Source organism: Carassius auratus, chromosome 21, assembly GCF_003368295.1.
Source record: "Carassius auratus strain Wakin chromosome 21, ASM336829v1, whole genome shotgun sequence".
Classification (NCBI taxonomy): domain Eukaryota; kingdom Metazoa; phylum Chordata; class Actinopteri; order Cypriniformes; family Cyprinidae; genus Carassius; species Carassius auratus.
This window is the reverse complement of record NC_039263.1, coordinates 22638492-22782670: the sequence shown is the minus strand read 5'-3', so window position 1 is coordinate 22782670 and position 144179 is coordinate 22638492. Positions and strand designations below refer to the sequence as shown.

The window sequence follows — 144179 nt, the reverse complement described above, 5'->3', positions numbered from 1 at the left end:
TGTTATTATTTCATTTTATATTTATTCATGCATATGTCTGTGTTTACATCAGGTTATGTTTGGACTCTCTCTCTCTCTCTCTCTCTCTCTCTCTCACACACACACACACACACACACACACATTTAGGGTACCAGTCCCTGGGTCCTCGTCCCCCATCCGTACACAACGTCCTTCGGCTCTCGCAGGTGCATCATGTGCCGCCGGAGCGGACAGATGAAGAAGAGGATATTAAGTGACTCTATCTAACATCCAGGACACAATGGCGGTGATTGATGGAGGACAAAGTGGGAACAGCAGGACGGAGGATGGGAGGGGGGAGTCCGCTGGGGGTCTCTGTCGAGAGCTGGTGCGCCATCCCCGTCCGCCGTGTTTACTCACTGATGCTCTCAACAAGACAGCCATTGACAGACGGATGGATGAGTCCCGATCCGCCGCGTGGAGCCAGAGGTTAGCGGTGCTGGAATATAGAGCTCCTCCACGACACGCTCTCTTCACCTAATCTTCCGGCAAAATATTTATCATTATCAATTGGGGCCTGCTCTCTGACATTAGAATAGCACGTATGGATAAACCCCGAGAGGATTATCGATCCGCCCGGCAGCAGCTTACACAGCCGGCCGTGAAAGACTCGGGGTCATGCGGGACAATAAGAATAAAAGCATGGTATATCCAGCCCTCCGTATGAGTTTATTAAGTAAAACAATGAACCAAATCACACCGGCATGACACAGACAACCCACGAAATCCCACATATGCTTCTGAAGGACCCCAGAACGCTGCACATTTAGCTTATTTATACAGTGATTTACTGGTTAAAAGTTTGTATGTTTTTTAAACAAAAGGAGACTGTTAGACTTCCCAAGGCTGTATAACAGAGTAAAAACAGTTATATTGTGTAATTCAAAATAACAGCTTTCTATGTGAATACATTTCAAAATGTAATTTATTCCTGTGACGCAAAGCTGAATTTTCAGCGTCATTCTCTTCAGTGATCACATGATCCTTCTGAAATCTATGCTAATTTGATTTGATGATCAAAGAAACCCTTCCTATTATTATCAACAATTGCGCTCAGTAACATTAAAATAATAATACTTTTATTCAATAAGTATGCATTAAATTGATCAAAATTTACTGTAACTGTATTTATAATGTTATACAAGATTATTTCTAGTAGCTGCTGTTCTTTTAAACTTTTATTCATCAAAGAATCCTGAAATAAGCATGTGTTATAGTAAGGACCATTATTACTATAGAATAAATAATTTATTAATATTGAGTAGCAAATCAGCATATTATTTCTGAAGAATCATGTGACACTGAAGACTGGAGTAATGATGCTGAAAAATCAGCTTCACATTACAGGAATTAATTATATTTTAAAATGTTTTTCAGTAAAAATAAAAATAAAAAGTTTTTAAATTGTAATAATATTGAGCAATATTACTGTTTTTACCCTATTTTAGATCAAACAAATCCAGCCTTTGTAAGCATAAGAGTATAATCTTTCAGAAACATGGGCATGTAAAGGCTTCAAGACCTGAGGTGAGAGTGTTAGATGAGGGAGCCCCCAAAATGTGCAGCTCTGGGGTTTTCCAGGAGCAGGACTGAGATCAAATAAAACAAGGTTAGTGGATGGTGTGTAAAACATCCGAAGAGGATATTATATGTTTTCTCTTCCTGACTGAAACAGATGTAAAACCTAAATTCACACTGTGCACTGTGTATTTTTTCCCCTGTAGACCCGGTCTGGGTGGACTTGAGAAGATGGCAGGTCGATATTAGAAATGTCTGTTATGTATCTGTCATATTTCCAACTTTATTTCTTCTGAAGTGTAGAGAGAGAGAGAGAGAGAGAGCGCTCTGGATGAATGGCAGCAGGTGCCAGCGGCTTCTCGCTTCCCGAACACTAATTGACTGACAGCGTTCATACACACATTCTCACTAATTTTACATTTACTATTCCGGAGGGGTAACCAGGCACATCTCAAGGAATACATAGTATTTGCACTTAGTGTGCAGACCATCAATGATCTTTTAAAAAAGAAGGAAATTAGCAGCTTTGTTTGATAAGAAGGCCTTGAAAATTCTGACGTTTTTGGAGCCACACACACACACACACACATATCAGAAAGAAAAATCCCTCGTCTGCGTTTTTCATTTAGAATTTGTAAATTGAAAAATTGCAACAAAGAAAATTATGTGTTGATATTTTCCTGATTCAGAACTCAGATTCAGAGGATTATATATTTTTTTTCTTCTTGCTATTGTGGTTTAATATTTGATTGTTTCAAATTAAAACAGTTTAGAAATCTACAACTGTGCAAATTAATGCCAGGTACAAAGAGCATTGAGGTGGGCTGTAACACTAATTTAAGCATTCATGCATTTAAATATTTTATTCTAATATGCTGTTTAGCATTTCTTATTATAAGTGATGGAAACTGGTTCATTCAGAATGTTTTTTTTTTTGCACTTTTATTCAACCAAAGAGCCATTACATTTATTAGAAATGATAGTCAATAATGTTACAAAATAATAATATTTCAAATAAATGTGGTCCTTTTGAATTTTCTATACATAAAGAATTATAAAATAAACATTTAAAACAGTTTCCACAAAAAATTATAAAGAAAGTAGAAAAATCTATTTTCAACATTGATAATCATAAAAGCGATCATAAGTCTCAATTTCAATTCGCATTAAAATAATTAACTTTATAGAATTAACATTACTTGTCCTGAATAATTCAGACTCTTCCCCCTTTCACTTTTAATTTTAAATATTTGAATTCAAATACAGTTGGAAACAAATAATACATAAATCTTCACTGTGGCTTACACAGTTTTCATGGATCCAAAAGAACGCAGGTAGGAAAAAAAGGCTGTGAGAACCATCCCTTGTAGATGATATATAGTGATATTATATATCATATTAACCAAGAACCTGCTGATTCAGAAAATACCACTTCTTTAATTTAACATGCATTAGCATTAAATCAAAGTATAAACTAGAGCTTACATTGCTGTTTTTAGTGTTGTAAATCCTTTATATTTTCCACACAGAAAGTTCTACTATCATGTAAGATTTACAGCACTACCTGACGTCTTTAGTTCACGTTTGATCAATACGAAGGGTATAAAAGGATAAACACAGCAGTGTTTTGACATAAATTCCCATGATGAGTGCTTTTGAGTTAAACAAACATAAAACTCAGTGTTCGGAAACAGATGCACATCGCTGCTTTGTTTTGTGTGGACCACTTCAGATCCGAATGCAGGGAAGAGCAAGTGTGTCAGTAAATGAGTTGGCCACTATTGGGTTTATGTGATCAAATATACTGTCTGGTATGACAGACATTCTTCATGCTCTCGAACACTGATTTACATTATTAAATGTTTAATTGAATATTAGAAAGGGGGGCCTTTGTTGAAAGCAACTGCAGTTCACACACACACACACACTGCTTTTGAAAACTCCAAAGTCATCCAGTTTGCTTTAATCACCACAATTAGTCCTGAATTATCACCGGACTCTGACAGACGTTCCTTGTAACTCTCTTTTATTTCCAGGCAGCGCTAATCAGCCGCTCTCATTACTGACGCTGATTAAACTGCAAATTAGCCAGCAGTGGCCCCGTTCAGCCTACCCGCGACTCGCTCAATATCAATTAGGCCCAGCAGCTTGTCTGCGGCTCTCTGGGCGCTTCCAAATGCTTGATAGTGCCACTTATTAGTTTGGAAAACTAGGAAAATACCAATAATCAACGAGTCTGAGAAAGAAGAGGAGGGAAAGCAAGAAAAACAGCTCTTTTTCGTCATGCTAACTTTCAGCTCGGGGGCCAGTTTTAGAAGCGTGTGCACGAGGGCCAGATAATAATAATGGCTGTCATCTCAGACCGGAGCACGGGTGGCCCCTCATCAGGGTGTCAGCGGGGAAGAAAAATGTATTAGACAAGGTAATATCTAGGCTTTTTGAAGTCACTTTTAGATATAATGAATCGCATTAAGGCGTGACAAATCTGAAATCCTACATCATTAGGTCGTTCCGGTAGCAGTGCGAATGAATAAGTATTTTTTCTCTCCTTCTAACCTCCTTGAACCGGAGTTAAATGACGGTTTATTTTATTTATTTATTTCATTAAAGAGAAATCATCTAATAAGCCTGCAATTATTTCCCTCTGGTCCCTTGTAAAGAAGTGTCCAAGCGATAAAAGCGGACATAAAATGGTGGGAATTCAGAAACCTGATGGTTTGGTTTCTCATTAAGCACGGTGATTTTTGAATGAACGGCACAGAAGCTGGAATCACAGTGAATGATTATTGTGGTAAACAATATCAATGGCGAGCATACGGCTCAATTGCAGCAGCTTTGTGGAAATTTTCAGTGTATTGGATTGCATTTATTTCACCATTCCACTCCGATCAAAGAGTCTGAACACCATTTTAGCTCTTTGCCAGTCAATAATGACTAAATCTGTACTAAAAAGGAGCTCCGATTTCTTGACCTTTGACCTTGGATTTTTTTCATATTAAATAGTATTTTTGACTTTGAATAAAATCTGTTCATTTAGATGTCACTGCATAAATCACGTTAAAATTATATCTCCATATATTTTCCATACAGCATCAGATAGAATGCATAAATATGTCTTATTAGCATAACATCAACATTAAATGACACTGTTGTTTTCTGTAGAAATGCTTTACAGGTGAAATTTAAGTTGTTTCATAATTAATTAATTTTGCAGCAAATAGCACTTTACTTTGCTGTTTATTACCGTAAACCTGCTTTAAAATAAAAGTTAAATGTAACTTGATTACATTGCTTTGGATGTTTTTAAACAAGATAAAAATTGATTCCCTGGGCTATAACAGTCACTGATGTAGTCGAAAAATAATAATAAGGGTTTAAATTGGCTGATTCTTTAATCTACATTAAAATAGAATAGAATAGAATAGAATAGAATAGAATAGAATAGAATAGAATAGAATAGAATAGAATAGAACCTTGTAGGCCAACCTTATTGTGCAGGTGTGGCCATTTCTAACTAGGATGTGCAGACACTTCTTGTGTCTACGGCTTCGTCATTGTTATTTGTACAAAAACAGTCTGTTATGCAGGTTAATACTGCAAAATTGTATTTGTTTTGATATTATTTTAATTTATTATCATAATCATTAACATTCTGGTCTCTAGCGCTTTTGCCATTTACTGCAGTTTGTTATTCTTCTAGTTATTTTTCTAGTCCATCCACCTTATTCTTGCCTTAAAAATGGGGGCAGTCATTTGTAAATTCTATGGGTCTAGCTTCCAGTCTCATCTATATCCAGCTATTTTTAGCTGTACAAAACAGTTAGTTTTGCTACTTGATCCTGAAAATTGGCGTGTCTTACCATATTATTGTTATTTTTTATTAACATAAGTTTGTAGTGCAAACAGTTAAATTTATCGTTTAATGCACGTTGTTATTCTTCTCGTTATTTTCCTACAGCGGCTAATCAACCAGAAGTCTCGCCCACAGGGGTGAGCGTGATTTCACCAAGTACAACATGTTCATGGATCAACATCCTTGTTGATCCTAGAACAACATTCCAAGCAACCAATCAGAATTGAGATTTAACTTTTCAAGAAATATTGGTTTTAGGCTTAAAATCAGGGTAAATTATGGGTCGGGTTAGGTTTAGGGGCAGGGGTTGGGTTAAATTTATATTTTTGGACAATAATGTTGATCCAGGATCATCAAAGATGTTGATCCAGGAACATGTCTTACTTGGCAAAATCATGGCGACCCGCCCAAAGGCTTACATTTGAGTTGAAGAAAAAGGTGGATATAAACACAGTAACTGATCGGAAGTTTCGCACATTCACAGGAAACAGCTTAATTCAGCCTTGCAATTAGTGGATGAAGTCTAAAAGGTGTATATTTCATACAGCCAGAATAGATCATAAATGTACATATAGCATAGGCTACACATTACCTATGTAGCTACTTTTATTTATATAATGTTTTTTCTATATGTTTCTGTCTATTTTTATGCTACAAAATGCTGTTCTTCTGGTTTGTAATGGACTGCAGGCCAGTGCAAGGGCATTCTGTCCTGATGGCATCCTCTCCTTTTGCTACACCTGACCCTTTTTTATGATCAATAACCGTAAATGAGTCGATTTAGTGATATGATCATGAATCACGCGCGTCTCAATCTTCACTGGACAGTACTGCTGGGCGCGCAGTCTTTCTCAGTTACCCGGGTGTCTCTGCGCGTGGGCTCCGGCGGTGATGACATTCATCATTCCCCGCGCGATGTCTACAGTTTGACAACTCCTGACACGTGTGACATATCTCACTTCACCTGCTCCAGTCTAAAACATTACCTCCGGCAATCGAGGTGTCTATGATGTCCACTCTGCTTCCAGGAGCTGTGAGGAGTAGATCACACAGAGCCCAACACAAGAGCAGTGACCCGAATAACACTAAAGCGATTTCAACAACAATAATGTGATTATACAGTATAATATTTATAGAACTTCTCTGTCCCCTCAATTATAATATAATAATAAAATATTTGTAATGTCTAAACTAATAATAATAAGGTAAAACAAATTAAACATTACAAAATATTTAAAATATGATTTTTTTATATAAATTATAATTAATTACATCAATAGTTATTATTTATCAGTAATTATTATTACTTAACTAACTAATGGCAAACTTATCTGTCCAATTACTAACAATAATAAAACATAATCATGTAAAATATGTATAATAATATCTAAAATAACAATAGTAATAACATTCTAAGTAATTATTACAATTACAATTATAAAGTAACTATTACTAAATAAGTGTTTTAATAATATTAATTAGTAGTAGTAATAGTAGTAGAATTACTATTATTGAAATAGTTTTCAGTATTTTATCACTTCAAGCCTAACCTAATAAGTCCCCATAAATAGTAAAATACATAAATAAGAAAGGCCAGTGATATAAGTTATGCTGTATTTTTTTTTTTTTTTTTTTTTTACTAATAGATCTGTTTAATGTTCAATTGTATTATTAGTAATAGCTGCATATGATTTATATGGGTTAGCGTGTAGAAATATCAAACTCATTGATAATAATCAGCAGTAAAAGAAGATAGGTTAAGAAAGACATAATACCATGGTACTTTTATATACTATTTATGTTATTGAATGATTACTGTATGTACATGTACATGTACACTATGACATTTACATGACGTTCATAGATAAGCCTACTTAAAATAACTACCACTGCTAATTACAATGAACATTTATGTTGCTGGTGGTATTTTTTATTTTTGTTTTATTATTATAATTTTTTATTATTTTTATCGATTATTTATTGGCAAACAGCCTACTTAAATAACATTATGAAATGTAGTAAAAATAAATAAACAAATACATTTGCTTTATGAGTTGATCTTGGGACTGTCACGCGCTCGCTCTGCTTCATCTGCGCCTGCGTACATTTTCTGTTGTGTTGGTGCGTCTATGCTAACAGGCTAATTTCGGCTGCGCGTCTTTTATTATAAACATATTTATCCGCTTTATCTTCCGTTTGCACTGTTTCAAACAACACGATCAATGGCGGATCCAAGAATACGGCAAATTAAAATCAAGACTGGGGTGGTTAAACGGTAAGAAAGCTAAGAAATCTTATTTCTGAAGTGTGCTAATGTCACCAGCGCAAGGCCGCGGATTCACCGCGCCCCTCTACGGGCATACGCCGCAGATGAGTGTCCTCGTTAGGCAGAAGCTGTAAATACAGCCCGCTGCTCTGGCAGCTGCTTCAGCATTATCCAGAAGCTGAATATTCCGGTCACTTACAGTGCAGTGAATGCACATGTTATGCAACTCATAGGTGTTATTTGTTGATTTAAATTAGTTTTATGTGTTTAGTTCATGAGTCCAACATAATAGAAATGACAAATGCATCTTAATAAGGGATTGAATGAAGAATTTGAGGCTGTGTTAATGCAACATGCATTAAATATTTGTATACCCTGTCAGACAGTGTGTGTGTGTTTGTCTGGCCTATAATTAAACATAATCAAGAATGGTGTAATATGATTTCTGAGTCGTGTAGAAGATGTAATTGCTGATTATTGAATAAGTTAATTATGTTTTATATGTATTATGTATGTATGTGTTTTACAGAAGATATGTATTTAATGCATTTTATGTTTGAGTGTGTGTGTGTGTGTAAATGGATCAAAGGATAGACGTCCCATTTTAGTGCACACATCAAATTAAATGTACAAAGGTAATTTTATATACATAGAAAGCATATTGTATGAGTTAACAATAATATATTTTGTTAAAATGTTTATACAAAGGTAAAATAATGTTCCATTGTCATTCAGCGTAACAGATATTATTAATCTAAAAATAAAATAAGCTATTTTTATCTGTGCTTATTAAAATATATAAAAGTTACTAAATACTGAATTGTATTATTTTTAAGTTTTATATATATATATATATCTGTGTGTGTGTATACACACACACAACACACGTTTTTTGTTTGTTTTATTTTATAGTTTTAGTTTATTTATTTTTTTAATCTAGGATGAAAGCACAAACTTTGTAGCTTCAGATATGACCTGTGACCTACATATGATCCCAATGACTTTGATTATTTTTGGTCTGTACAACCTACAGTCCCCAGTATAACCAGGACTGTAGAAGCTTTTAACAGATGCTAGACTGGTATTAAAGTTGGTCATTTGTGTTCTGTGAGTGTCTCTGATCTTGGCTCATCCTATCCTCTCCTCACCCCTCCTTTATCTCTTCTCAATCCCCACCTGACTGCTGTTTGCATTGATTGACCAGATGAGGGCCTGATTGAGATGGGCCTGTTTGATAGGGCTGGTAATGGAAGTGTGGGAATGATTCTCTGTGTGATTGAGAAAGAGAGAGGGTTAGGAAACAACTCTCACACCATGCCAACACAGGAGACAACATCGTAATGAGCCGTGCAGCAATAAGAACCGTACACTCAGCCTGTCAAACTCAGCTGATGTTCACATAAGGGACCAATCACGTCTTGGTGTCTGAATTCATTTATGCTGAATTTGCTTATTGCGTCGTGGGCACTGTTGGTGTCGATTGATGATTTTATGATGGAACATTCCCGCTGTCAGGCCCAGCAATGGTAGACACATGGTTCGTGTCTCAGACATGTTTCTTCTGGATTTCCCATCTGTTTTTTGCTCTCTATGTGGATGGCCCAGCCTTGGTATTGATTCGAGCGGTGCGAGCTGCTTTGTTTTCTTTCAGCTGGGTCTTTAGGTTCTATAGATTTGTCTCAGATTCTCTCCCCATGCGAGCACAGGCCTCTGCGATTCACTCAGACTGGGCCTTCTCGGCTCCAGGTCAGATAATTGATTTTGTCCACCTCTGAACGCTGTATTGCTGAATTGCATTTCTTCATTTGTCAGGCCCGTGAGGTGTGGGCTGCTTGATGGTCACATGTAGTACTCATTTTAAGTCGGTTTGTATGTTTGCACTAGCTTCACTTTATATCTTCACCTGCTTTTGGCTCATGGATGATCTTTTTTTTTTTGTTCTGTATGGTCAAATATTGTCTTTGTTTTTACAATGAAAGCCAGTGCTGATATGAGGAAAACATGATGCCTGATACTGTCAATATAGGATAAAATATAATTTTCTATGTTGAAATACTATCCTGTCTGTGTAAACACAGAGGTTCCTTGGAATATTGTGAACGTGGGGAATATAATGTCCAACGTTTGACAAAAAAATAGCAGAATTGGAACTGTAGAGCATTACACTAGCAATGGCCAAGTTCAGGTTCAATTCCAAAGGAAAACATGAAGTGATATACCTTGAATGCAATGCAAGTCACCTTGAATAAAAGTGTCTGCCAAATGTTTAAAATTAAAACCGTTAATATGCTTTATCAATTATAAATGTCGTCAGAATATTTCAGGATCTGATTTGTCTTTTTCTTTTTTACAGAAAAAAGAGATCAAAAGAGAACTTTAATAAAATATAAAAGTTCAGCATGGTTGCCTCATTGTTTGTATATAATGCATTTTAAGTCATTTAAAAGGCTGTTGTTGTATTAGGTTTGTTTTTATAACCACAACATTTTTTTTATCTTAATACTTTGTAAATTATTATTAGAAGTAACAAAACCATTGATAATTTATGGTTTCCATGGCAAGACCGTTGTGTTAAAACCATGGCTAATATCCGTAAGGAACATGGAAACTCAGAGAGAATATTGGAGGAGTTGGTGGTGGTGAAAAAAACACCAAAAAAGTTTCACAGGATTATGAATGCACCTGAAAGTGATGCATGGGCTTCATTTTCTTCTTTTTTGTTTTTCTTGGCAGCGGATTGGTGATCTCTTTAAACTGGCATAGTTGTCCATCAGTTATGATCATTTGCATTGATGAGCAAACATGAGGTGCGTGCAGTCGCATGTGCTGATATGGGAATGGCGTGTCAAGGTGGTTTTTTTGAGCAACTGGGATGGTTTCCTCACTGAGAGTTGGTGCCCTAACCAAACTGCGTACTCTGTGACTAGGGAGCGGCGGTACAGACTCTAAAATACATTAGTGTATACAATGAGATATCACATTATAACTGCATATTCATGGTTTTTGCCAATAAAAACCACAAATGACACAATCTTTTGATGTAAAAATAAATAAATAAACAGAAATTCCGCCTTCGGCAATACACATGATTATATTTTATATAGACAATTTTGATTCTTATTTTTGCTATCAATAATGTACATTAGGTTATTTTTGTTAATTTCCTGTTATTTAGTTATAACAGGATAGTTATAATTAGATATTGCATTATCTTATGAGTTCATCATGAATTTTATCACGTGGCTTTTGTAGTACAAGAACTAGTATTATTATGGCAGTTATCAGTTCATTTTAAGGTACAATGCAGATTTTGGTGCTTCAAGTAGATTACTGTATCTAAACATTACAAAACTAAATGAAATACACAAATAGTAGTTGTAAAATATACAGTCATTTTGTAATACCTGAAATATTGTCAATGTATTTTAAGGTGAATTTCTGGCATACATCTAATGTTTTTCTACTGTAAGTTTACAGAGACATTTTTACGGTATGGTACTGTAAGTGGCATTTTTAACGTGGTTATGCCAGAGATTCTGGCACTGCTATTTGTAATTTTTTTTTTTGTGTGACCACACTGTTTCTGTGAAACTGCTGCTGGACAGTTTTATTAAATGACATATTGTAAAGTGGTCATCTTTCCACCAGTGACTCCTGTTCTCTCACTGTTTGGTGATGCAGGGCCATGAAGAGTTATCCTGAGGTGACGTGTCTACATGTTGTAAGACCTGCTGCTGCAGTACATGTGGGTGCATGTAATGTCAGTTAATTACCCTTTCAGGTCAAGCTCCTCTCATACTGCTGCATCCCTGAACTCCACGTCTTCAAATGCCTCCAGGGGCTTCCTGAAATGCCCTATGAAGCGGTCAAGATCTCATGCCAACTCAATAGTGTTCTCTGCTCAGTCTGAAGCATTTAGTCCAAACGTCTCACCAAATATCAATACATTCATCCTATAAAGAAATTCAATATTTTACAGAATTTTCTCTCCGTTTTGGCTTTGACAGCCGGATGGTGTTGGTCTAAAAGAACCACCTGCCAATTCCACATCTCGTCGTCGTCTTCTCGATCCACCGTTTCCGTACTACCCAATTTTTTTTTTCTTTTTGGTGATGTATTCCAGTCGTTGTTTTCTGGCCTAGCTCAGCGGATGCACTTAATAAAATGACAGACGTAATTTGCTTTTGTCACCGGGTCTCGTCGCCAGCCCGCCACCTCAAAAATACAGTATTAGAGGGGAGAGAATGTGTGTGTCGAGTCTAATTCTTTTCTCTATTTTCCAGAGAGATGCTTTTTCCATTAAGCTGAAGGAAGCAGCCCTGGCAGCCCCATTTACAGCTGCCCAGCTCCGCCCCTGCTATAAGCAGCTCCCCCATCACCCCGCAGAAACAAGAAATTAACATCAGCATGACACTTTTTCATTAGCCTGTCCCTCACTTTTATTAAAATGATGCTACACCCCGGTCTTTCCACCCCTCTGGCTTCCTCAATGCTTGCACCCCCTCTCTTTTTCCTGCGGTCTCATTTTTGTGCACATAACAGAGAAAGCCTTACCTTGAGCATATGTTGTGAATTGCACCAGGGCGTTGTGATTGAAGCCTGTTAAAACCAGCGTAATTGACGTAAAATATGACATATTGTCACAGGCGGAGATGAGTCTTACGGCATGCAGCCCGGGCTGGCAGTATGTTTGATTAATGGAGAAGTGTCTCCTACTTTCTCTCTCTCTCTTTCTCTGTCTAACACACACGCACATACACGGCTGATTTTATGAAAAATGAATTCCGCAACGCCATGTCGTCCCGACAAGCGAGCAGGCCGCAGACGGAAAGCGGCTATTAGCTAGAATCATTATCAATAGTGATATTTTCAAACTCCATTACGGCAATCAGGCCGCAAATTTATTCAGTGCATTTAGTTCATTTGGCCATAATTGATAAATAATCAAAATTTATCAATGTACTCGCTCTGCGTTTTCACTAACAATCAAGCAAAAGTGGCCCATTTGCCACCTGACTTGGTCCAAATTAGGGACTAAATTGATGATCAATTAATCCTAGTAGGGGCAGTACAGTGTCTTTGTGAGTGTGTGTGAGGGAGACGGAGACAGATTAGCATAGCGATCAGGAAGTAGCTGATGCAGTTTAGTGCCATGGCTAACAAGCATGCAGCTTTTCTGAGATTGACAGTACATGTCTTTAAGAAGGAGGAAGAAGACAAGAGACTTGGAAAGGGTGTTTACAGTAGAATATATAGCTAGGTGTTCCATTAATGGGTTTTAGTCTTGTGAGGAATCTTAAAGAAGTCTGTTAGCATCTTGCATTTGTTTTGTCTGAGTGTGTTTCACCAGTTCATGTTGTTACAAGTTTGTAGAGTTTGGGATAATTAAGATAAGAATATTTTATGCTTACCAAAGCAGCATTTCTTTGATCAAAAATGGTGTGAAAACAGTACTTTTGTATAATATAAGTACAGTTTAAAAGAACTGTTTTCTGTTTGAATATATAATGTAATTTAGTACTTAAAATTTTTGTATTACTACACTCTTCATTGTCGCTTGATCCTGTAGAAATCATTCAGTGTTGAAAACAGCTGTGCTGCTTCATATTTGTGTTCCCAGGATGAAAATAGAAAATTCAAAAGAACAGCACTTATTTAAAATAGAAACATTTTAGTGACTTTACTATCACTTTTGAACAATTCGATGCAGTCATGATTAATAAAAAGTATTAATTCCCCCCCAAAAAAAAAATATCTTACTGACCCCAAACTGTTAAATGGTAGTGTATTTAATTTCCAGAATATTGTCTGCATTTTAGTTGTCATCTTTGTTGTATTATGTTTATCAACCTAACTGAACTATACTTGCATTGTTTTTATTAGTGTAAAATGCAATAAAAAAAAAAAGTTAGTAATGTGAAACTTAAATTTAAAATTGGTTCTCTGATTTTAGGCCCTTAAAAGTAGTTTATTTGTATTTTGAGAGATCTCCAAGTTGGCTAGTTGTTTGACTTCATGGGGTAAATTCTTGACAGCATCGGATCGACAAACAAGTATTGAATTTTTTTTTTTGAGCAAAACTCACCTCTCACTATCTATTTTCATTCTTGTTTTTCTTTCTCTCTCAGTTTGGCCAAAGAGGAGGTGTTGTACATAAAGGAGGCAAAGCAGCAGGAAGAGAAGATTGAGCGTCTCAAGGCAGAGGCAGGAGATGAGTATTTAATCAAGAAACAGGTAAGAAGAATAAACTACCTGAAACAACAGCTCTGTTGAGAAACTTGAGACTCACTCATAAAATAATAGAACCATAAAAGTGCTACGTTTGGGGTCCAAAAGTGATGGAAAATGCAGCAGTAGGCAACTCCATTCAGGGATCCATTTCTTTATTTTTAATTAAAATATATGTGACCGTTCATTGTGCATCATATAGTATGTACTAGACTAATTCTATTGTTTTGGCATTGTCGACAACAACGAAAAATTAGGCACCTCATATGAACTCATGATGGTAAATATTTCACTGAAAAGATCATAATATTTATTTAGAGCTTATTTTGGTATGGTTATAAAAAAGATACCAGCCAACTGACCAGCAACGCTGAAGTCAATGTTAGTCACATTTAGCATTTGGCTGGATCGTAGAGAATTCTTAGACTGTAAAGAGAGTAAGTCATCAGTATTAATATCTGAACGCTATACTGCCAGGACCACTTGGTTGTTCTGCTGTGTTGAAGGAATTGCTCTGCTAACGGTGGAAGAGACCGAGCTGATTCAGTGTGGCAGCGCTGTGGGTGAAATCAGGCCGATTTTTAATGAGTTTTAATGTGCTGATGCAAAATTAATGACGTTATGTAACTTTAGAGGATTTTTGTAATTAACAACACATGCTGCTAATTTAGAGGTTCTCAAGGAGTAGTGGCCCATGTTCTCTCTCTCTCTTTTGCTTCTTTGTCTTCTTCACCTTCTGTCTGGAGTGAATGCATATATAGCTCTGTGTTAAAATGTACAATTCTGTCATGACTTACACATTTTCATATATAATGATAGTCATACAAATTAGATATTGATGGAGGTGGTACCAAGAACTTACATACTCACTCAACAAGGCGTTTTCCAGTGAGCTCCTTCAAATGCTTGATGAAGTAATAGAGACATATAAAATGCTCTCTCAGAATAAGAGAGATGTTCCGGGGTTTTATGTGAAATAAGGTGTCTTTTAGTTTAGTCGTAGTACAGAGCCAGTAAAGTCTCTTAAATGTGTCTTCAACAGATGGAGGTGTTGCAAGAGTCAAGAATGATGATCCCTGACTGCCATCGTCGTTTAGCCATAGCCCACGCTGAACTGCAACAACTGTTGGTGAGAATATGAAACGCACACACTGTTTCAGATGTTGACCCACCTGAAAGCTTTGAACTCACTGGCACTGTTAAAGAAATAGTTACCCTAAAATGAATATGATCTCACCCTCAGGCCATCCAAGATGTAGATGAATTTGTTTCTTCATCAGAACAGATTTGGAGTAACTTAGCCTCACAACACTTGTTCACCAGTGGATCCTCTGGAGTAAATGGGTGCCGTCAGAATGAGAGTCCAAACAGCTGATAAAAACATCACAATAATCCACAAGTTATCCACACCACTCCAGTCCATCAGTTAACGTCCCATGAGTCCATAATGCATGGTAACGCTTCTTTTAGTGGAAAAGTCTATCCCATGTCGTCCTCTCACACAAAACCCTCCCAACATAATTGTATAGAACTCTTTTAAACTGTTTCCACATGTAAATGTTGCTTGATCTGTGCATATTTCTCCCCTGATTCAGACAGTAGTTTAAGTTAATATCCATGTAATGGTAGTTGTTTCTTAAAAACATACAGCTTTTTGCTTCACAAGATGTTAACACTTGAATGACTGGAGTGGTGTGGATTATTGTGATGTTTGGACTCTCATTCTGACGGCACCCATTCACTGCAGAGGATCCATTGGTGGCCAAGTGATATTATACTAAATTTCTCCAAATCTGTTCCTGTGATGAAATAAACTCATCTGCGTCTTGGGGAACCAGAAGGTGAGTTTGTATAGTGTGAATATTGTATAGAAGGACATTTTTGTGTCCAGGCAGCTTCCAGGTTTTTGGGTCAGTGTTAAGCACTGGACACCTTGACATGGCAGAACTATCTGTTCAGGGGAAAACTGTGTGCTGTTCACTTCCGGTTGTTGCCGAATAGAGGAAGTAGATGATGACAGGGGCCACATTAATTAACATCAAACAAATCTGTGACTCCCCCCCCCCCCCCCCTCGCTGTGGCATCTCCTGTTTGTGTGAGTTTCGATAAATGTGTTTTTTAAAGCCTCTACCATTTTGTGTCAGAGTAAATCTTCCCGCCAGCCGCAGCTCAGTGAGGTTTCACACACACTCATTTCAGTTCATTAGTAATGTTGTCACGGCAATGGCCTCCATAGAAACCGTCGTCGATCGATTAGCATTGATATGACCTACTCTTCTCACTGCCTCCATTACATTTTCACACTGTGTTACGTGTGTGAGTGTGTTTGTTTGTCTGAAGTGCTGTGTGTGTGATTATCTGACAGGTTCGCTGAGTGAATTAGCTGTTTTTGGTCATGTAGTTAGTCCCTTTCATTGTGTTACTGTGATCTGATTTACTAAATCCAACTGGATGGAAATCTCCCACTCTGTAGACAATTGCTTTAAATTTATTTGGGCAGTTAAACACCTAGATGGTTGTGTATATAAGTGTAAATATTTTGTTAAATGTTGCATTTTTATTTTGACTAAAATTTGGTTTAATCTAATTATATTTATATAATTCATGATATTTGTAAATGACTAGGGTTGTAAGATGCATCATTTTCTACTGTGTATTTATTCATATTTAATTAACAAAATATTACTCATATTCATTAACACTCCAGATGCAGGCAATGACTTCAAACTGTTTTTATTTTCAGGAAACGGAAGAGGAACTGGCTGAGATGGAAGAATACAAGGAGGCTAGAACTGTTTTAGATTCAGTCAAGCTGGAAGGATGATGACACGATCGAATAAACACTCACAGACGCTGACGAACACACTGACATCCCAAGTGTCCATTCCATTTGTTCTGACCTGTTAAGCGTTTCAGAAGCAATGCGATGTGTTTACAAATTGCTTATGTTTCCGTTTTAATTTCAAGTTTTATATTGATTCATAATTTAATGACACTGTTTTCTTCCTAGCCTTCTGTGATCACATTTACACAATCATGAAATAAAGTTTCTTTTTATTATTTCAAACCCTTCTGTTTCCTTCATGCATATAGTTATTATTGAATACTGTTTTTTTTTTTTTTCAGCTCTATCTTCAGTCCATTTATAGTGTTACTTTTTTTAGATAAGAGCTTCGCCTACTGGAAAGGAAAAAAATTGACACATCTTTGATTTCTTGTAAGCATTTCAAATGTATTCCTGCTGCAGGTATGTGTGACTACACAAAGCTGAATTAATATGTAAAACAGTAGCCTTTGTTTTGATATAAGATGCCATATGTTTCCCTCCTCGTAGGACTGCAGTAATTAATACAGAAAAAGAACCTGGATGTCAATCACGGGGACAGGATTTTCTCTCCTACATGCAGAGGGAGACAGGTATAGCATGAAAAACTAATATATGATGAGAATATATTTCCAGCTCTCCTAAAAGGACACTGACCTCCGCTGGCCAGATCCTCTCATGCAAGCAAGTGCACAAGGCTGCTTTGACCTATTTGCTGGAATAACAAATGCATATTCTGCAATTTCAACATAATTACATCATTTGAATTCAGGGTGTATTTTGTAGGCTATGAATGTCTGTCATTTTATATTAGCTATGAATATTTGATAATGGAAGGCCTATTTCTGATCCTCTGGTAGAGATTGCATCAAGCTTTTGCCAGTCTCTCAGCTATTACAATCAGCATTGCCAAAGTAAATGGTGAAATATCATATAGGTGAGTTTTTTTTTTTTAACCGTACTCTTCAGTTGTCTGTATGCTTATGTATTGTTTTCTATTTAAAGTGGCCCTAAAACTATTTGGACAATCAAACTTAAATGCGAATGTATATTGTTGCATTCAATAACAAAAGCAAACACCATACATAAGGTAATAAAACCAAGTGGCATTTATTTTTAAGAGATGACATAAACCGTTTTCAAGCAAGACATTTCATAATTTTTTGTTTTAATTAAATAATAGAAATACTGTTTTTAAAAAAAGACTGAACTGTTTAGACACTTTGTTGAATATTTGTGATGGGCCACCTGTGATTGATAAATGATAATCACAAATTAATCCACTAAAAATCATCTTTGGCCCAGGTATAATGTAAGTTACTTCTGATGAAAATATTTACATGTATTTATTTATGTATTCATATAATTATATATTGAATATAAATATATTTAATATATTTGTCATATATGTAAGTGCATGTGTGTGTATTTATATATACATAAATCTATATAAATGTGTATATATATATATATATATATATATATATATATATATATATATACATAACAAAACAATAGACATTACACATGTAAACAAAACTTATTTTGAATGTGATTAATGGTTCGACAGCATATATATATATATATATATATATATATATATATATATATATATATAAATTATGCGGTGTATAACGCAAATATAATTTTTTTGTCTAGGGCTTTCCACATAGCGTTGCACTGTTGTGATTAGGTGTTGTTTTAATGTTGTCCTTTTCAATGGGTGTTTCCTCAGTGAAAAATAATTGAAGGGATTTCTGTCCGGTTCATCACACAGTCGCGTCTTAGGTCCGCCTAATACAGTGCGTTTTGAAATGTGTTTCGGGGTTGTTGTTGTTGCCGAAGGAGCAGATGAATTCGGGTTCCATTTGGCTCGGTCTTCATTCTACAGATTTCGATAATTATCGGGTTCACCCCGAAGCCTCATTATAGCGCTAATGAGGCGCCGCCACTCCGTGACACCCAACCGCTCCATCTCGTTAAGGAAATCGCTCTTCAATGCTGATTATTTTATTTGGAGCCATAATTATATTTCTTTCGGATAAATCACGGTCTAATCGAGTCCGTTCGGAGGGCAGCGCCTCTAATTGGAGCATGAGATGCAGCGACGGGCGCGCGCTACCTGAGTCTGCTCGCGCGACCGGAGGAACCGAGCACCTGATGGATGGGGGGGGGGGACTCTTCATCACTCCTCCTCCTCCTCCTCCTCCAGCTAAAACACAACAACTTATTACCTTTTATCCCCCCGACTGTCACCGCATCACCTGCACGAAACAAGAATCTAATTTGTTAAACTGGCATTTCTGCAGACGGACGATCGATTTTCTCTTTAGAATTCTCTAAATGAGTGAATATAGACGCCCCGTGAAACACATTCCGCCGTGAGGAGAAAGAGCTGCACGGATATGTGTGCGGAGCAGGTTTGTTTATGTTGTGTGGACCCCCTTAAGGACAGTGAGACTTCAAATCACTAATAACTGTTTGAATGAAGCCAGCAAACGTGTGTATTAGGAGAAAAATTACTCAAAATGTACAAAGTGGCTAACTTGAAAGAAGTGGTCAAATATTTTCCATAAAATGAATAATAATAATATAGTTTATATAATTTATATTTAATATTATTTATTGTTATAGAGTCAGTAGGAATGTAAATATGCTACATATTTTTTAAGGACTATTTCATTTTAAACCTAGCCTAATTATAGACCTATTTCAACTATTTCAATCATGTATATTTATATGTATATAATAAAAACATATAATTTATTATTATTATTTTGAGGACAGGAGAAGTTTACAAATACGTGCCAATGCCATATAATTTATTTTTTATTATTTTATAGTTATTGCAGATATGTTGCTTTAACAATTATGCAATTAACTAAGAATGTGATTATGCAACATTTTGGAGTCAAAATATGTTTACAGACTTTGGATAAATCTGACAAAACCTCCTATATCCGTCCCTGAAGGGAAGAGTAGTGCACTTAAAAACTTTTTTTCGTCCACCACTTTAATGTGAATGACTTCGAGGTTGGTTTTATTGTTTAGTTTTACATGGTTGTTTTATTTGATAGTAATCAGTAGTCATTTATAAAAGTCTTTTTTTTTTCTTTTTTTTAGTCTTTATAGGTCACCATTTATGTGATATAATAAGATTTAATCATATAAAATAAAATATATATTGTTAATATAAAATGCTTCCTTTTGCGCGATTGGTTAGGGTTAGTGATTATTAGTCTGTATGTAGCTATAATTTGGCTTGAATTGAAACGTGTTTGTGTGCTGGTGGAGAAGCAAAATCATGCATGTTTGGAAATGTGTCCTTCTTGTCAGTGCGCGTGCGGGACAGATGTGATGCTGGAAATGAAGGCCATGAGACTCGATGAAAATCCCTCCACAATGAGCGAGGGAGCAGAAATCTCTCAGCTCCAGACCGCGTTCAGAATTACATTTGTTTTTCTTGTGATTTTATTAAAAGTCACTCCTCATCTCCAGAGCGCGTGAAAATGTCTACTTTCCACTCAGATGCGCCGCATTAACTTGCAGGGCGCGAGTTTGTTTGTTTGTCTATTTTTATTTATATGCAGCGTAAGATTGATGCGAGCTTGTTATCGCTATCTGCTGGGAGAGAGATGCAACTCAGCTTTGCTTCTGAATCACCTCCCAAATTACCCTCCTTCTCTCTCTCGCCCCCCCCCCCCCCCTCTCTCTCTCTCTCTCTCTCTCGTGACACACTCAGTAGGCTATCACTGATGCATAACTTCTGTAATCACTGCGTCTTAGAAAATTAGTGAACATTATAGATGTGTTACTACTACTTCCTTTATTTTTTATAGACAATACATATTATGTATATTAAAGTGATAAAAATAGGGTTATTACTGTTTATAACTTAAATATTACGGGGATAGTGCAGTATGTTTGCTTTAACGTCACACAAATTTAACCATAGGATATAAGCTTTTGCTATTATTACAACATTACAAATATATAGGTTTATTAAAGTTAGTATTATTACTGTTTTAACTTAAATATAACGAGGTCAGTGCATTTGTGTTAACGTCACTTCAATTAGCCAGATGTTTTATATATATATATATATATATATATATATATATATATATATATTTTTTTTTTTTTTTTTTTTTTTGATTTGATCGTTTTAGTGCATTAAATCCGTTTTTTGAAGGAAAATATTTTCAAAAATATTTTGGGAAAATTCTCTGATTCTGTTTTTGGGCTGATTGTTTGGTGATACAATAACAAATATTATTAGTGGTTATATATTTACATTGTTAGCTGTTTTTCGTGTGCATGTTGTATATACCATAGTGTAAATATATAATACATAGCCTATTATTATTTAAATTAGCCTATTACTCGTTTTGTTAATGGTAAAGTTACTAAAGTAGTGTGCTGGTCGTATTATGCGTTTTGATTTGTAGCTTTTTATTGTGTTGATTCCTGAACTTTAGTTGTGATCACCACCTTTTGCTGCAGCTCAGAGAACCTAGAGATTTTTTTTCATTACTGGTGAGGTCAGGAAACAGTTGTGTATCCCCCTCAAATGCATTTAATAAAATGTTTTGCTTCGCTTCGCGTTTCACAAATAAAGCTTGAAATCCCCTTGCTGGCGGCAGGCCGGGTATTGGTGTACAGAAATTCAATCTGTACATTTTGTACGAGGTAAACAGACGAAATGAATTGCATTAGAGCAAGCCAATGTATTTCCAGCCAGCCAGTTTTCAGCCCTTGCTCCGTTTGTGTGCAACAATCTAAAACTTATTTATTAGGGGAAAACCACTTGATCCGATGCACAAAATAAAAAAAAGCTCTTTCAGCCGAATAGAGACAAAAGCAAGCAGTAAGACGATATAAGAATTTTAATTGAAGGTCACAGCTTGCACGCTATATTTGTTCATGTTTTATGAAGTGCAGGGCAGCCCTTCATTCGTATGTCCCCTTGAAAGCATCGTTAGGCGTCTGTCGCACTTTTAGTCCGTTAAATATGACCGTGTGCCTCCAGAAGAGTGATTCACTTCTGTTTGTGCAGCTATAAAAGGATCGAGCTATTGAAAAGTCGTAAAATGAAGCGCGCTATCAATCACGCAGCAACTGTTCAGAACAAACAATGTAATGATTTCACATGATCGTTATTGTTGAGGCAATGCAGTTGATTTTCTAGCTGCGATACGCGGGCAAAAACAAATGTGAGCAGCGATAAAGGCGTTAGTCCATGCATGTGAATAATATCAAATCGTACAAATTTAAAAACAAAATAATGGTTCCATTTAGAACCAGAACTTATCGTTGGAGAAGGTGCTTTTCAAGAACTTTTATTTTGTAGTCTGTAAACGAAAAAGGGGATCAAATTATTACAACTCCGGCAAGGTAAAACAACACAACCGCGTTCGATTTATATTTACGTCTCTGTTATAAAGCCACATCCACATCCCAATTCAGAAAGCCTCAGTCTATTTCCTGGCCAAAAGCGAAGTGTGAGATGAACACAAACCCGAGATCTTCCATTACGCGCCCGGTGCCTCGTTCGCCTTCTCTGACATTTCGGATATCAAAACGCAGAGCAAGAACAATTGTTTCCAAATTGAATCCGCACTCTCTTCCTTTCCTCATTTTCAGAGAGGCATATACATTTCCCCGGCGAGTCAAGAGTCGCATCTGACCCGGCGTCTGGAAGCGAGCGCTCTTGTTCTTACCAGCAGATTGGTGGCTTGTCAAAAAAAGAGTGGAAAGTTTCTCGCTCGGACGCGTCCTTTGTGCGCGCTGAAAAGACACCATTCACTCTTGCAAATAAAGGAGTTCTTTAAACCATCCCACTGACATCTGCTTAGAGTCTGTTTGCGCTGGTTGTCTGATATTTTTCATCGGCTCCGCGTGTGACAAAAGCTATTGTGTTAATTGGTGTAAATGCAGGTTCGTTTATTGGTGGGCTGCACTGGCACTCGAGTGGTCTTTGCATGAAATAAATCAAGTTAATTTGGGGCAATTGGATGAAAAATCAATGCAACGAATACAATTTGTCAGTGTAGAGTGTTTAAAGTCTAAATGTATCTATTTTGGTGCGAAAGTCCTCGCACTCCCCCTTGCTTCGGCGGGGTTTCCCTGTGTCTGCGCGCATCAGCCCTGGAAGCCTATTTCTGACTCTGACTTTCCACCGAATTATGCACATAATTTGCTCACATATCATTTACTCTTAAGTTCCTCCCGCCGTGACAGTCGGGCCTAAACACTACTAAATCAGCCCTAATTTATACTGATCTCGCTAATAATCGCAATAAAAAAGCTTATAGATTTGGCACTAATTACATAAAAGCCTAATGATGTTGAAAATTACCCTGGTTTGAGATGTATGGCTAATCTAAACTTTGTTGTTGGCTGCCCCGGGCTACTAGAAACATTAGAAGAGGTTCACTTCGTCTCCAAATGGCGAGAGTTGGACATGGCACGACAGGAAGGCCGCGTTTTTTTCCACGAGGAAACGCGAAATTATCACTAACGATTAAGTGACAATAGTGGAAAATCTCGGGGAACTTTTTAATTAAACCGCAAAACCCGCTGGAGATTGTTTTTTGGATGTAATGCACACGCGTAAAACCCAGGCAAATCAAATGAGTTCGTATCATTCGCGGTTTAATCGTTCAGTCCAGTAATAAACTTCGGGAAGCCATTACTAAACCATAAGGCTTTGATAAGGATGACACGTTTATATAACAATAGTTTAATTCGTTGTTTCTCCTCAAATAATAAGGGCCCCCATCAACGGTTCTGGCATCACGCTCAATTAAACAAATTCTGAGGGAGTTTCTCGAATAGCTTTCTGAAAGAGGTCATTGTATAGGTTATAATTTGGGAGTCGGGATCAAAAACGAGGAGAAATGAACTTGGGAGGGCAGCAAGAGAGGCATCGCGCGCATCTGACACCTCCAGCCTTCAACGCTGATTGGCTCTCATTTGAAGGGGCTCATGGGTTCATTCAACTATTAAGCGCCTCCCAGTTTCTCTAAAGGACATTATAATGCAAGGAACCTCCTTTTTAACCACAAACCGAATTTGCTTTCATTTAGGCCATATATATTTTTTAAATAGTTTAAAGTCATAGAGATTTTTTTGGAAAAGCATTTCGCCCTGGAGCGGTGCGCGATGCTTTCGCACGCCGACCTGCTGGATGCTCGCCTCGGTGAGTTGTCAACGCCAAACTCCGGTCTGCAACTCTACTGTAAGCTGGAGGACTCTTCTCATCTAAATCAAGCAGAGAAAATTGACAATTTGTCTCTTATTTTATCTTAATTCGATTTAAGCGAACTAATTCATTGGAAAAGTAATCATTATTATTATATTACGCAGTAATTTGATTTAGACGTTTTCCAAGAAATTGAGGGAGTATCAAATGGAATTAGGTATTTTAAAAGATGACATCGTTGTGGGCTAATTTTTCCTCATTATTTGCTCTTTGTGGCTGTAATGACAAATAGCAAATGGTAGTTTTTGCATGAAACAAGTGCTTGCTTTGACTGTCTAGAAATGTGATTTTTTTTCTTGCACTAACACTTCTCTCTTTTTTCAGCAATGCTCGGTGCAGATTATGAGCTCACTCAGTTTCGACCTGTTTTATCTGCTTCAGGGATGAAGGATGCCGCGGCCGAGCTTCTGGGTCACAGGGAGGCATTGAAATGCAGGCTGGGCGGCGGCGGAACTGACCCGGGCCACCCCGGAGAACTCGCCCCGGTCTCCGACGCAGTGGAAGGGGCCACCCTTCTCCCCGGAGACGATATCAACAGTGCTGGATCCAATCCGCCGGGTGTGGCGGTGAACAGTAAGGAACAGGAGAAGCAACAGCAGCAGCAACAGAACCCCACTCAGTCCAGCGGCCAGCAGAGTCAGAAACAGAAACGGCACCGGACTCGCTTTACTCCGGCTCAGCTTAACGAGCTGGAACGCAGCTTCGCCAAAACCCACTATCCGGACATCTTCATGCGCGAGGAGCTCGCGCTGCGGATCGGCCTGACGGAATCACGCGTGCAGGTGAGTCCGGTGGAGACCGTTCAGCAACACAGGTCTCGAATTATTTTATTCACACTATTATTGTTAAATCGACGTTAACATTGTATTAATCCTGTGCAATATATATGGGATATTTTCATAAAATATTAAGCGTTATTATAGTCTGCATCATGATGTTTGAAATAAAAAAAGTGAATCGATACATTTAAAGCAACACATTATTATTATTATTATTCGGATTATATTTTCTATAAAGGGCATTCCAATTTAATAGTTAGGTAGATAAATAGGCTAGATATTTGTTAAACTTAATGTTTATTATTAGAAATACGAAGTCTAAGAGATAACGAAATGAAAACGCGTTGTCATTTAATTTTAAGAAGACCATTTTTTTTGCATTTGCATTTCTGTTTACTTACACGATGAGCCGAAAGGTAATGTTTTTGTCGATAGTAGCCTACATGAGCACAAAAATAATTGCAATAATAATAAAACTGATTATTAAAATGCTTTTAAATATTGAAAACATATCCGAGCGAACTCTATCGTAGATAAAAAAACAACAACAAAAAAACAATTATAAATAAAAATTACAAAACTCTTAAATTCATATTAATATTAGGTGTAAACATCCAATGGTGTTTAAAACGAAAAGGCATGTCCTGTGTATTATTTTTTATTATTTCTAGCATTTTTTATTTTTGTTTTTGTGTTAAAAATAAGACAAACATTATATTAATCCCAATCTAACGAATATTCCCCTTGATTCTAAAATCGTGTTTATACAACGCCTCCGTAAACCTTTACGCATCATATAGGTTTTATTTCTTTTATTTATGTATTATAATGATATACGTATTGCTGTTTCTATAGGCCTATTTGTATCTGATTCAGGTTATGTTTATTTAGGCTAGCAAACATTTTCATGGCTCTTGAAAATGCGCCCATTTAAAACGCGGCGCGCTTCTCATGATTATTTTATTGTTCAGGTCATCTTCCTTTTACAATACCATTATTGTTATCTCAGCCATTGGAGCAGACCGATATCTTAATCACTTTTATAAGATTATGACTCGTGCTGCTGCTGTGATTGGTGGTCAGCTGCGAATGCAGCGGTAAATGAACCCGCGAGACAAGTGTGCATTCCAGCGCTCTGTCCGTGATCTATAGTGCCTCATTATATATGTATAGCTTTCCGAGTTGATAGTGCAATAAAACCAAGACCATTATTATTAACCAATTTCAGAATTATTTATAACCTAACAGGCTTATTAAACTCAATGCGTAAGAAGACTATTCTGCGTAAAAGTATAACCATCATAATTAGCAGGACTGAGACTCTGCCCCAACTATTGTATTTACATAAAAAATAAAAGAGTGGCATGCTGACCGCGCGGTGATCTCCTAAAATGTTGCACGAATTTTTCGCGCTCTCGTGAAATAGGTCTGTCAGCGTGCACGTCTTGATGACGGGCGCGCGGATGGTGCTCTGTCTTTTTTTAATGGTATGAGAAATTGCATTTTCTTTTATCCTCTGAAGTGTAATGCATTTGAGGCCGGATTTCACGGCTGGCTGCGTGGAGTGGGATTCGGGGATATAATATGAACCCCTCCATATTTTCTCCCCTTTTCGTTGGGTCAAAATCTGCTCGTTAATCATTGTGAGCGTGCCTGAGATCTCTATAAACCTGAAGGACCTCGGGAAATAAACACCCTGTTCGTCTTTTGCGGCCCAGGGTGGGCCTTTTTACGCCCTGGTGTTGTTAAATCGAACACATGGAGTGTCTAAATATTATGATGCCTTATCATTTAAAGCAGCATTAACAGCACAATTTTCTGATGTCGAGACGTTTATCAAGGAAAGAAGCAAAATGAAAACAAACTAAAATAAAAAATGTTGGCTATACAGTCTGAAGTGAACACTTGCGATAGCTATTTCGAGCTAATGTATCTCATAAAATACTTTTTGTACTTCAGTAAATTTCACAATTAATTACAAAGAAACGCTAATTAGCATATTGAATTAAACAAGACAGTTTTAAAATAGAAAAACTAAAATAGCATTTTCACTTGCTCCAATAATAATTTCTAACCCTACAGTGTTAATTGATATATTAAGGTTGATTCAGAACTATTTAATTGAGATGATATTCAATGTGTTGTTTATATTATTTTAATGTCACTGATAGCATACAAACAAACGAATAAGCAATGCTTCAATAATGTTTCTATTGTGTTCACTTTCACTTCACTTTCACTTTCACTTTCACTTAAATGTATGCTATTTCTGCTCATATGTCCATCTGTAATTTTCTTTTGTGCAACGTACATGTTTGTGCATCTAGCCTATTTCTTTAGCATCCTTAGAACTATTCGTTGTAGAACCAAGATACCAAAACATTTATTGATTTTTAACTATAATGTGACATCAAGAACTTTATGTTCATGGTTTAAGAAACACACACACAATATAGTGTTTGTTTTAGAATGAGCATTTATTATTTTATTTTCTGTTTGATTTATTTTAGTGAACGTAAAATATACCAAAAACACCAATACATTGTATTAGTCACACAAGATGTCCCAATGAGCAATATTCTATGTAACATTGCTGTTTATTAAACTAACTATTATTAAATGCCCACTTTTACATCCATTCTAGCGCAATCTAAGCATTTCTGACAGCTTTTTTTGTTCCCTCTGCTCGCAGGTTTGGTTTCAGAACCGACGCGCCAAATGGAAGAAGCGCAAGAAGACCACCAACGTGTTTCGCGCTCCCGGCACTTTGCTGCCCACTCACCACGGCCTAGCGCAGTTTGGCTCCGCTGCGGCGGCCGCGGCAGCCATGGGCGACAGCTTGTGCTCTTTCCACGCTAATGACACCCGATGGGCGGCGGCCGGGATGCCGGGAGTCTCCCAGCTGCAGTTACCGCCCGCCCTAGGCCGACAACAAGCCATGGCACAGTCTCTATCCCAGTGCAGCCTGGGCGCCGGACCACCGCCCAGCTCCATGAGCCTGTCCAACATGTCCTCCAACGGCTCCGGCCTCCAGTCCCACCTCTACCAACCCACCTTCCCCGGCATGGTGCCCGCGTCGCTCTCTGGCCCCACCAACGTGACCGGCTCGCCTCAGCTGTGTAGCTCCCCGGACACTGACGTCTGGAGAGGGACGAGCATCGCGTCCCTGCGCCGCAAAGCACTGGAGCACACAGTGTCCATGAGTTTCACCTAATACTTTGAACGTGTTTCTCGTCCATCCGTCATTTCTGGCCCAGTGACGCACAAGGAAGTCTAAGGATAGGCCAACGACTGTCCTGTAGTAAACATGAACTGTGCGCACCAGATGGAAATAAAACCTAAAGCATCATAGGCTGAAAATAAAAACGAAATGTATTTATTTATGATGTCCTATTTATTTATTTATTTATTTATTTATTAGCACTTTCGTTTTGCAAATTCAAAAATGTCAACAACCTGGACAGAAAAATCCTGCACATTTGCATTTGAGAAAAAAGGTGAGAGACGGTGCACTAGTTATTATCATTATTATTATTATTATTATTATTATTATTATTATTATGAAAGAAATCGTTCAGATTTTAGGACTGTTTTATGATTCGGTGGAAGAAAGAAAGGAAAGTGTCTCAAAAAGAATGAAGAAACTGCATGTGCCGACCAAGGTAAAGAACAACACAACAACGGGGAACTGTCATTTAAAAGAAAAGTATGACTTTGTTATATGCTGTTATATAAGATGTTTTGTGTAGATAACGCATTCTTAACTTGTTCTCATTCGGTCAGTTTGTGATATGTTCTCAGTTCATGTATGTGCTTATACCAATATAACTTTCTTAAATGTTTGATCTTATTCTTAAAGGCTGTTTTGTTTCCTGGACATGTTTATAACGATTGAATGTAAATTAACAAATAAAATCATTTTCAATATGTCATTATTGACACCTCTCGTCTTCTTGTTGTTCTTGGGAATTCTGTGGGGAAAACAGAACTTTATTTATTTGATGATTAATTAATAGGTAACACTTTATTTTAACTTATAGTCTAATGTTTAACGGGCCTATTTTACATTCAAATTAGTTGGAAACTAAGTAAAACCTCAATTTTCATATATTTATAATTATTTTGGAATGCATACGAACTACTGATCTGCATTATAATGTCTGCTTATGGCTTGTTATTGAACTTTATTAAGGGTTATCCAACCTAGTATTATCTCTTCCAACACCACGTTTTTCTTCTCGTTTGGAGATGTTGCAGGGGGCGACACAAACTCGATCTCTGATTGGCTCTCGGGCTTTTGAATTATGACATCATAGATGAAAAATCAGGGTTTAGCCAAATACAATATCAAGAGCGCGCCATCACTGTCTGTCTTTAAGACCACTGCGATAATAGCCTATTACAATCATGCATATATATGAAATAATTTATAATTCATACAGCCATAATAGAATTATGCTAACTTAAATGTATTTTAGCTTATAACATAAGAATATAATATAATAGAATAGAATAGGTAATAAAAGGGATCGATTTAATTCTCAGACGCATATTTATGATTGGAATGATCTGCATGAATTTAATTAAATTTGCTTATTAAATCACAATTCAAGAGCGTTGTTATATACGTTTATGTAAAATCTAATCTTCTGTTATACATTGAAAAAATTAGGTTGAGGTTAAAAGCTAAGACTTGAGGCACTGTATACAATGGACCATTATCCACACTGCCTGAGCTATGCAATAATCATGTCATTGTTTAAAAATCAAGAATCCTATTTAGGAAATAGAAGTGGTTCTACTGCTTGTTTGAACGTGTAATAAGTGAGGAAGCATGTTGTATTGGTGAGCGCGCACGTCTAAAAGAGAGATCGGGTGATATACGGATGTGCTTCTCGCAAACAGATGCGAGATGATATTACATAAATATTATAATTTGTCTCAGTACCTGCCGGGTTAATTAGTTTGTGGAAATGCGAAGGCCGTTCCTCGTTAGCTAATTTGTCACACGCTGACGAGAGAGGGGCACGCTGACCCTCCACAATGCATTGCGCGACAGAGCCGAGCGGAGAATGGGGCGCGGAGGCCGCCTGCTGACCTCCAGTCCATCCAGTGGCGTACAGCACATCTTAAAGACCCCAGCAAAGAACGAGATGGGCCCCCTCCCACCAGCAGTGATGTCATGTACGAAAAGTTATTGTGCACCTGCTGCAAGTATATTACTGAGTCCGTCTCTCCCATTTACATAACTGATTTATCAGTCATAAATGTGGTGAATTATCATTGCATTGATGCATTTCATGTAGGCTAATGGCCAACACGTTTCAGTTCAAACATAGACTTTCTATACATTTCTATTACCCTTTCTATACATTTACTAACTTTTGCAACTAAATTAAAGCTGCGACAGTTGAATGAATTAAGTGTTCAACATTCCACACTTTTATTATTATTATTATTTTTTTGGTTATTCAAGTGTAGCATCCAGGTATTTAAAGTATGATTTTCAAACACACTACTCCCACTATTTATACTACAAAACATAGTGCAATTAGCACATGATTAGTGATGCACCTTATGAATATAGGCCCTATGACTATAATTCGAACATACTTCTGCAAAGTTGCATGACTCTGTAAAGTGTCCATCGAATATGCACTCCAGAATTTCGGCCAAAGTAAGTCATACAGGTACTTTTTTGCCTAGTGTTTTTTTTTTTTTTTTTTTTTTTTTTTATGATTGCTAAATGCAAAATTGAATGCTTCCCTACTATATAGTTTGTCAAAAAGAGTATGTCCAGATTCATAGTATTAAAAAAAACAGCAGGCAAAACAATGACATAGTACTTCCACCCAAATTCTGAAGTTTATGCATTCAATTGACACTTTATTATCCAAAGAGGACTACGTTAAAATTTAATTCATACAACCCATATTCATGCCGTATAGAGCATACATTTTTAATGGTTGCAAAATACATTTGCCCAAACCAAAGTGATCGTTGTAGGTGGTTGCTATACAGTTGCTATTGTGTTCAAGGTTGCTAGAGAACTGCCTTTTGGTTTAAGATGAGCTCATGCAACTTTCAAAAAATGCACGTGCAACATTGATTTAAAGTCTAGATTTGCACCTGCATTTGCTTGGTAGGCGAAAAACACACACTACACACAAATCCCCTGAAGTGTTGCTTTAGTTTGTGTGTGTGTAAAGCAGAATTTAGTGTGTGAGTAATACAGGAGGACAGGGTTGTGTGTTGCTCATAAACGAGTTTGTCTTCTCTACTCCGTCTCTGTATGGGAAAGCCTTACTGAACATCACACGCATTCCCCTAACAGTTTATAGCTGAAATCAGCACCTTTTAGAATAACCATCTATTCTGCTCTCGCCAGATGGACAGAAGCAGAGAGGAGAGAGAGAGAGAGAGAGTAGGATGATCTGTCCTGTTCTCTCTCTGAACTGAAGACAGTGAATATCTTGAGTCAGAAAACAGAGGGTATTTCACTGTTTATGTCTAACATAATGCCACTATAATGACCAGATGCTGTGTGTTTTATATATTTGTGAACATAAAAAGTAATTGTGATTTTTGCATATTGAATAAAGACCTGTTCAATCCAAGAAGCATAACTATAAGGGTAACTATAACTATAGACCTTATGAGCCAGAGAAACAAGTGTGCAACCGTCTTTAGAATGCTGTCTTTGATCTTAGCTCTGTAAAGCTATTTCCATGGCATTGCTCTCAAGGAGTAATTAGCCGGGGAAGTGGATTTATTTATGTAGAGTTAATGATAGTTATCATGAGCATTGTGTTTGAAGCAGGTATCATAACAAATGTCAGTAAACCTGGAAGATTGTAAAAGGAGCCATTCATAAATCGCTAAGATCTAAATACAAACCAGAAGGCAGAAGACAATTTTCCCACTGCTGAAAGGGGGCATGGCTACACTAGGTCACACCAACCAACCATGACTTATTATTTATTCAAAAATGTTTGTGCTTTGTCCTTTAAATTATGTCTCTTTAAATTCAGGTGGATTCTGATTGGCTGTCAGCGTTTTAATCTTTCATCAAATGGAACAACAGAAAAAATTCCTGAAAGTGACTACAGCTATATGGTTCCTCTGTGTTATAATAATGGTGACTGAGGGCATCTTGAAGGCCCATTCACACCAGAAACAATAACTATAAGGATAAATATATTAATGTCTACACCAAGGCATTAGATAGTTCACGCAAAAATGAAAATTCTGTTTTTATTTACTCACCCTTATGTCAGCTTCAAACCAGTTAAGGCCATATTTTATCCTTGGAAAACAAATTAAGTTATTTTTTATCAAATCTGAGGGTCTTTTTTGACCCTCCATAGACAGCAACACAACAAAAACTTTTAAGGCCTAGAAAGGTCAAAATATTCCATGGACTTGTGCTTCAACTTTAACATTATGAAGCCACAAGAATACTTTTTGTGCGCAATGAAAACAAAAATAACGAATTTATTCAACAAGTCCTCTCTTCCACGTGAGTCTCCACCCGGAGTTCGCGTTCGCGAGAGTACCGCTTGCACATTCCTCCGACTGAAAACTAGGCACAGGGCATCCGGGTTCTACGTCAGAACGCGGCTCCTGCGTCAGCAGCGCTTCACGCATGCGTCATGGTGCGCTCCTAATTGCGCAGCAGATAATAACACAGAGGAGGAGAAATTGTTGAATAAAGTCGTTATTTTTGTTGTCTTTAAGTTCAGAAGTGATATAAAAGATATTGTTGCATGTGTGCTAATCCTGATAGGTTTGGACTTATCAATTATAATTAGGAAGTTATTCAAACTTATAGTTATCTCCTTTATTATTCTTTATCCATACTGAATTATGATTGTTCTTTTTGTTTTTACATTGATCTATTATTATAGTATACTGCTGAGTTTTATAATAATGATGATGACAATGATAGTAATAATTTTTTTTCTGTCTGGCAACATTTGTATTTTCCTCAGGGAATGTAAATTAACTTTTAGTGGTCACATTTTTCTTCATTCTTACTTTAATTTCTCTTGCATTTGGACTGTTCTGTTGTTTCTTTAGACGTTGTTCAGATAGTTACATCTCCCTCTCTCTCCTCTCTCTCCCTGCCCTTGAGTTTTTCTATTACCTTGTGGAAAGCACCTCGCCTGGCGTGACAAGCGCAGCGGATTGACACTAAATCAGAAATCAACGCTAGAGCTCAGCATGAAGGTCACACTAGCTCACACACTCGTCTCTATCTGAGAACATGTGTGTGTGTGTGGGTCACAGGGGCCTGTGGGATTTTGAGAGGGGCCACATCTCTGTAAGGTGAGGTGATGGTAATCCTCAAATAATTACTCCGCATTCACACACAGAGTCCATCACTCTCACTCTTTTGAAGACCTAAGGGAGAATGTAGCCAGAGAAAAGGCTTTAAAGTATTACTTCAATCTGTTTACTTGATTATTCAGTAGATGCCATGACACACGGTGACCTTTATATTATACCGTTGCCTTTATGTGTGTGAATAACACATTTGGGAGGAGATCACAGACATAAGTGAGTGAATATACTGAAGTGAGTCCCTAAAGCTGTGGATAACCTCGTTAGTGTTCAGTATTACAGTCATGTCCGACCCCTACAGGGTTTTCGAGTTGGTGTATACTGACACCTAGCGGCGGCATGATAACCAGCAATACAAAAAAGATTATTATTGCCAATAATATTTTTTACAGAAAAATATACATGGTAGAATTATTTTGTTGTTATATATTATTATTACAAGAACAACAACATAATAACTTACATACATATACATATATAATTAATCACAATAAAATCAATACAGTTAAAAATATAATAATATAGAACGAGAATTTGCTTACAGAAAAAAAAAAAAACATATTAAGTTTTGTTTATATGCCGCTTATTTTGTTTAAATTTGGGGAGGGTTACGGTACATCTAGAAACCAACCTGCAATAAAAGATAAACTAGATCTTTGGTGTTCTTCACTTCGGAAACACTGTGGGTCACGTGTGTCCCCTAGAAGCATCCGTAGCTGGTCACGTGAGTTTGTAGACTGTTTGTAGTGAGCCGCTGATTTGAGGCTGTCATACATCATTGACGAATTTGTCCGGAAATTCTCTCAGAATGATTTAATATAAACATTTCTGATCATCGAAGGTCAATTGACTTGAAGTGTTTTTGGATCTAAAGTAAAACCGACGCGGAACTGATACATTGTATCATTCGCGACACGTGACGCGTCCTGTCAGTCAAATCTGGCTACAATGTTTCGATGTGTCACAGATGTAAATGTATTCCAATATAGATTCAGATGACTGATGAATTTGTGTTTTAATAAAGACTCTTCACATCACGAGTATCAACAGAACGCACCGCGCGTCTCTGCCAGACGGTTTCGCAACATGCAGCTACAGCTACACTGATTTGTCTTGTGATTTATTAGCACCCAAAATCCAATCGTTTGCATGTAAAGACAGTTGGTTTTTAAAAGACCAAGATGCTGCGGTGGATTCTGGGAGGTCGAGAGGCGCAGGGAACAGTGGAGGTGAGTACAAGCCGCGAAAAAAAAAAAACTGGCAACAGTGTTTGTGGGGAACTCTATGAAACTGCTCTCTGTGTGTGTGTGTGTGTTATAAACTATAATATAGTTTTTGTTACTATTTTGAATTATAATTTTTTTTGTGATATATTTAAAGCTTTTGTATATAAAAAACACTGGACCAGCTCTATACCCTTTCCAGGGTGCTGGAGGGTTCATGGGAGTTTGCCCAACCAGTCCACATGTGTTTTGTGGACTTGGAGAAGGCATTCGACCGTGTTCCTCGCGACATCCTGTGGAGGGTGCTCCGGGAGTATGGGGTCGGCGGCTCCCTACTTAGGGCTGTTCGGTCCCTGTACGACCGGAGCAAGAGCTTGGTTCGCATTGCCGGCAGTAAGTCAGACCTGTTCCCGGTGCATGTTGGACTCCGGCAGGGCTGCCCTTTGTCACCGGTTCTGTTCATAATTTTTATGGACAGAATTTCTAGGCGCAGCCAAGGGCCGGAGAGTGTCCGGTTTGGGGACCATACGATTTCGTCGCTGCTTTTTGCGGATGATGTTGTCGTGTTGGCATCCTCAGACCAGGACCTTCAGTGTGCATTGGGACGGTTTGCAGCCGAGTGTGAATCGGCTGGGATGAGAATCAGCACCTCCAAGTCCGAGGCCATGGTTCTCAGTCGGAACAGGGTGGATTGCCCATTTCAGGTTGGTGGAAAGTTCCTGCCTCAAGTGGAGGAGTTCAGGTATCTTGGAGTCTTGTTCACGAGTGAGGGAAGGATGGAACGTGAGATTGACAGACGGATCGGTGCAGCTTCTGCAGTAATGCGGTCGCTGTACCGGTCTGGCGTGGTGAAGAAGGAGCTGAGCTGTAAAGCAAAGCTCTCGATTTACCGGTCAATCTACGTTCCTACTCTCACCTATGGTCATGAGCTGTGGGTCATGACCGAAAGGACAAGATCCCGGATACAGGCGGCCAAAATGAGCTTTCTCCGTCGGGTGGCTTGGCGCTCCCTTAGAGATAGGGTGAGAAGCTCGGTCTCTCGGGAGGAGCTCAGAGTAGAGCCGTTGCTCCTCCACATCGAGAGGAGCCAGCTGAGGTGGCTCGGGCATCTATTTCGGATGCCTCCTGGACGCCTTCCCAGGGAGGTGTTCCAGGCACGTCTCACCGGGAGGAGGCCCAGGGGAAGACCTAGGACACGCTGGAGGGACTATATCTCCCGGCTGGCCTGGGAACGCCTCGGGGTCCCCCAGAAGAGCTGGAAGAAGTGGCTAGGGAGAGGGAAGTCTGGGTGTCTCTGCTTAGACTGTTGCCCGCGACCCGGGCCCGGATAAGCGGAAGATGATGGATGGATGGATGGATGGTATATAAAAAATACACTGTACAGAAATGTTTATTTTAGGGAAACATTAATGCTAGTAATTTTTATTTTATTTTATTTTTTAAACTATTTTAGTTGGTTGGCTGGTTTTAGGGTTAGAAATTAGACAAAGAAAAAAAAACACTGCAGCATTTAAACGTAAAGCAATTAGATTTTTGTTGATGTGTTCAGAAAAATGCCTGTAATAACACCCAGTTAAAAACTATCATCAGCCATGCATTTTAAAAGACACAAAAACTCCAGTTTTGTGGCATAACCTGTATGCTCAGGTTATTGCTGTTATTTACTAATAAACAGAAGACGAGAAGCAGGTTTTAGTGTCCAGTTCTCCTAAAGACTGCTCTTCTAGTTGCAGAACAGAAGACGAGAAGCGGTTTCAAGTGTCAGTTCTCCTTAAGGACTGCTCTTTTCTAGTTGCAGTTCATGTATCAGAGAGGACAGGCCGACGCAGTCCAGCAAACAGCAGTCATTTCAGCACATTCTGAGCTAGATTGAAGCAATGATTCCTTTGTCTGTTATATTCTCTCCGGGGCAGAAGAGCGCGGCGCTGTTCATTGGGGAGGAACAGCCCAAAAACTGTTTCACGGAGATGCAGGTGCTGAAAGGACACTTTGACATTGTTCGATTTCTGGTGCAGATTGATGACTTAAGGTAGCAATCCTCTTCTCCTCCTCTTCTGCCTCTGACCAGTGATTGACAGCTAAGACCGAGCCAGATCCTCTCCAAAAGCAAACTTACAGAGCGTGACAAGAGCTTAATCATCACAGCTTGAGGGAGTTTGGCGTGTGTGTGCACTTGATAGTGTCCATCAGCTCTAGGCCTGTCTGTATTAACCGCGTCTGCATGAGGCCTTTAAAAAGCTCATGTATATACAAACACACAGTGCAGGGCTTATTTTTATTGAAGTGATGGAGAAGCACTTTTGGAAGAGTGTGTGTGTGTGTGTGTGTGTGTTATGGCTGGCTGCTCTTGATGAGTTTGAGGTGAGGTCAGTGTGCAGAACGTCACTGATTGCTTTTAGAGTCCAGAGTCCTGTTTCTCATCTCCGATCCCTTCCGAACTTCCTGTACCTCATCCCTTTATCATAGTTTCATTCTCCTGTTCTTCCTGAGCACCATTCGTTTCTGAGCTTGATGGGTCAAAGGTCACTTCAGAATCATGAGACTGTTCAATGTGCAGGCAATGTTATACTTTGCACTTTTTGTTTTGTGACTGGCAGGTTTGCGTCGGCAGGTGACGATGGCCAGGTGCTTATATGGAATGTTGAGGTGAGCAGAACAGAACAGAACTTTATGAATATGTTAATTTCAAGTTAAAGGTATAGTTGATAGTCTTTTGGCATAAATGAAATTAACATTATTATTTAATATAATTTTTTTTTTATTAATAAAATGAAATTAATTCGGGAACTTTTTTGCATTGGGACTCAGTTCTCATAAGCCTCCTGTGATGGTAATTATTTGTAATATGGTGTAACATCATATTTCTAATAATTAGTGCTGGGCAACAATTAATCACAATCCAAAATCATATTATATATCATAGTATATGTGTGTGTACAGTGTATATTTATTATGTATATGTAAAGGAACACACATACAGTATATAATTAGAAAATATTTACATGTATATATTTATGTTCATATAATTTATATTGTATATAAATATATTGAAAATATAAACAAGATTTTTTCTTAAAAGTATACTTTCAGGTGTATGTGTATTTATATATACATAATAAATATACACAGTACACACAGATATTTTATGCACACAAAACATTTTTTTGAATGTGATTATTCACAATTAATTGTTGCCTGGCACTACTACTAATATATATCTTCTTTATGATAAATATTAAAATATATTATAAAAAAAATTATTTAAACAATACTTTTTAGAATTTTATTTACACTGTGTTATAAATATGAAAAAAAGTTAATATATACATTTTTGATTTATAATGTATATGTGATTGAATGTGTTTAATTGTATTTGTTTGATTAAATTTTTTATGCTCTTTATAAAAATGTGTATATACAATTTTCTTGTAAAATATGAAAAATATTTTAATATTTGTATTTTATTTTTATATGCACACATTTATATATGTACATGATTACATACACATGTGAAGGTTTACATTTTTATGTTTGTGCGTATGTTTTTTTTATCAGGTATTTTGGAGGGGCAGTGCCACAAAATATATACAAAATATAGTTCATAATGTAAAATACTCTATGCTTGATTTCATTTATTTTATGTTTTGAAACAGACTGTGTTCTGTTCTTAAATAAATTAAAAACAAAACATTTTGAACAGTTTAAAACTGTCCCCTGCAACTCTATTACATTTACTGTGTGACTCCAACACTCAATAGAAATGCAACAGCAGCATTCGTGTGTGTGTGTGTGTGTGTGTTTCAGACGGGAGATTGTTTGTTGGAGCTGCGCGGTCACACACAGCAGATCACTGCAATGACATCATACTCCATCATCAGAGGAAGAAACGCACACGCCGCGCTCATTACTGCATCATCAGACCGCACGCTCAGTGTATCCTTTACACAAGCTTCTGCTAAAGTGTGTGTGTGTGTGTGTTTAGTGTCAGTGCTTGTCCTTAATTCTGCAGCAGTTATGGGATCCAGATTCAGGAAACCGAGTGCAGAACATATCTGATCTCCAGTCATCAGTGAAGGTACAGTGTGTGATGAAGATGTGGACTTTGGACTGTGTGTGTGGACCGGTCTGATGGAGGTGTCTGTTTATCAGTGTTTGCTGGTGTTGGTTCGTTTGGACGTGTGGCTCTCGGGTGGAAATGAACTGTGTGTTTGGAACAGAGACTTTGAGCTGCAGTGTAAAACGGTTCATCACAGCGATGCAGGTACACACACACACAACAAATAAACACAAGAACATCTCTACAACATGTTGGCAATAGTTTTAATAAAATCTTCAAGTGGCAGTGTATCATTTCTACAACTATTTTTTTCTCTTCTGCTCATCAAGGCTGCGTTTATTTGATCAGAAGTACAGTAAAACATTTTAATATTGTGAAGTATTTTTACAATTTGAAATAACATATATATAAATGATCATATATTTTCAAATGTAATATATTCCTTTGATCAAATCAAAGATAATTCTTTAGCATCATTACTCCAATGTCACATGATCCTTCAGAAATCATTCTAATATGCTGATTGGCTGCACATTAAATGTTTATTAATATTATGCTAAAAACAGCTGTGCTGCTGCTTAATATTTTTGTTGAAACTATAAAAAAAAATTTTTTTGGGTTATGCAATGAATGTAAAGCATTTCTTTGAAATATAAATCTTTTTATAACATTGTTTAATGCATCCTTGCTGAATAAATGTACTCATGTTTTTGAAGAAAAACAAAAAAAAAACGCTTACTGGCCCCATACTTTTGAATAGAGGTGTATTTAAATATATTTAATAAATCATCTGCTTTATTTCTCAAGGTATCTCAGCCATGGTGGAGTTACCGAAGAACTTCATTGCAGCTGCCATGGATAAAGAGATCGGTAACTGAATTTTTTCATAAAATGTATGTTAAAAACAAATATGAAAAGATTACACTTACTGGTCTAGTAAAAGCTGACATGGTCCTTGTAAAATCTTAATTTCAAAGCTCTGTTGAGTTAACTTTCATGTTATTAAAGCTATTTTTGATAAGTGTGCTTGTAGGTAAATGAATGATTTGAAATGTTCCAGTGATATTTAAGCTGAGCCTGTCTGGATCAGACATTGCGGTCATGGCCATGCGTCATCTAGCTGACCATCAGGACACCATCCACTCTCTCATCAGCATCAGCGGTGAGACACTTGACGGCAGAGATCGTTTCGGTTTGTTGAGTATTGCTGTGTTTAGAGCTGGTTACTGTTGATCTCAGATGGCTTGTTTGCGAGCGGCTCTCATATCGGTGAGCTCATCATCTGGGATTCAGTCGATTGGACGATCCAGGCGTATGAGCACATTCTGTGGGAGGAGCCGGCGGGAGACAGCCAATCAGAGGTCAGACTAAAACAGATCGAGAGATCCATTCAACACATGAGCTCAGACGGAGAGGTAAGAAACTGATTTCTAGCGTATATCATATACAGTGGGGCTCGAAAGTTTGGGCACCCCTTGCAGAATCTGTGAAAATGCGAGTAAGTTTAAAAAAAAATAAGAGAGATCATACTAAATGCATGTTATATTTTATTTAGTACTGTCCTGAGTAAGATATTGTACATAAAAGATATTAACATTTAGTCCACAAGACAAAAAAAATGCTGAAATGATTAAAATAACCCCACTCAAAAGTTTGGGAACCCTTGGTTCTTAGTACTGTGTTCTGTTACCTGATGATCCTCGACTGTCTTTCTGTTTTGTGATGGTTGTGCATGAGTCCCTTGTTTGTTCTGAACAGTTAAACTGAGCAGCGTTCTTCAGAAAAATCTTTAAGCTCCTGCAGATTCTTCAGTTTTCCAGCATCTTTGCATATTTGAGCCCTTTCCAGCAGTGACTGTATGATTTTGAGATACATCTTTTCAGACTGAGGACATTTGAGGGACTCAAGCACAACTATTTAAAAAGATTCAAACATTCACTGATGCTCCAGAAGGAAACAAGATGCATTAAACTTTTGGAATTTGAAGATCAAGGTAAATTGTACTTAATTTGTGTACCGGGAAACATACAAGAATCTTCTGTTGCTTACGAAGGGCAGAACTAAATGGAAAAAATATATATATTTCAACAAAATTAGACAAATTTGGCCATCTTCATTGTGTTCAAAAGTTTTCACCCCCCAGCTCTTAATGCATCTTGTTTCCTTCTGGAGCATCAGTGAATGTTTGAATCTTTTTAAATAGTTGTGCTTGAGTCCCTCAAATGTCCTCAGTCTGAAAAGATGTATCTCAAAATCATAAAGTCACTGCTGGAAAGGGCTCAAATATGCAAAGATGCTGGAAAACTGAAGAATCTGCAGGAGCTTAAAGATTTTTCTGAAGAACGCTGCTCAGTTTAACTGTTCAGAACAAACAAGGGACTCATGCACAACCATCACAAAACAGAAAGACAGTCGAGGATCATCAGGTAACAGAACACAGTATTAAGAACCAAGGGTTCCCTTTTGAGTGGGGTTATTTGAATAATTTCAGCATTTTTTTTGTTTTGTGGACTAAATGTTAATATCTTTTATGTACAATATCTTACTCAGGACAGTACTAAATAAAAAATAACATGCATTTAGTATGATCTCTCTTAGTTTTTGAAAATTACTCATATTTTCACAGATTCTGCAGGGGGTGCCCAAACTTTCGAGCCCCACTGTAAAAAATCTATGTTAATTATATCTCGCATGTTTTCCTTACACAGTTATATCTCTGTCTCAGTTTATAGTGGCGGCTGTAGGCAGTGGTCTGTATGTTTTTAATGTGCTAGTGAAGAGTGTGGTGGCGTACAGGAAGATGGCCCACGATTCCAATGTCTTACACACCATGCTGCAAGAGGATGGGTATGATACGCACCAGAAGAACTCCTCCAAAACATCCCTGTGAGACATGGGAGTAAAGCCAGGTGTTCTCTGTTTGTGTCGTAGGCGCCTGATGTCGTGCTCCGAGGACGGTAGTGTGAGGCTGTGGGAGTTACAGGACCTCCCCTGCCCGCCGAACCCGCCTCCTCAGGTGAGCAGGACACAAACATCTCTGTTCTTTCCATCCATCCCTTTTATCTCTGAAATACCTTCTTCTCAACACTTTCCTCTTTCCATCACAACCCACATCCTTCCTACCCTCATTCTTGTCCTCGTTCTGAAACTGATCCAGATGTTGCCCCATCATCATTTATTTTGCCTTCCTGTGTAGAGGATATATGTGTGTGTGTGTGTGTGTGTGACTCAAAAGCATTTAGTTTAATGCATTGTTTTTGTCCTCTTTCAGGGTTTTTCGGGATGTTTGGCACTTTTGGTAAGTCAAGTAAGCAGACAGGCCCTCCTGCCAAGAAAATCCCAGAAGTCCCTGGTCTACGCTCACTGGAACTGATCGGCGATCTGATTGGTCACTCTGGGGCTGTGCAGGTACGGCATCATGTGACATAACACAAGAACTGGTTTTAGTTTTAGAAGCTTTGGATTTAGTGTGTAGGAGCAGTGTTCTGTTAGGACATATTGATCCTGAATGAAGCGGTGAATCGTTCTGACCTGCAAAGTTTCTGACAGAGTGAACGATGTGATCTACATACAACTCAACTTACACGTTGATCCTCTGACATGTGCTCTATGTCTCAACAGCACACCCATCACATTAGCATTATCTAATCATTATCATAAGTCATACTGCATGTTTTCAGTCAGCTTCAGGGAGTTTCGTGTGATTTAGACATGCATATAAAAACAGTGACTTCTGTCATCATTTACTTCAGATTTAAACCTGTAAAGAAACGAAGGTGAATAAATGATGAACAAAATGTGTTAGGTGAACTGCTATTTTAAAGCATGTACAGTTTCTACACTTATTGTACATATGACCAAGGGATAAGGGATATGACCAAAATCTAATGTCACAAAATGAGTCATTTTATCTCACAGTAATGATATATATCACAAGTTATTTTTGTTTTAAATAAGATTTAAAAATAGGTTGATAAGTCAAGAGCACTAAGACATTTTCTCTCTTTTGTTGTTTGATTAACCATGAATGACACAGCGGGAATAGACTGGTGTGCCCAGATCCAGTATACTGTTACAAGTGTTTTCTTTCTCAGCTGTTTGCTATCACTTAAGACCTTCTGTGTTCATGAGGATACTTGCAAAGATGGCATTTTGACAAAAACATCCCGAAAACCTGATCTGAATCAAATGATTCGCGATACACGCTTTGAAGTTCCGATCTGAATCAAATGATTCGCGATACACGCTTTGAAGTTCCGAACTGAATCAAATAATTCCCGATACATGCTTTGTAATTATTACAATTAAGCCTAACATAGGCCTACAATGTTTTTATCAAACTGAGATCACACTAAAAACGGTTTCCGTCATTTTAAAATAAATCTTTTCAAAAGCATTTCTCCACCGTTTGTATAGAAAAATATATATTTGTGAAAAAAAAGCATTTCTCCACCGTTTTTTTTTCACAAATATATATTTTTCTATACATGTATAAAATAAAGAATGATTATTCTATTAATCCCCTTTCTTACAATAAAATTGTTGTTTTGACAAATCAGTGCCTGCAAACAGGAGCCACAGTAGCTTTTTTAACTCTACAAGACAGGAAGAGAGGGGATGAGAGGGGTGGAGGACAGGAAAAGAGGGGAATAGAGACATCATCTAATGACCTACACTTCTATTATTAGTTGTGTGTTTAAAGTGTAAGAATGCTGTAGTTCCTGTCGCTGCTAGAGACTGGCTCCAGTAATGCCAAGGTCACAGAGAGCCACATATGACTACTGATAAAACCATTGCCTTCGGTCTACTGAGGCAGCAAAAGAACGCAGACACTTCAGCTATGTTTAGCTAGTTTTGTTTAGATTTCAATTCAGTATCTGAAGTGTTTCAATTCATTAATATTATTTTATTTTACATGCTATAGTTTAGTGCATTATTTTTGCGGGTGGTTTGGGTTAGTCTGCTTTTTCAAGTTTGAGTCAACACAGTGTAAGTAAAGAAGTGTGTCTTGTGTTGCAGATGTTTCTGAGTTTTAAGGAGAAGGGTCTGGTCACCTGCTCTACCGATCACCTGCTCATCATCTGGAAGGATGGAGAGCTACAGTCTCAGCTCCGCAGTCTCGCTGTCTTCCAGAAACTCAAGGAAAACCAGGAACTGTGATCCGATCTTCAGTGGATTTCCCCATCATCATCATCTCTGAAGTCTCTCTCATGGCCCGGGGTTCAGGCTGTGTTTTAAATACGAACACCTTTCTTTGCCTTACTAACCATCTGCAAAGCTTTGTCGCATCAGTGTTTTAACTTCACATTGTGTCGTTACGATAAAATGCTTATGATGTTGTGATTTTAATTGGTTGGTTTTATGAAATTAGAGTAAATGTTTGTAAGCATGTACATATTGTGATTGTGTTTTTATGTCATTTTAAATCTTTTTTTAAAAAAGTTCAATGATAACACTTTACAATAAAGTCTCATTTGTTATAAATGCAGTTGTCCGTTCACAGTTTATGGTTATTATTATTATTATTATCGCTAACTAAAATTGAATTAAAAAAACTAATATTGAAATATATTTTAAAAAGTATTTTATTCCAGTCACAACATTTCTTATTTTCATTTAACTGGATATACTAAAATTATTAAATCGCATAAAAATGAATGACTTATATAGTAATAACTGCTTAATGAATGTTAAGTATAGGTAACTTTTTGTTGGTGATTCAACAAATATTAACAAATGAAACCAAGATTGTAAAATGTTATCGGTGTGATTCTTGTGTATTTATTTTAACTGACAAAACGGATTAAAGATTGGTGTGTCTGTAAATTCAATCAAAACCACTTTATTGCAAATTTTTATTTTTTTTTACGAGTGTCTCACAAACACAATGGTTTCAGAGTTGGAGAGGCGTCTCCAAACGACAGCAGACACAGAGACAGAATATCAAACAGAAGTGAACGAAGCAAACAGACATTTTATGCAACATTGAATAATTTTTTTTTGTACAACTGACAATACAATAAAATAAAACCCTTCGAAGAAAGAAACAAACCTGTTAAATGGCAGGTGACCAATTTTTCTTTCAGTGATGTATTTGTTTAATAAAAAATAGTTTATATACATTTGTGCAAGGGATGATGCTAGTGTTCATTCCCCGTACTTTAGAAATACAGTAATTGGCACAAATCCTGCACTCAGCGGTTCAGTTCACGCTCGCTAATCGAACAGGCTGTCTCAAGCCCCGCCCCTGGTTATGATGTCATTTTGAGGTCAACATGGTATGCTAATAGAGAGCCCTTTGATCATGAGGGTGATGCGTGATGGATGACACTTCAAAAAGATTGACAAACATTCAAATTTGACTATGGGCTGATCAGTATTGAGTTATTACACAAAGGATTGTTAATACTTTAGGTAGTTGAAAAGTTGTTTCATAACAAATAATGTACAGATAATGGATGGAGCATGAGCGCTTCCCATGAGCCTGAGCGATTCTGCCACCGTTACACTGAAGATAGCAAGTCAATTTAAATCTGAAATAAGAAATGAACCTAATGGGTGAAACTATAAGATACACTAACCATCTCCAATGAAATATTCTGGCTCTCGACAGCATTTATGGCAACATACTGACTTCAAATAAAAAATAACTCAGATTTATCTCTCTTTTTTCATTACTGTAAAAAAACAACACATTTTTTTTGAAAGCAAAAATATGAGGCCAGACATTAAATGCAAGCATAACATCAGTAATGCTTAAATGAAGTCCACACAAATATTCAAATGTGTAAATGTGAAAACTGTCCTTTATATTGCTATTATGCGATAGAACTAATTCTTTATCCTTCAATTACTTATTATACATGTTTTATATAAATATAAGCTTTACATTTCTGATTTTAATAATTTCTAAATAAAAACAAAAAACAAAAGAGGGACGAGTCAAAATGATTTTCTATGGTAATCAACATCATGCTCCAAATACTTTGAAGCCAGACTGTTCTTTTAAGCACATGTTCATCACTAAACATTCAACAACAAACAAAACCAACGAGCACCAGAACAACCACTAATCAGCATGTCAATATTACAGTGGGCCTTTGGAATAAAACAATCACACTGTACAGTCACTCTGTACTTCAAATCAGGTTTATGATGAATCTCATCATCAGTGTTGACAAGTGAACGAGGAGCGTTTTATAATAGAGATTAAGGCATGAACCTGAATATTCTCTCTCGCTCTATATATATATATATATATATATATCTGTAAAAGAGTCCACGTAAATTCATAATGAAAACATCAGAGCTTAAAAAGGATTTTGCCTGATTACATTGTACTTTAAATGACCTAGAAACCCTGTGTGTTAGAATGCAATATGCAGTATATAATGTTTGCTTGTGAAGCAGGATAATACAGGAGCTTTTTCAAACACAGACAGACAGGAAGAAAGAGGATGAGCAGGGTGGAGGACAGGAAAAGAGAGAATAGATACATCATCTTCTGACCTGCACTTCCATGATTAGTTCTAGAATGATCTATGGCTTTATCTCGGTCGGCTCCAAAGCCAGAATCAGACTAAATCCAGACTGGTCTGAGAGGAGTTGAATCTCCACTGGTGTTTGTTCATCGTTACAGGTTACTGTGCCTTTGTTCAGTCAATACAGTCACGCGATGAACCGGAATGTAGAATGGAAACTCATTTCATTATGCTCTACAGGATGTCAAAACTGGCAGTGATGTACAGCGAACCACTACAATAAGAGCTAAATGAGAGCACATCCTCTCCATGAAGGGCACATTTAACGTTTGGACACACCTACTTATTCTTTATTATGACTATTTTTCATATTTTATAATAATTGTAGTCGTTAAAACTTTATAATAGAACATATGCGTAAAAATAAATCAAATCAACTTTAAAAAATTCTGTTTGTACAGACATTTATAAATACACTATTTTTAAAAGGTTTCAAAAAAAATTATGTTTATGATTTTTTCAAATACTTTTAAAGTGTCTTATGCTCAGCAAGGCTGCATTTATTTGATAAAATATAATAAAATAAGTAATATTGTGAAATGAATTATACATATAAGTGTGTCTAAGGATTTGTTTGTTGCACTGTTCTTGATTACTTTAGGTAACATGGTTATACTGCTCTAAAAAATGATCATAAGAGACAAACAAACACAAGTTCTTTGATACTTGTTATTTCATAATTATGTAAAATAACTATATAACGGCATCAATTGAGTTCAATCATGTGTGTGGATTTCTAGATTTACCACTAGAGGGCGACTTGAGCATCTGCCATAATTTGTACTGCTGTAGAGCTCCAAATAAATGGCAAAAAATGGGTCACAAAGAACCAGTATAATTTCTATTAAGCATGATAGTATATTATATATTATAGTATATTATAAAGAAATTCTTAATGCATTTATATTATTAATCAGTTTTATGTACTTGCATACATTATGGTACATCAGTTTTATGTACCATATTTGCAATACATTACAGTGATTTTTAATTAATTAATTATAAAATTATTAAATAGCATAACACCTTAATCATAAACCAGTTTCATGTGTTAAACCATAATGGCTACACAGGAATATTTATATCATATAAAAAAATTCACAAAGGAATCCCTGATATTATTTGCTACAAATATTGTCTGATTTAGACCAATACTGATGATTTCTTAATATTAGATGATACCCACTGATCCTAATTTTATAATGCATTAAGAATACTTTATATAATACATTACATATACTTTTGAACCCTGTATGTGTAATACATCACATATACAGGCTACCAAAACCACTGTTCTACCCTTGTGACCACATTAAAGAAAAAAAGAAAAAAGGGAGGGAAACAGATAGAATCAGGAATGATGAGAAAACAGGAAAGGGGAAAAATCAAAACCCTGTGAGCTGCTGAATGTGCACCGCATACCTTTAACCACACAATGCTGTCTGGAGCACCTAAAAACACTCGCTGTGATGCACTGCCAACCCAAAAACAACAAAAACAACCGCTGCCATCTTACAAGGGCATTGTGGAATCATCTGCCTTTGTGATGCGTGCAGGAACAGGTTGTCATCGCATTTAGAACACGTGCAGAACGTGCTAGAACTCTCTGTGGTGTCGTGCTGGTGTTCTAGAACACTCGCTGTGAAGATGAGGATCTCAAGAGCTCCTTTCTGACAATGCATAAAGGGTAAAAGGCCGAATGTCGACCGAATATAAACATTTAATAAATTCCTACTAAGCCTGTTTTTGTGATCAATGCAATTCAGCTACGTGTCCAAATGTAACCCGGTAAAAATGAGGTGCGCAAATAACAAATGACACCAATAGCTATGTTTAAGAAAAACATTTGAGTTTTTAAAAAATGTCTTGTGTGAAAGATTTCAAGAAATCTAAACTAGTTTTTTTTCCAGTTGAAATGGATTTAGTCAAACATCTGTTTAAAACATATCATTGTGTTTGATTATAAACGCACCTTTGGCGCTGGTTTTTGGCCTACAAAAGTTGAGCGTTTGAAGCTCGTCTGCGATGCGTGTCTACGGAAAAAGATTCTAACAGCGATATACAGACGAGCTCATTTGTAAATAAATAATATGTAAAAATGGTGTAACACTTAAACTATGTGCGATCCCACCTATCAGCATGAGCAAACATCACTGTGTTGGTGGTCTTAATGAGGCTGTGCTGGACTTTACACACAGTATAACTGAAGATTAGGGAATGTTGCATCCATACGGACTGTTGCGGGAAGTAGGAATGTTAACTGTCATGTGTAAAATGTAAAAATTATGCTAATACATTCATCACTAAGCACATTGTAACAAAAACACACTTTTGCTCACACTCATCATAAAGCTTCACGTTATTACAGTATGTGTCTGGATATACAGTGTTTCTGAGAAATATATTCTTTGTTATTATTGGCTATTTATATCAAAATTATTGATTATTACACACCAGTCCTTGGAGTCTGAGAAAAGGCTTGAGTCGTTCTGATACAGAAAGTGCCGGAATAATGACGGCCCACAATGGGCTGATTCGTCGCAGTTTTTACATTCTCACAGACTGAATCGCGTTCAGTGCTGGTCAATACAGTTTCATCATCCGAATACAAGCGTGTCTTCATTTCTTCTGTTTTGGCAACTTGACATTTGCTTATGTCAACAATATTGTGTTAAAATATCTGTGTTGCATTTAAACAAATCAATATTGGGGAAAATGAGGCATGCCTCAGGGCTCGCTACTGGGTCCTTTCTGGTTTCCTAAGTAGTTCAGTCTCAGTGACACTCTGCTTCCAAATAAAGCCCTTTTGGCATTTGGATCCATGATTCCACTTGTCTGTAAATGTGCACATGTAACATTAACAGACAAGTGGAAGCATAGATCCAAATTTGGAAGCAGAGTATCAGTGAGACTGAGCTACTGAGCTAGACCTCTCTGATCATTCACGTTTCAGTTCCATATTTGAGTGAATATAGTATATACAGTCCTCTACTGGACTAAGATCAGTCTTTGTTTTCTTGTGTCAGACATTACAAAAAAAAATCACTGTCCAGAAATCATTAAAAACATCTGGTTGAACAGATGGATTTTAAAAGAGAAGAGAAGAAAGTGAAAAGATGCTGGAAGAGGACTGCATGCTGATAAAGTGCATTCGTTTTGTCATTTGTCTGTTTTACCCTTGTTACCGGACGATTGTCACTAGGGGTGGAGCGTCGTCAGGGAAACAGGGCTGCTGATCTATGTTCAATGGACGGAAATTTGGAGGCCGGGCAGAGATGCTACATTCATGGCGTAACCTCTGACCTTTGACCTCGATGGTAAAAGAGTTATGAGGGTCACTGAGAAGGCGGAGGCCGTAAGCTTTTACATTTCATCTCATCCAAGTTCTTCCAGTATTTGTAGTTCTCTGCCAAATTCTCCATAAGACCTGGCAAACTGGCAAAGGCTGAGAGAGAGAAAGAGAGATAGAAATTAGCTCTAGGAAATAAACAATTGTTTTATATATATATATATATGTATATATATATATATATATATATATATATATATATATATATATATATATATATATATGTATATGTATATATATATATATATATATATATATATATATATATATATATGTATATGTATATGTATATACATATATATATATATATATATATATATATATATACATATATATATATATATATATATACATATATATATATATATATATATATATATATATATATATATATATGCATTATTAGATTTGTGCATAACAATGCGATTAATTGCAATTAATCACGATTAAAAATTGTAATCGTTGCCCAGCACTAATACTATAGCACTATCTATCTAATATGTAACAGTAGGCAAGTGTTGATAATTCGAATGTTTTTCTTTCTCAGATCACCATCTGTTCGGCTGCACTGGTTTCTGGCAGACGGACTGCAGACGTGAGTGTATGTGTTGTTTGCATGAGTGTAAATATGGCAATTTGAATGTTCACACATATGCACACACTCTCAGATTTCTGGTACATCCTCTCGAGGATGTTTTCAGTGCCCCCTGCTGAATCTGTCACACACACAGACACACACACACACAGACACACACGCGAAAGCAGCTCCTCTATGATAAACTGACCTGATCGTGACCTTGGGAACTAAATCTGCGGAGAGCTCAAGAGATTCTGCTTCACTGCATCCTGACCCCAGACTACGGAAATCAAAGGCACACACACAGATGCACATTCTTTCTCTCTCTCACATACACACACACGCTAACCCCTTCCCCTCTCCACCAATTTTAAAGTTTCCGTGACATCACGGCTGTTGTGTGTTGACAGTAAGCAGGTTAATTCTCTGGGGTTCGGCTCAGTGGGAAACAGAACCTAAAGTTTCCAAAGCTCGCCCCAGTCAGCTCAACCTCTGGATAACATTATCACAACCTCTCAGCAACCATCTAACACAACCCCCATTCTCAACCCCTCCAGTCCAACATCTACTGCTGCTAATGGACCATTTCATCTCTTTTAGGAGAACCAGATGAGTCAAAAAGATGCCTGGGAAAGTATTCTCTCTCTCTCTGTCTCTCTCCCAAACACACACACAAAATACTTCCTCATTATTGTGTATTAGACTCATTTTTTATGGATTTGTTGTAGAGTGAAATATTTCATATTTTTGTTATATTCACAAATGATTTTGTTGCAAAATAAAGATCATCATGAATATTACAGCAATCTTAAGGCAAGATCTAATAAACTAGTTCAAGATGATTGACATGAGAGCAATGTATAAATTGCAAATAAACCTTTTGCCCGTCTTTTGATTGCCTGTCCTTTTTCAGTTGGCTGTGAGGACTTTTCATAAACAATGAAAAAAAAAAAAAAAAAAAAAAATTATATCAATCACATTTTTGATTGGTGCAGCCCTGATTATTATGTAGTGTGTGTGTGAGTGTGTGTATATTTACCATCCCAGGCATCAAACATGTCCGTGATGAAATAGTCGATAAATGAGATCTGGGATTTAGGAATGCTGCAGGTATTCCGGTCAAACACTGGCATGACAACCGGCAAACCTTGTCTCTTCTCCTCGTCAGTCTAAGGAAATAAGGAGATTGCAAATACAGAAAGCAAAGACAAATTTATATATATATATATATATATATATATATAAATAAAAAATCAATTTAGTGACTGAATAATTTTATCTGCCATTATTTGGCCATTTTGAGATGATCAGAATTAGTCAATAACTGTGGCATCTTAACTGTGCTTTTTCAAGAGATAATGCATGCAATGTTATGAATATATATATTAATACTATATTAATATAACATTAAATATTAATATTAAAATTATAATTTTAAATTCAGAACATGTATTTTGAATTTAAATAGTTGATGGTTATTAGTTTTTGTATATTATGTAAAATATAATTGAATAAATAAATGTATACGAATAATACATCTATTTTTTTAATCAAGAAACTAAAACTAGCCTTTTCAATAAATAATGTGTGCAATAAATCATTTCTGCTTCAAACATTTTTGAAGTAAATATTCCGATATAGCTATTTAAGATATTATACTTTATACTATACTTCAGAAACGATATTTCACTTGGAAATACAATATTTTATTAAAGTTAAATGACAATAAAAAAATGTATTTCATTGCAAGGATGTACTGTAAGTGCAATAGTGACTGAATGTTTTTACCTGAGCAAAGTACTCCTCTGAAATGCGACCAGCCCATTCGATGCAGAGCTCCAGAGGTCTGCAGGGATTGGCCACATCAGCACATTTAATCAACATCCGTTTAATTAACAGACGATTCTCAGGAGAGTTGCGAATACTGGCCTGACCCTCACAATCACTGCCTTCACTCTGTAACACATGCAGATCTGCATTTGTCAGACTGTACTCATACAGTATGGAAAAACAATATTGTGCGTCTTACACTGGAGCTCGTCTCCTCAATGGCACTCATGGGTTTGTTGATGCTGTTTACGAACTTGTTGACGTGTTCAAAGTGTCGCGTCATTTCTGTCGCCAGCACCATGTCTATTATGGCCTGCCGTAGGGTTCGAAACTGAGTCCTGAGTAGGTAGAGGTTGAGAGAGTTTAGTGCTGGATCAGCGCGAGTCAAGTGAAGCTTTAGCTGACACTGATACCTTTCCATGTTTTTGAAGATGTTGCACTTGCTGTCTCGTACAGTAAGCTGGAACGCTAGAGCGGCGTGGTGACTCTCCAGGACGGCCGTGTCGTTGTACAGAATGGCCAGATCACTGCCTGCATTGCACAGGAATGAATTGGTGCGGCCCGGGTGGTCAACGTCATGGACGGTTGCTGCCAACAGCGCCGCTACTTCATCCAACTGGTCAAGACTGCCCTGCAAACACAGCACAGATACTGTAGGTAAGTTATAGAAGTAACTCAAAAAAATTACCTCAATATTAGTGACTGACTGTTTTATGAGATTAACAGCATCAGTCAAAAATCTGGCAACTTAACAGCCTTTATCAATAGATAATGCACAATTTTTAAGTGCATTTTAAACAAAATATTAAGAAAATAGTATAAAGATTTTTTGCTTTTTGAGTGTTCTAATTTTTTTTTTGTTCAGTTTCATTTTTCAAAATAATTAGTTTGAATTAACATTAATTAGTTATTTGAAAAATTTACTCTAAAATTTAGTTAAATATTATTTTTAATAATATTATATGATTATTCATAAATTAGTTTAATATTAAATAATGTAATCTAATATAAATATTAAATTAACAGTATTTATAAAAATGCATGTTCATAAAATATTAAATAAATATTAAAATATTATAATTAAAAATATTCATTAGTTATATAATTCATTCTGGATCATTTTAATAAAATTCAGATTCAATCCAGTTTATTTGGCTGAGGTAAACTGTAAATGTATGGCACAACTTTATTATTATATTTAATTGATAAAATTACTTTATAAACTACACATTTATTTACAATGAAAGTTTTACAAAATAATTACGCTTTTAATTTAAATAACATTTTGCATTAATTTAATGGTTTTTATATTAGCACTATTAATAATTAATAATATAAGAAAACATTTAGAAATTTACAACGATGTTAATCATACTTTTGAATAAATGATTGAGTAATGATGAATGGTCAAAACAAGTAAACAAAATCAATTTTGAAAAAAGGCTGTTCTTACCTTTGGCCGATGTTTCCATTTTTGATCAAAGTATAAACAGAGACATTTCTATTTCTGTATTCTGATTGGTTGTGGGGGTTACCTTGACTCTGTCCTTGCGCAGGAAGTAGGCTGTGGCGTGCAGGACGTCTGCGGCGTGTGTTGAGTTGTGGTAGGAGTTGGATGCGTGGTAATTAGCCTCGATCACCTGCAGCCACGAGCGCATCGTGGCCTCTGTGCAGTTCAGGAACTCACACACACCAAAAGCAGAGAAGATCTTCATCCCTAGGTATGACAGCGGCCTGCGAACACACACACACAAACACACACTATAACAATCAGAATTTTCCCCCATTAAAAACAGGTTTTACACAAAGAAATGTCTCGCTTTCTGGTACCTCTTGTGAGTAGCTGCCTCCAGCTCCAGAATATTGAATTCCCAGCATTCCTCCTCGTTGAGCAGCTCTGCGATGGAGGACGGGATGTCGTTTAACGGGACAGGCACTGCCAGCTGACTCTGACTCATATCTGAAGGTCAAATGGGTGATGGCCAAACATTCAGTGTCAAGATAAAACATGGCAGAAAGGCACAAAAACATTTCAGATACTTTAAACTAGTGTTAATTATATACTATTGTCACAATTATTAATATTTTGAATTAGCTTAAATTTTTATATTTTCAGTTTTTAGTTTCAAGTTAAATGTTTTGTAATTTTGTTATTACTTTTGCCATTTATTCTTTTTTAAGGGGTCATATGAGGGTCATATAACATTATTTTGTGTATTTGGTGTAATTAAATCTTACGGTTAAAAAACACATTAGTTTCCACATAATGTACATTATTGTTGCTGCTCTATGCCCCCCCCCCCTTTTCTGAAAACGAGTTGATTTTTACAAAGCTCATTGTTCTGAGAAGCGAGGTGTGTTCTGATTGGCCAGCTATCCAGGGCGTTGTGATTGGCCGAATGCCTCAAGCGTGTGATGGAAATGTTACACCCCTTATCATACGGTGATGTTGTGTCCTGGAGTGATGAGACAAAACCAATAAAACCCATTACAAATGAGGCATTTGTTGCATCCAGTGGGGACATAATTACTGATTATAACGATTTATACACGTTGCATCAGGAAACAGTCCTCCGTAAAATGCACTGCACACATCTGAATATTTGGGTTGAACTGTTCTGGAACACTGTTGTAAATACAACTTAACCACTGATTTCTAGTCATGTCCTCTTTTTGGAAGGCCAAACAAAGAAGCTTCGCCTTCACAATGAAACACACAGCTTTTCCACGACGTGGCGACGGCAGAAAAAATACTACAACAAGAATCAAAGTTACACCTTCTTTCTTTGTTGTGAACATTTGGGTGGCGTTATGCAAATCTTCCCACTCAGTGATGTAGACATGTGGGGGCGTGTTTAAATGAGGCGTTTTTAACTTTTATAAAGAATATTTCTTTTGGTTTGAGACTTTGGTCTTTGCTACTTCAGGGATCTTATCTATTCACGAACAGCTTGTAACACTCCAAAGAAAAGGGAAAAATTTAAATTGCATCGTATGACCCCTTTAATAATTCAGGTTTCATTTATTGTATTTCAGCTTTAGTTGAAGTTTTAGTTTAGTTAAATTTTTAGTAATTTAGTTTTTAGTGATTTTTTCATTTCTATATAATTTAGGATTTATATTTTTATTTTAGTTTTTTATTTTAATTTATTGTCATTTTGCCATGTATTTTTGTCATGTGTTTTTTACATTCTATTTGGCTTCCATAAATTTTTATTTCAGTTTTAGTTAAATTTTAGTTTTAATTTAACATACTATTAAGGTTTAATTTTTTTGTATATATATATATATATATTATTGTTATGTTTTTGTTTATTTGAGGTTGCTTTAACTTAAGGCAACATTTTTAATTCTCATTTAGTTAATTTTATTTGATCTAATATTTATGTTTTATGTAATCTTTATTTATATTAATTGTAGTTTTATTTACAATTACCCTGCTTTAAACAGCTTTGAATGAAAACCTTTTAACTCCCTAAAGTTTAATCCCTCACTGTAACTTTTTATTTTCATTGTGTTACACATTTTCTTGCCATAATGTGTATAATTATGTTACAAGTATTTAATTAAGTGCTTTTATATTTAAAATTACATCCTATAATACTAAATAATACTTAATAGGTAAATAGGCTGAAATCGTTTATTTAAAGTTGGTTTAAAACATCCAACATTTCATCCAATCTGTATTATATCAATAATCATTTTCAGGGATGGAACTTACTGTGCAATGCACTTTTGGAGAAGACATACTCATTCCCAGAGAGCCTTCTGAGTCCGTCCTGAAATTTAGAAAAAAATATACATCAATATATCTGACTGACATGTAAGAGAAAAAGACTTGAGGAAGTCAAAATATCGCTTCCAGCCAACATAATCATAACAACACACTTAAGCACAGCACTACCACGCTACCCATAATTCACTTGCGCTTGCCATGCTCTCACGAGAAAAGCCATTTATCAGGTCTACAGGATATTAAACACACAGAAAACAGATCCAGATTCAAAGAGACTCTTCCAGTACTTAAAACAAACTTAGTCTGAGATGTTGCAGGCGTAGGATAATAGAACTGTACATGTATAAATATGACACACACACATCCCGTCTGTAATGATCACCGGCCACAGCTGCACTATCTCAACTTAGATATTACACTGTATGATTGACCTCTGACCTCTCCCTCAAAAGGTCACCCACCAAAAAGGTCATTTGAACTCTTGAGACTTGTGCATTGCATCCGCTTGACCTTTATGTAACAGAGAAAAATGACATTATGAAAAATGAGTTATTTTGCATTTTAATTAATCAGAACTATACCACCCGTCTGTAAGTTTGGGGTTGTTTGATCAAAAATATAGTAAAAAATAATAATTTTCAGCATAATTACTGCAGTCTTCAGTGTCACATGATCTTTCAAAATCATTTGAGTTTGCTGATTTGCTGCCCATGAAACATTTGCTATTATTACCAATGCTGAAAGCTCCATATTTTTGTATTAAACAGCATTTAATTTGAACAGAAATAATTTGTTGTAAATGTATTTACTGCCATGTTTGATCAATTTAAATGCATCATTTCTGGCAAAAAAAAAAAAAAAAACCTAGCTGACTCTAAACTTTAGAACAGTAGTATATAATTGATATTCAAGAATTAATCCATCATTAATCCATCAATAATATTTAATAAAACATGCCTATATATTAATAACAAAAGAATTAGCAACATGCTGTTTCCATGCTTTTGACCAATGGATTTTCACAATTTTTGCATGACTTCTCCAGGTGTTTGTGATCAGGTCTCTACTTCACATAATGAGTAAGAAGTACTTTGCAACTGAGAATAACTAGATTATCTTTCAAGTCAACATTTTATTAATTTCTGTGACTTTTCCTGGCCTACAACGTTTGAGAATCCCTGATATTCCCAAGTCTTTCAGCACAGTGGGAACTCTGCCAAATAACAATCTCTAAATTCATGTCTGCAGCCAAGAAGTAAACCCTGTTCAAACTTCTTGGTATTTGTATCCAGCTATATTAGGAAACATATCATTTAAGCTTCACTGTTCAGTTACCACTGCATCGCTGTGCATTGGCAAATTGCTTCGTGGCATCACCAAAAGTCTCTTTGAATCTCAAAAGAATGACTTCTGTTCTGTGTGTACCTGCAAATCTCTGTCTGTGTGAACCCTCTTTTAGTCTAGCAAGTATATTCTTGTCTAAAACTTTTAAAATCTGGTTTAAAAGTGGACTGCTTTTAAATGGGGAGATGTCTGTCAGACATCAAGACTGCTGTGTAAACAAGTGCGGCACTGTCATCACAGACTGCTGGCTAACTGTGAAACAGCCTGTGCCAGGCAGCATGGAGCTCAATGTATCTGTGCCACGAAAACAAGAGCATTCACATCTACTCACTACCAATGACATGCAGTCACACGCTGTATATAAGACCAGTTTCCTGGCAAAGCATGTCTGAATTTCTCCCGTAATGATGATTCTCTGCTGAAAAAATCTGGTCTCTGTTTGTTTGTGTACAGGAAATCAGTTTGTGAAATTTCCCGGCTGTTTAATATTGATCTGTTCTGTTTATGATATCTTTTTGACTGCATGTGTTTGAAGAGTATTTTTAAGCTATTTCTGTGAATCATGTGGGAGTAAGATGACTTCTAGGCTTTTGTGTCTTTTAGGTCCAAGCAGGAGTCATATGATGGTTTTAGCTCTTTTGAAGTATAAAATTAAATTAAACAAATAAATAAATAAGGAAAAAGGAATTAAGGTTAGCTTTTAAAATAAATAAATTAATAAATGAAATTAAAATATGAAATAAAATAAAATAAAAAGGGTTAGCAATAAAATAAAATGAACAGGGTTAGGCTCAACAACCAAATCAAATATACAGTAGGGTTAATGCAAAAAATAAAATTAATAGAATTATGGTTAAAATAAAATAAATTAAAATAATAAAATAAAATAAAATACAATATATATAAAAAATGTATAGAGTTATGGTTAGCAATCAAATCAAATAAAGGATTAATAATAAAATAAAGGGTTAGCAATAAAATTAAATGAATAAGATTAGGGTTAGCAATCAAATAAAATATAAGGTTAATAATACAATAAAATTAATAAAATTATGGTTAGGAATAAAATAAAATTGAATAATAATAAAATCAAATAAGCACCTTTAAGAATAAAAGGTGAAATCTCGACTTACACTCATAAGCCCCCCCACCAGGTCATTGGTGTGGGGATCGTCCTCTTTTGAGGCCAGTTGGGGTGAGTAGAGTTCGGTGGTCCTCAGAATCTCCAGAACACGATCCAGAGCTTCCGCTACTGTCACAGGACTGCTCTCCTGCGCTGCGTTAATGATATTTATCACCTATAAAGACAACAAATACATGTAGAACAAGAACAGAAGGTGAAAGAAAACAACAAACCACTACTCAAAGGTTTACATCCATAAATATGTCTGTAGTAAAGAATTTTCCCCTCTGACGTCTGTTTTGCTTCCATTGTCACCAACAAATCAACAGTTGTGACAGAGTACTCATATATACACAGAGACAAAGGTGTTCAGCATGTCTCAGGGTGGTGTGCCATTGAGAATGGAATTGAGAACACATAGATTCATAGAATGATAGATGTATGGATGGATGGATGGGTAGAGAGAACAACAGAATGATACAACAATGGATGGATGGATGGATGGATAGACAGAAGGATGGAAAGACGGACAGACAGACAACAATAGAGAGAACGAGATAGATAGATAGATAGATAGATAGATGGATAGATAGATAGATAGATAGATGGATAGACAGATAGATAGATAAACAGATAGATAGATGGATGGGTAGACAGAACAACAGAGAGAACAGACAGACAGATACAGGGTTCGTACAGAAACTGCTAAATGAATTTCCAGGACTTTCAAGGACTTTTCAAACACTTTTTTGGGGGGGATTTCAAGGACTAAAATCGGACTTCTAAAGCAATATTTTTTATTATCTTTCAAATTCTAATAAACTAATAAAACAAATGGCACAAATAAAGTGCAGGACAAAAGCATGCAATGACTGTGGCAACTTTAACATTTGAAAGGATATTATGGTAAAGTTATCGCTTCCTTTTATTTATTCTTTCTTTCTTTATTTTTCTTTTAAATCACACAAATCAAAACAATGCAGTTGTATTTTTAAATATTGTAACTTATTTAGGGTTGTCACTAATTATTATTTTGGTCATCAAGTAATCTACTGATTAGTAATCTGATATTTTTTTTGTAATACAAATAGAGCTAAATGAAAAAAGGCTTTAGTATGACTATTTATATATAAACTAACCATGAGACAATAATAATTGGTCCAAATTAAGTTTCAAAACCAAGTAATTACATAGTTTTATTGAACAACCCTGATAAAATAGCCCTACATAATGTAATATGCCTACACAAAATATGAACATAACCAACTTAAGTTTACTATGTTAAGCAACACAAACTCACAGCATATGCAGAGGAAGAGTTTGTGAAATGGAGATGAGCTCTACACTTGTAAATGATAACAGTGCAACACAAAACATGTCAGACTTTATATGCGTTGCAAAAGTAAACCCAAACGAACAGCACATGCAATAAAAGACAAAAACAATATAATCAAGATTTTTACCACAAACACAATTTATACTAACATCGCAAGACCGTTTTTCACCTCAAGGAGTAATATTCCGAGATCTCGTGCGCTGCTAAAAGCCTGGCGAATTGGCTCAGTATTTATATCAGACGCGCTGCATTGTTAACTTTGCGTAAAAATTTTGTTTTATGGAGGAAACCCCCCTCCACCCCCAACTTATTTCATATATATATATATATATATATATATATATATATATATATATATATATATATATATATATATATATATATATATACTGCCCTTTAAAAATTCAAGTACTTTTCAAGTACCTTCTCAAAAAATTCCTATTTTCAAGGGTTTTCCAGTACTTAAACTTCAAAAAGTCAAATTCAAGTACTTCAAGCAATTCAAGCACCTTGTACAAACCCTGCAGACAGATAAATAGAACAATAGACAGACAGACGGGTAGATGTATATATAGATAGATAGAACAACACAGAGACAGACAGATAGATGGACAGATAGTTAGATAGCTGATTCTGTGTTGATTTGTACTAAATCAGATGGTTATAATTATTCATAGGTTAATGCTTTTTTTGGTTTTCAGGTTTACCTTAGTGATTGGAGCTTCAATAGTCATGGAGTGGATTCTGGCCATAGAAGAATATCTGCGGTTCTGTAGACTGGGAGCTGAGAAAGAGAGAGAGAGAGAGAGAGAGAGAGAGAGAGAGAGAGAGAAAGAAAGAAAGAGAGAGAGAGACAGAGAGAGAGAGAGAGAGAGAAAGAGAGAGAGAGGGCTCTTTAAATAGATCCATCTGCGTCAGAGTGCACTGAGACTGTGGGTGTGCTGATGTCATCAACGCTGGCCACGTCACAAAAAGCCCCACACACACACACATACACACACACACACACACAGTGACTCACATAAAACACAATGACTCACATAAAACACAAACACATTATAAACACACACTCAAGTGAACACATGAACACAAATCTCTTCTCTGGATAATTACTTCTGGACTTTTAAAGGGATTGGCTTTCGCTCGTTTCTGTTGGTGTGTTGTGACGAAACACATCCTCTCTTTCTCTTACCATCGCTACTGTGAGAGCTGATGGATCTGACGTCCACAGACTCTTTCCTCCGGTCCTTGTGACGCAAGGAATTGCATTCTGGATAAGGACAAAACAGGGATGAGTGCAAAGAGTGTGCACACACACACAAAGACATAACTGCATTCATCATCTCTTATCTGAAGACAGCCAACCAGCTCCACTATTTTTACCTGCATCATCATCATCATCATCATCATCATAATGATCATCAGAAGCACAGCAGTACAGCAGAAAAAAATTGAGCAGGACAAAAACCATACACTTTCCTTTTTCACAATAATAAAAGACCAGATGGTCATATTTGTTAAATTAAAACAAATACAATTTAATTTATTATTTATTGTAATCTCTTATTGTTTTTTATAAATTGATTTATATTCATGTTATACATTACAGTTTTATTAAACATTAAATTATTTACATTTAGATAAATTTTTATTTTTATTTAATTTGTAACTATTAAAAATAATTAATATAAATATAAATGATATAAATATTAATACACTGAATATAATAAATATTAAATCTAATGTAAATACAGCAATTCAATTATTGTTTTATTATATATATATATATATTACTAATTTAAGTCAATACTTAATGCTACTTTTAACAAATTATTTTATTTAAAAAGTAAAATAAGAATATATTAAATATTATAATATTAAATATAATTTAATATTAAATTAAATCAAATAATTTCATTTGTTTTGTTATTTTATGTAGTTATTGTTTTATTTAGTTATTTAATTATAAATGTAATTTTATACATTTAAATTATATTACAATTTAAACTGTGAATTAACCCAATTGTATAAGGAGCACTCTTAAATGAATACATTTGATACATTTATTTTTTAAATAACTTTAATAATTTTATTAAAGTGTCACTTTAATTTAATTTAAATTTTTATAAATGTAATAAAGTGCACTCTTTAACACATTTTCTGTTTTTAATTTTATCAAATTTTTTATGTCATATAAAGAATAGCAATAGTGATTCTTGCACTAGAAAGCAGCACAAATGATGTGAAACGCTAAACACTGTTACTTACTGGGTCATGTCACATAAGCACACGCACGCAAATATATTGGCAAGCAAATTATTCTGGCTAATTTTAACAGTCTGACACTCAACTGTCCCAGGGTGCACTGCAGCCATCTGTTTATTCTACGATCTGTCTCTCTATTTTTCCCCTCTACTTCTCGAGGCAGCATTGACCCTAGCAATTTAATTCACGCTTTTGTTTGCTTCACAGAATGTTACAAAAACCAAACCTATACAGAGCCATTATGGGTTACAGCGTGCAACACAGACAGTAAACCAACAAACCATTAATGATAGTCTGATGTTATACCTGATTGTGAGTGTTCACCACAGCTTTTCTCTTCTTTGCTCAACTTATGAACCTGCAAACACAGATTTCTGATCAGCTCTCTCTCTCTCACACACACACACACACACACACACTGATTCCTGAGCGTTTAAATCTCTCACTGATCTCACTGTAGACTTTCTGGCAACAATATAACTAAAACAAATGTGCATAATGATATCAGGTGTCAGATGAATTAAAGGTTGATTATGTTTTGTGTGGATTACAGCGGGTAAGTTTACAGAGTTAACTAGTCTCAGGTCCTGACATGCTTGGTTGCTGAGATATTTGTCAGATGTCCCTTTCTTGTCTAAGTGGGTGGTTTTTGGCATGCCATGAATTTATCACAATAGAAACATTTTAAACAAACGTCAACAATTGATCCTCACATCGCAAAATTAAAAGTGCTATTGAACAAAATACTTGTGAAAAAAGGAGGAAATAAAAAAAAGTGAAATATTAATCTCAGTACATTAAATATAATAAATATAACATGTTATAAAATGAAATATGCATTCTAATTAAAGTCAATACTTCATACAGTTAAATTATATTTTAAAGGGTTAGTTTAACCAACATTTTTATTTTGTCCATGTTCTACTCACCCTCAAAGCATCCTAGGTGTATGTGACCTTCTTCTTTCAGAATAATCCAATCTAAGTTATATAAAAAAATGTCCTTGCACTTACAAGCCATTCAATGTTTGTTGTCAACAGTTCAGAAGACGTGAAATAAAGTGTTCGCATCTGTAATAAAACGTCCCTCACACCGCTCCGGGGGGTGAATAAAGGCCCCCTGTAGCGAATCCATGCATTTTTGTTAGATAAATATCAAGATTTCAAATGTAATGAACTACAACATCTGCCTGCACATCTTCCGGTTCCCCACAGTCAGCATAAGTAAGAAAAAAAGTCTTTATTATGTTTGAAATCTGGATATTTATCTTAAATTAATGCATGGATTCACTACAGGGGGCATTTGTTCACCCCCCGGAGCCGTGTGAGGGATATTTTATTACTAGGGCTGGGATAAACTATTATTTTTTAAACTATTAATCTAGCGATAATTTTTTCGATGCATCGATTAATCTAACGATTAATTTTTCCAGACCGATTCGATTTCGATTATCTCCCCATTAATTGACCACTAACAATTTATACATGTTGATTTACATATCTGAATGAAAAAAACATGAATTCCTTAACATTGCAATATATGTTTATTGCTCTTAAAATGACAAAATAAAAGACTGACTAAGAATGCATTACTTTGCACTTGTATAGAGATAGCATTCAATAAAACCTTGAAGCCTTGAAAACACATAGCTTACTGAAACAAGCTTACTGAACACATAGGGCCTAGCTTACTGAAAAAAAGTTCTTCTTTCAGATGAAAATAACAACAACTTAATGTCTAGCATTCAATAAAAAAGGTCACCCAAAATACTTGTTTAGAGCAATTGAAAGAATACAGTAACCAATGTAAACTTGATGGCTTTAAGCTAATACAGAGAGTGCTTTTCCAAAAAAAATTAAAAATAAAATAAAATAAAAAATTAACAGTGGGAGCCAGCAGCCTGTCATGGAGAAAAAAAAATCTCCGAATGCTCCACGTGAAACTTTGGTGTTCCGCCCTTTTTCTATCGTGTCTTTGGTCTATTCTACATCACTCACCGATCAAATAAGGCTTTAACAGCCGCCAAAAAAAAAAAATCAATGCAGAAAACCCCCTGGATTGATTATATAATATTGGACAGAATGTTGATCCGGCCATCGCGTATATTCAGCGCACATAAGGTAAACGTTTTGCAAACGTTTTTTAGAGGAATATAAACAGGTCGACGAATCGATGCGCATATTTTGCTTCGACGTCATCGATGACCTCAACGCGTTGTCCCAGCCCTATTTATTACAGATGCGTGCACTTTATTTCACGTCTTCTGAATTGTGGACAACAAACACCTGCTTACCCCTATTGAAAGGCTTGGAAGAGCAAGGACAATTTTTAATATAACTTAGATTGGATTATTCTGAAAGAAGACAGTCACATACACCTAGGAAGCTTGAAGGGTGAGTAGAAGATGGACGAATTTTTATTCTTGGGTGAACTAACTCTTTAAGGTATCCTTGTTACAGTTTAATTATACATTTAAGTACAGAGTAATATTAATTAACTACATGTATTTCTTGTACATGTACTTTTCAACAAGGACAATATAATATAAATGTTTATTCAATATATCAACATTTATAATATTGCAATATATATATGATTTCTGAAGGATCGTGTGATACTGAAGGCTGAAGTAAAGATGCTAAAAAAATTCACTTTGCATCACAGGAATAAATAACATTTTAAAGTGTATAATTATTATTATTATTAAATGGAAATCAGTTATTTTAAATTGTAAAAATATTTCACAATATTACTGTTTTAACTGTATTTTGATCAAATAAATGCAGCCCTGGTAAATCAATCAATTAGATTTTTGCTGTTAAATCACACAATATGACTGAAAACTAAGCAACTTCCAAAATGTCTTGTTGCTTGTTGTTGCTGGTTAGGATAGAGCCTTAGATTTACATTGAATAGACAGGATTTATCACTTGTGGCTCCGTCAGCTCTGTTCCTGATCAGAACACGGTTTACTGAATTCTCCTGGGTGGAAATCCAGCCCGCCACAATCCATTTAATCCTTTTAACACGATCAAGTTTTGAATGAGTGAAACAGGATTTTCAGTCTTAGGTTAGAGATTAAAGAGTGCTGCCAAAAATGAAACTACGCAGTGTGAGGTTTGCTTTTTAGTGAAAGTTACATGGTACAGAAAGAAAAAGCAAATATGGTTATTTTGTACACATTTTCACACTCGCACACACACACACACACACACACACACACACACACACACACACACACACACATAAATCAAAAACAGATGACATGTAAGCAGAAGTATAAAAGAGCTTAGTTACACTGTCCTGTAGGATGAGGTCAGGTAATCTGATTAATCGAGGCAACACATTTCATGACAAACACACGCACCGCACCACAGGAGAAGATTTACTACAAGCCCACTGATAATTAGTGTTATTTTCATCTTGTTTAATCCAGCAGAATTTGTAAAGTGCATTTCAATTTGTTCATTTCCTAATCAGTATTTCTAACATAACAGAAAATATTGATTTTAATTTATAAGAATTGATTCACCAAGGCAATAAAAACAGTAATATTGTGACATATTATCAGAGTTTAAAATAACTCTTCTCTACCTGAATATATTTTCAAATATAATTTATTTCTGTAATGTAAAGCTGAATTTTCAGCATCATTACTCCAGTCTTCAGTGTCACATGATCCTTTAGAAATCTTTCTAATATGCTGATTTGCTGAAACATTTATTATCATTGTCAACTTTGAAAACAGTTGTGCTACTGATTAATATTTTTGTGGAAACTTTGATTCATATTTTTTTTAAGTCTTTAATGAACAGAAATAAAAAAAACAGCATTTATATGAACAGAGATCTTTTGTAATTTCAATTTAAACCAACCTTACAGAATAAAATGCCTTTTTTCATATTTAAAAAAATAACTATTTAATAATTATAATTTTTTATATTATACAATTTTGTATTATTATTTTTCATAATTATTTCTTAATAATACATTTATTTTAAATGGTGCATATACTGTTTTTCCTCGCTTTGAATAAATGTAAAATAAATAAAAAATTCAAATAATTTATTATCAAATGATTAATTGCGATCAATCGCATCCAAATAAAAGCTTTGTTTACATAATGTGTGTACTGTGCATATTTATTATGTATATAAAAAACACACACATACAGTATATATTTTGGGTATATGCACATGCTTATACATTTATATTCTTACATTTTATATTATATATAAATATATTTAATATATAAACATAACATATTTTTCTTAAATACATGCATGTGTTTGTATTTATATATACATAATAAATATATACAGCACACATACATATAGTATGTAAACAAAAACTTTTATTTTGGATGCGATTAATCCCGATTAACTGTTTGAGAGCACTAGTATATACTCAAAATAAGAAGAAAATATTTGCTAATAAGGTAATAAAAAAAATTAAAGGTAAGAACAAATATTCAAATTTTAATCTCAGAAAACAAGCCAAATCATTTTTGCTTCTAAAATAATGTATCATGTAATAAGGCTGTTACATTTTTATTGAATAAGCAGATAAAAACACTTTGCATGACTATAAAGATGCTGGACAGCAAGATTCATTTTAATGTAATCTAGTATCACTAATCGTAGTAACCATTGTATTTTGACACAAACTATGGTTAGTCAGCATGGCATATTTTAGTAAGGCTTGTAACAGACAGCGAGTGTGTGAACGGTAAGACTAACACTGGTGAGTAAAGCAACAGCTATTTCACACACGCGTCAGTGTGTCTGTTTCTCACAGGCCTCTCTGATCAGCAGCTCCAGCTAATGCTAGAACTAACAGCAGGGTTTAGACCTGAGCCTGTAGAGGGTTATTAATAACCCCGACACCCGCCTGGCTCTCTGACACTGGCCTGTCAGGATGGATGCTTTAATGTAGCTAACATTTCTGCCGACTGCTGTCCCCACGAGCCTTGCTCACTTTAAGTTTTGGTTCTAATTTGGGAGCTCTATTAATAGGTGAACATCAGACTTGTTCAACATTTATTGGATACTCACTGATTAAAAGTCTCACATAAAGCTTGGAAGCAAAAAAGAAATGTACCTGTCTGTGGTTGTCACTGTAAGGCCTCTTGATGGACACAAAATGGCGAATTTTTCTAAAAGGTAAGGAAACAATTGTCTGATTTGACTGTTTTGTTCTAGCTGATTTGTATCTACAATAAAACCACCAATGGTAGCAGCAATATAAATGAAATAACTTTTATTTCTGGCACCCATAATTTATTAAGATCATAAAAATAATATATGATATAGTATTTAATAAATAATACATAATTTAATATATAATTTATATTTTACAGATAATATATAGGAAATATATTTAGTATATTTTAAATATTAAAATTATTTAAAAATATGAATACATTTTATTTTTAAATTAAATAATAAAAAATTATATTCTAAAATTTCAAATTATAAATTAAAATTAATTTCAGTTTTTAGAATCATGTGACTCACCCTCCCTGGCCAATCACAGGAGTGATTCTGACATATTGCTGAATACTGTCCCCTGACTTCCTCCGTGAGAAATAGATCCCCTGCCATTCCTAAGCAAACAAGTAAACACATATTGGAAAAAAATTGGTTAATAATCGAATCAGTGACAAGTATATGTATTGTTAGGCCTGTACAAAGTGGCACAGGTAAAATCAAACATGATCTTAAATGACCTAGTAGTGGTGTTATTGCTGACTAACCTTTCCTTTCTTGATGCAGGTGTTGATGGTGTCCAGCAGGTCGGCGCTGTTCTTGTCACTCTTGGGCAGTTCGGTCAACTCTTTACCAATCAGTTCGCCTCTATGATAGCCCATCATCTTTTCAAATGCTGGATTTACATACTAAAAACACAAAGAAAAGATTACTAGAGTATGTTTTATAACAAAATACTACCTCAGTTCAATTCAATGTGTTACTTGTCATTATTTTATAGTTAAATTGGTAGCACTTTATTTTACAGTCCTGTTCCTCATGTACATACTATGTAATTATTATAGTAATTACAATAACTATGTACTAACCCTGAACCTACCCCTAAACCTAACCCTACCCCATGTAGTTACCTTGTATTACCAGAACATTCTTAGATAAATACACTGTAAGTACATTATAAGTACATGTAAGTAAACGTACTGTAAAATAAAGTGCAACCGTTAAATTTATGAAATTTACTTGCGATTTCTGAGTGAAAATTATTTCTACACAAATTTTTTCCTATATTGTATTCTTATATCATGATTTTCTTGTCATAATATTATTGCAGTAAACACAATGTGAGAAAATTAGAGTAGAAGTATATATTAATATTGCATAACAATATTATTGAATATATATACTACTACAACTATAATAACAAAAACATTAACCAAAAATAAAAATATTTTTAAAAAGAATAAATATTTTGAATATTAATAAAGATTTATTTTTACCCTGTTAATATTTACTTACAACGATATACATTTTAAAGGGGTCATATGACGATGCTAAAAATAACATTATTTTGTGTATTTAAGGTGGTTTAAGGTAAAATAAATAAATAAATAAAAACACATTATTTGCCACATACTGTATATTATTTTTGCCCCTCTCTCCCTCCGCTCTCTGAAACATGTCGATTTTTACAAAGCTCATTGTTCTAAAAAGCGAGGTGTGCTCTGATTGGCCAGATATCCAGTGTGTTTTGATTGGCCGAATACTTCAAGTGTTTGACTGAAATGTTACGCCTCTTACCACATTTCACATCACATGACCTCTTTAATAATGTTTAAGGCGATTAAGCCTTGTTAAGGTACTTCAGCATTAATTTACCATAAAAAAAGGCCTATTATTAATCCCAATTATTTGTATGACAATTAATATGTATGAGTACTTGGGTTTTAGGACATTCACTGTTTTCTAATCTAAGACTCTTAAGACACACTGGATGAGAAGTGCAGTGCTGCATTGCAGATGTCTTTAAAATTTGAACACATTATTTTCTATGAGTGTACACAGTGGTGGTGCCACACAGCATTTGTCTGCGGCACCCAACTACAATGTATTTGTTACATTTTAAAGTGAAATTTTGCCAGTTTGTCGACTGAATGAACTGTTTTGGACTGCCTTCTTGAACTGAATGCAAAGTGTCCAGTTTGTTATAACAGTGAGTTTTCCTACCGTGCTTCTAATCCAGTGTGCGACCACCTTAAATTTACTGCATTATATCCAGGAAGTAGTCCTTCTAAGGATGTTGTTTTGAATGAAAATGTCCTTCCTAAATGTAAACAAATTCCAGTGGGGCAATCCACTTGGATCCCAAAACTCACTTGTATGACATGATCTTCACTGCTGATCTCCACGGCTTCCTGACAATGTTCTAATGCAGTAAACACAGAGTTACAAGCCCTGCAACAACAGAAACAGCCTTCAGTGACCGTCTCACAGCAGCGTCTTCGTTGAACTTCATGCTAGCTTAGGCTTTAGACTTACCTCAGTTTGAACTGAGCTCGAACCTCTCCGTGTTCTAACTGGATTAACTCATTATAGCAAGCTGACACACTGCTGTTCTCCAGGTACCTCTGAGAGAGAGAGAGAGATACACATATAATACAGCACTGCATTTATCACAACAGTTCTCATGCTGTCCTAGTTTGAATTGCAAACTAAAGTTGAGTCCAGATTTCTATGCAGGGAATTCAGTTAACAAAATTATCTTCTATAATTTGGGAAGTCTATAGGACACGAAATAAATGTTAAAATATAAAATGTTACTTGTGGGATTACCATGCATCAATAAATAACTTGTCTGATCGGACAGTGTGTGTTTGCATTACTTTTAAGTTTTGGTTTTCTAAATGATTTTCTGTGGTAATCATCCCACCAATAAAATCTGACAGTGATAAAAATGGTAAGAATTGTTTTGTAGATCTTAATTAGAATTGGACATGCCCACACTCAAATATTCCTATTTTACTGTAAAAATACTCACTCTGGAGAAGCCAGCAGAGAGAAGAGGAAGAACAGATGGTTCCTCCTGATCTGAGGGACTGCGAGAGAGAAAGATCAGTTGGAGAAACATGAAGTACGTCTGTAACACATGGATAATAAATAAAAGTGTTCTCTGAGGCCTTACATCTGTGGCATCACTGCTGAAATAACAGTGTGTTCAGAAGGCTTGGTCGCTCGAATCATCCTGTTTAAAGACACATACATTAACACAAAAGTAGGTTTTAAATTTTCTGTTTTCATCATGGCAAAGTATCTTCTACACATTTCTCTCCAAATGACTCTCTCTCTTCCTCACACGCATTGACATCTACTGGGAAGTAAGTGATTTGGCAGCAACTAGAATTTGGCAGAGAGTTGGCAGCTTTGGGCATGTGTGTGCGCACCTGGATTTAAGCCTCAGTGAAGGATGGGAAATTAACACCCACAACCAGCCAAATGTGGGCCACTTCCTCCACATTGGAGAGTCAGCAACTGTGGTGGGCAATCTAGTCTCGTATAGCCAAACCTTCAGACTGACGGCGGATCTTTGGCAGCTTTCATTGGCAAAGGCCCGCCCCATGAGGCCGTTTGACCGACATTTCAAACAATCAATCAATCATTTTGTTCATCATCACGTTTCGGGTGTGGAAATGTCGCCACAATAACAGAGCGGTAAGTAAAACTCTCGGACGTATTTTAAAGATTCTAATATTTGACAAACTTTTATCCAGCGTTGATAATGTTAGTTGATCCTGATAAGCGCTCGTTGTAAACTCAACAGCTTTCTTCTTTAGTGATGGGGTTTAGCGCCATGGAATTTTTGTTTTTAGGCGAAACGTTAAAGAACTCGACACACACGTCTCCCGGAAATCCTGTATAATTAAACCAATCCGATGATGACTTCGACATTCCTGAAGTGTTTCCACTTTTGTTTCCCATATGCATCAGACCTTTAGCCAATGGTCTGTGGGTGTGACATCTGAGGCTGAGACTTTGGGCAACCTGGACTTAATGAATCACATACAAATGATTCTTATGAACGGAATATTTTTAGTGAATCAAACGCATACTGCTCCATGATTCCTGAAATTAATGACTGACGAGTTACTGGTTTGAATCAGTCTGAGACACTGCCCTTTATAATTTACATATATAATGTGCATTCTTTTCATAAACTACCATTCAATAGTCTGGGGTTGGTAAGATTTTTTGGAAAGTAAAAACTACAGTAAAACAGTAATATTGGGATATTGTATTAAAGTTTAAAATAACTGCTTTCTCTTTTAATGTTTTAACATGCAATTGCTTCCCGTGATGCAAATATTAATGTTCAGCATCATTATGCCAGTCTTCAGTGTCACATGATCTTTCAGAAATCATTCTAATATGCTGATTTTGTTCTGAAGTAACATTATTAATGTTGAAAACAGTTGGGCCCCTTAATATTTTTTTAAACCATTTTTTTGGATTATTTGATGAATAGACAGTACAAAATACGGTAATCATTTTGTAAAACAATAAATTCATTTACCGTTACCTTTGACCAATTTAATGCATGCCTGCTGAATTAATGTATTTATTTCTAAACTAATTTCTAAATGATTACTGAGTCCAAACATTTGAAAGGCAGTGTAAGAAAAATTTACATTATAACTGAAACATTCCAAGATGAATCAAAATAAGACCTTGGGATTTAGAATCAAACTGAATTTAATCTGGAATTTAATTTAGTTTTAGTAACAATACTGAGCATTTTACTAATTTCATATAAATGACAAATTACTGTAACTGAAAAGGAAAAAGGTTAATTCCCCATCCTGCCTAAACAGAAACAAGTTAGCAACAGATGATGGATGGTTTGCTTGTACCCACCGGCAGACGGCATCAGCCTCAAAGTACCGTGAGTGCCGGCCATCAATGATGACGATCTCGTGGTGTTTGTCCAAGAAACACTCCACCGCAGACTCAGGTGTTCGTGCGATGTTACACCTGAACCCCGCCCGCTCACACGCCCACCAGAACGCATCGCTCTGACTGTCCTCTTTAGCGAAGACCAGTAACACCTGAGCGAGACAGAGACGGAGAGAGACAGAGAGAGGTGCTGTTGGTGGGTGCGTGTGAAAGGTCAACAGTCTTTCATCCTCTTCAACGTTGTGTAACCAAGGAGCTGCGATGTGAAATTCCACATGGCCCAGGTTGTTCAGGTCGCCTCTGTCACCGCTACCTCGCTCAGGAGGCCCACCGTGCAGCGTCACACGTCCACCTACAGGGGGCAGAGTGACCTCACCCGCTCACACACTAACACATTTCTACTGATTGACAGAACAGGCCTTTTTCACAAGTATCAGAAATGTGAAAAACTGCAGGTGTATAGCAAGGTCACCAAATCCAACAATAACAGGTTACCAGATTTTTTTAAAAAGGCAATTAAATTTAGAAAACCCTAGAAATGAAAGGTGATTAATTTGTAAAATCAATCTTGATTGATTTCATCAGTTACATCAGCCAAAACTGACTCAGAGACGAATCATAAATTACATAAACAGCCTCAATCTACACTGAGTGACAAATGACAGTCAGCCATTAGGTTAACATTACGCACACTTTCTGTTTCACAATTCCACTTTTAGTGAACCATAATTCCCACTAATACCACACACACACACACACACACACACACACACACACACACACACACACACACAAGCACTCAGGATAATTGTGTCAATCCTTTGAGACATCTCAAGATTATCCCTGGGGTCATGAGTCCATGTTAAGAGGTCTTGTTAAGAGAAACAAGACAATGCAGCAGTGACAGTTATGCATTATGATGTCACAGTAATATTCTATCACCGTAGAGCCTATGCGAGATCAAAACATCACTAAAAAGAGTCCCGTAGCTGTGCACTATGATGTCACAATGACATTCCACAATGCATTAACACAATGACTATAAGAGGTCATAATGCATCACTGCATGGTTTCATAATCACCTGCAATTATGCTTTAAATCCCCTAAACTCAAGAGATTGTGCTTTAAAATAATCCAAACCTCACCGCAAAACTATGCAATCCAGGAATAATTAAATAAATTGCTAGAAACTTTGGTGTTTTTAATGGATGGTAGAGCAACTTCAAAATAAGTTTTTGAGTGAACTAACCATTTAATGCAAACAAATTGCTAAATAATTTTTTTTTTATTTAAAGGAGCATATAGCAGACTAATGACTCGCATAAAATAATTATAATTCGCAGTCTGAGGTTTACTGCCTTGCACAGTGATAACATGTTCACAATCTCAGTAATTAGGCAATTAAACATGCACCTTTTGTTTACCCAGCCATGATCATTAACCAGATCAAAGTTAACCAGACAGACACTGAAAAAGCCAATGAATACACTACCATTCAAAAGTTTGGATTTTTCAAAAATAGATTAATACTTCTATTCATCAATTACACATTAAACTGATCAAAAGTGACAGTAAAGATTTATAATAGTTTAAATAAAATATTTCTGTTTTAGATACACATGGTTTCCATCTAAAAATTGAGTTGAACTGTTTTCAACTCTTTTGTAAACAGCAAATCGGCATATTAGAATGATTTCGGAAAGATCATGTGATACTCCAGACTGGAGTAAATTCAGCTTTGCATCACAGGAATAAATTACATTTTATGATGTATTCAAATAGAAAACGGTCATTGTTAATAATTGTAATTGTAATAATGTTGTAATGTAATAATGACTGTTGTTTTTACTGTATTTTTGATCAAATAATGCAGCAATGGTGAGAATGAGATAATTCTTTAAAAAACTTTACAAATGTTACCAACTCCAAACTTTTGAAGCTACAAATTGAAACATACACAAAATGACTAAACAAGACTCTACCTGAATGGGCTCCTGGGTCAGGCGCATTGGCCCCAATCGCTCTTCTGCTGCAGACACCTAATAGAGATCGAGAGAAACAGGTGTGTTTCATTGAAATGAGGTTAAAAAAGGGAAACAAAAGCAAGAATGCATCTGGTTTTACCATCTCAGAGCCCTGGAGCAACATTCTGACATGCCAGTCCTGTTTTTAATCACATATTGACATGTGTTTGAATGTCCATGAATACAACCATTTACGTGAACAAGACAAGACACAATCGGTCCACCGAAAAAATGATGTTTCTAAGGTTGAGTTAATGATGGTAGATGTATCCGTCCTGATCAGCACGAATTCCAATCCAAGTGTGTTATTCTGCTGATATGAACACAATTATCCATTGTCCCACTGTCGAACAGTTCTAACGCTTTGTCAAAAAGGCTGTTTTTGCGGCGTTGTCCAAATGGTTTGGCGACATTGTTGCAATGACAGAGAGCAGGTGGCTCAAAGCTTCCTGCGTCATCCACTTTAACACTATACATAAGCCTCTCAGCAGGAATGACACACTCACACACACACAAACACACATGTACAAAAAGCCTTTGGGCTAAATACGGATCATAATCACTATAAAAGCTGCATATGTAATGCACATTTAATTTGACTAAGTAAAAAGAGATGAGCAAAGACATTCAGATGCACTGCACTGTTTTGTTTTTCAGTTAAAAGATATCAAATTAATTCAACACTTTCTCTTATGTAACTGGAACTGCATGAATTTGCTTTGGTCATCTGCCTGCTTTATGTTCATTTTAAGTGTTGAGAGGCCATCTAGAGTCAAGAGCTTCTATTCCTGTTAGCACACACACTCAGATCTGTTTAAATGAACAGTCCAACAGTCATAACACAATCACAATCTTTACAGCTGCAGAGACACAATTACAGTTTCAACAAAATGCAATTAACAGTTATTCCTATAACTGTCACATGTGGTAACACACACACTAAATCTCTGCATGTCCTTTAGTTGAGCAGCAATCCAGAATTCCTTCATAGACCCTGATTTTTTTTTCAATTAACAAAAATGTGCTTGTTTTATACACATATATTCAACTCTAACTAGTTGCTGGAAATTTATTGAAGATCAATGTGTAATTACTGTGACAAAAAGGAATTGTGGCATTACCAGAGTAAAATTATAGTAGGCCTATCATTTAATATTATGGTGTGTTGATATACAGCATGAATTACTACTATAATTATGTCATACTATTTTCATGATCAAAAAAAACAAAAACAAAAAAACTGTGTATTACAATGGTAATGTCCACAAAACAATCATATAATTTCCATGTCACTCTGTCCAAAAAGCCATGATATTGCCACGGTACAGAGTGTTTAAAAAAACATGGCATTGCAGGCCATTACCAAAACTGTTACAACAAAAGACACAAAAAGGTCCACTGGAAAATCCTGTTTCCAAATACACTGAATACAATTTTTGAAACGGAAAACTCCATCATTCTCTGCAACTTTGTAACTGTTGATTTCAACTCTCATAAAACATGCTCAGAAAGTTCAGCTTATATTCAAACATTTCTGTTACATTTTCCTAAACAATCTTGCTCTTCTTTTCTAACTCATGACCCCATGCTTGAGGTTTCTCACTTCCTGGCACTGACTTTACATCTCATTTCCTAGAAAGCAACACACACATGTGTTGGTATATGTGGTTTACGGGCATTCTCTATAGAGGCGTAATGGTTTTTATACTTAAAAAACTATTTCTATCACAGGAAGTGTCCTCATAAACCATGTTCACGTCATCATACCTACGTTATTATACAGACTTGTGTCCTCATGCAAGCAATATCACACATTTACTATGGAGTTCATGTTCATAGCAAAACCATGAAGGAAAAATAAAATGTCTGAAGTCTAAATCACACTCTTGTCCCAAACTTACATCACTGGTTGGAACTGCACAGAGCCATACTATTTGCACTTTTTGAAAATTAATCTATCAATGGTTTACTTTTAGTTGTCTCTACACATTAAACTAAGGTCGAATATATACATACATGATACATTTCACCTTTAGGAAATGACGAAAGCAGCAAAATAATGTGATGGTCAGTTGTGATATAGAGATCATACAGCTTTTGATGGCTGTGTCAATAAACAAACCAAGCATTTTACTACTTCAAATGTCACTTAATTATCCTTAAATGACTCCACATGCTTCATTTCAGTCCCTCTTCAAAGAGAGACAGTGGATTTATGCTCTTCTGATGCTGCAGATCTCTCCAGGATAAAGACCTGTGGTGTTCTCCTAGCTTTCAAACAAACACACACACACACACACACACACACACACACACACACACGTTTGTTTTTGTGAAAAGTGGGGACATCCCATAGGTGTAATGATTTTTATACTGTACAAACTGTATATTCTATTGCCCTTCACCAACCCTACACCTAACCCTAACCCTCACAGGAAACTTTTTTTACTTTCTCAAAAAAAAAAAAAAAAAAAAATACTCATTTTGTATGATTTATAAGGGTTATGAAAAATGGGGACATGGTTTATGTCCTCATAAGTCACCCTCTCCTTGTAATACCTGTGTCATATCCATGTCATTATACAAAGTTGTGTCCTGATATGTGGGTCAAAAGAGCAGTGCAACATGGCATAGAGCACAAATTTACAAACAGCTGCATTACAAACACTTTATTAATAACACTTAATTATGACAACATTTTTATTACCATCAATGTTGAAAACAGTCGTGCTGCTTTTTAAACATATTTTTCGCAACATTATAGATCACTTTTATTTCAATGAATGGACCAGTAACATTTTACTTAAAGCCTTTATGAAAAATGCATTATAAAGGGTTATTAAAGGGTATATTGCATCATAATGTATATTGTAATACATTATATCTTGTTGTTAATAATTATAACCAAATTTAAAATGCATAGTGTAACAATGAATTGATAAGTGTTATAATGTTTTAACTATGGTTACAATTATACTTGAGATTGTACAATTCATTATAAAGTGCACTGCAATGCATGGCCTAATTAATGCATTAAAACTACTTTTATAATGCATCAAACATAAAGGCTTTAATAATTCTTTAAAGTGTTACCATCGCACCCTTGCTGAATAAAAGTATTAAATTCTTTAAAATAAATAAATAATTAATAACATTTCAATGACCCCAAACATTTAGTGTAGGGTATAAAATAAACATAATAATAACAATAACAATAATAACAATAACAATAATATTTTTACTTTACACAAAAACTTACAAAATATATCTGAAAAGTAATTTCTAATATTTGACCATATTGTTTGTCATAAAATAGCATTTAAAATGCAATTCAAACAAACAGGTCCTTCACAGATTTACATTTGAAAAGAGTAATGCTTGTCTGCGAATATGGAGGACAGATGCCTTACGAATATGAAATTACGTCGCTGTATTTATAGAAATGATTAAGTTACTTTTGTTATTTTAATCTTATCTTAAACTCTTTCATCTCTTGTATTTTAAAGCATCCTGAGTGTCTCTCTTTCTCTTGTGGTGTGTTTCTCTTCCCAGCACATTGTGTGTGTTTTGACTCAGTCATGTGCTTTTATTGAGGACAACGAACACACACACAGAGAGAGACATAAAACTACATGCAGAACAAAGGCCTTCCTTCACAGAGTATTGGGTCACGATAAAATATGATCCCCGCTATATTTAGTAACCCCAGATGACAGTAAGCAAGCGGCAGAGCTGCGGCTTTATTGATTCAGATTTACTTATCACATTACATAAGATATCACCTAGATAGTGTTTCTGTCCAGTGAACAGAGGAACCACATGGTAGTCGACCAGGAGATGCTAGAATCAAAGCATATTCGAGTGCAAACAAGGTTGACTTTTTCTTAAATATTCTATGTAGTTTGTTCAATATTTTTATGGAAACAGTGATACATTTTATCTCAGGATTCTTTGATGAATATAAAGTTCAAAAGAACATCATTTATTTGAAACACAACTTTTTATAAACTTCTTTACTGTTACTTTTACCTCTAGTGACAGGTCCTACAACCTGTACCTTTAAGACAAGCATTGTGGTCCAGGGTCACATATTAGGGCTGGGCATGTTAACGCATTAATATCAGTGCGCAGAAAATCATGCAATTAATTGTAATTAAAAACAAATTATCGTTGCCCAGCACTAATATATATATATATATATATATATATATATATATATATATATATATATATACACACACACACACACACGCACACACACACACACACACACACACACACACACGTTTGTTTTTGTGAAAAGTGGGGACATCCCATAGGCGTAATGGTTTTTATACTGTACAAACTGTATATTCTATCGCCCTTCACCAACCCTACACCAAACCCTCACCTTCACAGGAAACTTTGTGCATTTTTACTTTCTCAAAAAAACTCATTCTGTATGATTTATAAGCGTTTTGAAAAATGGGGACATGGCTTATGTCCTCATAAGTCACCCTCTCCTTGTAATACCTGTGTCATACCCATGTCATTATACAGAGTTGTGTCCTGATATGTCACAAAAACATGCCCACACACACACACTATATATTGTTTGTGTGTGTTTGTATGTGTGTATTTATATACAAATGGTTTCCAATGAACTCTTCAAAAGACAGTTTTCTCAAATATAGCTCACTTCTGTAGATAAATTTGGCTCTAAAGTGTAGATAAGTAAACACACACACACACACACTGAAGGTTACACATGATGTATGCCGACAAATGTATGACTGTGATCTTAAGACCGTGTGTGATGCAGTGTGCTACCATTATCTGCGCTCTCCATCAGTACAGAGTCGTTAAGTAATCATTCAAAGATCCCTTTAAAGTTTTCACTCACTGACACCAACAAAGGGGTCATGTATATTTGCGTGTGGCCAACACAACAAGCACTTATCTAATAAAAAGTTACCATAGCTCTAACAGGGTGACCACAGTTTAACTGTTAAACCACAATAAATGCCATGGATACTTATGTGCTCTTTTTTCAGGACATGCCCTGGCCCAGCATTTCTAAAGTGAGTAAAATATCCAGGTTTTGGTTGTGTTTTCCTGTTGACATACTCTGTCCTCATACATTATATTCATGTGTGTTTGCATTGCTTTGACAGTTCTCTCTCTCTATGTCTCACAAACCATGATTGGTGGATTATGAACAATTCCTGCATGCAATAGGTTAAACTTCTTTTCACAAGTATGAAAGCAATAGGAAAACAAAACCAAGCCCAGACATTTTAGGCAGTTTAGAAATCCTGCTAATGTCAGGGAGGTAATATCTGTGCTTTATGAAGATTATTAATGATGAATAGTATATACAGCACAGTTTCAAATTCAGAAGAAAACTCAAGCGAGAGCTGGCAGGGCCTCCAAGTCACTGTGACTGGCAAATTACCATCAGGTGTGATACTGCCATCTATCATGTTCCACCAGCTTCAATGGGTCAAACTGGAAATGGACGGACTGTTTACAGAGTAAACAATTCAACCAGCTCATTACGACTTTTGCTCACGTCCAAATTGTAGATTTTTGTTGTGGGGCAGGGCAATAAATAATCTAAACTTCTGTCTGACTGGACATGCACATAAACCCATATTGTTGAGCGGAGTAAGATTACATAACAAGAACATTTCTGTATATGTAATGCCTTTATATTTTATGGTTTGCTAAAACCTTTATGTCACACTGCTGTAGAAACAGGGTAAACGACAGGAAATGTGAGCACAAAAAAGCTCATTAGCACAGGCTATACTAACACCTCACCACTGCAGCTCATTAAAACATGATATAACTGGCAAGTCTGAAACATTTTTCAGTACTTCAGTAGTAAAGACAGCAGGCATTTGACAAGCTGAAGACTTCGAACTGTACTTTTAATATATATAGGAAAGGTGTTTTTGCATGGTTCTCTAAATGTTATGAACAAATGTTCTTCCAGTAATGTTAACAGAATGTTCGTTATCTGAAATTTATCAAGGTTATTAGCACAAAAAAATTTTTTATATATATAAATCACTCATGGAACATTTTCTGAAACATTTTAGATGTTAGTCTGTTTTTACTAACTGTTACCACAAACAAAGCAGTTTATGAACTGAATATACTGTAATAATCACTGATAAGAGCTTTCTGAGAAAGATCTAGTATAATTTAAAGTGTCAATATTGGTGTAAAACGAGATGACGTTTTCTCAAGAGTTCCTCTAAACTGGGCTATAAATAACCACACGAAACCGAGTGTTATCTATAATCATATAGCTTACCAGCTGAATGCCATCTTATCAAGAGAATAATCAGTTCATCTTCCTGAAGCAGTAACTCAACATGAACAGCTAGGCAACCAGAACACAACATAGAAAGGTCAAAATGTACACAAATTCACTCCAAGCCATATAAACTGAAAGTAAACAACACAAATCTATAAATCTTCAAAGTGGTATCTAAAAATATGTCTACAGTATCTATCTGTTAGATATCAATCTATCTATAAATCATACAAATTAGATCAAGTCCATGCCTCTTTAGTGACACTTTCATGACTTTAGTTGTTTGTAATTGCCTGAACAGAATTTTTTTCAAATCATTTTATAATATTGTAGCAATTTTAAATGTAGTCAATGAAATGACATGCACCTACAGATGTATGTCTTGATAAAAAATATAATGTTTTTTACTTTACCTCTTACTTCTTCTACTACTTTCTATTATTTTTCTCAGCCTGGAAAATTCCAGTTTAAATTTTTACCTACCATTTTCCAAAATAATACATTCCTCTAGGTTAAAGAAATCATGATTATCATTAAATCAGTGAGATCAAATCTTAATAAAGGTGCTAACTTTAAATTGTAAATACAACAAAAATAGTAATTTCACCTAAAGACACTTCCTTTTCTCTGTCTGGTTTTTGTTTTTTTTACCCTTTTCACTTTCTTATCTTCACTTTCTCTCTATTTGGTTCATTACGGGTGAAACTGCACACAGGTTTCAGGGATGGAGTCTCTGTTCAATGGATATTAATAACAACCAGTGAGAATGTGAGAGAGACAGGACAGAGAGAGAGAGAGAGATGTTGGTTGAGGGGGGAAACAGATGGTCATTAGTAGATAAATGGGGACAATAAGATGTCTGATGACACAGACAGAGTAATAAATTAGGAGCGGGAATATTTGATAAAAATTTGAGGATTGTTATTCTGTGTGTAGCACTATAACAAATAGAGCGAAAAGACAACAAACTCACCACAGCTGTACGCATCAACACTCACAAATACATCATTACAAAACTCAAACTGAAAGTAGTAAAATCATTTTGGTAACTTAAATAATATTGAAATAAAATATAAATATTAGATGAAAAACTTAGTTGCCTTGTCGAATAAATGAAATAAGTTTGTTGAAGTACTAAAATTATGAAAACTGAAATAAAAATAAATTGTAGCTAAATAAACATTTACGGCAAAATGATCTGTCATTTATATCATTGGGAAGTCTTGATTCATTTTAGTGAATTTGTACTTTATTTAGACGGTTCATTTAAATTAACTTATTCTCTAATCTGCATATTAAGTCAGCACTTTTTTATTAAAACAGCACTTAAAAAAACACTGACATGCACAGTTTTTAACTTTGTTTAATGCATAAATTACGTTTTTTTTTCTTCTATTTTTTATTGGTTGTATATAGTTTATTTTATCTTAAAAATTATGGAATACACACACACACACACACACACACACACACACACACACACACACACACACAGTTTAAATTAAAGTTTCAGTGTATCTTGCACCAATGTATAAAATCACGATTTTAGCTCTTGCTGCCTGTTAGCAGAGCAGCTCTTGGTGTTTCCAGCTTGTAAACTGGAATGTTTCACATTTAAGCATATTTCAAACAATCTTTTCCCATCCTGTAAAATCCTACATACTCCCACGATGCTTTCAAGTGTTTACTAAAACCTCCCAGATGATAAACAACATTACTGATGCCACCATCATGGACTACTTTGTACTGAGTTATGTTGCTCTTACTGACTGCGAGAACACAGCCTATAACACAACCTTAACACACACACACACACACACAGAGAGAGAGAGAAATGAAAGGAAAGCACTCACACATGAACAAACAGAGAAAAAAAAGTCTAATTTTAGTTTCCTGTCAAACCTGAAAAACTCACTATTTGGCAACATTTAGTAATTTTCATACTAGAACCGAGACCACATTCAAGTAATATCCCATACATATGTAGCTTGCAGATACACCATAATCATGCTGGTCAATGTTTGGATCACATCTACAAATCACTCATGATATACTGTAGGCAATCTGAGGTTGCAATGTACCATGTCAGGAAAATTATCCTGTGTATCATGTTAACCTTGTTTACCATTCCTTTTGATTGGTTCTGACAATGAACTCCATCATGAAGCAATTTCTTACTCTACTCTACTTTCATGTGTAATAAAACAGCTTTAACAGTGGCAAACCTGTCAGCCAGGCCGACAAAGTAGTATTAGGCTTTTTGTGATTTTCTTGTCCATTCCCAAAGTATCAATTCTATTTACAGACAGCCTTTATATATATATATATAAATTCCCCAAACTGAAACTTTTTAATGAACTGTACAAATATTTATATGTGTAATATTACCATTGAAAATGTTGGGCTGGTAACATGTCTTTATGTGTTAAAAAAAAAAAAAAGCACCTTATGCTCACCAAGGCTGGATTTATTTGGTCAAAAATTCAGTAAAACTGTAGCCTACTATTATAAAATATTTAACAATTTAAAATAGCTGATTTCTATATCAATATAGTTTAAAATATTAATTATTTGTGTGATGCAAAGCTTAATTTTCAGCATCATTATACCAATCTTTTGTCATTTTTTCTTAAGAATGAAACACCACACCAAAAACGTATACTTACTAATTGGTTGAACTAATACACAGGATTTCTCTCTAACAGAGACGAAAAACATCTACAAATATGCTGGAGAATAACGGCACTGCATCTCTACCATTGAGGTAAATAAGAAGCAGCCATGACGGAGACAGACTGATATGTTCTTAAGGTACAAATGTGTCCCCTGAAAGCAAACGCAAAGAAATCTGCTCACTAGATGATGCTAACTCATGGGACAGACGCTGCAGGACAGCACTAATCAGTGAGGCACGGTTTTATGCTGTTATCTAAACATCCTGACCTCCCGAGGGAAGCTGTGGCCAATCAGATTGTACTGGACGTTAGGCTACATTGTGACAGTGATGTGTCCCCATGACAGTCCAGACCGCTGATGCCCCGCTACATATCTCAGGGTACCTCTTCCCACAGTGCCTCGCTCGAACCATGTGTGTGTGTGTGTGTGTGTGTATCTGGACTGAGATTCATCAGCCTTTTTGCATGTGATAGTTCACACCCTGCAGAGCTCACAGCCAGAGGGGTAAACAAACTCTGTGGCCTGAACACACACAAATGCATACAAAGACACACAAAATCGGTCTTTCTTTAAAACAAGGCCTCTATCTCTCACAAAGATACAGAGATGCATAAACACACACAAGAAAACCAAATTGGATGCACAGTCAATTCAAAACGGACATCGACTCCATTGCTGTGAATACAATGAGAATGTGGTGGAGTTACGCACACTTCAATGGCATCATTGAGTTCCTCGCCAGTCTCGGGTGCAAACTTCTCACTATACCACACACACGCTTGTTAGATTGTACCAAAATCACTACGTCTCCTTTCAAACTGACAGACGACCAACATACACACACACAGTGCCTATTAAAACCCATTATATAAATCCATACACAGATCTATAAATGGTCCTTGTAGGATTTTAAAACGCCATTAGTATTTGATTTGTTGCGTAACACAAATTCCATTGTGTACAGCGTCCCATCGGTTTGATTCGGCCAAAGAAGATTTTATCATTCTCTGACAGAGAAATGTAATCATTCTTAGACAGAACTAACAAAAAAGTGTGTGTTTATTACAGGTCTAAGAGAGTGTGCTCACCTGCGGTGTGAGAAAATGTCTAATCTGAATTCTACACGCGATCTGACTGTAAACTTTAACTCAGATAAGGCTGAAATCCTTTATAAACATGGCAGGAATTACGGCGTTCAGGTCAACAGCCTTCCAACATCATCTGCAGAATGTAAGCAAATTGTAACTGAAAGATATCGTCTACAGAAAGAGACAAAAAAAGATTATATAACATTTTCAACAATAAATCTCAATGCTATATTTAAGCAGTCTAAAGCATTCTGAAATGTCCGTCCTTACAAAAAGTCATCATGGTTAGGGAAGAACACTACAGCGATGTCCAAAAAGTATTTTTCTATTTCATTTTTTTTTGTTAGAGGAAACTTAAACAGTCACTGAAGTGAAAAGGAAATGTATTAAAAATATTTATTATGCCACTTTCATTTCCAGATAGCAGAGATTTGACCTTTAACTACATTGTAAATTTACACAACTTAATAAAAGACACCAACACAGATAGTGTCTTAAAACTTTTTTTAATGAGCAGTCCAAGAGTCCAAATGCCTTTTGGGCCCACAGTTTAAGGCAGTAGTTTTCAATTGGTTTTGCATCATAACCTAGATTTGACTTTAATTACACAATGGTGACCCAAATCTGTAACAAAAATTTTGATTATGTAAAATGTCAACAGGAATCTCCTTAAAATCCAACGCGACACTTGAACTAGACAAAACATTATGCTAAAGATTTAGTATTAGACAGCATGAGCCCTGTTTGGTGAACCCAACTTGCTATTTGACAGCAGTACTAATTGAATTCCTACTTGATTTTACTTGTTTAACACAAAGACCACTATCCAACCCCCACCTGCATTACAATTAATCTACTACATACAAACATTGATATCAGACAGGGAGTTTTGCAGTGCGGAAATTACATGCATTATAATATTGGCTATTTGACCCGCAGTTTTTTTGTGCTGCATGTTTGATTGGATGAACTGCCTTGATGTAAAAAAAAAATAATAATTGGGATGGGTTTTCTTCTTATGATACTGTATATGATACTGTTGGTTCTCTGCTAGCCATGAGCATGCCTTTCTTTGGCTTAAACAGTAGAATACGGTGCTAGCAACACCAACACCATGGGTTCAAATGTACCTTAAATGTATTTAAGCTGCTAAGCTTGGAATAAAACATCTCCCAAATACATGATACATATATAAAACGTATCAAAACAAACCTGAGTCCTATTTTTGGGTTGCGACCCACCAGTTGAGCACTAAAGTATGTGGACCATACAATTTATGTTCCCATACATCACCTCCCAAAAACTTACTAAGGTAATTTTTGCCCAACATTTTTTTCTATTTTTTTTTTATCTGTTATTTAACGTTAGATTTATTTCATAATATGGAGTACCTGTTCAGTGAAGGGTTAAGTGCCTCTATGCACATCATAGATGCTATTATTAGTCTAAAACATAGAGCTGGCAGCTGTTGAGAGACTAGCTAACTACTTAAAAACCAAGCAAAACATTTTATTTACATTTGGCAAAGAAATTTATATTGCATTCAATATATAGATTTAAGCAGTCCTCACATTTCCTGGGACTCGAACCCATGTTGTTAGCACCATGCTTTCCTATTTGAGCTACAGGAATTGCAATATTTTGAACACCTATTTGATGTTGAATCCATTAAAATAGATACCATTAAAATAGTTAATGTAAATGCTGTGGGTTTTATACGGTTAAAAACATCTTTGTAAATGTAAATAATAAATGCTTGAAATTTCTGAATGAAAACTCATTCACTTAACCTAGCACATGAATGACAAAATAACATATTAAAGATATCAAACCAGACATCAGTAATAGTAAACAATAAGCATATGGCAGCAATAAGCATCCAGCTGATGATTCACAACAACACACATGCAGTAATGACACTGAATGAATGAAAAGATGCTGGAAATAATGTGAGATAAAGAGCAAAAAAAACGATTCCCACCATCTTGCCATTCATTCATTCCTCATACCTTGACGCTGTTGCTGCTGGTCTGAGTCTCGGCCTCCGTGCACATGTGTCCGCCGCTGTTCTCTGTCCGCTCCCGGTGGGAGTTGGTCCGTGTGTGCCTGCTCTGGTAGGCGATCACGGAGGGGATGGTGTCCGCCGCGTCGGTCTTTATGAAGAGGCCGTGCAGCGTGGTCGCCGTACCCTGCGAGATGGTGGTGGTCTGGTGCGGCGAGTTGGACTCATCCGAGTCGCGGCAGTAGATCACCCCGCTCTGCGAGACGTGGATGCTGGGAGCGCAGCCCATCGTTCCCCGCGCCTCGTTGCGTAAAACCCAGAGGAACGGATCTCAAGACCACCGCCGCCGCTCCCGGGCCGCTGTCACGCCGCCGTTCTCCCGGTACATTGGCCGGTGGTCGTGCTGCTCAGTTCCGCCTGCCTCCCTCCAGCGCGCGTCAAGGAGAAACGGAGAGGAGATCCATCTCGCCGCGTTATTTATCAGTGATCATATCAGATCAGATCGATGACACCTCGGCTGTCCAACCGTGAGCCCGTATAGTTTGTGCCATGTCATATTTTGGACGAATTACACCCCCATTTCACCTCGGCGTATGATACTAAAGGTACAATCTGCACGATGCGATCCTTTTCTCGCGGTATTGATCATTTGTATGTTCATCACGACGGCGGAGATCTTAAATAACAGACGCAAAGCATCAGACTGTGAGAATATGCCTCAAACTTACACTCATGGAACGTCATCAGTGACAGATACGCACATCAGTGACTCCCTCTTCCCATGAACACACACACACACACACACACAGTCTGCATATTTATTCATTCTGGAATAATGGTGGATTCATCTTTGGCTGTGTTTGGCATTTAAACGAGAAAATCCATGACTGTATTCATATTCAATAGTGTGCAAAAATGCATAAACAAGACAAGTGATTGACTCAACAACTACTGATGCTGATATCTGGACAGCAGGGTGACCCATAAATGTAGCTATAACAACATCCTGCATTAATGAAATTAAATCCAATGCTTGTTTCTTGCAAAGATTTAAGAGCTGATTCCAAAAATAGCACTGTTTTGCTATTGGCAATTGCTATTGTCACAATTTCTTACAAAATAGAATGCATTTATGATTATTTGTAAGGTAAAGAAGTCTTGTATTATCTCTTAGTCACCTGAAAAACTGCCACAAAGACACGCTGCATATCTTTGAGTTACAACTTTTTGTTCAATTCTCAGCCCACTTTCACATGTGTGAATGACTTTAAAGACATTATTCTGTGCATAATCCTGTTTTTAAGGTTAGAATTATGGTCAGTGACAAGAAAAAACATGACACAGATGTTTTCCGCTACATCTGTGTGTTTCAGTACATGCAAACAGTGACAAAAAAAAAAAAGATTTTCTGAAAAGTTATTTGACAATAAATTGAGTATATATTTGCAGATTGTAAGTTAAATGTATTTTAAATACACGTTAAATACTTTATTGTGTTAAGTGCATTAAAAAAAGTTTTATTTATGTTTTTAAATTCAGCATAATCCAATTAGAAAATATTAGGCCTTTTTTGCAGACACTTGTAATTTGAAGCAAATGAAGCATACAACTTTGCTTCCTGAACACGTACTTCACACAATGTTTACTTAATTCACTCAAAAATAAGAGAATATGTGTTATACATTCTTACAGCTGTCAGTGATGCTAGAGAAACTTCTGTCAATGAACCAAGTGAGCATGTTTATGAACTATAAAACAAAACAAGGCCTTGCAATTGACCTTCACCTTGATGAATCAAAAATGCTTAGAACATTAGAACGTTCATAAACATAGTGTTTCTGCAGGTTCAACAGTAGAGCCTAGAGTTGAACTGTCAGTGAGTGCTTGGACCAATAAAATATGAATGCAATAAGTCATTTAAAGCATCTGCCAAATGCATAAAAATGCACAGTGCAAGACTTTAGGATCAGTGATAGTACATCTGGGTTTCCAAATGTTTGCATATTACAGGTCCAAGCTGTAAAGTGTTCCAAACATCTGTAAATGACTGATAAGCCCAGATATGATTATATAGGACTACACTGACATTTTATTATGCTGGAGTTTACTTAACAGATTCTTGCATGGGTGGGAAAAATGTTTCAAGCCCAACTTCGTCACTATTGCAAGTCATTCTGCACACATGCCATACAGTACATGCATAGGCCAAATGTTCAATAGCCATAATGCATTGTGGGTCTGTTTGACATTGTGTATCCTGGAAATGCCAATAATATCTCAGATGCACTATTCTGATTAACTAAATACACAGTAGTTAAACATTTACATAATCAGTGGAAAATCTTATTCATGGGGAATGTGATTTGCTATGGTTTAAATTAGGGATGCACGATATTGGATTTTGGCCGATATTCGATATGCCGATATTTTCAAAATAATTTTGGCCGATGCCGATACCGATATATATACAAATATATACTGATATATTTAAACTTTAATTTTACTGAAGAGAAATCCATGTATCTCTTCTGTACTGATTCTACCATAAATGTATTATTTTACAAATGTAGACAGACATTCACATCTGAAAAACAGGTCAATTATTTCACTTGGAGAATATCGGTTTGGCATATCGGCAGAAATATTCATATCGGCCGATACCGATAATGGTCATTTTAAGCTTTTATCGGCCGATACCGATATTGTGCCGATATTATCGTGCATCCCTAGTTTAAATGTTGCTATATATTTATCACACCCAAATCACATGTGGAGCATGTGCAGAATTTAGAGTCAAAAGGAAAATGCAACTGTGAAAATTAAGCAGTACAGTTATTGTAGATCAATGATATTTTTTGGTCAGACTAATGGAGTCACACCTTCCACAGATCATTTACTTAAAGTAAAACAATCTACCAACCTTCATGTAGGGCCCTATGATTTCCGCGATGCAGAAAACACGGACGGAAACGCAGAATCCAGTCATAAAAAATGGAATTTACAGTTTAACATGGTATGTCACGGAATTTGTCAAATTTTTAATGAATTAATCAAAAGTAGGTCATTGCACCTACATCAAATCACGATATGGACTAATATATGTAAATATTAAGTCGGAAAAGTATATTTAAATATGAATCCTGCAGGTTCTGCGTGTCTGTGTTAATGAATGGTGGAGAATCGCGACTTCTTTTATTACACACATGGAAGCGCGCGTGAGTTCAGCATCTGCCCTCTCACTAAATAAGGACGTGAACACATGAGGAACATCTCCAGAACTGCTCTGAGAGTCACTTCATGAGCATCTGACCGTTTAATTTGAGTAAAACTAGTGTCACATCCATACACACGTCATATCACATACACAGAACTGTAAAGGTTCGGTAACCCGTCAAAATAAAAGTCCGGTTCATTTTAATGACAAGTATTTGCCATTTGTACTATTACTATTGTTCAGCAGAATGTACATAGCCTTCTACTACTACTACTAAAATAAAACAAACAGTTTTTATAAGGAATAATCACACAACATTTCTCCCATGTTTTATTTTTATTAGTAAATCCCCTTTGTTTACCAAAAAATTAAGTTTGCTTAATTTATAAAAAAAATTAAAGATAAATTAAATTAAATGTTTTATGCCATCATTTGATAATCAGAAAAATGTAAATACAACAGAATTTCCGAGGGTAAAAAAAACATTTCATAATGCTATTTTAAGAAACAAATTTAACTAATTAAGTTGTTTTTATGCATTTAAATAAGTACACATGCTAAAACACAGAATTAGGTAAAAATAAAACATATGGTGAAGAAAAAATAAAACACTTCATAAGGCCCTAAACATATAATTTTTGTTGAACTTTTAGCTTGTTTAGCTTGTTTCTGCTCACATTGGACTTTTTATCTCACAATTAAAATTCTGAGTTTATATCTTGCAGTTCTTAGAAAAAAAGTCTGACCTGTGAGATGTACACACCCAGAATTGTCAGAAAAAAAAAAGGAATTGTGAGATTAAAAAGTCACAATTATTATATGATGCAATCACCTCTTATATAACAATGTCCCAGCTGTTAAAGTGCAACTGAAGCCCTGTCAGTATCATGGTACTACTATGTCTTCATGATAAATACTACAGTATTCAGTAAAGTTAATCTCACACCATGTCACTGCCATGTTATAAAAATATGGTAATCATCCCTGGTATAAATTAAAGATACAAAGGTAGTAAAGAAAACAGACAGTGGTTAAACATTTATATAAGCAGTGGGAAATGTTCAGGTTGTCAAAATCATAGCTGGTGCTGCAGAGAGCAATTAAAGGTGACTTTTTTTCCAGAATGCAATGCTACACTTTTACACCTCTTCAGTGTTAGTGAATAACAGATTCATTATGCATGAACTATCAATGCGACTGTTAAGTATTCTTTAATCAGCCACTCATAATGGAAATTACAAAGTACCACAGTTACAAAATGTGAATTAGCTTACATGTGCACATTATACTTTGGAATAGCTTATAAGATTTTAGGCTTGAAGCTGAAAGCATTTTAATTTAGGCACTCCACTGGAAGCTTTTTGATCTACAGTGGTATTTGTTATAATCTTTGCTTTAAACAACTAAATCTCAAATATCCAGTAGAGTTCAACACAGCGTGTATTCTAGATTACAACATCCCCTCTTCATCAAAGAAATAAATCTTCCTCTTGTTCTTCTTGCAGATGATTTAATCTGTCCAGCATGTTACGCTGATTGTTGACCTGATCTTCTGCTCTCAATACAAAAGCCCACCCATGACCGCCCTCTGCTGGAGGACTGCAATACTGTCCAGAAGAAATGACAGAAATCTAACTTAATATGTACAATGTAACGGAAAGCAGGAATTCTCAGTGTTACAGTGTAACATTCGTGTAGACCAGAAAAAAGCCTCAATTACCAATCATGCCAGCAGTGACTCAAAGGAAACCCCAAGTAAGCACAGAACAAAACCAACTTCTTTAAAGAACAAATGGTGCATAAAGATTGGCGCTCATAATAAACCATTATTAATTTGCACTTACACTTAACAGGGGAGAGTGGGGTAAGATGTGTCACCCCTTAATCGAGGAAACGGTGTACAACAAATAATAAAAAGGGTCAATCATTAAAAAAAGTATATCGGTGTTTAAGTAACATACCTTTTAACATGCTTTTTAAAAACATCTTCTACATGGCAGTTAAATTGGTTTATAGTCATACACAGATAATCTGATTTTTATTAAGTATTTCTCAATGACTTTTACGTCAAAACTATTCAGATCTAAATATACAGCACATATTTTATGCTGGTGGTTTGCCAGTGTGTAACAGTTCAGATATTGAAATGATGTTTTTTTTTTCACATTTCAAAATGCAAATTTGTCGCGTATTCCCCAATGACTCAACTTACTCTAAACAGTGGACATGTTCACTGAAGTTATATTACTAGGTCCCTATACAGCTGCTTCCTTCTCAAGTCGAGTCATTTTATTATTTCAGTAACACACATGGTTAAAATAGGCTACGTTTGGTTGTATTACTTCGTTCTTTTTGCCTAAAAAACAACTTAAAGTGCTACAACTTAACCCACTGTCCCATACTAACGTAACAGTTAAACGGACTATAAGCTCTCATGAAGAGCGCGCGGACTAACGGAGGACCTACGTTATCCCCCAGCAGAACAGGTAAAATCTATATTATTTAACCATTTAAACTTCATTCTTTTAACTAATAGAACAGAATGAACAGAACACGGAGTCGCGTTATTCCTTGTTGCGGTTTCAAAACGGTCACACTGGTTCAACTTAATCTAGCTAAACGTCAAACTCTCATTTACAAAACGACCTTCGATGTCTTAAAAAAAACGACCACCCCGTGTTTTAGAAAAATCCTTTAAAACGTCGGAACCGAAGCTTTAGAATCGTTCAGAGTGAATCTCACCTCTCTCCGCGGTCCGTTGGACAGCAGCTGTGTGCTCGCGCTCATCTCTGTCCGTCCCCGGTCCAAACTGCCCTCAGACGTTCGGTAACGTTACATGAAATCCCACCTATTTAGAGTCAAAACCTCGCGGAAAGCACATTTTGTCAGCATTCTCTCCACCAGATCACACTGACAGACAAAAAGGCTGTCTGGGAAGTTTTTGAGGTTTTAGGTAGGCGACGTTTCGTTGAACTTTTTCACCCACACGAACAGAACGGACAAGTGCGCGGTCCTAGCGCCGCCGGTTCCGCGCGCACTACTGCGCAATCAGGGGAATCTCGCGAACTCGTGTCAGAGACATCTCAACTCAAAATAATAACAATCACTTTGCATAAATATTACTTATTGTTGAAAAATAATTATTATACGAGCTATTTTCTATTACATTTCTCATTATAAATATTCCAGACGGAAATTATAACACATTATAATTATGTGCGTGTCTATATATATTTTTGTTTATTTGCAAAAATCTTTTTTTTAATTTTGTATTATTAATTTTTAGAATTTTTTTTTTGTGCATTCCAGGTAATATCAATCAATCAAACTGCAGTTGGGTTGTTTTAAGTAATAATAACTTAAACAAATACAGGTAACTTACAATATTAAAGTTAGTTGAAAGTAGGTTTATATAGTTTAACTCCAACATTAGTTTTTTGGCATAAGCAGATAACCCACATTTCAATTTCCAGTTACAACCCCCCCCCAAAACAAAAAGTAAAAAACACTTGTTTTATTTTCGTAATCTCCTCAGCTGGCAATGTAGATGCCTGATAAACGTTGTTGTTGTGATCATAGACTGTATGTTGTGATTACACCATAGACTGTAAAAACATATGCATTTATAGATACTGTATTGTTGAATGGAACCATGTGTACAAATTCTTATGCAGTATGGACTGTACAGTTAAATTTTTATGATGCAAATCTAATATAAATGTAGAAACAGGAATGCATGTACTGTTTTTTACTGTTTATTTGTCAAAGATATTCTGTTTTTGAATTTCACTGTAAACAAAAACACACTCTCTCAGACCAGCAATCTTTAAAACTAACTTGTGTCTATTTACAAACCTCATAGGAATAATGTCTTCCACTGAAATGAGTGGAAAAGTAAGCCAAATAATAGCCATGTCTGGCATCAGATTCAAAGTAGTCACTCTGTGTCCTGACTTTTGACCCAGGCTTTAGGGGATTGGCCGGTTTCAGGATGGGCGGAGTCAGCCTGGCAGGCATCAGAGAAGCGTTCCCGCGCACGTTGCCAGTTCCGCTGGTTTTTGGTTTTTGTGAGTGAAGCATCCTCGACCGACACGGCAGCTCCAGAACCAAGCCCGGACTGAGTCTTGCGCACATGCAGCTGAATCTACGGCACACACATGCACACACACAAGGGAAGTGAGTGTAAATCTCACACACTAGCATGACACATGACACTGCGTAAACAAAACAAGGATAAATCAGTATTACCGGATCCTTCATTCCAGCTCCATCCTTGCCAAGCCCTTCTCCTCGTTTCCAGCCCATCTTCTCCAGCATCTTTCTACCCTTATTTTCATCTCCGATTTCACTAAACACACACAAGGAGAAAAAGCACAAGCATGTTTTAACCCAGATAAGATTTCATACTCTTGCGCAAGATGTCTACTGTAGTGCAGATCTGCTTTACAGGGGTAAATGTTTGACTGAATAGGTTACGTACACATGAACAGAAGCAGGAGCATCGTTTCGCTGAAACATTCCCTCACTCCCGACTGTCTGCCGGCGGTTTTCTGCTCTATCTTTATATCTGCTGTTCTTCAGGGCCTTCTGCTCCTCATAATCACTGCTCTGAAACATAAACACATGTACATGCAAGTCTTTGTTAAGGCAAGTGTAGTGAAAAGTTTAAGACACAACTAGTAGTGCTGAAAATACAAATGTCTTTAAACAACAAAATCAATTAGATTTTCTGAATTATGGTTATAAAATATATAATACATCAACAACAACAACTTATTACCAAGCCACAATACAACAAAAACACTTAAGAACTGGCTATAAAGCAAGGGTGTTCAGGGAGATAGCATGGCATTAGTAGACGGTTTACTGGGTGGGTTTTAAGGCAGTTGATTTCTCTTCTTTGTAAGAAGAGTCTGTCCAAAAAGTCACAGGATGACCACCCTTGGAAGGACATTTGTAAGCATTTAAATTATTAAATTATCATTTTAGTTAAACTATTACAGATTTTGGTAATATTTAGAATAAGAATAATATTTTTTATATACTTACATTATATACTTTTTATTTTAATTTACAGTTAAAGTTCTAGTAATACTTTGTCATCACTAAATGGTTATAAATTTTCAGTCCATTTAGTTTTAGTTATTTTAGTACTTAAAATAAAAATTATATTTTTTGCATTTTATATAATGTTTTTTTTTTTCAAATAATGTTTTTTAACATTTTAGTTAGTGAAAATAATCACTCTAGTGTAAATTTAAACATTACAAATAAAGTAAAGAAATTGAATCCTATTTCTTGCTGGATAAAAGCATTATTTCTTGCTTCCAAATATTATGCTGGACATATGGTAAATCTGGCTACTAGAAATAAACCTTAACTGAAATACAATCATAAAGTGAATTATTAAAAATTAACCTTAAAATAAATAAATAAATAAATATATATTATACCTGTTGTAGCTTTCATCACCTAGGAATAGAGTGACTGTCTACATGCTTACCATAGGAGGGCAGCACTGACCACACACCATTACAAAGCCAAAACAAACAGACCTGATTTTATGTGCTATCAAACATATTTTACCACCAAAAGAGCTAGTACAGAACTTAAAAAACCTACTTTAAGACCATATTTAACCTTCATCATCTTCAGTTCTTTCTGTCGTTGAAGCTCCTTGTCCTCTTTACTGAGAACAGTCCCTGAAACATATAGATATATGCATGCATTGCAAAAATATGGTTAAACGTAAAGCATTAGACGTTAATTAATATGAGCAGAATCATGCAAAGATGCTAATTTGATGTCACCAACATGTGCGCATGTATATACATACCGGAGGTGTCGTCTTTCTTATAACGGCTCAGGTGTGCAATGATCTGTCCTGGTTCACAGCCGTCACATGTGGCTGTTCCCATGTGGATGTGGAAAGACAAAACCGTTTCTCCCATCTTCACTTCATCTCCGTGGGTCAGAGGACAGGGTTCACAGCGAACTTTGGGCTGCAGTGACACAGAAAACATGTTTACATTCTGATAAACGTCCTCATATTGCAGTGTGTGTGAAAGTATGTTGGGACAAAACAGCTGTGTTTGTGTTACCTGCAGTATTCTGTTTCCGTTGAGGACAGTGCCGTTCTGACTTCCCTGATCTATCAGCATATAGCACTGCTGTTCCTGGTCAAAATAAACTTCTGCATGGGACTACAAACAGAGATAAAGAGAAGAAAACCATCAACAAGGAGAGAAAAAGCTGTCAAAATGCAATCATATAAATAGTGTTTAATAATTTAAAACACATTCCTGGTGTTATTATTATACTTTTTTCTTTAGAAATGAACTTCTGTTCAAATGTATGGGGTCAGTCATTTTGTTAAAGATATTAATACTTTTATTCAGCAAGGATGCATTGTGCTGACTAAAAGTAACAGTGAAGACATTTAGGTTTCTATTTCAAATAAATTGTGTTTAACTTTCTATTATTAGAATCCTAAAAATGAGCCGGAAACATTCATTAAAAATCATAGTTCCCACAAAAATACTACATTGACAAAAATGTTTCTTGAGCAGTTAATCAGTATATTAGAATGATTTCTAAAGGATCATGTGACACTGAAGACTGGAGTAATGCATTCAGCATTCAAATCACAGAAATAAATCACATTTAAAAAGAAATTAAAATATAAAATGGTTATTTTAAACTGTAATAATATTTCACAATATTATTTTCACAATAACTGTTTATTTACTGTATTTAACTGCAGCCTTGGCAAGCAAGAGAGACAATAAAAGAGAAAATTAAAAATAAAAAAATCTTTGCGACCCCCTTACTTTTGAATTGTAGTTTGTCAGATTACAGAAGTAAAATGAGTTGTAAATTAAGTTAAGATACTTTAAAATAAACAAGAGATTTAGAAGTATGTTTCAGTGTTTGATCATTATTACAAGACATAAAAATGCATCAATCGCAGCACTATAGATGTAATGTTAATGTCATAGTAAAAGTGCTTTTGGTCCAGAATGTGTGTATAGTTTGATTTGAGTTTGTTTTACCTTGCTGACTCCCATCTCGGGGATTCTGATGGCATGATTCATGTCTTTCTCTCTGCAAACAGAAACACTCAAACATGTTAACTTGTCAATGCAACTGACGAACAGAACTACACACACAACTGTACGGACCGGCCGATTGTGGCGACTGTATCCGCCGTGAGGATGAAGAGCGTTCCTGTCTGCAGCACAGGAGAGCGAACCACAGTTACCCGGACACACGGCGGCCAGGCTTCTGAGATATAGAAATCACACACATAACGAATAGACAAAAATAAAATGTTAGAGTAGTGCAAAATATGGCATGATGCTAATTAAAAATAACTGTGCATCCTCCAAACAGCCACCAGGGGGTGCAATGTTTGCTTCCCTCCTCACCTTCCTGCATTTGCGTTTCCATTTCGCTCTCAGGACTGTCATGTTCTGGTTGGAGAGGAGATGCAGACGAGGATGATGATGATGCTGGAGAAAGTTTTTTCTCTCCATCTGATTCTGTGATCTCACCCTCCTCCGGCTCACTCTCACCGCTCACGTTATCAGAGCGTGACTTCCTTTCTCTGCGGGTCTCAGAACACGATTTCTTCCTCTCTTTCCTCTTCTTCTTTCTCTTTCTTCTGTGGGTGTCATCAGAATTTGACCCGTTTTCTCTCCGACTCTTGCTGTGCGAGTCATCAGAATGTGATTTGCTCCGCCTCCGGGTTTTCTTTCTGTTCGTGGAGCGATCTCTGCTTCTGTCTCGGCTCTTGGTCTGTCTGGATCGCTCTTTGCTGCTGGGTCGCTGCGGGCTTTGGGACCGAGATTTTTGTCCTTTTTTAAGTGAAGATGAATCATCCTTCTTGCCTCTGTGGTGGTTTTCAGACTGTCTGACAATCTCAGGACCCGCCTCTTTATGGTCCTGTAAATGAGCAAACACTCAGCCAATCAGGAAGCCGCAAAAAAGTGTCTCTACACTGGTTTGAGGTGAAAATGTAAGATTTGGATTTGCTTTCAAGGTCCACTTGAGTCTCAGTTTTGAGTTAGTTCAAGGAAATGTAATGCAAAACAAGCTGACACTGCATGATGCCCCAAACAAAACACCATCAATAAATGTTAAATCAAATATAATAAACCAGGTTTAAGATAAAATCTAAAAGAAAGATTCTAAAGATTACAAACTACAAAAAAAAAAAAAAAAAGGAAAAAATATATATATATTATTATTATTATTTTATTGTTTATGCTCAACAAAGCAACGTTTATTTCATGAAAAACACAAAAAACAATATTGTGAAATTTTTTTACAGTTTTAAATGACAAATCAGTTTTTTTTTTAAATCAGTATTGATTTTAATACATTTTTAAAATGTCATTATATAGACTATTTAAGATCATTCTAATATGCTGATTTGCTGGTTTTAATATGCTATTATTATCAATGTTTCACTGCACTTTTAATCAATGTAATGTTTCCATACTGAATAATATATTAAATATTTTATTTTAAAAAAATTATATAAAAAATTAAACAAAAAATAAATTTACTGATCCCAAATAGTAGTGCATTTATTAGTGAATAAAAACATCAAAAGAGAGACGCATTTCGCTGTATATGCATAAATTCTGTATCATATTTGCGTTTCGTCCACAAAGATCCAGCGTTTTGGGAGGGTAAAACCAGGTCCCAGAGTGGGTCAATTTGAAAAAGCCACCTTGCATTTTTGTGTGGACAGCGAATCCGTATATTTTCTGAAACAATGACGTCAGTGGCCCACATCTTGCGACTAGTCAGACACGGCTATGTCACGTAACAGCAACAAAAACATGAACAAACATGACAACGACTGCTCAAGGGACCCCTTTCTGAGACCCTGGACTGTTCTACAAACCCTCATGAACCAAAACTCAATTCAACTATAGCAAGAACCAGAAGCCAGAAAGTTGTTTTGGTTTGAAAAAAATACTGAAAACTGAGACACAAAACACAAATCTCTGTGACCACAAAAGTATGCAATGACAAAGCGTGTCCGTGTGCATCTCACCCCTCCATCGGGACAGGAAGCTTTATCTGTGTTCTTCACCGACTTCCTGTTTTTCCAATCTTTGGTCTTCCTCTGTGGCGTCTGCTCCACTTCGGGGTGTGCTGTAGACACCTCTATCCTAGAGTGGAATTGGTATTTTCCGCTGTCTGGGTCGTAGTAATAGTACATGCCTGTGTTAGCATCATAGTACAGCTGACTGGACTGAGGGAAGAGGAAAAAACACATTAACACAGGCGATTAAGATCACACAAAGAGCAGTCAAGCATTCCAAGAGAAGAACATCTTACAGAGTCGTAGTAGAATCCAGTGCTGTGGTCGTAGTACATGCCGGAGCTTTCATCAAACACAAAGTTGGTCTGGTTCAACGCTTCCTCTGCCGTTGCTCTCAGCATGTCTGCTATAGAGCTGCCTTCTCCAGAGGCATCCTGAGAACATGTTTGCATAGTCAAGAAACTGGCTAATAATTACTACTTTACTGGCTGCATACAGCTACATTTGTTTCAGTTGAATATTTGATCATTTTGCTGTATTTTATATTGTTTTGGTCATTATGTTGATTTGTTCAAATTGCACTTCAGACTATTTTTAGTATCTGCTTCAGTTATTGTGGCCATGTTATATATAAAATTAATTTGACTAAACAGTTTAGGTTTTTAATTACGGAGTCTCTATTTACACTAAGTGCAAATTGCATGTCTAAACTGACTCCACCCACCAACCTGTGATTCAGCTAGTCAACACTACAAAAAACAGCCAACAGTGGTCAGCTCCAGAGGCGCAGATGGTAAAATGTGTGACATGGTTATTTTAACACAATCAACCTGGGTTTGAATACACCTTCTGGCAAACTTTTCTTCTCCATTTTCAAATTTCAAAACACACAAGAAAAGCATTTATTTTCAATGAAAATTAAGAATATGATCAAAGTATCGGGTAGAGTTAGGGTAGGTGTAGGGAGGGCTTTATTGTCCCAATAAAGTGGCGTGCATTTATTAATTTGAATTAAAATAAAAAATTAAATTAAATAAATTAATATTGCATACTGTTTTACAATGTACTACAATACCGAGGTGCAGATAATTGCCACTTTTTGCAATAAGTAGTAAAATTTTTACAGTGTAAATAGAATCTATATTATTTTATTTTTTCTTTCTTTGCTACATTTATGCCAAAATCTTTAGGATTATGTGGTCCATATTTTAAACATTGTTTTGTTTATATTGTCCTTTTTCTATCCATTTGAATATTTATTTAGCCTGAATATAAAGTGCTTGAGTTATAGTTTTCACTGCGCTGTATTATTTTGGCCATATTTCAGACTGTTTTGTCAAGTTTCTGTCCATATTTTAATTTCTTTGTGATATGATTTAACAATTAGCCATATTAATGTTTGTTTTGACTACACTTTGAATTGTTTTGGCTATATTTTAAAAGTTCTGTATATTTTTTTGGCCATATTCTAATTTCTTTGTGATATGTTTTATAATTTTATCCATAATATACATTGTTTTGACTATACACGGTATTGTTCTGACTATACGATTTAACAGTTTTGGCTACTTGTTGGCCATTTTTTTGTGATGTGTTTTTTTTTATCATTTTAGCCATAATATAGATAGTTTTGTCTATAAGTTGGGTTGATCTATTCTTAGAAATAAACCACACTTCAGTAACACTTCTCATACCTCTGTCTTTGGAAAATCATTTGATTCATTTGGTGGCTCAGGATTGGCTGGAGCCGTCTCAGCTGTTACATGATGCTCCTCGGTGGGTTCACAATATCCTTGACTTTCCATGACGACATTCTCCTGTGCTTCTGCTGTCGTCTCTGTTCCTGACTGGTAATACCCGCCATAGTAGTAATTATAATAATCTGTTTCAGATAGAAAATAACTTTCAATTAACACATCAATGCTGCAGATGACAGGAATATTAACAAAGAAAATGAAAGATGAAAAGCAACCTGTCTCTGTCCATGTATACTCCTCCGTCTGAGTCTCAACATCCATTTTCTCCCTCTCTCTCTTTTTTCGCTCATGGATTTCTGTGCTCAGTTTATCAACCTAAACAGCAACACAGACACAATGTAATCAACAATCTTGTGCGGACTGTCACGATTGTTGTCTTTTATTTGGTCAAGATCTGGGAGCCTCAAAATGTTCCTTAAACCATCAACTGTCCCTGTTCTCCACGAGCACCTGGCTCACCTGATGTCTGAGGTCTTCATTGTAGCTTTCTGTCGTCTTCTGGAGTCGTTCGCTCTGGCTGAGCTGCTTCTGTAACTTCTGAAGTTCATCCTGACATGTCTTCAGCTCCTGTCGCAGCGCCTCTGCCTGTGATCTCAGAGACACAAGCTCTGCTTCCAAACCTGGATCACTGGATTCAGGGTCTGGGCTTCCTTCCGCAGCCATTGCTGAAGATGTTCTACCTAATACGTAGATTAGAATAAGAAAGTATAGTTTTCTGCATGAAAAAAAAAGAATTAAAATGTGACATAATTTTTAATAAAATCTGAAGAACTAAAAGAGTTAAAAACACATCAATACATTTTAAAATACAGAAATGATAAAATTATATGAATAAAATCAGTTCCAATTTCTGTCAACAATTATCTCCTTTGTGTCACTTTTATTTATCTAAGGATTTTTTTTTTATAATACATTCAAAACAGCTTTGAATATATTTGAAGGAGTGAATTCCAAGCGTTCATATATATATATATATATATATATATATATATATATATATATATATATATATATATATATATATATATATATATGGGTAGTTCTTGGCATCAAATAACTTGAAAATTCTTAACTAGACCAACTAATCAGTTAAGGACTGGTTAATATATACAGCATGCAAATAAGTAAGCAGAACTGAAAACGTTGCAATAATCTGAGAATAACAGTTATCTAAAGGTCTTAACTCATTTAATATAATATAGGATATGATAAAACATTAAGCAATACATAAGCTGTGTTTTGAGTTCTATGCCACATTATCCTCACCCGTATTTATATCACCCGTTTTCCCTGCGCGTTCCCAGATTCCCTGCGCGCGCGTCAATCTGCAAATCAAAGATAAACATCATATGACCACTGTGCACTGGACAGATATTCGTGTAGAAGTTTGTTTGAGCGTAAAGTGCGTTACAGGAAGCAAACGTGATGAACTTTAATTCCACTTCAACGGACGCTGCCATACTTTCACTTTGTGATGTCATGGCTTACTTACTTCTGCGTCACTTCCGGCTTTCTATGATTCCACAGCGCCCCCGGTGCTCATCAGTGCTTTTTCTCGAAGTGACATCATGCAAAGGAAAGACATATAAAGAGAAATAAAAAATATATATGTATTTGGTTAGTTGGCTGTAGAGGATTTTTATTTATGTGTGTGTGTGTGTGTGTGTGTGTGTATGTGTGTGTGTACTCAAATTGGTTTGGTTAAAAAAAAAACTTTAAAAACTATAAAAACTGGCAACACTAGTAGTTGCCAATTATTTTTATATATAAACTAGTGCTGTCAATCGATTAAAAAAAATTAACTAATTAATCGCACAATTTTTTTAAATTAATCGCGATTAATCGCGATTAATCGCAATTAAAAGACTGAAACTTTTTGGATATGTAAATGTAAAATGTAAATAATTAATGTAAACTCAAGACAAAGAAACTATTTAAATTCAAAATATGATTGTTTATTGGAATTTTTGTTTAACTTGTAACACAGATTTGCCAATAAAAAACAAAAATGATTTCCATGTTGAATTCTAAGTGGACTGCAAAAATTTTCCAAAGTTCCAAAGTATAGTCATTGCCAGTGCTTTAAGTGGGCCGGTATGCACTGGTACTCAGTACCGCCACTTCCAAATATAGCTCTTGAGCGTACCGCCACCTCTCCGTGCGCCCAGAACGTGCTTGTAGCGTACCGGTACGCTCATTTTGGACATCTGTTTTAATAGAGGTTTTAATCTTTTACCTGCACTGCCGATTTTCAGAGCGCCCTTCACAATGCAAGCTTCCTAATTCATCCCACCCAGAGCAGAAACTACATTACCCATTCACCCTTAAATAATACAAGTGAATAGCGCATGTGTCGCTTTTCCCACTGTTAAGTGTCAACAACTCAACGTGGCCGGAGAAGGTGTGTGAAACTCGTTGTGAGTTATACTAAAGCAAAATCTTGAGTATTTATTGTCAGATAAACATTAAAAACTGTCTGCGGAGGTTCAGTCGTCCTGCAGCCCCCGCTGGCTGTTCATTGGCTGCAGCATCTTTTTTCTAAGTTCTAAAAAATACCGTAGACGGCAAGGCACAAATTTAGATATTCATTTATCTAATTAATCTATAGCCTATGCACAAAGACAATATGATCTTTTTGTCCCCTTTTTGTTTTAAAGCTTGATGAAGAGAGAGAGCGCAAGTTGCTGCAGCTGCGAGGACAGTGATGCACGCGCACAGGAGTGATTGACAGTTCGCGGCACTGTGTACAAAAAATACTCCGCTACACAATTATTTCTTTATTTTCGTTTAAGCTTATTAACGTTAGCGTTACAGAAAGGTCTGATTTACGCACTGTTACAGTCATACAGTCATAATGTTTCTTGTGGCAGACTGAAGAGTAATCCGGCAGAGTTTTATACTGAAACTTTCCGTCTAAAAGTCCTTCCTTGGTCTTATCCATATTTCTTTGCACGTTGAACACACATAGGCCACAACTGGAAATAAAAAAAACTGCAACCGCGTTAATTGCGTTATTTTATTTTAACGCGTTAAATATTTCAAATTAATCGAATGCGTTAACGCGCTAATTTTGACAGCACTAATATAAACCTCATATAAACCTTATACATATACAGTATTATGTAATATGTTTCATAATGTTTAGAAACCATGGATACATTTGGGTCCATGTATCTTTGCAGGCACTGTGTGTATATAAAAATACAACTAATTTATTAAGATCTTTTTCAACATTTTCTCAGTGTTGCAAAGTGCATCAAAGAATATTAGCGTGAAACCTAAATAATGGAGGACTGGTGTCCTCAAAAATAAAATAAAATATACATAAGTGTTCCAATTTTTTATGTAACCCCTTTTAACTGGCATTTGGTGTTTAATAAAGCATCACCTTTATGACAATTTGATTTTGGGCAGCAGAGGGCAGTACAGCCAAGTGAAATTACACTCCATCCATCGTTTCAAAGAGATTTTTAATAAATCATGGATTTCTTTATGTTACATGTTTTAACCTTCCAGTCTAAAAAGTTCTGAGTTTGGAAGCCAAACAGTCTGTGACGTCCTTCATTCAGGATATGAGACTAAATCAAATTAAAACTGTGTTTTTCTAACACCTGTGTCAGGCTGCAAGGTGAAGAGGATGAGACCCAGGTGCGTTTAATGTGAAGGAAGCATAGAGGGCCATAATAGACAGGAAATAGGAAGTCAAGAGATTTACGCCACCTTGCTTTCCTTCACACTGCTTGCATGGTAATGCTGCTAACTGGCATTTGCATAAATAGTTTTAATGGAAGGCTTGAAACACATTATTGATGTGCTTCTTTAGGTGTTAAACAAAACTGTGAACTTTACACAATCACTAGAACATAATAAATTATGAGAGCGGGATGCTTATCACAGGAGTGAAGTTTTTTTTTTTTTTAATTACTACACTAAAGTTGTGACTTCATTAAGTTGACAGGTTAAGAACTTGTCATCTGAGTGGCACACACACACACACACACACACACACGCACACACACACACACACACACACACGCACACTCATTCAGTGCATACACTAACAGCTGACATTAATAACACACGTGTTAGTGTCATGACCCACGACTAAACCCTTCTCGTAAACAACACATTATAGTAGGCTACCGTCCGTCTTGCTTGAGTTAAGCAATATTTCCACGTTGATTAACATTGCTTGGAGCACAGCATTAGCTATGAGCAGACACATGTAATTAGCAGTATTTGTTAAACCAAGCATCATAACAACTGCTTATACTTAGGGTTAGGCTGCTGATATAACCCTGTAAAGGCTATATCATGTTTGATATGCACACTTGTAAAGCCTCTAAATTATCATTAGTAATTATTAGTAATTATCTTCTGTTGCATGATTGCTACATTGCATAAATTTATTCATTCAGCAGAAACTTTCATCCAAAGTGACTTACAGTTGAGGAACACAACAAGCGAAAAACAATAAAAAATAAAAAAATAAAAAAAATAAAAAAATATATTATAACTTATTATTAGGAGACAGAGTGACAACTGATATTCTCATGATTTTATGTAAGTATTCTATTATAAAGATCTCATTGATTTACATTACAAGAATTTCATCTTAATTTTTGTGATGCATATAAATATCATGAATATCATATCATATTTTAAATTAAACTGAGGTGTTTTGTCCTATATATATATATATATATATATATATATATATATATATATATATATATATATATATATATATATATACTATATGAGCCATAAAAACCTGAATTATCAAATATGATTCTCAACCATAACAGACTTTTATATTTGATAAAGTTCAATGCAGAGTTTTATTGTAAAAAGAAAACAATAAAAAATATCTGGCTATTATTTCATATGTCAGCTTTACAAGTGTAAATTTGGAATGAAACATAAATTGTGGTCGTGCTCTTCTATAATGTCATATTCAATTTCTTGAACCTCCATGCAAAACCAGTGCACACGCATGAAAATTCAACAAACAATTGTGAAACTGAATGTACCTTTATAGTCGATACAAAATATTGCAACCATGTAACGAGAGAGAATGGACACAATAGAATGTTGGTAGCTATTGCTACAGAAACTAATGTAATGCCATTTTAAAACTAAAGAATGTAAAGATTTGTGTGAGTTAAAGGTCAAAAGGTCAATACTCGCATTCAGGATGAAACTTTAAGTGTTTATGTGGCTTCTGATCTCTAAATACTAGCTCAACTATCACCCATCTGTTTATTTCTCTATAAGTTTCAGCAATGGATAATCATTTTTATGTTTTTCTTTTTTTTCAAGAAACGCTCACTGTCAGCTTGTGCTATCAAATAAACAATTATAAAAAGGAATCATAAATCGGAAGCCGCAGGGATAAACAGCCACAGAGATTTATCTTTCTGATCTGATAGGATCCGCCTCGTTCTTTTATTCCGCGCACCAAGAATTCAATCAGCGCTTGTTTGTGCATGGAATTGCTGCTTATTGTAGTGTCATAAACGACGAAAGATTCCCGTTGTGCTCTCCGATTCAAAATGCAAATGCCCTTTCTGATGAGCTCAGCGCATCGGGGCTGTTGTACCGTTTTGCTGTGGATTAGCCTGTGTGTGTGTGTGTGTGTGTGTGTGTTTGCGAGGAAGAGTGTGAATGGGTTTGCTGGTGTAAGATGTTAGTATGTGTGTCTAGAGAGAGAATGTTTATTCTGCTCTTTCCTGGAGCCAAGCATATCATGCTTCAGGATAAGTATGTGTATGTGTGTGTGTGTGTGTGTGTGTGTGAAGTGCCATACACACAAGTGAAGGCTCTGCAGGACTTGCATTATGATGACATGGAGTTGTGCGTAACAACAACGTCATCCTGGCAAGGAACAGCTCTCCAAAAAATACATAGCGCAGAGATAAAATCACTCCAAGGCAGCTCATATCACCCGCTATCAGAACTTACATCAGTTTTTCCAGTCCCCTTGTAATATTTGTGAAAATACTGTAGAGACATTATCAGAAGGCAGGACTCTTCTTGCCTTAAATGTCAACAATAAATAGATAATATTACTGAGCATTTTATAGGATGACCGCATTTATTTCTGGCTCAGTTTTAGATGTTTCTAATAAAAAAAAGTTCATAGATAATTTACATAAGTAGTATCTTTTCCTTATTTTAGTAAAAATATCGAAACAAGACAAATTTACTTGAACAAAATATATGTTGGCATGTATTCAATGTAAAAAATATTTTTCAAACATCAAAAAAAAAGCTCTTGTTTTAAACTTATTGATTACAAAGATTTCTTTAACTATGTAATTAAACTACAGATTTTTGATGAGAGGTGTGATATTAATTGTGAGCTTCTCTTTAATACAAATCCACCAGAATTACAGCATATTTAGTGCTTTGAAGACATTCTATTAAACAACTACTGTGTTAACCTAAAGGAAGAAACAAAGCATGATTCTGAAATACATGTTAGGGTGAAGTTTTTAAGCTCACGTTTGCCAAAGTTCAATGATGACGCTGACTGGTGAAAGGATCCTGGATCTCTAGGAACGTCCGGCGTTCATGAGTCTTCTGCTTCATCAGAAAGAGAGAAGCTCAGGCAGATGAAGTGCCAGAGGGCGAAGAGGCTACAGCCAGAATCAGACCTGAATATCATGAAGGATCTATATTTAGAGATCCCATTAGAGCCTTTTTTAGGCACATGGAGAAGACATGCACCAAACACTCATATCAAAACCCACTGACTTCTCTGTCAATGTATGTTTCTGAAGATACATTACAATGAGCCGTCATTGTCTTTTGGCTTATTTCCTGTCTGGCTTCATTTGTTTTTTTGTCAGTGTTTCGTGACTTTTCCCCTTTGGCTGTTTATACTGTTGGTTTTTATGTTGGTAAGGTGTCAAACCTGTCAGACTCACTGTAGGGAAGCCCATGGCTCGTTTGATGAATGCACTGTTGTGTTACTATCAAATGCCAGATTCAAGTCAATCACTAAGGTGCTTCCTCTCTTTCACCCTGGGGTCTGTGGACTCCTGGAGGGCCGTGAAAATGCACTGCCACTCACTGGGTCATTTTGGGATGTTTTTCAAACCATGGCTGCATTTATGTGATTAAAAATAAATGATGTTGTGAAATAATATTACATATTAAAATAACTGTTTTCTATTTGAATATATTTTAGAATGTAATTATCCCTGTGATACAAAGCTGAATTTCTAGTATCATTATTCCAGTCTTCAATGTCACGTGATCAGTCAGAAATCAATCTAATATGCTGATTTCCTGCTCAGTAACATTATTTTTTATCATCATCAATGTTGAGAACAGTTGTGCTGCTTCATATTTCATTGTTATTTCTATGTGATTAGATTATTGCTCTTCATGGGCTCCTGGATATACAGTCTATCTTTCCTTATGCATAAATTACATTTACATTTAATTACATTTTAAAATATATTCAAACAGAAAGCCATTATTTTAAACAGTAATAATATTTCACAATATTACTGTTTTTGCTGTATTTTGTAATCCAAGAATCGCAGCCTTAGCGATTTTAACAGGATTCTTTCAAATAAAAGATCGTACCCTACTGTTTTCTAGGAGATTTATTGATGATATTAATTGTACCTCATTCATGTAAAGTCAATAAATCTCACCCGGAATCACTTGAAGAGAATTTGTCTCTTTGCAACATGTGTACAGTGCCTTCAGGTGAAGCTGTGTTTATCTTTGAAGTCTTCATTTGCTCTGAATGACTCTCAGATGCTCTTTAGCCCCGGGCCATGTCGATGTTTCACGCAAGTTTGATTTTTTTCAGTTTGTGCTCTAATTGGTGAACACGTGTGTGACACATGCTTACAGATTCAGAGCATTGATCAAGTCTCCTCTGAGATGAGATGGACACCAACAGTCAGAAAAGCGTGTAGGGACTTGTTCATGCACGCATTGATTTCTCATCAATCGATTCTGACAGCAGGAGGGATGCTTCGCCAGGCGTCAGTGGAGTGATCGCTGAAGAGTGTCAGTGAATTTGTTCCTCGCATGTAACAGCAGCGCACAGGAGCTCAACAGTTGAATGGCTAGATGGGTTTTATCGACGGTTGTGTGATTCAATCTGGCTCCAAATATGTTTGACATCTGAGACCAGAAAACAGCTCCTTTGAGTAGTGTCTGGCCGACGTCATCAATAATTAGGGCCATGCATAAGTGTGTGCACGGTTTACAGACAAATATAACAGTACATGCACTGCTGACTCCTCACACGTTCATAAGGGGCTGATATCTCTGAGGGCCGTGTGGATCACTTCCTCATGAGCCGCTCCATTAAACACATTATAGCTATTACGTCTCTGCTGCGCTCATCTTTATTTATCTATCTCTTCTCTTCTTTTATAGGGGGAATGAAATACAGAGCTTCAAGACAGCATTGGTGTGGTGAACTATGTTTTGGGTACAGCAAGTGTACAGAACTTGGCAAACAGGAAAAAGAGGGATGGATGGTTAAAATGAAGAAAATTGGTGCTTTAGGGAACTGTTCTGTTTTATTGGGGAAAAGATTTTTAAGATTTTGAAAAAAAAATACATATAAGCTACAGTACCACTCTTTTTTAAGAAGAGTAAAGACATTTATAATCTTACAAAAGTTTACTATTTCAAATAAATGCTGTTAATTTGGAATTTTTTTATTCATCAATGAATCCTGGAAAAAAAATATTTATAATTTTTCAGCACTGAAAATACTGAAAATAAATGTTTCTTGAGCTCCAAATCAGCATATTAGAATGATTTCTGAAGGATCATGTGCCACTGAAGACTGGAGTAATGATGCTGAAAATTCAGCTTTTCAACACAGGAATAAATAGCATTTAGAAATGCATTCGAATAGAAAATAGTTATTTTAGATTGTAATAATATTTCACAATTTTTGCTATGTAATTTTTCAAATAAATGCAGCTTTGATGAGCATAAGAGACTTCTTTAAAAGATTAATAAATCATTGACCCCGAACTATAAAAAAGTGTATAATATAAATTATATATATTCATAAGACCCTTGTTATAAAAAGTAAATTAATATATAAATTATAAAATACAAATATGCTTTTCTCATCTCAGTTTATCTCCTCTGATCTTATTTTGCCTCATTTTGTTTCTTCTCTTCTCTTCTCTTCTCTTCTCTTCTCTTCTCTTCTCTTCTCTTCTCTTCTCTTCTCTTCTCTTCTCTTCTCTTCTCTTCTCTTCTCTTCTCTTCTCCCGTATTTCTGGTGTATTTCAGTGCTGGAGGCTTTCAGAAGACTGAATGTGTGCGTGTGTATAATACACGATGTATCAAACGGACAGCCTCTCAATAACTGCGTCTGGTTCTGTGTCTCATCATTGTCCCTGAAACAGTGAACCATTAAAATGTGTAATTCCATGTCTGCCAGTTATGAAACACCATCTACCCCTCATTTACCAAAGGGCACTGCTTTATTTACTTCTGCAAGCACAAACTGGCCTCTGTTTATACAGCTTTTTTCCCTCTCGGTCACATCTCTTTCTTTCTGACTGAAGTGTCCTCTTTTATAAACTCTCTCTTTCCGTTCTCTCACATGCACACATGCACACATACACATGTCATTATTAGTGTGTGTAGGCCTCTCATAGAGAAATCACTTTTGTTCATCATTATTGCATGAAGAGTTGGTGTGTGACCTCGTCCAGCAGTCCCTCATCAAACGCTCCACTTTATGTTTCAGGATGAGCGTTTCAAAGAGAATTGAACACAGAACCTGTCACATGGAGCATCTGAGCCTTTTTACAATCCCGCATGTATTGTGATGAAACAGTTTTAGGGATAAATAATACATTTCACACTTAAAGATTGAAATCCAAGTCAGTATTTGCTGAAAATCATCACTTCTGCAGTGCATATTTATAGGCAAATTCACTACGTTTTATGCAGTATTTTATTTTTTCACTACACTATTAAAAATGAAATCTATATTTCTAATGAGAACCTGTAAAGGGGTCATCGGATGCCCATTTTCAAGTTTATATGATTCTTTAGGGTCTTAATGAAAAGTCTATACATACTTGGTAGTGTAAAACCACAATTTTTACCCTGTCAAAAACAGCTCTTTTCACAGCAAGCCATTTCAGTGCATTTCCCTTTAAATGCTAATGAGCTCTGCTATCTTTCCCTGATGCGTAGTTCTCTAAGAGACTGTAAATTTTAGCTGCATTCGTTTTGGAACTTGCTAACTAGCGTGCCTCTTCAGTGGCTCAGATGTGGGGAGTAAATGTCGACTGTTACTGTATGTTCATTATTACATCCAACAACAAAACACCTCAATCGCTTAGGAGACATTCTTGTCTACATCTTCTCTGGTGGGGAAACAATGGCGGACTGATGACAGCTCACTCAGGGCGGGTCTAAGGTGAGACTCCAGTGTCAATCAACTATTGAGGGCGGGGCCCTGGCCAGTGTGACTGCTTGACTGGGTGGATTTTTATCATTATAAGGTGGTTGTGTACACACACTGCCAACATATATTTTTGTTCAACCAACAAGTAAAAGTGCATTTCACATCCGATGACCCCTTTAACATCCATGTAATCTTTATATATCAAAAATGTTCTTTAAAGGGTTAGTTCACCCAATTATTACAATTATGTCATTAATAACTCACCCTCATGTCGTTCCAAACCCGTAAGACCTCCGTTTATCTTCGGAACACAGTTTAAGATATTTTAGATTTAGTCTGAGAGCTTTCTGTTCCTCCATTGAAACTGTGTGTATGGTATACTGTCCATGTCCAGAAAGATAATAAAAACATCATCAAAGTAGTCCATGTGACATCAGAGGGTCAGTTAGAATTTGTTGAAGCATCAACAATACATTTTGGTCCAAAAATAACAAAAACTATGACTTTATTCAGCATTGTCTTCTCTTCCGGGTCTGTTGTGAGCAACTTCACAACACTGCAGTGACGCTGCTGATGTATGACCCTGCCTTTCGTGTTATCTTTGTTATTGGGCACACCAGAAAACACGTCAGCAGCGTCGTACATCAACAGTCACAGCAGTCGCACTCACAACAGACCCGGAAGAAAAGACAATGCTGAATAAAGTCGTCATTTTTATTATTTTTGGACCAAAATGTATTGAAAGGAGATGAACGGAGGTCTTACGGGTTTGGAACGACATGAGGGTGCATGAGTCATTAATGACATAATTTTAATATTTGGGTGAACTAACCCTTTAAAGTGGAAAAGGATTCCTTTAGATTATCAAATGGAATTATGGAATTGTTCACAGAGAGGTTCTTTGAGGAATCAAAAGTGGATGCTCTATGGCCTTGAAAACCTCCTTTTGTAATATTTATTTTTAAAAGTCAAGATGGTAAACATTTTTGTATACTTTAGATTGATGATCATAACAGAACACAATCTGGAAGATCTGGAATCGCTGCATGCAAAATGAGCTCAACACTAATTTTGTAGCCATTTTTGTACCATTAGTTGATTTGCATATTTTCTTTGGACTCATAAACAACACAGGCATTGCATGGAAATAAAGGAAAAATAATGATTTCAAGTGTTCGTGCAATGGTGTTCTGTGTTACTGAAGTCACAACAAGTTTGTTTACAAAGATTTGACCATTTGCTTTTGTGTTTTTAATGACTAAAACATACACTACTTAAACATTTGGGGTCAGTAATATTTTTCTGGAAGAACTTAATCATTTTAAATCAGTTCAGATGCTTTAAATTGATGATAAGGGACAGTAATGGCCTTTATAATGTTACCAAAGATATCTGTTTCAAATAAATGCACAAAATATTAAGCAGAAGAAGTGTGATAATAATAAGAAATGTTTCTTAAGTAGAAAATCGGCACTTAAGACTAAGGATCAAGTGACACTGAAGATGCTGGAAATTCAGCTTTACCACCACAGAAATAAGTTATAATAATAAAACAGTTATTTTAAATTGTATATATATTTCACAATATTATTGTTTTACTGTATTTTTGATCAAATAAATGCAACCCCAAAGCAAAAACATTTAAAAATTGTACCAAGAGCCCACACTTTTTAAGGGTAAATACTCCTTTAATAAATAACCTTTCCACCCTATTTATCATCTCCACTTTATTTATTTATAAATGTCTATCAGTATTATAGCTGATCTCTGCAATCTTTCATATGAAAGTTCTCATCTGCTGTGTCATAATGAACACATGGTTATATTTTTCTGCCTTCATCATAGAGAACATCTCATAAACACATCCATCATATTTATTCTAACAAAGAGGACGCTGGAGCCAAACGGTTCACGTTGTACACACGTGTGTGTGTGTGTTTGCCTCCCTCTCAGCTGACTGATTGCCTGTTTGATGGGTCTATTCTTTTTTTGTGTTTATCTAATGAAACTGACACTGTGTAATCCAGCATTCACTTTGCAGGAGGTGTTCTGTTATCTTGAATACTCACAAAACTATCTGTGAAATGCTGTCGATTGCAGCCAGCTAACTTGGACTGATTTCTAGATTGTAAAAATGAACAAAAACTGTTTACAGTTATGCATTTACAATGGAGTTCTACAGGGGAAGTAAATACATTAAAATTCACAGTATTGCCATAAAAATACAAAAAGGCTGTCACTATTTACTCACTCTCATGTTGTTTCATAATTGTCAACCCAGTCACTTTAATGTGAAATGAGGAAGGTCATCATAAATGTTCTTTATGTGCAAATTGTTAAAAAAATACAGTGTACATTTATCCACCTATAACAGAATTCCCAATGTTAGAGAATGGTTTACACAACATATATTTTAGTAGAGGAATTAACATGCATGTTTTAAAACAAATTTCTACTTTGAAACTCTCCTTTGAACTATCTTGCCCTACTTCCTTTACACGTGCATTGCACAATTCTTGTTTGTTTTTGTAAGCTGAGTCAAAATTTTCATTATCTGTGGTCATCGCCATGCTGTCGATAGAACATGACTTGTATTGAATCCCAAACGTTAATTTAATCTCTATGAAATGTCAATAAGTCATTCTTGAAGCCACAGAAACACTCAAAAGACTCTCAAGTTGCTAATACCGTAGCGATTTCAACATCTTGATCTGCGCGCACTTAGGGCCAAAGGAAATACATTCCTATTTAGACAAGTTCATACATCTTTTTCCTTGAAGCGTGTTCAATCTGTTCATAAATGTGTGTGTGAGTGATATCCTCGGAGAAATGGAAGATTAACGCTATAACAGTGGCCTCCTATCTGCCAAAGTGCGTCATTCTTTCTTCTCTCCCGCTGTACTCTCCACTGCATGGATGCAGGAATGAAATAAACGAAGCAGGGGGGAAGCCGCACAGTTAGCCGGGATCAGTCAGAAATTTGGGTCGGATTCCAATAAACACACATCACACGGCGTATAGTAGGTCGTAAAATAACGAGCAAACACATGGCAAAGTATATTAGGTTTCATAGAGAGCGGCAGGTTTGAGCTCAAGTGAAGAAACAGTCACAAGCACAGGTGCAAATGAGGGAGAGGATGTTTTTCATTAAATACTGTAATTTAACTGTAATTTAAATGTGGTTTAGTTGTGTGGTTGGCCTTTTTCGAATAGATTTGGCCTGAGATTTGGCCTGAAAACACCTTGAGCACTGGAAATTTCAATGCTTAGAAGTATTGATATATATATAGATATATATATATTCCAATTTTCTATCAGATATTTTAAGAGATAGCAACTTTTTTTGTTACCAGAATTTCATTGATTTCAATATTTGTATGTAAAAAATATTGAATAAATAATATGATAATATGTTGTAATAATATTAAAAAAATATTTAAATTAAAAATTTAATAAAAATACAATTATAAAAATACTTTCATCAGATTTAAACAACAAATATGAAAATATGGGTTAACCAAAATGGGTAAGAGGTTAACAGGGTTATTTATTTATTTTTTTTTACTTTTTTTTTTCACCACCTCAACCAATGGCATGAGTTGGGGGCGGGACTATCTGTTTTTGGCTGACCAATGGCAGAAGGGAGGAGTAATCAAGAAACCTTTTTGGGGTCCAAAAGAAGAAAATATGTTTACTTTGCAGTTTTAATCAAATTTTCTGTAATGCGACTTTTGTCAGTTTGATCAAAACAGGGATATTTCTTCATGAAAAAAAAAGAAAAAAAAAGGAAGATCAAGTGTTTTGTGGGATACAAATTGTCATGCCGAAATCTCAGGTTGTATACTGTATTTTGTGAAAAACTGTTTTGATCAACCACCACAAACAAACTACAGTGCACATAGATATGCATACTGTATAAATAGCATGTGTAGTATGCCTGAATAAATCCATTCATATTCTGCCAGAAGTCGGAAAACTGTACTGGCCCTATATAGTTCACAAGAGGCAAATGTCCCCTGATTCCAGAGAGCGAGTGCGAGAAAGAAAGCTGACCTTTCAGTTCACCCGGGGCAGGTAAGACTCTGATAGAAGCGGACACTGGCGCAAGAGCTTGGTTTCAAATGCCAGAACAGGGTGTTTGATGGGTAGGAACGTCTGCAGCTCCGTGAAGATGATAGTACACCATGGGAAAGGAGAAACCTAGAAAGTATGACGTTGGTTTCATTGCCATGTTTTAGAAAGCAGCCTTTCAATAACTTAAGCACACATACACAGCTAGTTTTGTATCATGCATTCTTAAAATAACTGAATGAATGCCATTTTAAGGGTCAGATCATGAGATATAGAGCTTGATGCACTATAAAAGCACACTGCATCTCTTAGAACTCAAAACTTTCTCCTCCTTACAACAAGAGCATTTACTGAACTATGGCAAAAATGACTCATCTAAACTTTTCCACAATTTCCTTACGTCACATAGATAAATGCACGTTGCTGTATGAGCAGTGAACTCGAGCCTAGCGATCAGTGCGGCTGTTACTCATTTCATGCAAAAAGGGGGCGGGGCGTTTCTTAAACCACTCAGAGAGAGGGTGAAAAATGGTCACGAAACACAGAAAAAAATTATAATAATACAAATGCATGATACGAATGCATCTTTGTATTGTGGCTTTTTCCTTCCTAAATTGAGCTACTTTTAATGACTACAGCATAAAACACTTCATACAGACTCCTTTTGACTTTCGAGACATTAGTTAATTCCCTCATGAGGCTGTTTTCAAAAAACCCTCATGCATACATCCAAACGTTGTTTTGACCGGAGGTGACTTTCAGTGACTCTAATTCTTAAAGACCTTTAAGCTGAGAGCAAATAGGTTTAAGAGCAGTGAATATCAGTTTTGGTGAGGTGAAACGCTGTTACTCTGCTCACCTGACACAGTTGGTTCACTGTAGGTGTGAGAAAATAACACCAGTCTGAGACAATTAGTGGACAGCAGTATTAATATGCAGGTGAAAAGTTCAGCTGCCTCATTATATTATAATTAACAAATGTTATAAAAGGTTAGCTTACTCAAAGGTAAAAAAAAAACAAAAAAAACATCTGACATTATTTACTCACCTTCATGTTGTTCTATACTGGTGTGACTTTCTTTTTTTCTGTATAGCACAAAAACTGACATTTTAATTTGCACACAATGAAGCAGTTCATACATTTGAAAGGACATGACGGTGAGAAAATGATGAGTAAAGGACAGAATTTTCTTTTTTAGTTGAACTGTTCCTTTGCAACACCCAATCATACCTCACTGACTCACTGTATGTGACATTCATTACTTCAGTCAGACCCCCTCACCTTCCTCTCACTGCAGTGAAATTCCTCGATATTTTTCTGGGCTGAGAAAAGGACTACACATCTTCACTAAACAAAAGAATAAGAAATAATATAAAACACATTTGTTTGTTTACATGGTCCCAGATGCCTAGGGTTTTTTCTTAAGCTGCGAGGGTGGTTTAATATTAAATCCTTGGGGAATATATATATATATATATATATATATATATATATATATATATATATATATATATATATATATATATATATAACTGTAACTGTAATCTGATTAGCAGCATTTTAACACATTTAAAACTCAAATTAGTTTTAAAACTAATTACAAATAATACATTTTTGGAATCTGATTATGTTATCCAGGTTACAGGTAATCAGTTACTACACTACAAAATTGTATGTATAGCCTATGTGTGTGTGTGTGCCTGTGTGTGTGTGTGTGTGTGTACAATAATTTAAAAACAACTCTATTTTGAATTTAATACTATTAATAGTGAGTAGAAAATATTCAGCATATTCATAAGAAATTACACACAAATCTCAGTAATATTTCTTATAGTCTGATACAATTGCTCTTTAAATGGCCTCATGGATTTTACCATTTAAAAAGTAGGCTACAATTTAAAGAATTAAATATTTTTACCAGTCTATTCAATTACTAGACAAAAGTAGAATAAACACTAGGTATATGGCATGCACCCCTCTTTCTCTCTCTCTCTCTCTCTCTCTCTCTCTCGGACTCACATCAATTGATCCATACAGGCAGCCCCCCCTCCTCTATTTATGTGAGGGGGTATAAAAGCAGCAGTCTGGTCGGGAGCTCGTGGAATTCTTCTCTTATTGCGCAAATCTTCGCGGACAGACGCACGGAGATGTCGGGCACTTCGCGCGCACAGCTGTGTTTCCTCCTGTTGAGCGTCACTGCTCTCCGGGGACACGCGCGCTTTCTGGACATACAGGTGAGAAATATTCACACCTGCTCACCTCACCTCACACTCATTAGAGTACTTTAATAGCTTTATATTTAACTTTTGATCTGTTGTGAGCTCCGTGTGTGTTTGACTTTAAGAGTCATTGTACAATATTATCCTAATGCTGATATGGTATAACAATGTAATGATGATACGTGCAACTTTTATTGTATCGTTTGTGAGCATATGCACTACAAAATATGTTTGACAGGAAACTTAAAACATTTTAATGAAAAGACATTCAAAAAAAATAATATATATATATATATATATATATATATATATATATATATATATATATATATATATATATATATATATATATATATATAGTAATTTCAGATCAAGCAGAAATAGATCGACAGTAAGTGCATTTAAATAAAGTTTTAGTATGCAATTTGTAGAATGTTTTATTTCTAACGTTTTATGAAACTTTACGAGCATTTAATCTCTTTTGAATCCAAGGAGTCCTAAATCCTTATTTCCTTGCGCACTACTGGTTGAAATGCAATTCTAATTGATTCATATTGTTTACTTTTCTAATCCCAGTCATTCCCGTGTCCTGTTTTTATTTGTTGTTGTTGTTTTGTCAGGATAACGAGATCAGCCCGGAAGGATTATTATCTCTGCTCAGCTCTGAACTAAAGCGAGAGTTACCGGAGGAGTTTGTGTACCGCCGAGCGCTCAGTGAGTGACGACAGAAACCTCTGGGATTCCATTTGCCAAAAGACGCGTCATGATTAATGATGAATGATTTGATTAGTGGTGTTGACTTCATAGGTGTTTTAATCAGTTTTTAACTGTTTAATCGCTATATTAGCCCAATATGGCACTATTTAAGAGTGGTTATTCGTCACTTATACTATGTATATTTTCTGGGTTTTCACCTTTTTTCGATCTTCCTCTGTTTCTCTCAGGATGTCTGGACATGGTGGCTGTAGAGGGTCAATTTACGTTCACAGCAGAACGTCCACAGCTAAACTGCGCCGTGTTTTTCATCGGCGAGCCTAGTGACATCATTAGCGTCGAGTATGACTCGGTCAACATCGACTGCCGAGGAGGGGATTTCATAAAGGTGAAATGTTCTTACATCCTTGTTGTTTACAAAAAGTCACTTCATAGTATTACAGTAAATTATTTTGTTCTAAATATGGACAAAAACAGCTGGTGTGTTTGTGTAAATCTGCCTGTTCATGCTGCACATGTACACTAAGCCAGGTTAAATCAGGGCTACAAAAGATCACGTGTCATTTCATTTTAAGCCAGGTCATACAATTATCTAACATAATCAACTATAAAACAAATTGAATTAAAAATCCATTTAAGCAAAAGCAATTCCAGATGAATTTCGTCATATATTCTGAACACAGCTCAACTACACTTTAAAAAATGCTGGGTTAAATAAAAAACAGCTAAATTAAATGTGTAAACCAACATTCTGGGCAGTAACCTAACTGCTAGGTCAAAACAACCAAGTCGCTGGGTTTGTTCATATTTTACCCAGCGTTGGGTTGTGTTTAATCCAGCATTTTTTTGAGTTTGTAGTTTTCATAGCCTGTGCAAGATTAATGTCATATTAATGTAGCTTAATGGGACTGAAGAACACACATGGGATATTGTTGAAGTTAACAGGCTACCGAATTAATGAGAAAATTTAAGATAATTTATTGGCACTGAAACTAAACTAAACTCTGCTGACCTGAAACAAGCAGGGTGAACTGAAGGGAATTATGTAAACTGAGCCTGAAGCTTGAAGTACACTGAAAGAAAAAATTGAAATTGAGGCATTGAAACTTAACATGACATTTTGAAGTAGTAAGACTTGAATAGTATTTTCTTGTAAGATGTACTACAGTAATCTTTATAACTTTGAAAAAACATTTTTGTTTTTTACAGTAGAATTGTGTTAAATTCTACAATTTTCTCTTTAAGGTATTTGATGGCTGGGTGATGAAGGGCGAGAAGTTTCCCAGCACACAGGACCATCCTCTTCCTCTGTACGAGCGTTACTCTGATTACTGCGAGACTGGAGTGACTCGACCAATTGTACGGTCGTCTCAGAATGTCGCCATGCTGTTCTTCAGACTCCACCAATCAGGGAGCAGCTTCACAGTAACATTCCGCAAACTCATCAATCCATTCCGTAAGTGCACAGGAATACAATTTAAAATTTTGCCTTTCAGCTGTACTGATGATCTTGAAAACTAATGTCACTAATGTCCAGAAGGTGCAGAGCACTTACACTTTTAGAGGAATGACATATGGCTCAAGCAGAAACCACGCTTAAAGCTCAACATGCAAGATGCTTTTGGTTAACCATCTGTCTCTCTCTCTTTCTGTCTTTTTGTAGCTTGTAATGTTGTGTCTCAGACCCCAGAGGGCAGTTTCACCATGATCATTCCACAGCAGCACAGGAACTGCAGTTTTTCAATCATCTATCCAGTGGAGATCCAGATTGGAGAGCTCAGTCTTGGACAACACAATGATCTCAAGGTGAGCAATTCCAGTCAAGAAATGTGGCATTTACACAAACCAGCCCTCCCAATAAATAAATCAAATAAATCATAAAAATTAGAGTTTATTTACAAATTTCACTTTTTCAAAGTGTTTATATGTTTATAAAATTATCTAAAAGGGACACAAATCTAATTTCTGGTCAAGTAAACAGTATTTACACAAACCAACCTTCCAAAAAAATGAATAATAATAATAATAATGAATACATTTTATTTACAATTTCATTATTTATAATTGTTTGTAAAGTGAAAGTACAGCTGAGTTTTGGCCAAAATTCTCACAGTGAGCAAAAATCTGATTTCTGGTCAAGAAATGTAGCATTTACAAAACAAAATTAAATTAACTAAATATTATTCAACATTTTTGTCATAAGTCTTTCTGTGGTTAACTTGAAGCTGGGTGTCTAGAACAACAAATAGAGACAGAATAGAGTAAAATAGAGTGGTTGTTCAATTAAGAATCTTTAAAAAATGAACAAAGCTAATTTGATATCATTAAAAATATATAGTTGATTTAAAGACACTGATAAATTATAATGACTTTGTGACTTCTGGTTTATCCATATAGCGGTCCATTTTTGGCTGTGCCGGCTCTGGAGACTTTGTCGAGCTTTTGGGTGGAAACGGCATGGACACGTCCAAGATGTTCCCTATGGCAGATCTCTGCTACTCCTTTAATGGACCAGGTGAGCATCCCTACTTTATCTGTTGTGCATCATCATTGGTTCCAGCAGCAATTGTGCTGGGCAATTTAGTGTGCAAAGGCACTCACAAACCTCTCCATATCTCTCTTCCCATCAGCTCAAATGAAGGTTGGCTGTGATAACACTGTGGTCAGAATGGTGTCGAGCGGGAAGTTTGTCAACCGAGTTAGTTTCCAATATCGGCTACTGGGCCACCAAGAGCTTCAGCAGATGAAGGGCAACAGCGTTGAAGACGTGTGTTTAAGAGCATAAGACCCTCTCTGTTCCCTGCGCTTGTCCAGGGGGATGCCAAACTTAGCTGAGTTTGAGCCTATGTATATTTTCCTTGTTAAAAAATTATTTATTTTTTGCCTCATCTTTTGATTTGACACTTCAGTTTAATTTCATAAACTTGTAAGATCTGTGGCTGATGTTAAATAAAATATGTACTTGTGTTGGTGCACATCACTGTTTTGTTCAGTATGTTTCATTTTGAAGCACCCAAATAAAAACTGGAATCTAAAGAGCGGTATACTGCACAAGTATTACAATCCCTAATGTACGACAAATGTAATTGCCTTTATTTATTTATCTGTATTAAAGATCTTTTGTAATAAAATCAGTAAACATGAGCAAAGTGAACTCTGGTTACGGTAATTTCAAATTTTACACAAGAAAACACTGAGATTTGTTCTGATCTACTCAATTTATAAGGTGAAGCAATTTAGTTCTGTCACAAATTACATGGTGAACTGCCATTAAAGGAATAGTTCACATAAAAATTACAAATCACCACAAATGAACCCTCATGTCATCCAAGATTTAGATGAGTTTGTTTCTTCATCAAAACAGATCTGAAGAACTTTAGCATTGCATCTCTTGCTCACAAATGGATCCTCTGCAGAGAATGGGTGCCATCAGAATGAGTCCAAACAGCTGATAAAAAACATCACAATAATCCACAAGTAATCCACACCACTCCAGTCCATCAGTTAACATATTATGAACTGAAAAAGTTCAGTGTTTATAAAATCAAATCTATCATTAAGACATTTTTAACTTCAAACCATTGCTTTTTGCTAAATTATGATACTTTTTGGGTGAAATATTTCTTTAAGACAGAATTTAGTGTACAGAATGTTAATATAAACACATTGCTTTATATATAATGGAATTGTAATGCTTATCGTTTATCATTAAAACAATTAAAAGTGCGATTATATTAGCATCTAATTATCTTGTCAGTCATCATGTGCTAAAAATGCAATGATTGCCTGAGAATAGCAACTTAAATTAGCACTCTAGCATAGGCTACTTGTATTAGCAACCTTTCTGAGATTGTCTCAATTATTGAGCAATCAAGTTAAAAATACATGACAAGATAAGTTACACGACTCTCAATTTAATGAGCTCTGGTCAGTAGAACCTCTTCATGAAAACTCCTGACCTGAATCCAATAGACTGCTTAATCACTACTTTTAAATCAACAGATTGATTCATGTTTTATCGCCACACTCTCTTACTGCAGATGTTCATCATCATCGCTGACAAGCTGCTCACACCATGACTGCAGAGGAGCTGGGCTTTGCCTTATCTTGTCAAATCTGTCCTATGATGGAGGACGATGTTCAGACACGTCTTTCTTTTTGCATGCACCAGGCATCACCAAGGTCCCCTCGACATCTTGACCGTCCCTCAACATGACGTAGGAACTAAAAGAAGTGATTGTGCTTAAAGGAATAGTTCGCTCTGAATCATCAAGTACCTCATACCGCATTAAAAAAAATACGTTTTAGTTGTAGTTTAGTATAAATGTACACTGCAACGGTTTGTTTTTAAAAATATTAGTTTGTGTTCTGCTGAAAAGACAAAGTCACTTACATCTTGGATGCCTTGGGGGTAAGCAGATAAACATCAAATTTTTGGGTGAACAATCACTTTAAGTTAAGACCTAAGATAAGAAACTTTCTGTAATACGTTCCCAGATCACAAAAACACCCCCCAAAATGGTCCCACACTCTTGATAAATACAACTACCCATAATGCACTGCAACACGAACAGCTAATAAGTAGTAGCCTGTAGATTGTGATGCTACACAATTCAACAAGAAAATTCATGTCTTTGGACAAATAGCAATTTTTTTGAAACAAGTAACTACTACGGGGACTTTTCCCATTTACCCTGGGTTATCTTTGTTCTATATCCCACTTTTAACCCACACTTGCAATTTAGAGTCAGGGTTGGCACGGCTTTTTATTCTTGGTTATGAAACCGCAGTAGGGTAAGCAGCGATTTTGTAGTGTTAAGCCAGCATTGCGGTGTCAAATTTGTACTTTAGATGCTAAGCAAAATCAATCGCATGCCTCTTAACCACATTCTTCAGACAGCCACAGTGATTCTGCCTTGGATTTACAATCACATAATTCTGATGACAAAATGCAGCTGGAGAGCAGGAATCAATTTTTCTCCATAGGACTTGGCTAACACAGTCAGAAATCACTCAGTGCTAAATGCTACACGTAAACACAATGTAGTCTAAATAATATATTATTTGCAGTTCAGAGAGCTTCACTGATTACAATGTAACATTGTGAGTTTAAATTGAAGAGACTGACAGCTTTCTGATGGTTATATAGAAGCACTAGGTTATTTGCTCACTTTCTAGGCTATAATCTGCTAGTGTTTCTGCTAGTGACTGTCCCTGCATCTCAATGTTCATCCTATACATCCTAAATAATATGTGAGATTAGAATAAGTGTATCCCAAAGCATAGTATGTTGAAAAGAGTATGGCAAAAGTCTACTATTTCAGGTGGATTTTTGAAGTATGGATTCATGCACACTCTAATGTCTAAAATTGCCCACAATCCATTACGCTTTGGCGAAGGATTCGTTCCAGAACTACAAACACAAATAATAAGAAATGGAGCAATTCCAAGAGGGTCCTCACACGATGGTGCATGGGCCCTAATAAAACACATTCGAAAAATACAAATGTGGCAGATGTGTGCAATCTGATTTACTAATAATCAACATTTAACCTGGTAAAAAATATTTATTTATTTATTGTTATCCATGTAATATTGCATCTGCAACAGTGTGAACAATGTGAACTTTTATAAACATCTATTTGGTCAATAACTTTTAAATGCATCATTATACAGAAAATATGAGGTCTCAGCATGAAAGACCCATGACTGGCAGATCAACAAGCTACTTATTTTCTCTCCAGTATGATAGGATGTTAAATTAAATTAAATGTGGGGGATGTTAACTGGGACAAGATGATTGACAGGCCAGTTTACAGTGACAGGGTGCGTGTAACAGGTGTGACAGAGCAGTCCTTTAAAGACACAATTTTGTGACGTGATAGTATGTCCCAAAGCTTGCCTACTTTTCTACTACACACTCAAATGTCTGTACTTTTTCTTCACCAAAGAGTACATACTTTAAGAGGGTAGTATTAATAGGCACATTGAGATGCTGGTACTGATTCCTATGGAGAAAAATCACTTCCTGCCTTCCAGCTGCATTTCGCGCCACAGCAATGACATCATGTGCAAACAACCTATTGTATCCAAGTTTCCCACAAGCCAGGCAATTTGTAAATTCCATGTGTTTGGCTTCGGGTGTCATCTGCTTGCAACTATTCTTAGCTATTCACAGCACAAGGTGCTCGCCAGCCCAGTGCCACGGTGCAAGATTGCCGCCGGCACAGCGCCACAGCACAAGGTGGTCGGCAGTCCAGCGTCACGGCGCTAGATGGCCGCCGGCCCAGGGCCACGGCGCTATATGGCCGCCGGCACAGCGCCAATGCCCAAGATACCCGCCGGACCAGCACCACTGCCCAAGATGACAGCCACAGTTGACCCTCCAGAGTCAGGTTCCCGTTGACCCTCCAGAGTCGGGTCAGGTTCCCGTTGAACCTCCAGAGTCGGGTCAGGTTCCCGTTGAACCTCCAGAGTCGGGTCAGGTTCCCGTTGAACCTCCAGAGTCGGGTCAGGTCACCGTTGATACTCCAGAGTCGGGTCAGGTCACCGTTGACACTCCAGAATCGGGTCAGGTCACCGTTGACACTCCAGAGTCTAGTCAAGTCACCGGTAATCTTCATGGGCAAAGTCAAGTCACCGGTGATCTTAATGGGCAGAGTTCAGTCAGTGCACGGATGTGGTGATCTTCTGCGCCGCCCTGTTGGGCTTCTGTCTCAAACCACATGGCTCCAATTCCACCTTGCTCCTCTTTGGATTCCTGCCCTGTCGGTTCGGCCCTGGGCCACTGAACGTTATGTTCCTTCCTGGACTTGTGTTTTTTTTTTCTCTGTTTCCATCTATGGACCTGGCGCTCTGTCCCTCCCCCTGATCCTCCGCCGGTCCACCTCCTTCCTGGGCTCCTTGTTTTTGTTTTTTGCACTTCTTGTCTATGTTTCCCCATTTTACCAGGCCCTCCATCCCTCCCCCTGGTCCTCCGCCGCTCCACTTCCCTCCTAGTCTCTGTGTTCCATGGTCTATTCTGGTGTTCGGGTGGAGCATCTGGTAGCTGCTCCGTGGAGGAGGGGGTAATGTAACGCTGTCTGATCTCTTTTTCCCTGAGTCTCCACCAGTGGTCTCACTTCCCCATAGGCACCTCACCATAGGCACTACAATTCCCACAAGCCTTGTCCCTTCATCACAGTAATTGCACTCCTGTTAATTGCACTCAGGTGTCTTCACTTGATAGTCATTACCCTGCCTTTTTACTGGTCTTTTTCTGTTTGTTTTCATTGAGTCCTTTCATCTGTCACCCAGTTTCCTCGCCTTCCGAGTTTTCTTGTCTTCCGAGGTTCCAGTTCCAGTTCCTATTCCTGTTCCTGTTCCTATTCCTGTTGTTTGATTGTTTGGATTGATTTCTGGTTTTGACCCCTGCTTGTTTGATTTCTGATTTGGATTACCCATTAAATACCACTCTGCGGTTGGATCTCTTGTCTCCTGAGTTTCTCTGGGTTTCCGATCGTAACACTATTATACTATTATTTTTTATATCATTATATTATTATTACTATGCACGTCAGCAACTAACCAAGAACACCAACCATTTTAAGACACCTTGGTCCATGCATAATTTTTTTACTTATGTCCCTGTACCAAACAGGGACTTCATCCGAAAACTGAGCTGTCCCAATGCCGTATTAGGCAACAACTTTGCAGGCAGTGTTTTTGCACAAAGGCATCTCATGAAACTGATTTCAGACAGAATTCTAAGGCAGCATAATGGTTTAATGATCTACAACAAAATAGAACAAGTTTTTGTGATTACTAAACGAATATTTAATTATTATAATAAAGATTTCTCACTAGAACTAACATCAAAAGTGCAAAATGTTAGTCAGAAATATACATTTACACACAAACTGACCACCAAATGCAACTTCCAGACGCCATCTTTTTTTATTTTTTATCATGGAATGGAACACACAGAATTGTGGGATATCAAAGGCAGTGAAGTATAAATCTATGCTGCCTTCAAAATTCGATCAGATGAAGGTACCTCCGGAGACAGGAAGTAGAAAAGCAGAATTTGGATTTGAACGTGCCTTGATGCCTTCCTGCTTTCCTGCCTCTGAAGGCAGCATTTTAGAGTTTTCGGACACAGCCATGGACACATTGTAGATTATTTGGAAACCCGCCACAGCAAGTTAGGTCTTGCAGAGTCCTGCAGAATTCAGCTTCAATCCTAACCAAACACACCTGAACAAGCTCATCAATATCTTCAGGATTACTAAGGCTACAGACAGGAAAGATTTTTTTTCAGGGTTGGTGGTGAACTTTGCAGGACTATGGCTCTCTAGGACCGAATTTGACCACGCAATAATCAACCTCCCTTCCATTTTGCCTGGAAACTAATGTGGTCAGGGAACAATATTTACAGGGCTGTATTCTCTGGTATCCTCGCAACCAGTGGACTTCTACTGTACATTACGATAGGTTGCCGCCGAATCTTGTCAAACCTCACTAACATAAAGCTGACCTCATTTCAACTCTAGTTGAAGTGTGAAAAGCCCTAGGGCGATTTCGTGGTCACATTTACTATTGTTGGCAAATTTTCGACATTATCTAGATAAAAATCAAGTCAAGAATCTCATTTCACAACAAAAACAGCTGCAGGTTTATTTAGTGTATGTTGTGTAAACATTCGGACAGGATATTTTATGAATGAACTGTGTGTGTGTGTGTGTGTGTGTGTGTATGTGTGTGTGAAACTATGACTCTTATTGCATCTCTGTGGGATTTGATGAGACGGGTCGACTCACACTTGATTAAAGGTTGGCGCTCACATTATCCCGGTCGGAACCAGGAGCTCCAGAGAGAGTTTAGCAGAATAATTGATAACGAACTGAGAATCCCAGCAGGACGCACAAAGAGGTAAGCACAGCTGCGCTACTCCCCTACTGCGCACATCAACGCAGAAATCAGCAAATGGTGGAAATTACGCCACCACTGCACACGTGGGACTGTTAGGGAGAATGAGCGAGAGAGAAAGATGAAAAAAGAGGGGGAGAGAGTTGCGTCATGAGATACTTGAGCAAGGGCGAAAATATAGCTGGGTTTCACAACAACAAAGTCACAAAGTGTTACAAAAACCCGTCAAGTGATCAAATCGTGCTGTAAAATTACAACACAGAATGTGAGAGCTTTACTAAACAGATGTCAATCAGTAATGAGATTTAATGAGATTTAATTAATTAATAATTGCTAATTTGTGCAAATAGACCCAGCCTCTCTAACAAATTAGTTCCAGATCGAACTTTTTTCCCCTGTGAAACACAAAAGGTAGGCTTCATGCCTAAATAATAGCTACTTTTTACATGCAACTGCGATGATGAAAGGTTTCCAGCTTTAAAAATAACAAAAACTCACAATAAAAATAACACGCACAATTTGTGTTATATTAATCAAGATTAATACTGTAATACATTTGAAAGGTCTTATTGTGAATAATTTGTCTGTACATGTTGGTGATACACTCCTGCGGAGGGTGAGAGAAATTACCCAAAATGCACTGCAACATGAGCAGCTAATAAGAAATAAGGTATGCTTCTCAAAAAGAAATGCATATGAAGATGTGTCCTGCTTAGGCTGGCCACACACTAGACGATTTTCAAATCTAAACCGATTTTAAAACCATGGGAAGACAGTTTTGTATTTTTAGCCTTATGATACACTGAATTTGCACACTAGACAATTCGACCAGACCACGAGACTACACAATCGCTGACTTTAGGAACGATTTCACAGTTACACGAGATCTCATGGATAATTGAGAGTTTCAGCTATAGAAGCATGCAACATCTGGTAGGTGATGCTTGCTTGTTCTCATTGGCTATCGCAGGTGTCACATCAGAGGCAGCCCAAACAAAAGTCGTAAATATCAAACATGTTTAATATTTGTTTCCATTGTTTTGTGCTTATTTCATTGTATTGTGGCTTGTTTCCGTTGTGTTGTGGAGATTTTTTTTGTGTTGTGCACTATACTGGGCCACCGTAGGTTGGCTTGGTTCATAGAACTTTAACAAAGTTTTTTTTTTAAATCCCTATTGGAAAAATGAAAGGAAAAATTGTTTACCGCAGAAAAAGTGATCAGGCCCTAATGCACTCTATAACTGACCTTGGATTATTGCAACAGACCAATCAGAATCAAGTGTTTAAAATAGCTGTGTAAGTAGAAACTGCTCATTTGTGCAGTTGAACACATGGCAATGAATGACACTGGTCTGTTCAATACTGTCTCTGATTCCCTCCATCAGCTTCACCCTGCTCCGTTTAAGCAACAACAGACACATCTAACATGGAAATCAAATGAACATTGCAAAATCTGTTTAACAGGCTACAGAATCTCTGATTATGTCATTTTAAACTACGTCAGCACAGATGTATGGCTACAATAACAGTTAGATGAAACCCTTGTCACCACCCGACCACATCTCTCAAGCTTCTGTGAATTCATCACATGGTCTTTATAATACCTCAAGCCCTGAGATCAGAGAGCCGTCTGATACAGCAGTACTTACGCATGTACCAAACATAGTTTGTGCTTATTTTGTCCTAGAGTTTGTCTTATGAGAGACTTCATTTCAAAGAAATCTTGAAACTAAAAGGGCAATTTTATAAAATTCAGCATGCACTCTTAGCCGGCTAATACCACAAAACAGAGGCCCGGGAGATGCTGCACAGACAGAGAGAGAAGAAAAAAGATGAAAAGATGACTTATTTGTGTATGATTAGGCTAATGACCCATGTCCTGTTTATCAGACTGGAACAATCGATGCTAATGTTAACACTATGACGCTATGATGCAGGGTTAATGATGTCACGTACACACCGCAATCACAGTTCCTCGTAAGGTATTGTGGGTAGCGGGTCTACTTAATGGATTCAAAACACTGAGATGGCAGATTGAAAAAGGGCAATCAGAACGGCTTTGTTCTTGACGTAGAGCCGCTCGCATGCTTGCAAGGAAGATATTCACGCTTCGGCATAATGAGACACCACTTGTTTAAGCGTGAAACTCACCATTAGTGCTGTCTAATCCATCATTTGGATCACTTTTTTGTCCAAATCTTTCAGCGGAGAAGCAGAAGGATGCAATGGATCTCACAGGGCCTGTCAAGAATATAGTTATATATTATCATAAAAATGATATTGTATACAAAAACATTTACTGTCCTATTGTTATGAAATGTTAGCAACAAAATGAAATAGATATGTTTAGGTTGAAGTGCTATATCACTAAAAAGTAAGAACAAATAAAAATGCACAAAACACCAAAAGCACATCTTAAGCACAACAACTTAAAATAAAATAAAATAAAATAACAAATGAAAATAAAAATAAAAACCATAACAAAAAAGATATTTCAGCATGCTAATAAATACTTCTAATACTTCTTATAAAAATTATAAAAATATCACTTTGCATACAAAGAATGTAATGATTACAGAAAGTTAATTATTAAATAAAGTATGCATTAAATCAAAATGGACTTTACTAGCACACATTGCTAGTCTTCATGTAAACAAAGTTAATCTGCTGAAAAAAGTTGTTTGTCTAAGTAACTTTTAATCAAAATATTAACATTTACTTCGGCTCTGGAATGGCATTCCTTTTCTGATGATGTCAGTTTGACAGCTTGGGCAGAATATCCTTAAACACACCCCTCCAACTGTTAGATCGCTATAAAATAGAGACAGAGAGGAGGAGCACAAACATAAATCCATGCCTGTTATTCAGTATTCCGTTTCAACTTCCGGTTCACGCAGACTTTAAATATTAAACACTAACAAGTCTCATCTCATTTTCTCATCCTGCTCATAGACATAACATTTTATTTCAACATTTACTCTTTTGACCCAGTCCATGGGGACTAACATCACCAACAAAAATGTCTGCATTCTATAAAAATCTGTTTTATATGCAATTTAAAAATGTAAAATAAAATGTTATTAGTGCAAACGTGTTTTTGTGAGATTCATCCAAATATATTTCGTATCTGAGACAGCCAGATACTCAAGTTAGTTATTTATCATTTAAAGCCTAATTTTGTGAGGTAACAGTACTTTAAGGATCTATTTATACCCTTTATTGAAATCTGTTTCTGATCAATTGGATTAATTCACCGCTTCAGGTTTTTCCGGGATGCAGAGCTTGTTTCCGCACTATCTGTGGTTATCAATCTTGGTCGTGCACGTTTCTGTTTATATTCCTGTTTGCTGTTCGTATCTCCACTTCTACACACACACACACACACACACACCAACTCTTTCTTGCCGGTTGAGTGAAGCAGCATTCATTGTGAGCTCTTATCAGTGCATGTAAACAGCATCTTCCTATCTCAGTCACTGAGGGAATAAAGTTTGTCTAAACTGCAATGAACACACACAAATCTAAAACATATACTCATGGGGCCAACTTAAATATCCACTTTATCTCATATGTGTCTCCTAAAAGTCCTTAGAAGAAATAAAAACAAACAAATGAGACGCTTTTTCACATTATCACTAATATGTATAGCATGAATTACAGTTCAAAAGTTTGGGGTTGGGAAGGTAATGTTTTCAATGTTTTTAAAAGAAGTATTTCTTATGAGATTCTTATGCTCACAAACACTCAATTTATTTGATAAAAATTCAGTAAAAACAATAAAATTGTGAAATATTATTAAAAACTGTTGCCTATTTGAATACATTTTAAAATGTAATTTATTCATGTGATGCAAAGCTAAAGTCTTCAGTGTCACATGATCCTTCAGAAATGTTTAATATGCTGATTTGCTGTTCAGGAAACATTTCTTATTTTTATCAATGCTGATCAGCATTAAATAGTAAACTAAGTAAAAAAAAACCATAAAAAAATGTTACATGAAATAAAATAAAGTTTTTGCGAAAATAAAATAATAAAATAAAATAAAACTTATTTCAGCTAGCTGCTAAAAATAACTATAAAAACTAATATCTTTATCTTAAATTAAAATGAAAACAGGAAAGACAAAAATGATTAAAAAAATAGTACTCACTGTTACTAAAATTACAATGGTAATGCTTCATATTTTTGTGAAAACTTTTTTTTTCCGACAAGATTAAAATAATAACAATTAAAGAAATCATTTATTTGTATATTTTATTTTAATTTATATCAGAATTTATTATTATTAAAAAAAAAGTCACTTTAATGCATCCTTGCTGAATAGAAGTATAATGTCTTAAAAACGATCAGATGCAGATCATTTGAAAAAACCGTGAAATACTTGATTTCATTTTGAGAAGTTGGACTTTTGTTTGCAGACTTCCTGGTAAATCTGGGCACAGTTTAACACACCCCTGTGAACTCCTGAAACTCTAAAGGAGATTAACAGGGAGACAAATCTGGGAAGCAAACGTCAACATTTCAGAAACAATTAAAAAAACACATTTTTTTTCTTCCTGTACCTGAATGAGAGCAGCCATAACAGTTTCGCTAAATGAATAACAATCTGTTCCTCAAAAATCACTGCAGTGGAGTGAGCAAAACAAGCAAGTCCTTCTCACAATCCTGCTGAGATGGCAGCCGACACATAAGCCTCAGGTGTGTGTGTGTGTGTGTGTTCAAGGATATTAGTGTGACGTCCGCTCATGTCCACAGAATGGGATTCTGACCATAACATTGGACACTCAGTCAATCGTATGAAAGCCATGAGTGATGCAAAGCCTTTCTGAGTCGTTTAGCTTCAGCATAACAAACTCACACACACACACACACACACACACACACACACACACACACACACACACACACACATTCCTCTGCAGTCCACCTGCTGTGAAAGTCTATAAAGGTGTGAAAGACACTGGTACTAACTCAGGGTGACGTGACGTTGTTGGCGCTGATAAGTGCTTTCATCTCATGCCACTGGAGGGCAAACCCCACAGAGACGAGCGTCATCCTCTTCGTCACACTCATCATCCTCACGTCACTTTGACAAGTTTTCTTTAGAGGACGTTTGAAAGTTGTCAATTACAGCGCGTCTGCATAGAAATGTTCTGTGGGGGATATATCAGGGTTGAGGAGATCTAATCAATAGAAAGGGACCTCATCTGATTTAATTAAGGAAGCAAATCAGCAGATTTGGGTCAGTTTCAGGTCAAATGCTGAAAATAAGATTCATCTGCTGTTTCCCATCAACTTCTGATTCAGTCATATACTCAATGGACCCAATGTCATTTATATATGATAACAGACAGCTTATAAAAACAACAACATCAATAACAAGGAAAAAAAAAATTACCCACTGATTTATAGAATATAAAACTTTGATATTAATTTAAATCTAGTTTTGTTATTAGTTTTACTGCAGACTACTTTGAAAATTTTGGCTCCAAATGGTTAATATTTAGTGCATAGTATAGTTGAGATTACATACGTTACATTTATTGATACTGAAAAAAAAAATTTCTGTCCAAATTTGCCTTATTTTATTTATTTATTTATTAATATTCGATTTTATTTGTGGAAAAAATTATTAAAAAGAATTCAGGATATTTTAATAAATAGAAAATGCCAAGAACAGCATTTATTTGAAGATAAATCTTTTATAACATGGTAAAATCTTTTATTGTCACTTTTGATCAATTTGCTGCATACTTGCTGAAAAGGATTAATTTCCTTGAAAACACATGCACCTAATAGATTAATCAAATGTGATTACCAATTGACAGTAAACATTTAACTACACACTGATTAATTTTTTACAGAAATCAATGCCAATTTAAGTCATGCATAAAGGTCAAAGGTCATACACAAATTGATTTAGGAATATAGTTGAACTTTTAATGACATCAGCTGATCAGATTTCAGCGTTAAAAAACTCTGCTTCTATTTTACTCGTCATTCCCTTCGTTCCATACTCCATAATTATAATCATCAGTCAATCTCGGTGTAATCATCCGAGTTCTGTCTCAGGTGCATTGTTCGTGTGCATTCTGATGACGTGTCCTCTAGTGAGCTACGGAGGCTCGTCTGCTCTTCAAATAGCATGTAAGTGAATAATCCTCATTATTTTTGGCTATAAATACCATTTCTCTCACAGCGTAATGACCCATCTGTGCAGTCTAGTGTGTGCGGCAGGACGCAGAATGAGTTTTACCAGGCCTGCTCTTCTTTAGATAGAGCGGCGGGCCGTAACTCAGGTCTAAAACAGATTACAGATGTCCGGAAGGATGGGCGTGGGCAAGATGGATGAAACCGCCCAGCTCTCCGACATATCACTCTCTTCTAATGAAGAGTCGGTGGATGGTGGGAGTGACGCAATGCCTGACAGAGGAGTGGAGGTGTAGAGGGAGTGTGTGAGGAGAGATAAGGGGGTAGCGAGGTGTCTGAAAGTCTCCTAGATAAGGCCGAATGAGGGGTGGTGATTGTGATTATCCCGCGGGAACACGCCGGAAATGGATCTCGGAGTATAGTTTTAATAGGACTGTGCACACCCTTTTTCATGCACCACTCTTTCAAGCACGCTGTGACTTCTCCTCCTCCTCTTCTTTGACCCTTGTGTCTGTGGAGAACGGTGATAAATGGCAGGTTCGGTGGGAAGGAGAGCGAGAGGGGGCGTAATCGCTTCCGCCGCTCGTCCTTGTTTCCTCTAGTTTTCTCTTATCGTTGTCACTGGTAAACAGACGGAGCTTCACGGGGCTGGATTCGTCTTTGTGAAGGCCTCTGTTGACGCGAGCATCTCTCTTCTGCAGACGGCTGCAGCGGAGCAGAGGCCTAATCTCAGACACCATCTCCCAGAACTCATTCGCTGATAGCGGCCTCGATGAGCAAACAAAACCAGCGGGATTACACCCAGAGCGCGCTTCTTTTGCAGCACCACTGGTGAAATAGAGAACATATTTTGTTGTATAAAAAGAAGAGCGGAATTCGGATAAGTTCTTCTTTGGTCCTTCAATGGCATGGTTCATAGCATCACACAGTGTGGAAGCCATAATATCCATTTATGGTTCTTTAATGGCTTCATAGACAACTAAAAATGTTTTATGGCATTCAAACTAAAATGTTCTTTTATGGTTCTTCTATAACACCACGTGGCATTAAATGTTCTGTTATGACATGATGTTTTAAAGGTTCTTGTGTGGCTCATATAAGGGATATCAAATTATTTTCTTGCATCATATAGAAGTAAAAATGACCTACAAGAGTTGTTTTATGTCAGTACGCATTATAAGGAACTGAAAAGTGTTCTTCACATGGAACCTAAAATGTTCTTTCATGGTTCTTCTATGTTTTCACGTGGAACTGAAAAAGGTGATTTTGTGGCATGAAATGGAATTTATGAGACCCACAAATGAGCATATTTATGACATTCTGTGGCATCACAGGTAATGTAAATAGGTATTTTATGGCATATGGAAATGAGGAGAACCACAGAAGAACATTTATGATATATGAAAATTTTCTTATAGGACTCATAAGACCCAAAGACCCACAAAATAATTTTTAATGACATTCTATGACATCATAGGAAATGTTAAAAGGTTCTTATATGGCATCATACAGAAATGTTCTTATATGACTGAAGGTAAACGGGTCCTTCATGAAATCTAAAAAGTTATTTAATTTTTTTTTTTTTTTTATCTATGAGATCATTAAGCATCTCATTTTTTAGATGTTCTTCTGTGATATCATATGGAACTTCTAGCATTGCATGAATGTATAATATAGCAATTAAATGTTCTTCTGTGGTTCCACCATGACAGGAAATCACATCAAATGTAAACTTGCGTCGTTGTGCTGATTCTCTCTTTACCATTCAGCCTGCATATTAACCAGGCCTGTGGTTTGAGAAAGCAAATGTATTGTTAATGATTATGTTGCTGGGTGTTTTGGATTAAGCGTAGCTCTGTAGATTTTGAACAGCACATTAATAAACAAACCTCGACGACCCTGCATGAAATGAACTGATGCATAATAGAGAATTTGTATTACTATCTAAACACTAACAGTAAGACATTAAGGTGCCATTTACTCAGCGAGACCTTTCACTCAGGTGTAATGGAAGAGGATACAAATGGAAGGGGGAGAAAAACAAGAAGCAATGATGGATCGCCGAAGAGAACAAGACAAATAGAATTAGAGGCCATTAAGAGACAACAGATAATTATCACATCTTTGCCATCACTGTCAATCACGGCTGATTTATCCACAGAATAAAAACAACTAGAGAGAGATAGGGAAGGTGCACTCGTGGAGCATTTATTTACTTTCGGTCTGAAATGTCTCAGGTAACAGCAATCGTCCGGCTCCTGAAGGACGTTTCATAAATAGCAGCATTCTGGCAGTTTATCATGGGACATTACGGGTCGTGTCTCCGCGCTCGTGTTTGCAGTCACGCTCATCTGACGAGATCTTCATTTGTCCTTTATAAAAATACCCGGGCTGATCGACAGCCCCTGGAAATGAGGTCGTGTATCATTCTTACATCACAAAGCATCATTGTCGACATCACAAGCCCTCCCGAGTGTGAAACATCAACCGTCCGTTAGAAGAAGATACCTGAAGTCCACTCCAGTCAAAGAGGACGGAGGACAAACACAGACACTTTAACCTTCAGCCTTTATTTGACCGAGGCGAGATCCACAAACAAGCCTCTTTTACAGGAGGGTCATTATTGCCAAACCAAATGCAGGGACAGTGACTTATAATTTAAATATTAAACAAACATATAATGTAAATAATAGAAGCCAAAATAATAATAATAATAATAATAATACTCTCTCTAAACTTTCCTAAAAACAACAACATAAACCCTCAGTTCAAATATGGTTACTAGAAATTATAATCACTCAATTATTTATTATTAATTCATAAAAATACATTTAGTTTCCATTAATATTTTATCATTTGTAAGGCTATAAAGTGGGCATACTTTTAAGTATTTAACAGAAATATACATAAAAAAGATTTAGGACTATTGCTAATCCAAACAATAATAATATAATAATATTTTTCATGAATAATAAAAATATAAACAAAAACTAATAAATAAATAATGTATTTATAATTAATACAAAATATGTATTATTTTTTATTCTATAAATAATAAAATAAACAAGAAAAATGTAATGATTTATTAATAAATACAAATAATAACGGAAAATATTTATTTTATGATTCTATAAATATTAGTTTTGTTATTCTAGTTTATTATTTATAAGGCTAAACTGGTCATGTATTTAAATATTTAACATGGAACATAATAATAAATGACAAATATCTATTATTTTAGTATTCAAAGGTTATAGAATGGACACACACACACACACACACACAAACATTATTAAATAAAGAAAATAAATAAATACATTTATAGATAAATAAATAAATAAAAATATATATATATATATATATATATATATATATATATATATATATATATATATATATATATATATATATATATAAATTTCTTTATTCAAATAGAGTGGACACAAATTAGCTTTATTTTATTTTAGGACCACACTAGCTTATAGATTATGCTTCAAAACAACCAGACATTGACTAAAAGCTGTTAAAGTTTTATTTTAATCACATTGCATCCAGTCTGTACTGGTCACTGGGCTGAAAAACTGAGTATGCGCCTCAGTCGGAAATGTGCACTCATAAAAATCAAACTCTCTTATCCAATAATGTCATAATGCAATTACAGTATGGAGCCTGTTAATTAAAATGACATTTTACACAGTGAGCTTCATTATTAGCACACTACACTTATCACTGAGTGCATGGGACAGAGACGGCAGACGCTCAGGAGAAAGTGCGTCATACAATGAGCCTAGCTCTGGAGAGAATATCAAGTGCTCTGTAGAGAGAAGATGAAGGGACAGACTACAGAAATGAAATGTTTCTGAAGTCGTTACTGAAGCACAGCAGTGTTTGGAGGGAAAACAAGACTTCTGGTAAATAACCTGCCTTTTGTCTGATGTATTTCCCAACACAGACACTTCAGATCTATAAGATGGACTATAAAGCACAGGAACATGTGGTCATCCAGTGCATGGTTTCACTTTATAGTGCTGATAGAGAAGTGATAAAGTATTATGTGTTCCTGGATCAACATCATTTAAATGGACTAAATTCCTGTCAAACCCCATAACCGTAAAAGTGATAGTTCAAAATTACGCCATCATTTACGCAAACTCACGTCATTCAAAAGAATATAAAGAAACAGCACATCAACACATAAGTCATGTATCCCATAATGCAATGCTCTTAAATTAACCTATTTACATTGTGATGAATAAAACAGAATAAAACAGATGTTATTTTAGCTGTGTTTTTTAACTTGTTATCGACTTATTATTTCTTTGGACTCATAGAAATTAGCGTTTATCATACACACATAAGTTTAATTGCTAATAATGGTAGTGTTGGTTCAGATTTGATTAATTTTCAATTAGTAGTGCTTCAGCATAAACATTTTTTTATATGTATACTATACATTGCACTTGTGAAAATGAGAGAAATGCCATGATTGAGCTTAGGTTTTATGATTTAATGAATGAAAAAAACATGAGAGGAACATAGAAGCAGAAGACATACACACTATCAGATCCACTGTATTCTACAGATATATGATGATAAAGTCCAGCTTTCAGTTTATAACTACATCCTATCATTTCAGAAATAAACATCATTTTAAACAAATTAAATACATAATGTATTGTTATTTTTTGGTCAGTTTGCTTTTGATACAAACCAAGGATTGACAGTAAACGGCTAGCATAAGGACGTGGTCTGGTTCATAACAAACGCTTTAACGCATCATGGACGTGCAGTTACTTTCATGCATCCGTTTCATTTGCCTTTCTTCTTCTGTTGTTCCTGGAAGAAGTCATTGCATGCAACCGTCAGAGCCGCCACCAGCACCACAAACTCGTTAAAGTCGACCTCGTTATCCTTGTTGGAGTCCAGATCGTTCATGATCTTTTCCACTAGATGGGGGTCCTTCTGAGACTAAACAAAGGCAGAACAGACAAAACAACTCAGCACAGCTTGAAACATATGAATGCCATATTGTGCATTTACACACAAATGATTCTGCTACTGGATGCTGATTAGTCAAAATGTCCTGAAATAGGATATATATATTTAATATTTCCATATATATATATACAAAATGGATAGTTGGCATGAAATCGAAATTGAAAAATCTTATTTTTTAATGGAATACTGTAGTGTTTATTAGAAATAATTTATCCGTGCACATTATTTTTCTGGTCTGGTCACGAGCTATGGCTCAAGGGCGGAGCTAGAGATGTGAGGGTGAACAGTGGGATAAACCACGGGGAAAACTTTATAGAACAGTGCTGATGCAAGCCATGGGGGAGTACACTACCCTTAAAAATTGAAAGGATATAAGGATATTACCACATTACTCTTAGGACATTTCAAACCTTTTTTGTTTTTTTACTTAACCGGATGGGGGACACACTCAGTCATTCAGGCAGTCTCTCTCTCTCTCTTGCGTGCACGTGCTGATTGTCCTCGTCATTTTCTTTCACAATAAATAAAAAATGTATTCATGTTAGGGTGTCAGCGGTGAAACCAGTGGAGAGAAATCCCCCCACAACGAACTCCAAACTGGCATTCAGATCTGCCTCCATTTTGATAGCAACGCACCAACTTCCAACGATCCAATCATTTTCCAAAGAACGAAATCAAGGCCCGCCCTCTCATTTCAAAAGCTGTTTTACTCAGATAGATGTCACAGTAGAGAGAAAAAAAAAATTGCTACTTCCATCTCATGCCGATTATAAAATCACTGTAAACCACGGCTTCTTGGGGCTTATTGCTTAAAAAAGATATAAATTACATATATATATATATATACACATACTAAATCAAAATATTCTATTTTTGGATTTTTTTAAATAATTTTTCCGAATAATAGATATAATATATGGTGTACTTCAGAAATGATTAAGATCAGACCCTTTTTCACATCTAATGTGAGTCATGCTAAATTGATTTTAAAGTTATCTTAATATTTATAAATGAATATATATATTTGAATTATATTTATTCAAATTTTATCAAAGGAATACATTTTGATTTAATAAAATATTTTTTGTAGTGTTTTATATAATATGTTTCTCCAGTCTGAATCATTTGATGTTTTCAGCTTTTAAACCAGAATAACAATCACACTCTGATAAAAGCTCTGTGGAACAAGTTCAAATGCACTGCTTTCTTATAGAAATTGCTTAATGATGGGTATATGTTTGTTTTCACTAGTGCTATGTCACTGATACTGATGTGACAGTCTGTTTCCAGACCATTCAAAAAAGATCATCAGATCATCTCAAGGATGTTCATCTATCTATCCTGACATTCATTCCATGTGAGCACTACTGGGCAAAAACCAGTGTCTGTTCGTCCCAGTGGTGATGCTGGAAACCATCAGCCTGTGGCTACACTGTATGTGTGTATCTGAGTGTGTGTGTGTGTGTGTGTGTGTGGTTAACACATGAAGCCACCAGACACAGTTTAACATCTCACTCATTACACTTTCTGCCTCCTAACGTTACAGTACACACTCCCTGGAGAGCGTGTGTGTGTTGTGGCGAGGGAGAGGTGCGAATCTATATTGGGCTGTGTTCCAGCCAGTAATTGATGATGCGTAAGCAACAGCCTCCTTCTGATGATGCGTACACAGCTGAGACCCACATCTCACGAAAACACGGCCAGCTCATATTTCATCCCAAAAATTAAATGAAGAAAATAAGAAATGATGTTACATAACCAAAAAAGCCTGTTTTTTGAACCATTAAAATTTTGTTGCGTTGAGACGATATTTGCATGACAATTAAGCACATTTGTCCTCAGAATGCTAATGCAATCAAAACATTTTACTTTGCAGTTTTCTTTTTTTCCAGTTGCATTTAACTGTATCATTAGTATAAATTAGCATAATGTTTTATTTAAAACAGTATGAACACATTTCAATTAAAACGAACCTGTCACAATGTTCTCACAATCTATCTATCTATCTATCTATCTATCTATCTATCTATCTATCTATCTATCTATCTATCTATCTATCTATCTATCTATCTATCTATCTATCTATCTATCTATCTATCTATCTATCTATCTATCTATCATCGACATCTCTTTATTTGTATGTAAACATTTATAGCTTTATGCTAAACACTCTTAATTATTTGTTATTATTAATTCATTTCATTATTAATTTTAAACTATAATATAGTTTAAATATATAATATTTTTTTATTCATTTTTGCTTTAAAATAATGAGAATGTGAATTTTTACATCACAATAATGAATATATAATGCAACATTCCTAATAGTCCTAAAAACAGGCTTTTTCTGCAGCAATTAATTTTTTCATTTAAAATAAATAATGATAATAATGATAATAATAAAATAAAATAAAACAAAACAATACCAATTTATTTAAATTTTGGTATGAATATGATCTAGGTGTGTTCTTTACAGATTTATAAGATTCACTCAAAGAGGGAGGAGAGGCAACTTATTCTCCTCTTGAGACACACACAAACACACACACACACACACACACACACACACACTGCTCAAATCCCCAAAGATCTGCATGAATGCGTCACAGAGACACACCAGGATGACCCAAGCGCTGTTTTCCTGAACTTTTGTCTCATTGAGATTCAGATAAAGTTTCCTCATCATGAATGGGGGCAGTTTTATGGAACGATATTGTATCTGATGGGAAAGGAATAATTCATTTAATGCATTTCCTCAGATTTTTAGCCGGCTCACCAAGTGGCCTGTCCCAGTGTGAGAGCTGGAATTACACGCCTGTGCACACAGGAAATGAATTCATCGCAAACACAGTAAACAACATGAAATGTTTATTGCAAAATTAACCAAATCATTATCACTAATCAACACACTGTAGCCAAAAACTCACTCAAACGTGCACATATTAATGCATAGAGTAAGAGCAGGGTATGTGCTGCATTTCAAGATGAGATTGCAAATCTTAATAGATGGCATTAAACTATTATGTATGGTTGACTAAGCAGTCAGTGAGGTGATGTTATGGGCTGTTTTCTTGATGGAAAGAGAGCGTTTTGAACACCACGCCAAGAGATTTCCCTCTTGCTGTCTTTGTATGTGTTCATAACAACTCTAATGTCATATGAAATCAAAAGATTACATGTGATTTAAATTCATTTTCTGATGAGAAAACTAAATTAAACCTCAATTTCCATAAATGCTTGCAGTGCAAATCCATTCATAAACATCTATAGCTTAATACATTTGTCCATAGTTTAATACATTTGCTTAATACAAATCCAAAATAAATCTTTATTATGAAAATGTTTTTTCTTTGTCAGGTAACTTGCTAATTTTATTAAATGAATAAATGTTTTAAGTCATTTTTAAGTGTCAGGTCATATATTATATGTATGTATGTATGTATGTATTTATTTATTTATTTATTTTCATTAAATGTTATGTATATATATATATGTATGTATGTATGTATGTATATATTGTTATTAATAAATATACAAATTAATATAATTAAGAATACCTTTTAATTTTGTAAAATATTATATATTTTGTAAAATAATAAATAATAAGTATTATTATATTGTGAATATTCTATTTATCAATTATATAATTGAAAAACAAACAAACAAAAAATATATATAGTATACATAATATTTATTAATACATATATACCAAATAAATTATATATATATATATATATATATATATATATATATATATATATATATATATATATATATATATATACATATATATATATATATATATAAATATAAATATAAATAAATATATATATAAAATATATATAAATATATATAAATTAATATATATTTCATGTAATAATAATACATATATTTAATTAAATTTTATTGTACATTATTGTACATTCTTATAAATGTCTCTTTGCTTTTCCAGTTTGGATTAAGATTAGTCTTACAATACAGGCCCAGGCCATAACAATATGAACTCTGATAAAAGCCAGGTCTATTTAAGTTAAGCTTTGAAATTAGTCGTGAATGTTCTGATGGCTAACCGTGAGGAAGTCGGTGAGTTCACTGTTGAGAAGGTCCTTCAGCTCTCCTTTACTGAGTTTGTATTTGTCTCCCTCGCTCCCTGAGTAGTTGTGAAAGACGGTGATGAGCGCATCCATGGCTCCCTCCAGTTTACTGGGCATTACTGCTGCAGAGCACCTGTGGAGCAGACGGGGGACACGTCCAGTTCAGGAAGAAGTATCACAGTATTTTTTACTGGACATAGCAGCATGTCAATACTAGTAATAATCATTCAGTACCAAGATGCAAATCAAAGTGCAATCACTCTCCAATGGTACTCCCACAGCCAAGTTACCAATTTTGCAAAGTTAAAAACCATTTTAAAAGTACAAACTTACTTTTTATCATATTATTAGACATCTTTGAAATATTAACTGAGGTCTAAAGGGTTGCTGGTGAACAGAAAAATGTGTCTTACCTCGTTGAGAGCTGAGAAGTGAAGTTCTGTGTGTTGGTGAACAAGCTCTTTTCAGGGGTGGATGGAGTTGTTTTTGAGTAACCTGTGCAGGAAGGACCCTCCTCTGTTGTCGTGACGATGTATGATAGCTCAGGTGTTGCACCATAGTAACCCTGTGACCTCAGTCCGCACCCTTTCATACACCTGCACTGAAAACACACTCCGAATAAAATAGTAGCGGCCTCCCTAGAGCCTTACACACACACACACACACACACACACACACACACACACACACACGCACACACACACACACACACACACACACACACACACAGAGCATATGCAGACATTTACTTTATGAGCCTTTTTTGCTCAATGTCTTTTAATCAGCTGATGTTTTTCTGATTTTAGATGGGTGTTTTCATCACATTGCTGAACCATGATCCTTTAAAGGGATACTCCACCCCAAAATGAAAATTTTGTCATTAATCACTTACTCCCATGCCGTGCATCATTGGAATAAATCACATTTTACAATATATTCAAATAGGAAATATTATTTTAAATAATATTTCACAATTTTACTGTTTTTTTTTTTACATTATTTTGGATCAACTTGCCACATTGGCGATCAAAAGAAACTCATAAAAGATGTTACCGAACCCAAACATTTAATAGGCTAATTAACTAGCTTAACCAGCAAGACATTCTTGGTCAACCTGCTAAACCAGAAAGATGCTGGTTGTCAGCACCAACCTGTCTATAGCAAACAAACCAAGAATTCATGCCTTTTAAGAGTGAACTAAAGTAGAACAGAAGCTAGAAAAATGGAAAGCATTAAAAGAGAAAGGAAAAAGAAAATATGATTTTAAACAGAACTTATTTATAGGAAATGCCTTTGTGATTATGTTGATGGAGATGGCATGACATTCTGGAAACTAGAAATGGCTTATGCCCCCAGGCGTCTCTGGGACCCCACATGGGTCCTCTTTAAACTGCCTGCCCCAAGTCAAAAGGGCCCACCCCTGTGTGTCAATACGGATGGAGTCGTGGAATCTGACATCTCACATGATTTGATTTCATTCAGGTCCACAGCACAAATGGTAGGTTTAATTAAATATGATTGGGGGAAGCTTTCCTTATCCTACGTCCCTCTAAAAGTGTTTCATCAGCATCTCTGTCATAGATGCATAAAAAAAGCTCTAATTCTGGTCATTAAGTCATTGCAACTGATCACATAACAAGGCCTATTACCTCTGTCTGGGGAATGAGAGAGTGAGCGAGAGAGAAGATAAGAGACGTTTATTAAGATTCTGTACTTGGCTTATCACTTGACTGGAGCTCATTTATTTAATCATGTGATTATTAGTGATTCATAGTACTAGAAGACCAGTACTAGAATCCGAACACAGATGGAGAGAGAAGAATATGCTTTATGGTTGCGTTTTTTCAGTTGTGATATACAGTACATAGGGATAATTAAGGATAACTGCGCCATTTCCCCACTCACTCACCACAATGGCAAAAAGCATCCCAATTTGCCTGAATTCTCTTCTTATGGTTGGGCATATGTGCCTTAAGGCCTGTTCCCGTACACAAAGAACAATACCTATAATCATGACTATATTATCTTCAACATGATAGCATTGTGTTTATTAGAAGTTTGCAGCTCAGTTTTGTTGTCTGCAGCATAAAAAGTGTATTTCTGTGACTTTGAAGCCCGCTACATTTAAGTGAGTGGAATTCTGTACATACGCATTTATTGCAGCTCTTTTCACGAATTTCGTACCCGCTCAACATTTGTTTGTGGAGAATGCTGGAAAGAAATAAAGGCCATTCTCCATATTATTAAGTGTACTATTCTTCTTTCGTCGCTTACGAAAATTAACCATGGTTTTATTAGACCTATAAGAAAAGTATAGTAACCATGTTTTTTTTTTTTTTTTTGCATATTGACCACCATTTGTATAACCACCGTTTTAACATAGTTAAGCTATGGCTATAGTGTAGCAAAACCATGGTTAAGTTGTGATTGCCATTGTTTAACTATGGTAACCATTCATTGTAGTACAACTATGTTGTTGTTTTTTTTGTAAGAGGTGGCTAAAGTGTTATTATGTTGGGGCTTCCCTTTGGGTAAGTTTTAAAGGCCTAGGTTTAGTTATCATAGTGTGAACAGGATAGTTGTTATTCACAGTCAGTGTGAACGGGACGTTTTGTTCTGTTCTTTCTGCATGATTGTCTGGTTCAGCTTGTTCAGAAAGCTTCAGTGCTTCGATTGGAAAATCCAGTAACATCCTCCAAGCAAAGTCGTTTACGTCACGACTATTATTGCTCGAAGGAATAGGACATGATGACGTACCCAGAATTCTTGTTTTCCTAAAACTATGCTATTAATCCCATGGAGTTACTCTTAGTCTAAAAGAACTTCAAACCGAAGACTATTAATTTGTGCAGATCAATATTTATTTAATATTGCGTTCCGGACAGTTTTACCCCCCTGTAAAAGATGTTCCAAGATCTCTCTTTCTCTCCAAGGATAAAGTCGAGTCTATTTTTTACTCCTGATCTCACCTGAGGGAGAGCAGAGGGGGGTGTCAGGACGAGGCTCAGGTGTGTTTCACCCCCAGCCCTCCGAGCAAAAGTGTTTTCCGTTCATTAAGATGATGAAACGTTTCC

At 36.0% G+C, this 144179-nt stretch overlaps 7 protein-coding genes across 20 annotated transcripts in view; 4 read left to right on the top strand and 3 right to left on the bottom strand.

The window, feature by feature from the left end:
- The first annotated feature begins 7478 nt into the window (after positions 1-7478).
- On the top strand, positions 7479-16951 carry LOC113038985 (tubulin-specific chaperone A-like). The gene is made up of 4 exons (XM_026196822.1): positions 7479-7665; positions 13785-13890; positions 14927-15013; positions 16628-16951. Exons 1-4 carry the CDS (start codon positions 7613-7615, stop codon positions 16706-16708), a joined length of 327 nt encoding a protein of 108 aa, XP_026052607.1. The 5' UTR covers positions 7479-7612; the 3' UTR covers positions 16709-16951.
- A 65-nt stretch (positions 16952-17016) lies between these two features.
- Positions 17017-28680, top strand: LOC113038984 (homeobox protein orthopedia B). Of its 7 annotated transcripts, none has more exons than XM_026196816.1 (4): positions 17017-17131; positions 17219-17301; positions 24354-24754; positions 27444-28680. In XM_026196816.1, the coding sequence occupies exons 1-4, from the start codon at positions 17115-17117 to the stop codon at positions 27963-27965; spliced, it is 1023 nt and encodes a 340-aa protein (XP_026052601.1). In that variant the 5' UTR covers positions 17017-17114; the 3' UTR covers positions 27966-28680. The 7 variants fall into 7 exon arrangements, with proteins under 7 accessions (XP_026052601.1, XP_026052605.1, XP_026052606.1 ...); XM_026196820.1 differs by adding an exon at positions 17569-17645 and having other exon boundaries at positions 17076-17301; XM_026196821.1 differs by lacking the exons at positions 17017-17131; positions 17219-17301 and adding an exon at positions 17320-17645.
- Positions 28681-33780: 5100 nt separating this feature from the next.
- LOC113038983 (WD repeat-containing protein 41-like) lies at positions 33781-44254 on the top strand. Its single transcript, XM_026196813.1, is given in 14 exon segments — positions 33781-34323; positions 36231-36346; positions 36915-36963; positions 38122-38250; positions 38330-38392; positions 38467-38578; positions 39182-39244; positions 39435-39536; positions 39614-39789; positions 41100-41221; positions 41306-41358; positions 41361-41390; positions 41646-41782; positions 43394-44254. Coding segments are annotated over 14 exon segments (1341 nt in total). The 5' UTR covers positions 33781-34275; the 3' UTR covers positions 43535-44254.
- Positions 44255-44328: 74 nt separating this feature from the next.
- LOC113038982 (high affinity cAMP-specific and IBMX-insensitive 3',5'-cyclic phosphodiesterase 8B-like) lies at positions 44329-91758 on the bottom strand. 3 transcript variants are annotated; one of them, XM_026196811.1, is made up of 22 exons: positions 91459-91758; positions 73391-73447; positions 71369-71559; positions 69642-69701; positions 69498-69555; positions 68999-69087; positions 68836-68914; positions 67231-67371; positions 66992-67080; positions 66576-66630; positions 61782-61833; positions 60403-60480; positions 59918-59994; positions 57885-58049; positions 55393-55450; positions 53502-53631; positions 53207-53405; positions 52085-52302; positions 51871-52009; positions 51630-51797; positions 50881-51010; positions 44329-49360 (listed from the first exon to the last, which is right to left on the bottom strand). In XM_026196811.1, the coding sequence occupies exons 1-22, from the start codon at positions 91501-91503 to the stop codon at positions 49251-49253; spliced, it is 2388 nt and encodes a 795-aa protein (XP_026052596.1). In that variant the 5' UTR covers positions 91504-91758; the 3' UTR covers positions 44329-49250. The 3 variants fall into 3 exon arrangements, with proteins under 3 accessions (XP_026052596.1, XP_026052595.1, XP_026052597.1); XM_026196810.1 differs by lacking the exon at positions 91459-91758 and adding an exon at positions 85510-86301; XM_026196812.1 differs by lacking the exon at positions 91459-91758 and adding an exon at positions 73533-74382.
- Positions 91759-92458: 700 nt separating this feature from the next.
- On the bottom strand, positions 92459-101036 carry LOC113038980 (angiogenic factor with G patch and FHA domains 1-like). 4 transcript variants are annotated; one of them, XM_026196805.1, is made up of 16 exons: positions 100943-101036; positions 100798-100856; positions 99991-100211; positions 99747-99846; positions 99469-99656; positions 98071-98208; positions 97784-97984; positions 96144-96660; positions 95898-96000; positions 95769-95820; positions 94818-94919; positions 94553-94718; positions 94339-94418; positions 93197-93324; positions 92965-93064; positions 92459-92860 (listed from the first exon to the last, which is right to left on the bottom strand). In XM_026196805.1, exons 3-16 carry the CDS (start codon positions 100192-100194, stop codon positions 92654-92656), a joined length of 2286 nt encoding a protein of 761 aa, XP_026052590.1. In that variant the 5' UTR covers positions 100195-100211; positions 100798-100856; positions 100943-101036; the 3' UTR covers positions 92459-92653. The 4 variants fall into 4 exon arrangements, with proteins under 4 accessions (XP_026052590.1, XP_026052592.1, XP_026052593.1 ...); XM_026196807.1 differs by having other exon boundaries at positions 99991-100246; positions 100943-101035; XM_026196808.1 differs by having other exon boundaries at positions 99991-100246; positions 100798-101009.
- Positions 101037-116114: 15078 nt separating this feature from the next.
- Positions 116115-119934, top strand: LOC113038979 (corticotropin-releasing factor-binding protein). Its single transcript, XM_026196804.1, has 7 exons — positions 116115-116257; positions 116863-116956; positions 117187-117344; positions 118202-118412; positions 118620-118762; positions 119354-119471; positions 119587-119934. Exons 1-7 carry the CDS (start codon positions 116171-116173, stop codon positions 119739-119741), a joined length of 966 nt encoding a protein of 321 aa, XP_026052589.1. The 5' UTR covers positions 116115-116170; the 3' UTR covers positions 119742-119934.
- Positions 119935-136499: 16565 nt separating this feature from the next.
- Positions 136500-144179, bottom strand: part of LOC113038978 (protein S100-A1-like) — an 11259-nt gene continuing 3579 nt past the window's right edge. For 2 of the 3 annotated variants that reach the window (XM_026196801.1, XM_026196802.1), the window contains 3 exons: positions 141519-141706; positions 141082-141238; positions 136500-136981 (listed from right to left, as the gene is read on the bottom strand). In XM_026196801.1, coding sequence (XP_026052586.1) covers positions 136823-136981; positions 141082-141238; positions 141519-141697 — 495 coding nt within the window. In that variant the 5' untranslated portion in view covers positions 141698-141706 and the 3' untranslated portion in view covers positions 136500-136822. The remainder of the gene's footprint in view (positions 136982-141081; positions 141239-141518; positions 141707-144179) is intronic. The other variant, XM_026196803.1, reaches the window with a different exon arrangement.

What these genes read in the sequence shown, in the direction of transcription:
- LOC113038979 (XM_026196804.1), top strand. Translation starts at nt 116,171, where the DNA reads ATGTCGGGCACTTCGCGCGCACAGCTGTGTTTCCTCCTGTTGAGCGTC. An exon ending in GAGGAGGGGATTTCATAAAG is followed by an intron (nt 117,345 to 118,201) that starts GTGAAATGTTCT and finishes TTTCTCTTTAAG; the next exon opens with GTATTTGATGGCTGGGTGAT. An exon ending in CAAACTCATCAATCCATTCC is followed by an intron (nt 118,413 to 118,619) that starts GTAAGTGCACAG and finishes GTCTTTTTGTAG; the next exon opens with CTTGTAATGTTGTGTCTCAG.
- LOC113038985 (XM_026196822.1), top strand. Translation starts at nt 7,613, where the DNA reads ATGGCGGATCCAAGAATACGGCAAATTAAAATCAAGACTGGGGTGGTT. An exon ending in AGTATTTAATCAAGAAACAG is followed by an intron (nt 13,891 to 14,926) that starts GTAAGAAGAATA and finishes TGTCTTCAACAG; the next exon opens with ATGGAGGTGTTGCAAGAGTC. An exon ending in CTGAACTGCAACAACTGTTG is followed by an intron (nt 15,014 to 16,627) that starts GTGAGAATATGA and finishes TTTTATTTTCAG; the next exon opens with GAAACGGAAGAGGAACTGGC.
- LOC113038984 (XM_026196814.1), top strand. Translation starts at nt 23,873, where the DNA reads ATGCTTTCGCACGCCGACCTGCTGGATGCTCGCCTCGGTGAGTTGTCA. An exon ending in CTCCGGTCTGCAACTCTACT is followed by an intron (nt 23,949 to 24,296) that starts GTAAGCTGGAGG and finishes CTCTTTTTTCAG; the next exon opens with CAATGCTCGGTGCAGATTAT. An exon ending in TGACGGAATCACGCGTGCAG is followed by an intron (nt 24,755 to 27,443) that starts GTGAGTCCGGTG and finishes CTCTGCTCGCAG; the next exon opens with GTTTGGTTTCAGAACCGACG.
- LOC113038982 (XM_026196810.1), bottom strand. Translation starts at nt 85,791, where the DNA reads ATGGGCTGCGCTCCCAGCATCCACGTCTCGCAGAGCGGGGTGATCTAC. An exon ending in CCTGTGATTGGCCAGGGAGG is followed by an intron (nt 66,631 to 66,991) that starts GTGAGTCACATG and finishes CTTACCTTTTAG; the next exon opens with AAAAATTCGCCATTTTGTGT. An exon ending in TTGAAGCTCCAATCACTAAG is followed by an intron (nt 58,050 to 59,917) that starts GTAAACCTGAAA and finishes TTGTCTTTATAG; the next exon opens with GTGATAAATATCATTAACGC.
- LOC113038980 (XM_026196805.1), bottom strand. Translation starts at nt 100,194, where the DNA reads ATGGCTGCGGAAGGAAGCCCAGACCCTGAATCCAGTGATCCAGGTTTG. An exon ending in ATGAAGACCTCAGACATCAG is followed by an intron (nt 99,847 to 99,990) that starts GTGAGCCAGGTG and finishes GTTGCTGTTTAG; the next exon opens with GTTGATAAACTGAGCACAGA. An exon ending in GTATACATGGACAGAGACAG is followed by an intron (nt 99,657 to 99,746) that starts GTTGCTTTTCAT and finishes TATCTGAAACAG; the next exon opens with ATTATTATAATTACTACTAT.